General features: G+C 41.7%; 2 protein-coding genes across 4 annotated transcripts; one reads left to right on the top strand and one right to left on the bottom strand.

Annotated features, from left to right (window-relative positions):
* The first annotated feature begins 4281 nt into the window (after nucleotides 1-4281).
* CCDC83 (coiled-coil domain containing 83) lies at nucleotides 4282-16855 on the top strand. Its single transcript, XM_065730315.1, is given in 14 exon segments — nucleotides 4282-4361; nucleotides 6240-6324; nucleotides 7776-7944; nucleotides 8640-8748; nucleotides 10954-10982; nucleotides 11163-11284; nucleotides 12120-12188; nucleotides 14278-14296; nucleotides 14299-14395; nucleotides 15400-15500; nucleotides 16138-16227; nucleotides 16230-16276; nucleotides 16686-16803; nucleotides 16806-16855. Coding segments are annotated over 14 exon segments (1185 nt in total).
* A 3048-nt stretch (nucleotides 16856-19903) lies between these two features.
* Nucleotides 19904-76500, bottom strand: PICALM (phosphatidylinositol binding clathrin assembly protein). 3 transcript variants are annotated; one of them, XM_065729954.1, is made up of 21 exons: nucleotides 76249-76500; nucleotides 53002-53144; nucleotides 50767-50842; nucleotides 49868-49970; nucleotides 48343-48436; nucleotides 47727-47838; nucleotides 46410-46516; nucleotides 45364-45405; nucleotides 44571-44656; nucleotides 43261-43384; nucleotides 42770-42906; nucleotides 39951-40051; nucleotides 31091-31198; nucleotides 30050-30181; nucleotides 29932-29962; nucleotides 29075-29174; nucleotides 27650-27673; nucleotides 26123-26182; nucleotides 24427-24531; nucleotides 20929-21031; nucleotides 19904-20060 (listed from the first exon to the last, which is right to left on the bottom strand). In XM_065729954.1, the coding sequence occupies exons 1-20, from the start codon at nucleotides 76376-76378 to the stop codon at nucleotides 20939-20941; spliced, it is 1908 nt and encodes a 635-aa protein (XP_065586026.1). In that variant the 5' UTR covers nucleotides 76379-76500; the 3' UTR covers nucleotides 19904-20060; nucleotides 20929-20938. The 3 variants fall into 3 exon arrangements, with proteins under 3 accessions (XP_065586026.1, XP_065586028.1, XP_065586027.1); XM_065729956.1 differs by lacking the exon at nucleotides 20929-21031; XM_065729955.1 differs by lacking the exon at nucleotides 27650-27673.
* Nucleotides 76501-102650: the final 26150 nt, after the last annotated feature.

The raw sequence follows: 102650 nt of genomic DNA, 5'->3' as shown, positions 1-102650 counted from the left end.
CCTGCACTGCTGGGCACAGCCTTGTTTTCTATCAAATCCGATTTCTAACTGTTCTTGGATGAGGGGCTCTCAATTCTGCATGTGTGTGGGAGGACCACTTCTGACCTCTTTGGTTGCTCTTGTCTCATAAGAAGGGCAAAGCCTCTGCCATCTTTAAAAACTATGTCTTCAAAAATCTTTAAGAAAAGCCCTTTTTAAATTCCTTTAAATATAACAAGGAAAATATATACCCTGCGTGTAAACTGTAAAAGAAAAAGAAGTAGTGTGGGTAAACTGGCTGTATGCGATGCTCTATTAGTACAAATTTCTTCTCACAGTGATCAGGCACTGGGTGGGCTGCCCAGGGCAGTGGGGTCACTGTCCTGAAGGCTTTTAAGTAAAGGCGAGGTGCAGCACTTAGGGTCGTGGGTCAGTGGTAGGTCGGACTACATGGCCTTAGGGGAGGATTTTGGCGGGCTTATCCCCCGGCGCAGCTCCGCGAGGCGCCGCCAGGGGGCGCCATTGCTCCCCGAAGCGCACTGCGGGACGGCAGCTCCGGTTGCCCCGGCGGCGGCGCGGCGTTGGGGGAGGGGAGGGCTGGGCGCTGAGTGACTGCGCGCCGTGCAGCAGCGTGCTGTGGGTGCTGCCGAGACAGGCTGGCTGCAGGCGTTGGGGGGCTGTGGTGGTCGTTTAGGACTTGGGTTGGCCCCGTGAGGCGGATTTGGGTGGTAGTGCTTTTAAGCTGGGTGCTGTGGGGTCTGTTTGGGTGGTGGGTGCTGAGGGGTGTTGGGGGACAGTGTGGAGGAGCACTCTGGAGCATGAGGGAACTGGGATTGTTTGGTCTGGGGAGACCTTTCCACTCTACAGCTGCCTTTGTGGTGAGTGGGGGGTTGACCTTTCCTCCCTGGTATTGGCAATGGAGCGCCTTATGTTGCTCCAGGGGTTGGGTTTAGGTTGGTTATTAGGGGAAAAAAATCATTTCAGAAGAAGCGGTAGTGCATTGACACGGACTGCCCATGGCGGTGGTGGAGTCGCCATCCGTGCAGGCATTAAAGAACTGTAGATGTGGGAGATGTTTTAGAAGGCACATTGTATCTACAGTTGGACTAGGTGATCTTAGAGGTCATTTTCTACCTTAATATTTCCACTAATCTGTATGTGTGGGGCAGACAGTGGAGTCTGGCTGCTGGAGGTGTGGAGGTTTAGCCCTCCATTAAGATACCTGGTGATGGGGTGGCAGGGTATGCACACAAAACACATCCAAGGAGGGATTCAGAGCCCACGGAATTGTTTGCATGGATTGGAGAGGGGATAACAGTGATATTTGTTGATGGAGACTATTGATAAAGCAACAAAAAAAGAAAAGAAAAAAAAGATCCAAGGAGTTGAACAAGTCCCCTACAAGTGTAGGCTGAGAGAGCTGGGGCTGTACAGCCTGGAGAAAGGTCCGGGGAGACCTGAGAGTGGCCTTTCAGTATCTGAAAGAGAGCTATAAGAAGTGGGCAGACTCTTTAGCAGGGTCTGTTGTCATAAGACAAGGGAAAATAGTTTACAACTAAAAGAGTGAAGATCTAGGCTGGGTATAAAGGAAAAGTTTTTTGCAGTAGTAGTGAGGCACTGGAACAGGATACCCAGTGAAGTGTTGGATGCCCCCTCCTTGGGCACATTCAAGGTCAGGTTATATGGGGCTCTGAGCAACGTTATCAAGCTGTTTGTGACCCTGTTCATTGCAGGGAAGTTGAGCCTGATAACCTTTAAGGATCCCTTCCAACTCAAACAGTTCTCTGATGAGTCTGTATCACTGTTGTGCTGCCTTATAGGTGGTCATTGCAGTGAGTAGCTGGAAGTCACAGTGCCTGGGCTGCAATATATGGCATTTGCTTACTTCTAAGAATAGTGTGGCAATGTTAGTCATTAACTGAAAATGCACTGGTAACAATAGTGGGAGTCTGTGAGGACTTATGATTTACTTGTTTCGGAGGAGAAAAGTAAATTTTGCCCTCTGCAAATGATTTCCTGCAGATTTTAAATGTGCAGTCAGTTCTCAGTCCTTCTGAAGATGTTTCCTTATCTTTTGTGTGTGTTTTCTCTTCTTTGCAGAGCAGAGCAAATCTGTTATGGCAGTATGTTCTTTACACTGTCCTACAGCTTGGAGTCTTGCTTGCTGCTCCCTGCCCAGGAAGAAGTTCATAAATTTATCATTAGATCTCACCTGAGACTTGAGTTTCAAAAAACAAGGCTTTGGAAAATACTGCTGCTTAAAATGTTGTTTCAGTTTGTATCCAACTTTAAGCAGGGAAACTGATTATCCATTTGGTAGAAGTGAGATCAGTTAATAAAAGTTAGAGACTGCTGCAGTGATCTTCAGTTTCTGAGGAAAATCAGCAAACTGAGTGCTCAAAGTGGAATCAATACTGCTCTGTTAATTCTGCACTGAAGAGGATGGCAGGTTCTTTGTTATATGTAAAAATACATCCCGCACTCGTTGATTTGATCTGGAAATTTCAAAGAGCTCTAGGGGAGTTAAGTATCTCACTCTGTCTCAGTGCCATTTTTTTTTTCTTAATTCGCTTGGTCTCCTTTGAGACATTCAGTGTTCACAATTTTTAAAGGCTTCATAAAAATTATTGTATTAAATAAACAGAAGCTTAACTTGAGGTAGTATCTGTAAAGATTATACATGAGTACTAAGGAATTACTAGGTGTCAGACTCAAGCAGCTGCTCATATAGGGAAAGATTTTTTTATTGGATGGATAATGTTAGTATTTTTTACTGCAGTCATGGTGATACTGTCACACAGGCATGATTGTAATGAAATTCAACAGCTGAAATATTTTACTCACCTGCAGCTCTTTGGGATTTCCAAGGTACTGCTGGCAGGAGTTGGAATTTTCCACATTTCTGGAAATGGAATTAGCTGTATCTGTGACTTAAATATTCAGGTGTTGCAAAGACTGTGGTTAACAGCTATAGGCAATTGTCTTCATGAGTGTAAATTTGTCTTCAAACAGCAGGACAAAACCTGTGCAAGTAGTTTTCCAGTACTCTGTATAGGGGTACATTTCTTCTGGATGAAACACAAAGATGTTCCAAGCTCTAAGGAGCTGCATGTCGACCAAGATGTGGTTATGCTTTCTCTCACCTTGCAGGGTGATTTCTTTTACCTCGCTTTCTTCCATGGACTCCGCAGCATGGCTGTTCACAGCACCCCCACTTGTTTAATCACTGGGCATCATCTACTCATGCAGGGCAGAAAATTATTTTGGGTACAGAAAGCTGACATGGCCTTGCTTCAGGATGTGGTGAATGTATCAAGAATGTGTATGGGTCAGAGTATATGTGTCTATAGTTAGGTTCTGTTCCCTTGAGTTTCGGTCAGTTTGGTTGCTATGTTGCTTTCCACCATTTTTCTTCCTCTTTGCTACGTTCATTTTAATAGGAAGAGTATCCAGCCTGCTGCATGCTCAGTCACAGAACTACTTTGTTGCAGTCTTAGCTATGAGAGTGATAAACGGGTGCACAGAAGTCGAACAGGAAAGGGGTTTAAGGTGGAAACAGGTTGTGTACAATGTTTTTAATCATTAAATATAAAACTTCCAACTATATTTGCAATATTTCAACTAACTTGGATTTGACACTTGGTGATACAACCACTAAAAGTGAGGAATCTTCTTGTGACTATTTTATTTTAAATAATATATGCTACCAGTTCCATTACAGGACTATTCATTGTCAGTTGAAATCTGAGGCTGGTAGTTGTTACAACATGCCCGGGGAATACTGCTGACACAGATATCCCCTCAGAGAGTGGTTTTGTTCCAGCTTTGACAATGAAAACTGATATCAGAGTTGCAGTGAATGGCAAATATTCATAGTGCTGGGAGAACAGAGGGAGAAGGAAGGAGATGCATATTAACAAGTGAACTTGATAATAAAACGAGCCTGACAAAGAAACAAAGGACTGTAAAAGGAACAACTGCTTGTTTGATTTGTGAGAATGTAAAGCAACCCACAGTAAGGGATGCTAGAAGTGATAGTGATACAGGCCCCTGTTCACAAACATACATTTATTGAGGACACTTCATGATGTCAGAACGTGGCACTGAACACTGCTATGGGCAGGAGTACCATTGTCAGTAAAATACCTAGTTTGTATCAGATCTGTTAAGAACTTGTTATAAGTGACAGAGTCTGGTGAAAACATCACATTTTGATAAATCATTCATTTCTCATTTTTTCTTCCATTCTGCTTTTCCCTCTCCCCTCTTTTGATCTAATATCCAGCAGAAGTACAACAAAGCATGGAAGAGAAGAAGAAAGTGAAACCAGAAGAGCAAAATGCAGGAGAATCAGCTTTCCAGGAAGCCTTACTAGAATTTCTGTAAGTTTAATATATTTAACTTTTCACTCATCCATGTATGTGAGCAGATAAAGCAGACAGCAAAGTATCCAATTCAGAGCCTGAACCAATCACTGTATGTAGTGCTGGGATTATGTACCTTTCTTCTGTGTTCCTGTTTCGAGCTTTCAAGGCTGTTTTAGAAATATGCCTATAAGAAATCTTTTCTGGCTGCCAAAATAAATTTATGTCACTAATAAAACTCACTTAGGACAGTGAGTTTTATTAAAAAGGAAAAACTTTTTTTTGTTTGTTACTAGAAGATATTTAATCTGCTTGTTCCGAGAGTGCAAGATCACATGTGATTGTAATTTCTTAATTTCCCTGGTGCTCACAGAAGTATGCAGCCAGAATCTCTGTTCCTCCAGTGTGTTCCTTTAGTGCAGTGGATCACAAAGGAAAGTGATACAACCAACATCCAATGTACTCTCAGATAAAAATTCTGTCCTCGAGGAGCAGCAGAGGTTGTGCAAACCAAAGAGCATCCACACACAGTTCTGCTGACACCTGTAGGAATTTACAGGGCTGACGTGCAGTTTTCTATTTGAATTACTTCTTTGTCTCTGAAATTTATAATTTGTCTGCACCACCTTATTGTGGAAAGCAGCATAATAATACAGGTGTGTGTCTTTCACATTCCTCTTTGTGATTTTTCCAGCATATCCAGCATTTAATTTTCTTTCCAGCCTCTTCTTTTGCACTCTGAAGGATGGCTGCTGTTTATAGTGAGTTTGTTATTTAGGAGGACACAGCACGGGGCCAAGCTGTAACCTTTGTCTAATAAGTAATATGTTTTTGCTCCATCTAGCTTCTCTCATATCTTTGTACTTAGTGGAAAACTTGAAGAACACCTTGGAGCATCACTCTGACAGAGGAACATACAAATCTACACATCTTCAACGTACATTTCTCAATTACTTTGTGATCCAAACTTGGCAAAAAAAAAGTTTGTTTTTTAAATACAAACATTAATATGTTAGGAGAGGGCAAAGAAAAAGAAATCAAGCAACAGTAGCAGTTGAAACACTAAAAGATATTTGATAATTGTAATACTTGCCTCCACTGTGCTGTATGGTGAGTGAGTTTCAAGAATAAAGACTACAGACAATGTTGCAAAAAACCACTGTTCTTCTAGAACGTTCCTGGAAGAGTGATCATCCCTAAAGCTATTCTGTGGCAGGGAGGATGTCAAGTGGTCTATGAAAACTGTGAATGCAGTGGGTTAGTTCTTTGACAGAAATATATAGACATCCTTGGAGGAAACTATGGCAGTGCCCATTCCCTTAACACTTCTTGAAGTTACTTAACAAGTTCTTGAAGTAAACTTCACATGTTTTTGGTGGAAAAAATGCAGTTTCTAAGGCTCACCAAGTGAAAGTCTGGGGAGAATTGGATGTTGTTTAAGGCCCCAGATTGAGGTTTATCTGGCCTACCTCTGAAAGAGCTGCCAAGGCTTCCCCTATAGTGAGTGATGAGTAAAAAATATTTCTGGAGCAGAAACTCTCTTGTCTTAAAACAGATCGTTACGAAAGGCCAGCTAATCCACAGCCCAAAAGGACAGCATCCTATCCAGTAGCCACTGTAGTAGCCAAAAGAGCACTGTAGTCAGAGTCCCTTTCTCAGTATGAGCATGAGATCTGAACTGACATGAAGGTCCAGATCTGTATGGGAAATCTTCTGTTTCTGTGCAGTGAGTCGACAGTAGTATCTACCCAAATCAGTGAATCTGTGTGATACAAAAAATACACACATGTACAATTTATGTCTAATCTAGCTTAGCATTCCCTTCTCTTCTCTTTTTGTAAGGATTTCTTTTTTTTTCTTTTCGTAAGGATTTCTTTCTTTACTTTTTCCCTTCAGAATTGAGAAAACAGAAGCAGCAATTGATAAGGTTTTGTTTGATTTGAAACAAGTGGAAAAAAAGAACAAAGAATATAATGAAAGAGTAAGTGACCATACATCTTTTTTCCTATCACATTTTTTTCTCCTGCCACATTTTATGTACAGTATTTTAACTCACAGATTCAGTTTTATTTTTTAAATCTGAATATTACATTTGCTATGAGTAGCCATTACAGTGAATTTCTTGCAGTCAGTGAAGCTGATTATTTTGCCAACTTAGTGGCAATGAAAAGTGAACAAAGGAGAACGAGCATCACACAGTTATCTAGGTTCAATTGGTACCACTACTTGATGAAGAGACACTTATTGTGGATCACCAGTTGTGTGCTGTGGTTTTTGAACAAGGTTATGTAACTGCTGATCACATTTGAGTGACACTTTGATGCAACGGTTCAATATGGCATCTGAGAACTGAGAGCAGCGAACTTTGAAGGTAAGTATATATACTGTCACCTAAGGAAATTAATTGAAATCTCTCAGAAATCCTTGAACCAGTTCACGTGATTAAACAGTGTTGCTTGCACTTCCCATAGCAGTGAAACATTGAAACAAATAGCTTCGCCTGTCCTATTTCCACTGACTTTAAAAATACCCATCTATTTCGTTTTCCTTTTGAAGCCTGGGTTGTATTTCACTTGTATAACTCAAATCCTTAACTATCAGTGGAAGTGGATTTAGCTCTTTTCTCCGCAGACATTTGTAGGCTCCTGTGGTTATTCACTCAATCTGCAGCTAGTTCATGCTCTCTCGAGGACTTTTTCCAACTTTACACTGTACCAGATACTTCAGGGCATGCTTGAAGTGCTATTTACTGAGCTCCGTGGGCTCCCATCTGTGTTTCTGAGTGGTTTAGAGTTAATCCTTTTAGAAGTGGGAAACGTTTGAGACTTGCTACTGCATTGTTATTGTTATGGTTTGGCTGCTATGGCTGTTTGCTCCTTTATTCTTTGGGAGAAAACATACAGTCAGTAATTTCAAATAATTTTAGAGTCTCTTGAGAGGGTCGTGGTCAGTAGGATGTAATCACAGTTGTGGAATCTGTAGGTATGTCTCTAGCTCAGACAAGAGTCTCTATTGTGATTACATGCAACTGACTTGATTGTCTGATGATGTTTCTACATGAAGACATCAACATTCTTCATGAGAATTTAATGTGAAGTAATTAACTTGTGCAGATAGTCTGTTATCAAACTGATCCACAAAAACTTTCTTTCTAGGCAATGGAGGACTACTCATGTGCTGCACCAAGTATATTCAGGCAGCCATTTGTTTCTCATTTCCTTGAGGTAAACATCTTCAAGTTAGAGAAACTGGAGCTTGCAATTTCTCCCTTCGCTTCCGTGCTTTTCAGATATGAAGAATAACTGTTAAGCTGAGTGTTTTTGCAGTCTGTCCTGGCACTGCTACAGAGCTGACATTTCTTCACTGCTTTACTTTGTAACTTTGAAAACAAATTTGATAATGTTTTAACGTATGTCTTCCCAGCTGGTGTAGAATGACAGTCTGAAGGAAGAACAGCAGGCACACATCAGGTGTATTCTAAGAAGAATAAAAGAAAAGGAGAAAGAAAAAGATGCAAAGGAGGTTGTAACAAGGAATGATGTGGAAGAGTCACTGAAAGACAAACAGAAGTATGCTAAGGACAAAGAACAAATTCTGAAAGGTAAATTATGAGCTGTGGAAGCGTGGTTTGCAGTTTACTGAATTGGAATTACATAGATTTTGCATTTTAAATAGATTTGATTTCCTTGTTCCATAAACAGCATTTAACCCTCCCTCCCCAAAATTCAACTGTGGAGGACCTATACGAAAATGTGCTCATTAAGTTGAATGGAGAATCAATGGGAGTGAGTCTTTCATAGGACCTAACCTAGAATATGAGACTTCCTGTAATGTGTGTTACTGTGCAAGTACGGACACCTTGTATTTTCCATTAAGTTGAAATTCATGAAAGCCTTTTGCACTGCTCCTCTAGAAGGTGAAAAACCAGATAGTGATGGTAGCAAAAAGGAGTGTTTGTGATTGCTGAAAGTTCAATCACAGAATTCACAAGAAAGTTCAATCACAGCATCCCTGTGATTCTCAGTGGGACTGAAGTCACATGTGTCTTCAGTTACACTTCAGCGGGAATTGTTGTCTCCTGAGCAGAGGAGGATCTGGCTTTTTTCAGCAATGATGCTGGCCCTTGGCACCATGTGAGAGCAACATGTTAGAATGTGCTGTAGTGTAGAAGAATCTCCCCTCTTTCCCCAGTCCCAGTGAAAGTGCCTTTATAAGAAAATGTAGTCAAAAGAATTATGAAACATCAGCACAAGAAACTGGTAATGAACTTGTCTTCTGATGTTCCCATTTGAATAGACCTCCTCTTCCAAACTGAGGAAACCAACCAACGACTTTCAGCAAGGTGGAGGGAGAGGGACTATTGGTTGGACTACCAAAATGTAGGAAGTAGAAAGGATGCCAACGAGCAATGAGCATTTAAAGAAACTGCTAATAATTTTCTGACAACTTTCCTGCAGAATATAGGAAATCCATTCTTTCAAAACTGCTTTCAAAAAATAAGTTTGTGCATTTAGGTCACCTATGGACAGGTACCCCTTAGCAGTCATGTTTGAAACTGTTGACTCTGCTCTTGTTGCTTCTCATCATGTTTGTGAGCACAGAGCATGTTGAAAACTCCTTTGGCGAGCTAGCAGTGTGAGCTCATTGTTGGAACGTGGTCCTTAGAGCTGAGCACGCTGGTTTAAATTCAGGACTAGAGGGAGCTGTACGGGCAGCAGTTTGAACTGTGCCTCCCAGTTTCACAGTCTCGTGCTGAAGCCCTGCAAAACTGCCAGTGCAGACACACACAGATCTTGGCAACTGTTTCAGTATTGACACAACAGTGCAATTATTTAAGAGCTTATGTATTGTGGTTCTGAGTGCTTTACAAAGCCATTAGATTTCTTTATTACTGCGCTATTTTAAAATCATTTAAATATTTTGCTGGTATGTAACCCATACTACTAGCAGCAGAAGGATGTCCTGCTTTTCTTCCTTTATGATCCACTCAGTATGCATGGCCACAGCCAAGCAGCTGCTAGTAACAGGCAGTGACACTACTCCAACAGTGTATATTCTGTGCCAACCATTACCAGGCATCAGCTACTGTGGACAGGAGCCAGCCAGCTATCTTTTTGTCTCTTGAAACGTATTTTGTCGTGAGTCAGATCTGCTTTATGTTTTCTGCATTGCTGGTTATCTTGTCAGAGATCAAGGTTTGTATTAAAGGGGAGGCATTCAAGGGGAGGATGTTTTCCCTTTTCTCAGTCAGTTGAAAACTTTGTTGTTCAACTACTGATACATGAAATGAAAAGCAGAATAGACTCTCATACAGAATGCCAAAATTAACCCATGGGAACATTTAGTCCATCCTCCTGCATATCACAGGATACAGAGCCAAAGATTTGTGTACAGAACTGTATTGAAAGACTGTCACAGACATACATATAGCAAATAGCTAATTAACGGATGACAAAACGATGCTGTGCAGAATGTTAGCATACTGTTCGACTCAGCTTCCTAAAGTCAGACTTGTGGCTGGAGAGTACTGTCTTCCAGCCAACAAAAAATACATCTAGCAAGCATCCAGTGTGATGCTGGTCCTGTTCAGTTCTCAGATTTGTAGCAGGCTGAGGGAATAAGTGTAAGTAGAGTGGTTTCTGTCTCTGTATTTACCACTGCAGGGCCTGACACTGGCATAGTTCATGTGGTCTGGAGATGACGCTGTAAACAGAATTACTGAGGGTACAGGAAGCAAAAGAAAGCCTTACACTGAAATGAGGTCTGGGAGAAAAACATTGCAGTGAGACTTAGGGAAATCTTAGGGGCTCCACAGAACAAGAGAGTATGTCTGAACAATTCTTCCTCTTCTTATTATCCCAGTGCATCTCAGATTGTTCAGATGTCTGAAAGAATGAAAAGGTGATTCATTTATAGCATGTAAGTACTTCTAGTTCTTTCTGCCAAGTCCAGATGGTGGATTGATTACAGCAGAACAGCTTCCACAGTGTTACATTAGGAACTAATGCACAACTAATGCACCTTTCTTGTTTGACTGCCTTTGATTTCACAGTGGGTCCATGACACACACAAAGCCAGATCCGCAGTAAGTAGTGTCTGCAACACAAGTGCAGAGCTAGGCAGAATTTTAAGCTTCTGAAACAAGTGTGAAGTGCCTTCCTTCAAACAAATTTGCTGCAGTCTCATTATTCTTCCACAAGCAGAAAAAACTAAGCAGTAGAGGGCTGTTTAGAATAGCACAAAACCAACTGAAGGGAAGAGTAAAATAATTACATCTTAAGTGACTAGGACTTGAAGCTAAACAAGTTGTATTAGGTGTAAGACACACTTTCTAAATAAGGAGTGCAAGTAATGATGAGAGCAAATAACTGAGGCAATTGCCACATTCCCTTTTCTTTTTCATCCTTTTGTCAAGTTAGAATCCCCTGGAAAACTTAGATAGGTCAGAATTAAGTTCTATAGAGTGGTAACTGAAAAAGGATGCTCTGCTAATCCAGGTGTGTGAGATGATCTCGTATGTTTCTATATGATAAAACTAGGTCTTCTAAGCACGTCTTCTGCATAATTCCAGAAGCTCTGCTATTGAGAGAGTTAAAAACTAGTATGAAAGATAAAAACATCTTACCAGAGAATTACTCAGTTCAGCAGTCGCAGTTGTGAACAGAGAAGTGCACACGACTTTGGCTTTCTAGTTTAGTGGCCAATACTCACTGTCCTCTGCATTTAGAAGGACATCTTCCATGCACCACAGGGAGGGATTCAATGCACGTGTTGGTGGCTGACAAGTTCCTGTTTAGGAACAATGTTGTTGTCAGACAGTGATTTCTGGCTTTCTTTTTTGCTTTGAAGAATGTTATAGAAATGCTTTGAAAGCAGTGAAAGAAGAAAATGATACTCTGGTTGAGGTCTACATGAAGAAAAATAAGGAGCAGGCCCCAGAGGTGTTCCTTCTCTTGTTTTCCCAAAATGTTAACTGTGATTTAGTTCTGATTTATGTACTCTGCATAAATAATTATTTCAATTGGAATTAAGATGTGGAACTTTTCTGATAAATTGAGAACAAAATAACCTGTTAGTACTCATACTGAATGTGGTGTTGTCACACACATGTACCATTTTTTTACATCAAACAATGAGCAGTTACAAGAGCATTTTACAAAAGGAGGTATGGGAAACTGTACACAAGTATTTCTTGTTCACTTCTGCTGCCACCTTAATTTTGATGCTTGCATAGACATAAAAAAACAAACAAACATTTAATGTGAGGACCTTGTCCTGTGTGTTTCTGGTGATTTATGGCAGTACTTTCCCTCCATGTTTTTTCGTTCCTCTTACTGACATCAATAATTAAATTGTGCCAGTGTCTCATTAGCACAGACCTCTGCACGTTCGTGTCACTTGTCAGATTAGTACTGTCTCAGTTGTGGTTTTGCTTGTCTTCTTGTAGTAGCCAAAGGCTTGACAGCTTGAAAACAGGACGATATGAGCTGTCATGGGAACTGGGCAGAAATTGATAGACAAAAAGGAGATTTTCTTAATTCAAATATAGGAAACTATAAAATATTAGTAAATTGCCTGTCATGCAAGCCACACAGGGCTGGATGATGGAGAAGAAACAGCTGGCTTTGTGGGCTAAATCTGCTTGTAATCCCTCAGGGGATGTTACAGCCTGTTGTGATGATGTTTCTTAATTATTTCCTGCTGAACAGCAGAAGGTTCTTTTACTACACAGCACTGACAAAGTCCTGGAGATGATTTTAAATTGTGTTTTCTCAGAGTGCTGTAAGATACTTAGACAAAAGCAGCCGCAGAGAAATTGAAGAGAATGAGTGGCTAAAGGAAGAGGTAAGAGGATCACTTGTTTTCAGTTTATCACGGCAGCTCAGGTTTGAAATCCAGAGGTGTACAATGGTAATTGTGCCCAGGGACTAGCCTCTGAGCACTTTCAGGGCAGAGAGGAAAACCACTTTGGAGGAAGGGGCTTCAGACAGCTCTAAATGGAGGCAATAAAGAAACCCTGGAGCTTAGGGCACTGAGGAGAAGAAAACACAAAGTGCACGTAGCTGTAATAGCTTACTTGGTCATTTTTATACTGTTCTTTTATGGCAATTTAGAGCTACACATTAGATATATGTAACTTTTACTGTCCAGGAAAATCTTTTCATGAGCCAAAGTCATGAAACTGATTTTTCCGTGGTGAAAGTTTGTGTTTGATCCAATCAATACAGATTCTTTGCTGAGGTCAAAACCAAAGCGAGAGATTGGAGGGAGGAAATGCCCCTCCCCATCTTTGTAACTCACCGTTTAGGATGGGGGAAAACTTGTTTGGAAATGAATGAATGTACTTTTTCAGTACTAGATCAACAAATCTGGCAGGGGTTCTCCCTTTTGCCTACTAGTTTAAGGCACTTGCCAATATGCAAGGATATGGCTTTCCTTCTTTGAATTAACGAGCTCTGAGCTCACACCTTTAACTTTCCAAGGAGGGTGTCCAAACCACAGTTTTTGTGGCAGTGAGGTAGTTGTCAGCAGAAGGGAATGAATGTTTTAATCTGTATAAGCAAACAGGAGCTTGAATTTATGTTCCATCACTAAATGAGCACGTACTGATGGAGAACTCCATTCCCTTTTCTCTGTCTCACGAATTTTACACAATATTAGGCAGTGTCAACAGAGGAGGTGTACTTTGGAGTGTTCTTCTATCCTAACAGTCCCTCAGACTTTATGGCTGTGGGTTTCTTCCCTCTCAAACAGAAGTTTCCCATGAGTTCGTGCTCTGAACTGTTCTGGAAAACAGGACTATTATCAGTAGCTTTTCCAATCCTTGGAATCCATTCATTCTTTATTTATTTATTTTTGCTTCCCCTATACACATTAAATGTTTTATTTAAGGCTGATGTTTATATGGGGCTGGCAGACTCTGTTGGGGATATAAAACAAAAACATCAGTTCTGTCACTACTCACAATTTTAATATTTTTTTCTGAGCTGAAAAGAGAGTTAGCAACACAGCATCATTGCCTCCAAAGTGGGATGAATTTGGAGAACAGAGTCACGTTTTTCCATCATTAGTGTGTTGCAGCAAGATGATACAAAGCTTTATCACCTCATTGTGCCAAGCCACATCCTGCTGCTGGTTGATGTCCTGCTGTGTTCACCTCTTCTGTTCACTAGGAGGAATGGGAAGTCGGTTTGCACTGCAAATTTGGATCATTACAGTTGTGTGATTTAGGCCTACATGGGATAAGAAGTATTCAGGTTACTAAATTCTGCTTTTATACATGTGCATGTATGGCTTTGGAGAAGGCATCCATCCCATTCTACATTGTGCTTCCCAGTGAAGGAGGTAAGAACTTGCTTGTACTTCAGGTAAACTGAGAGAAATTGTGGGAACTGAATAACTGCTGTTCTGTAGTTAATGTAACTTTGCTGCAACATGGGGTGATTACCAGACCAGAAGGAAGTAACACCTGGGGTTTAGTCTGTGTAGTGGCTAACTTGGACAGAAACATCACTAATTCTGGGTAAGAAAGCTTTATATGTGAATGGGAATTGGAAAAGGAACACTTGCTGAGCAAGGGCATGAATTTGGCTCTGCAAATAAGGTTTTTCTCTCTCAAAGTTCTGGTGTGAAATTGAAAAAAGACAGATCCAGAGTTTCTCTCTCCCAGAACTATTTGGCCACAGGAGAAGGCTCTGCTAGCAGGGTTGCACTGCCCAAATGTGTGTCTGCCATTAGGGTTCTGATGCAGAAGAACCAGAGAGACCTTTCCTCTGCCTGAAAATATGTCAGCACCAAATGTATAGTGTTGCTGACACAGCTGCTTTCTTCCTAGGTATATGCTACTGAGACAGTTCATACACATACTGCAAAGCTTTCCTAGTGATTACCTAAAAATCCCTTTTTTTTTTTAATTTAATTTAATTGCCTAAAGATTAAACGATACCAAAAGGAAGTGATTTGAAAGCCTTTGTTCAGCTCCTGCAAGAGGAAAATATCAGTGTAGTGAGAAAACTGATGGATAACAAAATTCAGAACCTGAGAGTACCCAGGTAAGATGATGCCTTCAGACTCAGAAGCCATTATCACTTTTTAAAAACAAGGCCTATCTCTGTCTGGGCTCTCCAGCAACAAAAGCCAGGTAGTCTTCCTAGTTGTGTGGAGTCTGGATTTAACTGTGTGTGGGACTTGCATCTTTAAAGGGTGACAGTGACCTTGTAACCTCCTAAATACCAACATTCGGGGCAGAAGGTGGAATATTTGAGTGTGTCTAGATCTTTAGTAGCTAGGTTATTATTTTCTTCTAATATATAGTTGGGGCTTGATGTAGTTTCTTTCTGTTGTAATTGTCTCAGACCTAGTGCGAGTGACAGATTGTTCCTTTACTGTTGGCAAAATGTTAAAGAGTGTGAGGATTAATATGGAAATGTATGGGGCTTTGCAATCTTGAGTGAAATAGATGGCATGTAGTGCTGTGCAGAAGTAAGGAAGAGGAATTGGTGTGGGCTTCTCTGTAGAGGTGTCTGTAGTACCCTTTTATATTGAAACCACTGAACTAGTTCCCTGGAGAACAGTGAATTTACCCTCAAAGTGTCCTTGCTAATGGTATCAAAAGCACAGTGTGACAACAGGAATGGCCCCTCTTCATTTTCCAGTCCCAGCTCAGGGATTTCAGTCATTTTGCACAAAAAAGTTCAATGTGTTAAGTCAGAAGTGAACATTTCTCCCTCCTCTAAACTCTGAACTGCTTTTAAGAAAGAGCTGCCAGCTGTAGTTCCAGCCTTGGACAGACTGGAGACTGTAACATTTGTTTTCTTTTAGTTTCATGGACATAGCTGAAGTTAAAGCACTGAGAACAAAAAACAAGCAGCACGTTAGCTGCTAAGCTACCTGGCTGCCTCCGTTGTATTTTAAGCCATTGCACTGTAGTGCATTTGTGGTTAAGCAGCAAATGGCCTTCAGAAAGGCCAAGGGATTGCACTGAGGGAGTTAAGAGAAAGAATTCAGGCTTCCAATGTGAGTTTCACTTGGTTGGTTTTTTTCTTTAATTTCATAGGCATTTGTTTCTTAATCGGGCAGCTGGCTTGCAAGATGAATCTCTCCAGGATGAAATCAAAGGAGCAGAGCACAGAGAGTACTCAGGTAACACACATGCCAGCAGCTTACAAGAACTGAGAAGCCACTGGACATTTAAAAACTCCTTATTTCTTGAGGTTTCTCCAAACTGCCTGTAATTTCCCACCTAAATGAATCCACCACAGTAACGATAAAACATAGTTTGGATTAGGAAGAGAGAACACAATCTGTAATATAGTTTTAAAATTGAAATTGGTGTTTAGATTGTTGAACGTAATTACTCACAGAGCTAGCCAGGAGCTTGGGTAATAGAACCAGCCATCTTTTACAGAGATGTGATATCAGCTGCCAACGTGAACTGTAGAGGAACACATAGAGATACATGCAGAAAAGTAACTATTTCTGCTCTATTTCCTATTTTTTAAGTATTCATGGCTATAAACGATTTAAGTTGACCTGGTGATAGAAGCTGCTTTTCTCCCCTGCCACGTCCCACAGTCTCACCGCTTCTAACTCCCCATCAGTTTCTGTCTGTGATCTCGTTCTGAAATTGTGAACAAACATAGAAAAATCAGTGAGCTGTTTATTACATCACGCTGCAAAAACCACACTGAAGATTGTAGGCAGTGCTGATACTGACTACTAATTGTGATCTTCATGAAGTTTTATTGATTACACGCATCATTTTTCTCTTTAAAAAGGGAAGACTGATGGGGAGGGGAAAGAAGTGCTGCAGTCTCTGGTCAGAAAAAAAGAGCCAGAGAGTGCAAAACAAAGATGGGGAAGTCATGGGACTGTGATGAAGAGCTGAGACTCCAATTCTGAGTAGCCTGTTTGAAGTTGAAAGAGATTTCCAGGTACAAGTTCAAGCTTGTCTATTCCTTTCTTCTCTCCATGGGTTAATTTTCGGTTGGGTCACTCAACCGCACTGACTCAGAGGTCTGGGGGAGACCAGAGCCAGAATAAACGTGGTGGAAGCTCACAGCTGGACTCGCCTTCGGGTTAGTTTAATCCTCCCAATACAACTAAACTTGGGAGCACTATTTGATCTGCAGGGAAAGTGTTATTGTTGGAAAGGTGCATAGGGCAGCAGGACCACAGTCTGCTAAGGTTAGCTGGCTCCTACATTCATCCATCACCACTGAAACTGCTGAACACAACCACCCCAGGGCAACACCTTGACAGCTGATTTTCAGAAGATGCTGATTTTCCAAAGAACTGTCTCTTCTGTGTAATTGCAGAAGAATAATATTCTTTTTTCTCAAGGAATACTTAGAATTGGGTCCTCTGGACTCAGCACCAATGTGTGTGGTTGGGAGAGCCATGGCTACTCATAAAGAGCCAGAAGAAACGCCACGCAGGACGCCCCCAAAAGGTGACCGCAGTGAGGCAGGCAGCACATCACACCTCAGATGATTGAAGCCTTATCTCTTTAGATAAGAAGGTTGGTTAGCTATAGACGAGCTGCGTTGTTAACACAGAAACGTAACGTTCTTGGTTCATTAAACATCTGCTCTTTGTGGATGCTCTTTTTGAGAGCCTGTATCTGCACACTGCATAGGTTCATAGGTTCATAAGGTTGGAAAGGACCTATAAGATCATCTAGTCCAACCATCCTCCTATCACTATCTCTACCCAACTACTAAATCAAATCCCTTAGCACCTCATCTAAACGCTTCTTGAACAGCACTAGGGATGGTGCCTCAACCACCTCCCTAGGCAGGCCATTCCAGTGCCTGACCACTCTTTCAGAGAAAAAATGCTTCCTCAGGTCTAATCTAAATCTTCCCCGGTGCAACTTGTGGCCATTCCCTCTCGTCCTGTCATTATTTATCAGGGAGAAGAGGCCCACTCCCTCCTCACCACAACCCCCCTTCAGGAAGTGGTAGAGTGCAATAAGGTCTCCTCTGAGCCTCCTCTTCTCCAGACTGAACAATCCCAGCTCCCTCAGCCGCTCCTCATAAGACTTGTGCTCCAGGCCCCTCACCAGTTTTGTTGCCCTTCTCTGAACACACTCCAGGGCCTCAACGGAGAGTTTTACGGAAACAGTTTTTGTTTCACAGCAGTAAAGCAGGACACAAACGGGACGCTCACTGAGCTACAAGATGCAGAAAAACGTGTGTGTCCCTGTAACAGTAACACAAGCATGGAAACAAGCCTTGTTTCCAGCCCGCACACAACTAAGAACATTGTAGCTCTTACAGGAAAAGTCTGCATCCATGCACACGATCGTTGGAGGTGCTTACCTCAGCACCATGCCGGGATGAACCCTCTGCAAGCGATTCCCTGGAGGAGAAAGCAACTGGTTTACACCACTGTGCAGGCTGGCAATGCAAGCAAGAGCTCTCACTGGTTTGCTGGGAGGTTCACAGCCTCTGATGCAGTGAGGTTATGTAACAGATCACTCTGCAGGTTCAGACCCGCACATATTGAGTAACGAGGGCAGAAGACTTGCTCTGCAGCACCCCCTGAGCCCTGGGAAGCTGTGTGCCCATCTTTTCTTCACTCCCAGTGACTGCAGGGTAGCGAGAAGCTGAACTTGTACCCAGCGATGCTTTTTGGTGAAAACAAAACTGAGCGGTTGCTGTCGCTGGTGTGGGGAAGTGCAGCACTGAATGAAGAGATGTGTGCTGTCCAAATGAACCCGAGGGCCCCGTTCTCTTCATACAGTGCAGCTGCAGAACTATAACAGTAACGCCTGCATCCCACCATGTCCACTGGCATTGCTGGCTTCCACAACAGCTTCTAAGGAAGTTTTGCCTGTTCCAAGGCTCCCTCAGCCTTTGCCTCAGGAAATTACATGAACAGAGAAGTGAGGAAAGCAAGAAATGTGTTATTCAACTCAGAAGGATTTGTTATCTCAGCTAAGTCATCTCCCACAGGCGAAATGGATGGAGCTCTCCTCAGCCTTTGGGTGCAGTGGTGGCTCAGCTCCAAGAAGCCTGCTCAGGGCTCTCCTCTGAGAGCCAGGACACCACACACAGAGCTGCCCGTTCCCTTCCAACTCCAGCTTTTAGACAAGGAAACATCAGAGGTTTCTGATGTGGGATGAAAACATCCCACAGCACAGCCCGAAACCAGCAGGGTTTCCAAGCTCAGGAGCACAGCCCCACCGAAGGGATCAGAGATCCAGGAGCTACAAAAGCAGATCCATCAAAACAGATGGGAACCACCGCCGTCCTCTGCCTGCAATACAATATGCACATGGCAAATACATTTGGTATTTTATTAAGTAAACAATGCAGTTATCAGTGCACATTTTCAAGCAGCAAAAGAAAAGCACCTCAGACGTTCATACCGTAACAAAATTCTGTGGAAGCTGCATTTTATTTGAAAATCCACCCATTTTTGCTAACGTACATTTTAATATTTTAAACAAAAATAGAATCTGCAGAGACAATGCAGCAAGTATGCTTAACTCATGTACAGAATTGCTTTCAGATCACCGACCGTCCTTCTGAAGGCCCCTCTCTCCCCGGAAGTTACGATGTATTTACACAGAGCACCGATCAACAGCGCTGCTTTAATTCTTCATTAACTAAAGCCCAACGAGACGTCTGTCAGGAGGCTGCTTCCCCTCTCTGCTCCGAGAAGGGACGCGATCAGAAACGTGGCATCAGCCAAATGAAAAGGCTCCCCCCCAAACACCTCTATTTATTTATACAGAGAAGAAGGAAAGTCTTAAAGTGAAAGCAATTCCTCACATTCATATTTTGGAAAGGCCTTATAATGTCAAATGTAAAAATAATGACATGCCAAGCACAAAGCAATAAAGTTCCTTCCCGATGCACTAATGCTGAATTAAAAATGTAGTGCTTCTTCTAGTCAGTTAACTGTTCCCTTGCAAAATCCTAGGCACAGGATCGACTGTAAGGATTAATGCGTTTTGCAGCTCTTCCCTAATTCCCATATATGCTGAGAACTCATTAGATTCAGACCTTTAAAATATTTAGTGCTCTGTATGTCAGCTGAAAAGCGTTCTGAATCAGATTCATTCTTTGTGGATAAAAATCAGACATACTGTATACATCCATACTCATTTTCATAAGGAGGTTTTTTTTTGATACAATATTAATGTTAAATTGATAATCATAAATAAATACAAACAATAATACATAAGGAATGTCTACTGCAAACTGAATATATCATTTCTTTTAAAAAAAAGTTAATTTCCATTACTGCTGTGCCTACGTCTGTGAGGGCTGAAGAAAAGGAACTGCAGAATTAAGAGTTAGGACTGGACCCTCCCCTCCCCACAGAGTCTCGTTTTGTGTTACGGTAAAGGACACGTCTCCATTCCACACAGCACTTCCAAACACCGATGGCAATTCCCAGAATACCCCTTCTCTTTGTACGTGACTGATTATGGGTGTTATCAGAAGCTGAGAGCATCGACGTGTCAGTCACCAGGACCCTACTCTTGGCTCACAGCAAGCCTCGGCTTTGCCTCAAATGCTGATGCTTTCCTACGGAGCTGTCCCAGGTTCCTTCATCGGTCTTCATCATTTCCGCATCGTTCAGTGGAAGAGGAGAGCTTGGCAGACTGAAGTTCGTTTTTTCCTGGAAGTGGGGGCTTACTGGTGAGCACATCTATTTGGAAACGTTCTTTTCTCTTCCATCGAACAGTTACATAAACTGAATCTGGAAAGATGAAAAACGCACACGTTAGCGTGCGGCAGAACCAGGAGCAGGATTTCATTATCAACTCGTGCTGCCTCCAAACATTTCCGTTCTTCAAACGCCCACATCCCCACAGCTCTGAAGTTTTGAGCACAAATAAGAAGTTCACAACAACAAAATAAAGCCATCGGGACACTGTTCCACCTACAGGGCCCGTTACCATCCGCGTGCACGAAGGCGTCTGTCCACCAAACCACCACTCCTCCACGCAGCACTGCGCTGCACGCTGCCACAGCTCTGCGTGGCCACACTGGGCGCCCACGGCCACGTCCCAGCTGGACCTGGAGGGAGCACCCAGCGAAAAGCAGCGACCAGGAAAAGCGACCAAGGCCCACTCTTCTACAGTGATTTCACTCATTATATTACCCCCACCCACCCCAATAGGAGCACAAGAAAAATTCCACTGCGTATCTGTACCAGAAAGCGAGCCCTGCACACGCCAGCCGAGCACCTCCTGCACAGCTGCTGAGGTCCGTGAGCAGGCCGTGTTGGCTGCTAGCTGGGAACTCTAAGCACCTTCCTGATGAAACAAACACCAGGTGGGACCAGATCGCTGTGCCTAGCTGCAACACAAGCCCTGTGTGCCCTGGCTCCTGCAGAAAGGAACTAGCAAGCTGTTTCTAATGGACTGAAACACTGCTCGACTTGATCAGGTCTTTAGGCTGTCAAGTACACCAAGTTTCCAAGTCACTTCCACAATGCTTCCAATCCAACACGACTGGTTTCTATTAATACATCTAGAAGTGTTCTTAAGGAAACAAAACTCTGTTTAGAACTCCAACCTTTGTTGTACATCACACAACCATCTCCCCAGAATAACGGACAATACCTAAGTTGTTCTACAAGAAATCCTGGAGAGAGAGCTCTGCAAAGGGGTCCTTTCCTGAGGCTCTGTGAGGACTCTGACTGGAAGGGCTGGATGCTGCAGACAGCTAGTAGGAAAGACGACAGAGAAAGGGTAAGAAAAGAAAAAAGGTCTCAGAATGACAGAATATGAAAGCTGAACGTGTAATGAAAGGACAAGGGGAGGTTCAGAGGCAAACTTGGCAGAAATCAACTATTAAAACAAGGAGTTTGGTCATATGGAAAACAGAAAGCCTTTCTATGGCTGGTGCAATGCAGGAAAAAGCTGGATGTGCCCCTACAGAATGGAAACTTCGAGTGCAGTTTACCAAATAAGCCAACAGCCTTGCACTTCCACAGCAGAAGATTCAAGACATGAAGGCTGACTCTGTGGGCCAGGTTAGCCCTCGCTGTGCTTTACTGTGAATGGGCAGGCAGACAAGGCCGAGGGCGTGGCCAGAGAGGGGCAGCTCCCCATCTTCTCCTCCTCCCAAAATGCCGTGATCCTAAGAAGGATGGAGAGCAGCTAATGGATTGTTCTTAATGCGAGGGCTGGGAGGAGAACACAGGGTACGTTCTGGTGGCAGAGAACAGTGAGAGTTCATCGACTGCCATTGTTGAAGTGACAACTGGAAACTGAAACCACCGGTCCATACACTACAAAAGCTGACATCACAGAGCCAGGTATTTAAAGCACCGCCCTACACATTCAGCCATGTAAAGTACACAGTTTACAAGCATGGATATTGGCTTCTCAGCAGCTGCTGCTGGAAGAGGCCAATAACCCACCAGCTGGAGGGGTATCTGCTGTTTTCTGATGACTTTAAGCCTTTTTTCCTTTTTGTTGGTGCTTTCCCAGCTGTGGATGCTGCTTTAAGTTGTTTACCCTCTCCCCTCACAGAACTTGCATGTTTTTGCAGTTACAAATCAGAGTGAGCGTTCTCCAGCTCTAATCCCACCACTTCAACAGCTGACTCAAACTGAGCCTCAAACAGCCAGCTGCACTGGCACCTCATACCCACTGCAAAGCCCCTCCATGGAGGGCAAATCTCTGGGAAGGATGAACATCTGCCAACCTCCATGTGACAGGGAACATGATTATGGGATGGACTGCAGTACTGCCCAGAGCGTAAACATTGCAAGCTTGTATTTTTCACAGTGCCTTGGAAAGCATATAGGGTAGAGGAGTTCTTTCAGAGTTAATGCTATTGGGATTGAAATCTTTATGTCCCTCCTTAGCCCTGCTTCCAGTGAGGCCCTCTGGTCCAGTCCCCATAAACCAGTCATGGAACAGCCATGAGACAGAATGGGAAGTGCTTGAGAAGCAGTTTCAGGATGTCAGCAGCTCTCCTATCAAACCCAGTTCCTGGAAAGCTGCAGCTCGTATCCCACCACTCTCCAGGATTTTAACTACTGAGCCTAACAGTCATAACTTCAAGACGTGCCCATTGCAACTGCACTTCAGGACGTTCTTCGTGTTATTTGACCATGAAGAAGTTACTTAAAAATAAAAATCCTGCCCAATTGGCACTCATTGGAGCTTTTCCAAATCAAGTCCAAGGGAATATCCCAGTTTGAAAGCAGTGTGGAAGACTGGTAGGTTTGATGCTCTGCCACTGGCACAACGTCAGCACATAACCAGAAGTACAGATGGAATTTCAGCAAGCCTGTTCACATTAAATACCAGAGGGAAAAAAGCTCCACAGTGGAACTCTCAAGATGCCCCAACCAAATTCAGACTAATACCTATTGTACCTATTGTAATGAGACTCTAAGGAGGAAAAGGGAAGTCTAAAAGCAGTGTAACACATAAACCCACATCTAACTACACTGCATCCATCTCTACTGCCTATAAACACGCTGGAAAACAAGAACATACCATGGCAGTTTCTAAGGAGAACTCAAAGCTAACAGCACAGGTCACACATTCCTCTAGTGCCAACAGGTCTAAAACTGAATGTAGCATCTTCCCAACTCAGTGCTTGTGTCATCTGCAACGCAGCACACACTGCTGCTTCAGGGCCCAGCTCTCACCTCCAGCAGCAGCAACCAATTCTCACTGCTTCCACCGAAGTTGAAGAGCTCCCAGAGTTTCACATCTGAAGTTGCATTCAGCACCCACATGCAGTGCAGACCCCGTGTCTCAGGGAAAACCCTTCCTAAGCATAAAGTGCTGATTCAAAGGGGGTGCTTCCAGTCAAATCCATTCTTGCAGGAACCAAATGCTGTCAGATCAGCACAGTAAATACAGCCCTGCACACCTCAATTTCTGTTTCCTGTTATGACAGCCAGCTGAGATTTGACCTAGACCAACCCTGCAATGTCAAGTGAAGCAGGAAGGCTCAGCACAGCCATTCAGATCTACTTGTTTATAATTGAATTGGGCAGGCACTTTTTTTTTAAAGGGATATTTCCTCATTGATGTTTTCAGAATTGCTGGAGACTGACACTGAGCACTTATTTGATTTGCTCTCTATCAAGTGTCAAGCACATCCTTTCCCATAAGATTGTGTAACACCTCATATAGAAGTTATCTATGCTCACTTGCATGAAGTGACAGTGAAAGTACAAATCAGCCCTCAGAAGTCCGTAAGAAAGTCAACTGAAAGCTGCACTTCTCATGAAACAATGGCTCTTCCAGACACACATCCATAACAAAGGCTTCATCTACCTATATATATCCACAAGGATCTAAAACGAGAAGATAGACACGGCCCACTGGAAGCACAGAGCTCCTGGTAAGGACCAGACTAAGGCAGGGGAAGAAAGGGGGAAGCTCTTCTCCATTCCAACCCACTGCTGAATTCTGTTTCCTCCACACCTGACAGGCCCTGGAACACACACTCCTGTACTCCTACACCTGTAGGTAAGTATGTCAGCTTCACCTACGCGAAGTAGAACATACATGCTTTTAAACAGCCACAAAGAGAGCTCTTCACAGTCAGAGTACTGTCACATTACCGCTGTTTTGTTTTAACTGCATCATGAGGGACAGCATGAACTTTAAGAAACATCTCACTGGCAAGTGAGAACATGCACCATTAATTCCGCAGTTCCAATCTGCCAGCTAAACTCACCTGTACCTTATCTACAAATGTACAACTCCCTCAAATTCTCAGTGATCTCAACTACTTTCTGACAAGAGCACAGAAGCGTTCACGCTTTGTTTTCCTCACCATTTTCTGTCTGAGCCCAGCTGACTGTACAGCTACTGGATATCCTGACATGCTGTAAGTGAAGACAAACCTCATTCCTAACCCACAGGGGAACAATGCCTTCAGACGTTACCTATGGTTCTACGATTCCATCTTTGCAATGTAAAACAAACCTTTGCAATCAACCTGGATCTAAGCAGCAATCCTTACATGAACCTACGTGCTTGTGCAACGCGTTTCCCAGTACAAGAAGTTGTTAAAATGCCTTAAGAGAAATTGACCCAGCTGTAGCTTCTCCCTGGTAACTATTTCTGAGCACACATACGTACCTGTGCTCCTGGTACAGGGCCAAAAGGATTTGGTGGTCTCATGACTGGCTGGCTGTATATTAAAGTTGGCTGTGTCATTACTGGTATACCTCCCATCTGTGACGGCTAGAAAACAATCCAGACACCATTAAATCACAGCTAGCATTAAGACATTTCAAGTTCTTGAGGACAGAGAGGAAAACAGCAATGTGTGACAGGCCTTGGCTGTATGTGATATATGCAGTCACAAAACATTCCCACAGTACTCTGCGAATGTGTGCTACTGGAAAGGACCGTCAGTGCAGCTTTAAGGAACAGCCACAGCGAGAACTGAGTACCGAGAGCCTTTTCAGAAGCAGCACTGCTGAGCTGGTGGAGCTCAAGAAAAGAAATGAACCAGAACTGAGAACTACATGTGAAATTAACGTTAAGCCATTATGCAATCAAAGTCTGAAGAGTTCTAAATCGCTGGCTGAGCTAAATTAACAATTTAACATGCACTGATGGCCTTAGAAGTCAAGTTTTATTTTACTTGGGCTCCCACTTCCACTGCTGCTGCTTCTGGCACTCCTCTCAGGTTTGCATGAGTTCAGCACTGGGGCCACTGAACTCATCCCACTCCAGGTAACTTCTTGACAAATTTGGGTGCTCCACCCATCACTCTGTGAAGGCACCACCCATGTGGTAAACCCATTCAGGAAGAAAGTGCCTCTGAAAACCACCCTAACAAAGAGTTAGAACATTTGCTGGTGCAATGAAGACACAGGAAAAGGGCAGGCAGGGAATGCTGAGGTCAGCAGCAGTACCAACCCAACTGCCTGCCCAAAAAACAGCTCCTAGATCTCTGCTTTGAGACAGCCATGCTGAGAGCTACGCTTTTAAGGAACACTAAAAGCCAGGCTGTAAAACAGGTCACCATTCACTGCTAGGGACCCTGGAAAAGCACGAAGAGCCAGGATGACTTCCAGGATGTCAAAGCCCAGCAGTCACTGTGATGACCCACCTCACCCACCCACTGCATGTTTAACAAGCAACAGCAGCTCACAGCAACACAGCTATGGCTACATTTCTAGTTTCCAGTTCCTACTGGCATTTTCACACCACAACCAATGCTGCTTTATGTTAAACTACTTTCTGAAGCACTGAGTCACAGTCACCAAGAAAACGCTTCTAATGTTGCAGTGCAGAGCTATGTTGAGCTCGTTTGAGTCAGCACCCAGGTGGTTTCAGCACAAATGAGTTCACAGTGAACAAGATTCCCCATTTTTGCTGCTCATTTATTGATTACATACAAATTATGAATCTAGTTTGGCTATACAGTAAGCACATGCGCTTGGTTTTACTACACAAATCAAGGAGCCATTTAGCAAAATAACTGTTTTAGGAAAGTTCCCTTCCTTTCAAGTAACTCAAAGGTGTGCTAGGCCTCCACAACCCCACTGACGAAGAAGAGCTGAAGCAGTTAAAGCACATCTTTTCAGAAATGCTTTCGAAGTTTGAGCTAAGAATGGAACTTGGAACAACGTTCCAGAGCAGCGAGCACCAACGTCAAGTCTGCATCGAAGAACTGCTGGTACTGGGACACGGAGGTGCGGCCTCACCCCAACAAAGCACCAGGGGGTGAAGTTCAGTCCTCAGCAACGTCGCTTACTAAAAACACTTATCCAATGATCAAATCACACACAGCATCTGAGTCAGTTACAGAGGTGCTACTTACCATCCCATAGCCCATCATCCCCGTGGGCGTTGTGGCAGGATACGCCATCACAGGTGGAGCCTGGTGGGAGAAACAGCGGTGAGAAGGGAGCGGCACAGCAACACTGCAGCACTCTGCTTATTGTGAAGACAGGTGAGTGTCAGCTCATTACCATGTGTTAAAATGTGCCCCAATCATTTGGGATATCTAGACTAAAGCTTCTAGATCTTGATGATAAGCAAGTATTTGCTTTTAACCTGTTCAAGTTCTGGCTGACTGAGCTGAAGCCACCATCCTCTTAGCTTTCTGTTTAAAGAACACTATATGAAACAAATTTTAGAGGGAAAACTCATTAGAATTTTTAGAGTTTCATTAAGTGCATTTCAAAATGAGAAAAAATCTCTCAAAATTCTCTTAAAAGAGAATTCTTAGAGACTGAAAGGCCAAATTCCCATTGGTTTTGCAGACATTACAGGAGCTCTCTTCTCTCTAGCCAGGGCGTACATGCCATGGGAATCTTCCTACCATGCTTCAGTGCATCTCCAACATCTACTGACTGGAATGATAACACTACTAGCTTCTCTCATCTCTTATCCAGTCTCAAAGTAATCCTAGAGAGCAGGATAATTAATTAGTTCTAGATCTGCAGTAGGGTCATTTACTAAAGCAAAGGCAGAAAGAACCCTCAAAATAATCTATACCCACTTAGAAAACATGAACTTGTAACTTACATTGCCCCTCACTTATCTGCATAGTGCACCCAATTGGCAATGCACTGGCATTTCAATTGCCATCAGAACGTGTTTCCCGTCAAGGATATCCAGCCTGCATATCCACACAGCCCGAGAGGCTGCTCTGAAGGGCATTCTTGTTTTCTTAGGGTACTCCTGTTGTCCTTTTAATGTTACTTAAACACACAGGCTACATAAATTATTTTTTGACTGCTCCAGCAACGGATCTACCATCAGCAACAGAAACAGAATGCAGGGAAAGACCAATACCACTGCTTACATCAGCTCTTTGAAATGAAAGAGACTGCACTGCTCAGGCAGCAAGCATCAGTCACTGCTTGCCCTTCTTAAGCCGTCAGCACGGACTTCCCTTCTTAACTTGAGCATTAATGACATATTGGTCTCTCCCCTCTAAAGAACACTCAAAATCTACCACAAATGTGGATCAAGTGCCAAGTATAACAGAAGCCCGTGAGGTTTCATGCAGTTATTCAAACACAAACATCTTATCTTCATTCAAAATTCACCAAGTGCATTGAAGGCAGCACAGACACACACCCCAGCTCTCTGGCAGCAAATGGTACAGTCGGAAGCAAGGAAAAATAATCTGGGTATTTCCCATGCCATCATTCGAGTCAAGAGCCTGCAGAACACCTATGAAGGTCGTGTATGCTAGGAAAAGCTCAATTGTTGGCACACCAAAGATTTTAAAATGAGAAATGTGTAAATAGCAAGAAGGTTATGAGATTCTGCAACAGCAGTGGTTAATATCAGCATGCCAGTTGATTGCAAAAAGGCTGTGGGTTGTTTCACTTACGTATTGTGGAAAATGCATGCCATTCTGTATTTCCCAGGGAGAACAATTACATAATGCAATAACACTGGATTAGAAGCAAATACTTACACAATGGAATATACACAGATAGCATTTTAGTTCACAAATACATCACATGTCTACCCCAACACGTTCTTGTAATTCAAGTCATTTACTGAGACAGCACAGAGCTGTGATACTGTCGTTAGTGTGTTCTTACTGGCTTTGCATAGTCCATTTATTTGGTATATGCCTTTTTTCAAAGGCAAGAAGCCTTCTTTTCAAAAGCATATTTATTTCGCAAGCAGCAGTAACTCCACAATAAATAGACCAGCACAGGAAGGCAAACTTTCTCCTACATTTATTTGTTTCTGGGTTTTTACGTTCACAGAACAGTTTCAGGAGGAAATGTCTCAGCATCTCTAAAGACTAGAAGTTGTTAAACGTAATGACTTATCACAAGAAGATGCATACATGAGACATGAGTTATTCAACAGATTAAAGCACACAGATAAACTCAAACCATCAGTCACTAAAGCATGTGAGAAGTCAGATTCTTCAGTACCTACACCCCCTCCAGTGAGGTCCACAAACATTTCTATGCAACTCTGAGCTGGCAACAGTCACCCACTGGGGTGAGGTGGTGGATCCAGGGGGATACTCTTTCCTAATTCACAATGTTTAGTTATTGCACTGTGGGCTCAACCTCCCCCAGTGATTACAGAGAACGATGCAATAAATCCTCGTGGACATTCTGCTACCTGCTGTCAGTGTGCAGTTCTCCAAGTCACTGGTGAAAGGGTGAGCAGGATCCACAGGCAAAAATGTTCCATTACCATTGTGAGAATTACCCATATAAACCTTGTCTTGTTTTGGACACATCAGTTAGGAACCCTTACCTGACATGCTACCCCAAGCCAATGCTATGTGCTACAATGGGTGCAACACTGACATGAGTTAAAAACACCTGCAGGGAAAGCAGAGCTGCAGCTCACATCACTGCACAGACACCTCTAGAAGTATCTGAATATTAATCTTGCCCATTCTCACCACAGAGCAGGCTGTGTTGTAATGATAAACATGCCTGACATCAGCACACCTGAAGAACACTTGTCACACTTGTTCTTATTTGGACTGCCAAGTATCCCCAACATCAGTTCGCAGTTTCATGTTAATTCACTGAAACATGAAGCCAGCCACCTCGTCATGAGTGAGCGGTCAAGGAACACCAAGGTTTACTATAAACTTGCACATCTCACTGCAAACTAATTTACTAGAACTGCACAGTTGAGAAAAACAAATCCAAGCAGCACACATCTCAAACTGATCACAATCTCATTTTTCTACTGCCTCTTTTCTGCAGCTACGTCCCTTCCCGATTTGTTCTCAGTCTGCACAGGGAACTCACACTCCTCTAAGATTGCTTACCAGCGTTGGAGCATTCCACGCAGTCGTAGGTGCAATCTTGGGTTGCCAGTTGGAACCACCTGTTAGCTTCTTTTCACTTGGCTGAGTCCAATTTACATCACTTCAAATAAATTAATAAAGAATTGTTAGAAAACCATGGATTTGCTTACCAAATGTGAACGCTTCCTCTTTGAAACCTGACTTTCATATAGCAAAGCTCATTCAACAAGTGAGTTGAAGAAAGGTCTCGGGATGACCTGTTTGTGCTAGGAAAAGCAAGGCAACATGCCCAGCATAACCCACCTGAGCTTTATTCAAGCTCTTGTCAAGCTTTATTCATGCTAAATAAAACTACACACTAGATTTCTGCTAGAGTGGTAGATTTCTGCAGAGCTGGCACAGACTGCCCCAACGAGCCTGAAATTTGCTGATCACACTCTCAACTTTGCTGCTAGAACAGATGCCTGCTATTTCAGAACAGTCCCCGTTTCAAAATCACTTCTCTGAAAGTCAACCAGAACCTTAAGGTTGTGGTTTCACGTAATGCACTTCTGCATGCACTTGGATCACATGAACTATTTATAACACATGATACGATTACTACAACCTACAGAAATATTCTAAACTCATCTCCTACATAGAGAAAAACTGAAATGAATCAGACACAGGATGGCATCTTGCCACTGTCATCGCTGCTCAACCTATGGTCTTCCCAGCAGCTCTCAGTTCGTTGCAAACCACGTGATGAGAACCAAAGCACTAACCCAGACATGCTCTGAAGGGCAACACAGTGACACTCTGGGCAGGTTTGAACCTGTGCTTTTGTAAGATTGTTACCACCAAGAGGAAAAGCTCCATTCCTGATTAAGCATACTCACTTTTTAGTAGTTCCATTTCCAATGCCCAAATCTGTCACAAAGTAGAAAAAAGACACCACTGAAATTCTATCCACTTAAAAATTCAAAAAGCATCTTATGCAAGTTGTTCAGTACTTACTGCCTACAAGATTGGCTAAAGATGAATCCAGATCATCCGACACTAGCTTGTTAGGTGGTACTTTGGCAACTGGAAGACTCTGGTTTTGGGAGGCCACTGTTGGTTTTAGGAGACCACCTAATTCATCAAAGCCTTGAAATGATAAACAAAAAGTGATTTCAGTCGTAGGTTTCCATTGTGATATTCAGTTAAGCAGGAGGCAAGCTCAACACAAAGCTAAAATGAAACTGAACCTAGCAACACTACAGTAAGCAGAAAGGATAAAGCTACTACACCTTTGGATCGAGGAGACACTACAGAGGAAGGAGATTACATTCCTCTGGTTTAACCTACGTGACATATTTCACATGAAATGGATTCACCACTACCACAAAACAGAAAGAAGAAAATTAAGCATATCTAAAGGATTCCAGTCTTACAAAAACATCTGTTTGCTTTTAATACATCACTGGTTTGGCCAAAGCCAATCCAATATCAAAGAGATGTCAGAAGGCCAGAATATTTACATCCCAAACTCTCAGAAGAGCAAGAGGGCTCTCAGCATGATTATAATCTGAACTAACGCCACATTCCTTACATGACCGTGTCCTGAAATGAATTGCTGCATCCAAAAAGCAACACATAGGCAAGTGAGCTTGTTAAAAATGTGGCATGGTTGAGTAAAATTAGGAAGCACCTTTAGCTCTCCTTACAGCTGCAGACCACGGTTAAGTTGACAACGCTTAAAAATGAATAAGGTCATTCACACTGTGAAGTTCCAGTGCAGAAAAGATTAAAGGAATTAAATACAAGTGTTTCTTCAGAACACATGTAGAAATAATGAAGTGGCCTTTCCTCACACTAAGAAAAAGCTGAAGAATGCTGCCATCAGTATTTTAAAGTCTGCTCACTGTTTTCAACTGGAACATCATATGAGTAAAAACAGATTAAGAGATTAATTCATATTCCATCAATATTCCTCCAGAATATACCATCAATATTCCTTCAGAATAAAAAAAAGGTTAAAGGACATATGTCATCTATTTTTAGGAGATGTCTTACCACCAGAATCTAGGACAACATTAGAAGATTTGTTTCCAAACACAGACTCAAAGTCAACATTAAGGCCAGCTGATGGCTGTGGTTGAGCAACAGGGGATGGAGTGAACCCTGCATGGAAGAAAAAAGACACAGTTGAATATTTGAGAAGTTTTTTTTCTCTTTAATTTGCCTTCTTTATGGAAAAGATGACAAATGCACAGATTTTAGTACTGAAGAAAGATTAGGAAGACCTCAGGTGATCAGATTACATTCTAACATGGAAAATTTTATAGGAAGAGAGCTAGAAGCTTGAACTCCTCCCAGGAAAAAAAGCTTCTGTCTCAAAAGAACACCAACCAGCTACAGAAGATCCTCCCCATTACTGATTTTCTACACTATTTGTATCACCCATCTTTAACAAACTACTTACAATTACTTAAGGAAAAATCATTGTGTTTTTGCAGGCAATGCAGCTGTTAGATGCAGAACCTATTTCAAGACCACCTGCCTGCAGATCGTTCCCTCCACCTTTCCATTAGTTGAGCTGCTCTCAGATAACCAGAGCAGGACCCATACAACCTTAAGATGCCTGACTATCCTGCCTGCAATTACACATTCCTAATACTAACATTTAAAAACAGTTACTTTTTGAGCACAAGTTAATTGCTTCATGTTTCCTGCTGTGCATCTGTAAAGCAAATATAATCTGTGTTCTCCAAATGCTTTTTTCCCCTCTCAACACTGAGAACTTACTGCACTGCAAAGCACTATGGCTTTTTGGCAATGCTAAAAGTTGATTGCTCGGAATATGAAAGTGAGTGTTGGTTCTAAACTCCCATTTTCTGGTGTCACATACAGAGCACTGCACACAAATCTGAGCAAGCGTGTGCACCTACATCTCAACAGTCATGCAATTACAGAAGTGATCGTTCCTATGCAAGAAAGGAACCAAAGAATGCAATGCCATGCTGAAAAAAAATCAGCTTTTCTGGTTTCTAACACACTTTAATGATTTGAAAAACTGAATACTTCAGAAATAAAAACAACCCAGCAACGTGCCCAAGAGACAGATCACGTTTGGCATGCTGAGACAGCTCGCTTCGGTCTTCATGTTTTCCTGAAACAAGTGAGGCTTCACCTAACATTTAGTGATTACGTGGTGCAGTCCTTATCCTCCAACTTCACAGAAGAGCTGATTTGGATCACCTTTCCTTCCTACTTGTCTTAAAGGAAGACAAAACTTCGAGTCCAAAGCATCCACCACTAAGAAATTTATTTTTTCCATAAAGCGCAAATCAAATAAAAACATTTACAGCCTCTGAGGACACAAAGGGGAGCAGTGATGTGGGAAAAGATAGGGAACAAACAAGAAAAGAAAATGAGTATCTTTGTGACAAGTCCAGCATCGGGCTGTAACAGGCCATTTCAGAGACTCCAGACTGCATGTAAGATTTCCTTCCATAGGATGTCCTGCAGCTCTTCAGCCATGCCTGTACCAGTGAGAAACTGGGCAGCGTAACTCATTTTTCTTTAGAAAATGGGCTTAAGTGGTACAAACTAAGCTAACCTTCCTGCTCATTCTCAGAGGTTTCAAGCTAAGAGGGACAAGCCAGAAGACACAACATTACTTGGGACTTCTTGAGTTAGGCTCAGTGAAAAGATGACACCATTCTCCTGGAATGACTCTAGATAGTTTTGTTTATGTAACTTATGGTAAATGTAACTTATGGTGTTCAAGAATTAACTTGTCCACAAAACATTCATTGAAAGCACTGCTAAGCCTTGCATAGCAGCAATGTTAACACTTCCTCCCCCACCTGGTTTAGGCGGTTACCTCTCACAGTCAGCAGCCCACCTGTTGGCAAGGTGTTACAGAAATAGCATCAACAAGTTACCGTGCAGACTCCACCTAGCTGCACAAATATCAGACAAGTTTAATGCAGAGGATACTGCTCGTACGTTCTGTGAACCTCTGTTCTCAGAACATCCCCATCCCTCTGTCTTACAGGCAGTGAAGGTGAGCAACACCTGAAGCAACACAAGGAAGGAACCCTGAAATGGGGAGATACTCATTTCTCAGACTGAAGTCTTGTTTTAGCACAAACTGGGAAAAGATGAGCTACTTGTGACAGCACATCTAGCATAAGCACTGCTACAGAAGTCAGAGTTGGAGCCAACGTGGTGATGCACTTCTGTAGCCAATAACAGATCCAATAGTTCGAGGCACACTACACATTCGAGCCTGCGTGTCTGAGGTGAGGCCACATCCCATTACCTACCTCCAAAGAGACCAGCTACAGAAGAAGGCTCACTGCGGAAATGGGAAGCACTAGGGTAAGCTTGAGGACCACAAAAAGAATCTGATAAGGCATGTCACACAGAAGAGAGAAAGCCAGGGAAGGAGAAGAGGGAGAGTTACAGAAAGAGAACCAAGATACATCTATTTGCTGTTCAAATATTTAACTTCAGGTCAACCTATAAATCCATATATACTCTAATAACATAGAAACAACAGAACAAAATTAATACACGTAAGACATACAATAAACAACTTTATATCATCTATAACTCTAAAGGGAAAAAAACACTTTCAACATGACAGCTAAGTTAGGATAAATACATTTCTTTTCTCTATTTTTCCAGTAAATGCCATGTTTTACACCTTTTGAAAGGAAAGTGTAAAAGCTTCAAGGCATTTTTCTGATACCTGAAGAATAATGATACAGCCCAACAGTGGATTCATATTTGGTTGCCACAAAGGGATTTAGTTCAGTGAATGGATTGTAATGATCTAAAGAATCAGAAAGAGTTATTCATTTTAAATCTGTATTCACATCATGGTAGTACCTAGTTTATGCTGTTGCTAGAACCACACCCACTTTTCTAAGTCAGTATGTCAGGAAGTCACACTGCTTCTAGATACAACTCTACAAGAATGAGATCTTGGAAGGGGAAGACAACGGTACCACCACCATCCATCCCCAGTGGTTCAGTGCTGGGCTGTGCCCCACAAACCCTCTGAGCTGCACAGCCACAGCTTTCTGTGCAACTGCAGAACAAGCCACAGCCAGGAAGCTGCTCTGACTGGTAACTACTGAAAAGCCACACTTCAAATGGCCATTCTGCATTTGCCTGCAGCCATATCAGTTTATTAAAAGCACAGGGAAAAGCTATTAGAAACAGACCACGTCATTACACTGTAGTTACAGCTTAATGGATTTGTGAACTAATGCCTCAGCCAACTAAACCTCAGTGAGAACTTCAGAGTGAAGTCTCACAACAGGAGTTCTGCTCTGGATACTCTCACTTCTCTCTCCCCACTAAGTCAAGCTAGGAAACTAGTCAAAGTACCAGTGGTGTGGCCACGTCCAAACAGACCCCTTGTCCTATCCTTGTTAAGGAACACAGAGCTATCATATCTTATAAGAAAGTCTGGATTCTTCTGAGATCAATCCTAGTGAGGTTCAACCTGAAAAAGAAAGCTGTTGGTGCAGCGAGGCTGCCTTCAAAGCAGCAGCCTAAGAACTGAAAAAAAGGATCAGTTCATGTCTTGTCAGTTCTTTCTCAGAAAGCTAAATATTGAAAAGTAATCAAATTAGCGGGTACTTGCACCAACAGACACGTGACAAGGACTTCTGGTGTGACAGCACACTGAATCACCTCCAAACTAAGCTGTAATGGTTTTTAAGTGGTGAGTTCTTAGTTAACTGCATGGTAGGTAGAGATGTGCAGAACGTGCACCAAAACACCTGTGGCTTTATCAGCTTTTCACGTCAGCAAAACTGCAGAAAACACATCCCCTGCACGTGACAATTGCAGTAAGCTCCTGCATTCAGACCCTGAGAACAGACAAGCAGCATTACCTCAGCCACACACAATATGCTACCCTTACATCCCCCAGCATGAGAGCCTGTGTTGAATCCAACTCAAACAGCTGCTTTAACTGTCACTACATTCTATCACATCAGCAATACCACCACACTCCATACCAAGTAAGGATATTAACATCATTTTTAATGACAACTGCAAAATCAAGTTCTAACGTAGCACAAAATAACATCAATTACTGTATTTTTGGTTTCTCAGGAGCCCCCAAATATAATTTAGAAACCAAAACAATAAAATGTTCGGAAATAGGTAATTAATTTAAAATGGTACTTTACCAACAAACATTTCATGTGTGGGTGTCCTACTGGTGAAAGTAGAAACATCAGAAGACACAGACAGATGAGCAGCATCGTTAGTTTTTGTAAGGAAAGGATTTAGGTTTGGAATGGCATCATCAACATTATCAACAGTAGCAGAAAAAGGATCTGTCCAATTCCAGAAAGCAAGAGAAAGAAAAAGGAGATGGATTTAGTTGTATGTTACTTCCTAGGTATAGAAGAGTAAGAAGAGTTAAGAGAGTTGAGAAGAGTCCAAGAAGTAACATTTTATCCTGAAACCCCTTAATTTGGGGTGACCTAGCTAGTTATTTGTCCAGAACTATCCACACATTTTCTGCTCAAGAAAAAAGACTACAGGAATTAGCTACCCCTTTTATACTTAAATTAATACCATCTTGGTCTTATACAACATGCTTCTGCTGTAGCATGTTTTATACAGAAAATTAATACATTACTGATCTTTAAACACAAGCAGCTTTTGCTCTGCGCACTCATATCCCCCAGTGCTTGCAACCTATTCATTGGAGCAGTGACTGCCTCCTACCATAGCACAACACAGACTGAGTGATGACCCAATGCAACTCCATTCCACAAATGGCTTTAAAGTTAGGAAGAAAAAACCCACCACCAGATACAATCCCCAAACAAACGAAAGCAGTGAAGTGCTAACTTGCTCTTTTCCACCTACTGATCTTGGAACTTGATGCTTTTCGCATTCTGGAGCATCATGAAATTCTCCAGAGCTGGAAAGTGAGGCAGCACACAGGTCAGAAGCACACTGCTTATTGCCAAACTTGTGGACATGTCAACAGCCGTGAGCAAGAGAACTGTTCTGCTTCACAGAACTACTAACACTGGAAAAGACCACCAAGACCATCTAGTCCAGCTGTGGACCCATCACCACTGTGCTCAGTAAACTGCATCCCTCAGTGCCACACGTACACAGTTCAACACCTCCAGGACAGTGAGCCCATCACCTCCCTGAGCAGCTAGATGTAAAAAGAAGCTTCTCCAAATACCCAACGTGAACCTCCCCCATGCAGCTGAGGCAGTTACCTCCCACTTACCATTAGCTCCCTCTGAAGAGGTCAAGCCCACCTCACAGCCACCTCCTTTCAGAGAGTTGTGGAGAATGGTGAGGTCTCCCCTGTTCTGCAGCACTGTACAGCCGCCTCTGCTTTATCACACTGCCTAGAACTGCAGCTTACTCTTCTAGGCACAAGCATGTACAAAAGTGTCAGAGAAACAGTTATGAGTGCCTCACAGTTTTGGCACTTTGCTTTTAAACCAGGTTGGCTTACTGATTATCCACAACTACTACGTACAGCTGTGACATAGGAGGTTCAGACTGTCTCTGTTTAAATCTGATGTCCTGGTTCTTAGCTATAAATCCCATACAGTTCAGTAACATGACTGAAAGCTACCTATGTAAATCCTAAAGAAGCCTTAAAACCATAAATGCATTATTCTTCACAGGCATAATGCATTCTCGTTTCCTGAAATTTTGAAGCCTTTTTCAGTAAAGATTGGTTTCTCCTGTGAACTGCCTGGCCACATCACAAGTGCCTTAACAGATATTTTTTATAAATTATTTAGCTATCAAAATCAGAGTCACCAACAATGAGTAGAGAATAAGCACCCTAAGTAACGTTATATTTGTAATACACAGCAGCAATGCAAAATCTACTGCTGTACACATGGCTTAGGCAACAACATCTCCACCTAATGTACTTGTGGACATGCCAAACAGCCAGGCACCTGAAATGAATCCCTGCTCACAGGTATGTACCTGTTATCTACTATGAATGCTATTTCAGAATGCACAGAACAAACTGATCTGAACTAGAACACAACACATTAACCTTTAATCAACTCCTGCTTGCTTGCTTTGTTGCTGCTTCACATTCTCACTGCAGTTGGAAAAAAACCAATCAGGTAGGATAAACACTTCCACACGGATACATCTGTTCTGCTTCTCAAGTTTAGGTACAAATTGATCACTGACAGACAGCAGATCAAACAGCTGGAATGGTCCTTCAATCCATCTCTATCTCAGCTCTGATAACAGCTTCCTTTATTCTTGTTTAGCCTTTTGTTTGTTTTCCATGTTAATTTACTATACTTGTTTAAATAATTCCAGTAGTTTCAAACATGTATATAAAACAGGCTAACTATAAAATACCACCTCCTATTCCCAGAGGTCAAAAGTTGCACGTGGATTTGTTTTGACCAGTAAAGCAATGCAACCAAACTTGAGACTATCAGGATTTCCTTAGCAGTGTAATTTAACTCTTCTCTGGTCTGTCTCATCCTAGTTCTGAATGAGTGTTTGAAGCTGAAATTCTGCCAAGGCCTGTGACAGAGGCAACTGAGAATTAACTGGTTTGGGTAATTCACATGTTGAATACTCAATTTCTTTTTTTAATTGCTGTCTCTCCTGACAGCAACAGCCAGCTGTTTCTAAAGCCCAATACCATCTCTGAATACACACAGTATCTGCTTGTGTCGATGGAATTGCTGTCCCTTCAGGTTATCTTAAGGCTCCAGTAAGTCAGGTGCATCTGAAAAAGTAACTGGAATTCTGCAAACTTCTCCCATTTATCCAGCCAGAAACAACTTACGTGAGTGAGAAGACTGACAGATTTCTGAGAAATTAAACCAAATTCATGCAACACCAGAACCCACTCGCTGTGAATTTTTAACCTCAGAAGCTTTTGCCAGAGAGCAATGGAAGGCAGCAACCCAAATAAGAGGGGCCTGTAACAGCTTATCCTTTTATTACATACCTAAAAAAGATGCTGCATAAATCTCCCTGAGCAGTGATTTTGTCCACTGCGTGTCAATTTGTACCTGAATACACCAAATACAAACACCATGTCAGAAAATTACCTAAGGGAGGGATGCTGTGCAGTGGTTAGAGCACAGGACTGGAAACAGCTCAGGTTCCATTCGTGGCTCTGCCCCTGACCTGCTGCATGGCTTCATGCAAGTCAGTTAACTGCTCAGATCTCCCCATCTGTAAAAGGTGGAAAGCACTTCTTATCTACTTCACCTATGTGAAGCAAGGTGTTCATGTCTGCAAAACTGCACAGAACATTCACAAGAAAGTAGCCACCCCAGAACTTCAACCTACAGCTTCAGCACACAGCCTGAAATCTTCACAGTTGCAGGAGGCAATCTCAGAAGTGTTTAGAAACACAGCATTAGGATGCAGTAATAATTCACTGATAATTATTAAAGCACTGATAATTATTACTGAAGTCTCACCAGGAATAACACATACACTGAATAAATACAAGGACTGCCAGGCTTAATTTCAGGTTGTTAGTATGAAAAAAATTAGTGGTAAAAATTAAAACCACTAAATTGTGATATGACCTTCACAAGGACGATATAACTTCCCCTTCCACCTCTCACCCGTGAGATAATTAGAACAAGCTGAAACAAACTCCTGAAAGCAAACAAAGCGAGCCAAAGGTTTCCTCAGTATCCGAACCCTAAGCCTAACAGGCATCAGAATTTGGATGCATAATAATTTTATGTTCCCCACATCTTCCTCCAAAGATGCTCTGCTCAGCAAAGTGAAGGGACAAATCAATTTCTTCTTTTTTCCAGGAATGTACTGCATATATTACTATTGCTTCCACTGCCCAGAATCGTGTTATTTCCCTACAAACCAGCACGAGAAGATACACAAGACACCAAGCACATATCAGGAGTAAACAGGAACAAAGACATACACTGCATGTTACAAAGTTAAGTCAGACAACTGCAAAGACCTTCGAGAAAAGCTCCTAAAGGAAAATCTCACAGTGTTATTCCAATGCTTATGAAGCTTTCTGAAGCAGTAACTCCCATTTTTCAGCAACATTAAGCAGTTATTATGAGGCTATTTCCAGATAAGACAGTAAAACTCAAAACTAAGCATCATTTATGCAGAAAATTAAGAAGCTTCATGCAAGTTTTTTCATCTTCATTCAGTGCAAGCAACCATCTCTTGTTACCTACACTGAAAGTACTCTGCAACACTGCAAAGCAACAAAGAAATGCATGGCAAGTGCTCTAATCCATGAGTAACATTCATGACTTCTGACTCCTGCCCAGCCTCCCTGATTTAAGGGCACACTCGTATCAGTAAGATCATCAAACAGCTCATGCAGCCATCTTTAGCCACAGATGGTTGCTTTCTGTAGTTAAACACAAATTCTCTGCTGTATTTCAGAGGTGCTTGTTTCCTTTCTGAAGCCTAAATTGGGACTGCCATGATTTCTGCATACATCTGTCTCAATTGGGCCGTTTCAGGACTCATCCAATCTTATCTATTGTAACTGAAAAACGTGCAGAATTGATTCCACCTTCATACTACATAAAACAGTGATTTGAGAAATGCCATATACAAATTCAGTATGCAGTAGAGCTCAGTATCTGACAGACAGCTTCCAGAAATGGATCCTGACAGTGACATGATCCTCAAAGACAGCAGTTCTGAGGATGAATGCTGGTCAGTGACTTAAGGAGCTTCTCAAATCAAGACTGTCTGTAATAATCACACACTTCTATATTACTTTAATTCATACTCAGATCTGAATTGTTCCCTGCTCCTTTAACCCATGCTTTATTTCTCTCTGGGAGTTCTCTTCAAGTTTTGGAAGAAGGAACAGCTCACAGACTACAGACACAGCAACGAAAGCTTTAATGCAAGTCAAAATTCTTACCTCCCCAGGTACTTCCTACTTGTGGAGCAGCAGACATTGGATGTACAGATGGATGGAAAGTCGGCTGCAAATCAAGCAGATCATTTGGCAGCTTTGAAGTGCTACAAAGACAAATCAACACAACTGTTTGAACTGCATCACAGTTCTCAAGGCAAGGCAGATGCTAGCAGCTGTCAACAATAAAGAAAGCTTTGTGGATGTCATAAGATATGATAAAACTACATCAAAATCACGAAATTTGCTGAGTTTCACATTTTCTGAGAAAGGATAAATACAGTAAGCTGTGTTATACCAAATCTGTCTAAAAACATAACCAGCCTTCCCATCTTCCTCACAGCCTAACATGGCTAAAACAGCTCAAGTTCAAATGATCTGCAGCAGCTCTTAGAGTAACCTCATGGAAGCTCCATTGGTTTGCTATCACACCATGGAATCAAATTCAATCAGTTACAACATCAAAAAGCTACATCTAAATGTAAGAAGATGTGTTTGCTATCAGCTCCTGAGCAACTGGAAACTGGCTTAGATCTGTGAGCCATTAAACCCTGGGGAAAACAAAACCTCAGAGCCCTCCATACACATTGCCCACAGCTGTAGTGACATCAGCCCTGTGAATTACAACTAGTTCACACGTACCTACTGTCTACTCAAAACTAACCCAAGATCCAAGAACTTAATCCAAGAGATTAAGAGTGAAGCCTTAAACGCAGCTGTTGCAATGACTTCAAGAGTAACAGGGATGACAAAACATCGAGCAAAAAGCCCTCTTCATACTGGACTGTTTGAAACTGGCACAGAGCTTAAAGGGTAGAAGGGACATCCTAGATTTCTGCCTATCCTCTTTCTGACTCAGCTGATTGTATGATTCAGCTTATTATTATTTCATTTCAGTAGAGATCAAGAAATCATGTTTTGCTACTGCTGCTCCTATTAAAAATGAGCTCTGTTCAGCACAGCCTTGTAATGTGAAGAGGCAAAACAATTTTCAAGTAAAGACTGTTCAAGTTAATGGCAGTGATTAATCAGAGACATTCCACCCAGCAGCGAGGAACTCAACTTGCAATCCAACAAACCCACTCTGTGGCAGCTCCTGCTGTACAATGTTCTTCCCTCACTGCAGCAATACTGCCAGCAAGTGAATTTAAACAAAGACAAACTAGCGTTTGTTCTTCAAAAGAAAATGCTCTTGTCTCTAGCATGAAGCATTTCTAGCCATTTGAAGAAGCTTTAATCAAATGTTTTTGTTTCAGACCTCCTAAGAAGGAAGATCATGCATTCAACATTTCTAGTTCAATGCATACTGCTATTTCAAATATTTCAGTCTGAGCTATTCCGTTTTCAAGGAAGCTTTTCAATTATCAACACTGACAGATCCTCTGGTTCCTTACACATGATTCAGCTATTCATAAAAGATGTAAAGTAACTTTCTGCAGCAGTTTTCTAGTGGGGAAAGATGACTGCATAAGCACTGACTACCTTTAAGCAGCAGCAAGAAGTGAAAGGGACAAGTAGATTCTTGCATGAGTCTAATGGAACTAAACAATCCTTCCTTAGGTTTAGGATTCATGAGTCAGCAGTGTGTGCATGCAGTCCCAAAGGCCTACTGTATCCCAGGCTGCACCAAGAGAGGGGTGGCCAGAAGGATGAGGGAGGTGACAGGCCTTCCTGCTCTGCCCTCCTGAGGCCCCATCTGGAGGACTGCATCCAGGTCTGGGACTGCTAACACAACAAAAACATGGAGCTGCTGGAGCAAGTCCAGAGGGCCATGAGGTGACTGAAGGGCTGGAGCACTTCTCTTGTAAAGAAAGGCTGAAGGAGCTAGGTTTGCCCAGCACGGAGAAGAATGTTCCAGGAAAGCCCCACTACAGACTTCCAGTGCCTGAAGGGAGCTTAAAAACAGACTGGCTGTTTAAGTGGTCCCATAGCAACAGGATCAGGGGGAATGATTTTAAACTAAAACAAGGGAGATTGAGATTACATATTAAGAGGAAATTGTTCACAGAGAATGGTGAAGCACTGGCACAAGTTGCCCAGGAAAGAAACTGGAGGTGTTCAAGTCCAGATGGGATGGGGCCCCTGGTGGGCAGCAGCCCTGCCCATGGCACGGGGCTGGAGATGGATAGTCTTGAAGACCAAGAAACTTTATGATTCCATGATCAAATCCAAAACAAAATACTCAACTGGAGATCTGTTTCCTACGGTACTCATGGAAGCACCGTGCTCTCTGCTGCCACTTTATTTGACAAGTATTTATAGATTGAAGCTCACACCTTTATGCACAGTTTCTGCCAGCAACAATCAGGAATGGCATGCAGTATTCTACACTGTCTCAAGCTCTTACAGACACATTCCAGATACAACTCCAGACTGCAGAACCTTCCAACCCTGTTTCAAGCTTTCCTTTTTTTTTTTTTTTTGAAAGTCCACCAAGAATTTCTGTTAGCACTCAACTTTTAAATACTGAGAAATGCAACACTGAGTTCTGGGATATTTAAGACCTCCCATACTGAATTTGACTTTTCATGAGCAAACTTGTAAGGTGCTTCAGGGGCAGGGCATGTGCATTTTCACAGCTCCAACTGTCTGGCTTGCCTATCAACAGCTTCAAGGCCTGGAAGCAGCTCATCAGAAACTTCTGCAAATGGAAGAAGACACTTTCTACACTGTTTTATTTTCCTAATGACAACTGGGTGTTTTCCTGTCTCTTTTTCACCTCACTAATGAGCTCTACAACCCCCTCCAATATACTCTCTGAAGAAGTTTAGATGACACTCTGGCTGTACCCCAACTCACAGTGAAGAGACATTGCTGAAACGTACCTGTTTGAAGAGCTAGGAGTAGAAAAAATATCAATGGCTGGTGTAGTCATTATGCTTCCTGCTGCAGTTGACACAGGAGAAGCTGCTGTTGTTAAGGAGGTATGAGGTTTCTTCGCAAGTTCTTTTAGACGCTGCTCCTGTTGGAAAAGTGAGCTGGCATAAGAAATCCAGAAACAGCATTTGTGTATATGAGTTTGGAGGCAACTGAAACAAAACCTAAGTTACTTTTAGATCATTACACACAGTAAAGCATCTGTTTGTTAAACAAGATCATTACTGGAGACATTGCTGCCCCAAACCCTTCGGAAACATTTCTTCACAAGATGCGTGGCATACATACACATGATCTAACCTCCAGCACTTTGACAGCAGCACATTCTCAGTATAACTTTGGCTTTTCCCTCTGCTCCTTAGGAAAGAGAACTGATAGCCTAAATGAGCTATCAATAAGAGCACAGAAAAAATGTTTGAGTTAAAAATTAGATGCCTACCTTTAAAGCTTTCAAGCGAGCCTGTTCTTCCTCTAATGCAGCTTGTTTTTCCCTTTCATCAACTTTTGTGAGAGACAGGCCGGTGCTTGCAAGGGAAGAAACTGCATTGGAAAGGGTGGTAGCCCTAAAGTAATTGGACGAGAGTAAAGCTGGCTGTTAATAGGTGACACGTGACAGAAACATGTGAAGAATATTCTGCCTGTATCCACCCTCCTGCTCAGTCTCCCTTTGAATTCTTTAAAACACTAGTTACATCACAGCACAAAGAAATGAGTTTCTTCTCAGGTGCACTATATGAAGTGCAAAACAAAACTACTGTGAAGTGACACTATTCACTCTTCTATGCTGAATTTGATTTCTGTGCCTTCAAACTTCACAGAAATTGATGTCTTCAGTTTTTAGCTCACGCCAGCAGGAAGCAGAACAAACATGCATTAAGTGTAGATACATGAGAACCTCTGGTAACGTAGATCCAAATTCAAACTGTTGGCCAACGTAGTAGATTTAGTTAAAAAATCAGTACAACCAATATACCACAGAAAAATATTTACCATCAAGATTAAGAATGTACAAAAAGGATTAACTCAAATACTTCACTTCTAAATACAGTAACCTCACAAACACCAGCACATCAGTGCTGAAGTCCTAAAATTGCTACAAGAGAACATGTAAAATATTAGTGTATTGTTTTCCAAACATGCAATGAAGAAATGCTATCTAATTTAGCATGACTTTTCCCTCCATCCCCCAGTACTAAGCTTCTTTCATTTAATCATAATGAAGTTATTCGCTTAGAGGATTTCTCTAGATTGCACTTTGTGTTTCAGCAAGCATTTGAAAACCAGTGAATGCCTTAATCTCCAATTACTTTAAGCAACCATTTTTAATTTAAGGACTTCTGTTTTGACTCTGACAAAGGAGAGGATTACAACTGAGATGGAAGAGTCTAAGGACACTCATAAATGCTGCATATCTTACAGAACTCTGATTATTAACAGAAAATGAAGATTTACAGGCACTAAATTAAAAAAACTGCTTCTCTTCAGAAGAAGAGATGTGAGAAGTTGAACTGCTGGATGAGGGATTCTACTGCAAGTCTTCACAGCTCTTTAGATTCCATTTCTGTTGACCTGGAAGAAATTGTCTGAAGTACTCAGCAAGACATAACTCCCACTTTTATAGTTACTAATGCAATCTTCACTTCAACAAAACCTTCACAAACTTTATTTTTATAAGTTCATTATTTTGAGATTAAATTAACATTGGCTTCAGCTTTTTTTTTAATTTGTAAAGGATAAAAGCATAAGCACCTGCTTGCAGCTGTAGAATCTTTGATTTTCTTTCCTTCTAAAGAAGCTAAATGCTGCTCCAAAGCATCAAGAAGGCTACTCGGTGCCTATAAAGAGACAACAAGGAAAAGACAGGAGAAAATAATGAGGTAAAGCATGTCAGTAGTTAAGACTTCCAGAGAATACAATCATAAGGCAACCAGTGTAACTCTAAATGCTTATATCACATCTTGGCATCCAGTAGATATCTAATTACTTTAAATATAACCAGAGGTTGTCTCATCACTACTTTACTCTGTGTCAAAATGACTCACCAGTAAGTACCAAAATATGTCAAGAGATGTTAAAATTAACAGCTAGGAAACAGCAAACAGAATCAGAAGTAGTCAGTACTTCTAGAGACTAAGGAAACTACCTGATCTCTCTTCTATGTACATGCTCTGCAGACCTTCAGAAATTATTTCAGTGGGCCTGCAGCCAAAAGCAAGCCTGCTAAAAACTGTAGCTTTGTAACAACATGGAAAAGCTTCATTATGTGAACTTGAAAGACAAACTGTGTTTTCAAGCATGATGGAAATTATATTGTCACAAAACTCAATTAGAGTATGAAATAAATGGCCTCTAACATTTTACAACAGCATCACTGCAAACAAAAGCCAGGCTCTGACAGGGCTTGGATTTAATCACAAACTTTGAAATAACTCCGTGACAACGTACAGATGGAAGCATAAGTGAATGCTATAATGCCAAGTTTTTCTGATTATGCAATATCAAAACTGACATGTAATGGCAAATACATAATAGGTTTATCTACCTGGGAAAGATCTGGTATGTCTCCTCTGTCAATTCCAACTTGCTGTAATAAAACAAATAAGCTTTAGAACCTGTTTGCATTTGATAAAGGCAGCAATGCTCAAAAAGCAAAGAACATTAAAATGAAGTCAAATAAAAAGCATAACTCCATATACAGTTTAAATCTTGATCATCTAAATTCTGTAACTGGTGGTTCTAGTGAAGTCTTTTGTTTAACATTTACACATTCAAAGTAGGTGGGTTAGAGACCTGCTACACATACAGCCTTGGAAACAAAGCTGAGTGAGAATCAAGTATTTCAGAATCATAAGGCTGGAGACCTTGCCTGTCCATAAATCATGGGACAAGTTCTCAGACCTACTGATACTGAGATGTAATTGATAAAATAAAACACCTTCAAAGCTTTTAGGAGAAGCTTTCCTTAAAAGCAAAGTTGTTCCCTAAAGCATACATCAAACAGTGGTCTGCAGCAGGAGGTATGAACACTCACAGTAGCAAGATTCATGCTCTTATCGACTGAAAGGACAAACTAAAAGCATTACAGCTTAGTTTCCTGAGAAAAGTTACAAATAACAAAGAGCAGAACCGAGTCAAAACTGTGAGATTTCTTAATTCAACAGTGCTTCAGAATGCAGACAACTACACTGAAAACCATTTTACAGGTAACTGATTTTTCTGCCTGAGTTAACTATAGGAGATAACTAAAACACCTACTCATCTCAATTCCTTATTCGTTAAATTCATTTCATTTCCTACTTGACAGGATCATGGATTTGAAGCCAGAGCACATAGCAAGTAGACCAAAGACTGCTACCAGTATGATGAAACTCAGTTTTAGAATACTCGTTTCTCTTCTGCTAAAGGAGAATGTGCAAGTATACAAGTACTTTGCAGTCAGGTTTTTCAACACAATCATCAAATGATTTAAACACAAGGACAGACCGTCAGATGACAGGAAAGAAATTCAGCTGAAAGGAAGCAGTATTTAATTTAGGAGAAAATAAGCTCCTTTGAACAGAGGGTAAAGTTTGGCTGAACATGGTTTACCTCTGCAACTTTGAGGAACTCTGAGATCCGTGTCATCCTAGTGAGGAACTTCTTATATATATCAAGGCCTTCTTTGCACTGGTTCTTTTTCATATCGAAGTACTTTTCTAAAAGCAGGAAGACCAGGCACATTAAATAAGGAATCACACAGCCTGCAGCGTTCCTGTGGGCATTTCGAAGTAGAAGCATGTAACACAAGGCAAACAAAATGCCTGCAGATTGGTTTTGCCATGTGAACTGCAGAAGTCATTATGCCTAACTCATACCAGGTGACAAAAGCTCCACTGAACATGAACTAATGATCACCTGCATGCAGATGTTCTACCTTACCCAGCAAGTATGAGAACTCCCACATTCATAAGTACCCTGAGGAGGATAGTCAGGACTAAAACAGGTCACTGTTCTTGTGGAAAAAAGGCAGTTTTGTGGTATGACAATCACAAGTCTCCTCTATACCAGAGAAAATACCAATAGCTGGCTGCTAAGTCTGATGTCTTTTTTTTATAGCACCATCTACAACAGTGACATGCAACAGACTGTAAATACGGGTGCTGAAGGTGGAGGGTTCCATCCTGCCTTCTTGAAATAGTACTTCCAAGCTTGTTTCTACATTGAGCTTCAGTCAAAACATCAATCAAAGCAACTGTACGCAAGTTTGTATTACTAGGAGAAAAGAACCAATTGCGACTTGAGACTGGAAGCTTGACTGTCCTTCACTGGACAATTCTGGGTTTTACTTTCTATTTTGCAAGCAATGTGACAGCAAGCAGACAGATCCAATCACAGAATTCAAGAACAAGTGAATCAGCACACTGCTTTCAACTTAATTACTTCTAGACAGGCTCCCCTGTATCCCCAGTGCGTGCAAGCATAAGAAACTAAAGTGGGAAATCAATTTTCCCTAAATACATGACACCTTCTAGAAATAAGCTAACAAATTATTACAACCAACCAACACTAAAGCTTCAAAAGCCAAGCAATCAGCAACAGCATGATTGCAGGTTTGTAACTGATGATAACCTAACTCCAATTAGAAATAAAATAGGATCACGTTTCTTAAAGAGCAGCCATCAATACCATGGCTTCTGTTTGCCAAGCAGTTTCAGACAAAGAAAACAGTAATAACGAAAATCTTGAGTTGACTTTGCTTTCAGAAACTCACTGATCCATACATATAATGCAACAACTTGGGAAGTCTGCAATATTCTGGTGTTTTACAATAACACAGTTTCAGTCTCTTTAAAAAGAGCAGATACATGCAATGGTTTACTGAGCTCCTCCTCAAAATTAAGCACAGCAGAAAGCAGTTTTATTTACCCAAGAGGTTAATGATCCCTTCGTTATACGCAGCAAACAGTCTAATGGCATCTTTGAAGAGAAGCATGAAGGCAGCATTAATTACACCATTTGTAAGTTCGTTGCTATTGACCTAGGAAGATCAGGAAAAAAAGTTAATTTGACTGAATCAGTCCCTTACTGGAAAACTTACAGCTGAACTTCAGTACTCTATCCAAAGTCATGCCTTTCCATTGGCTATTAATAGAAAAGCAGAAGAGTAAATTAACATGGCAATTTTTCAGAAGAAAAGAAATGCTATCCTTCTGGCAACTGTTTTTAACTGATATTCATGTTCACCAATGTAGCTAAGAAGGCACAGGGCAGAAATACCCAACTCTTACATGTATAAGCATTACATAACGTACATGATTAATAACATGCATTTAGAACAAAGGATTCTCTTGCAGTGAGCATCATTTTTTCCTACTTTCTTGAGATATAACTAACAAAATTCATTTTTCCCTTCAGGCTTTGTAGAAAATACAGACACAAAGGAGGAACATGAAGGCAAGTTCAAGATCTTCAACCTTAACATATTTTACAGCCTTTTACAACAAATGCAGTCTGACTGATGTGCACACATTGCTAAACGTACATTGAAGTCGAGAAGTGCATCCATTTGGTTCTGTATAATTGGTACAGTTTTTAGGAGTTTCTCTGTGCTCATTGTTCTCATTACTCCATCAGCCCTGTTGAGCAAAACCAAAGAAAATTCAAGTGAATTTTGAAGGCAATTATTACTGAGAAACAGAACGTAGAAAACAAAGCAGGTCAGTGAAAATCCTTAAATTCAGACGGTCATACAAAGCAGGCAGCTGATGTTTAAGAACAATACAATTGTAACTGCAGTGTTTCAAGAGCAATCCTTGTTAACCAAAACATGACTCCAAGATAAATTACTCTGAGGGGATAAAACTGGTATTTAAGAAATCTCAGGGTACATCAAGTAAAAAGACAACAAAAAACACTGAAATTGTTTTTCCTGAAGTTCATTTTTAATCTATGCTTTTTCCAATCACCTGATCATTATTTTGTGTCAGTCTAGATTATTTTCAAGTGAAAGCAACAAGAAAAAAAACAAGCAAGGCACAGTGATTTCAAGTCTTTCCAGAAGAATTACAGACTGTGATACCCGCTTTTAATGGCAAAATATCACTATTTGGTCATTTACTAATTGCTCAGAATAGACTTTGCTTTGCATTCTAAAAATGCATTACTATTAAAACACTATTAAAAGTATCCCATAAGAGCAGCAACGAAGGAAGAGATTCAATCACCTCAGTGACAACCAACTGCTGTCTATGACAAATCAAACAGTCTGAGAGTTCACCAGCACACACAGAGCAAACCAAACGTTTCCTGGTAGTGCAAAGTCTCCCAGTGCATCTGCACAGAACAGGCTGTGGCTGCTCTCCAACCTGGAAGGCTGCGGGGAGCTGGCTGCTGTCAGCTTTCTCCTCAGAGCAGCATCCTCCCTCCTGACAGCCAACAGCGACTGCAATAAAGCTCGTGTGACAGGGCACATGTGCAGAGCCCTGGAAAAGGCTGAGCTGTGGAACCAGACTGCAGCTCCAGAAGAGTAATTCGCTCCTGGAAGAACCCTGAGGTATATGCTACTACTGTGGGTGTAAAAGCAACTCGCTACAGAACTCTGCATCTCTAACAGCGTATCTGCTGCCACCAGACCACACACGTAACTGTAAAGTAAAAAAGTAACAGGAATATGGGGATTATCATCACAGGTTAACAGGCACTCCTGAAGAAGGACATCTCCTAATCAACAGCACACAAGTTACCCTATTACTGCTGCTCTGCACTGTTACTGCACATGTAAAATTGGTACCTAGTCTCAAGCGACTAGTTCCTCTTGATGGAGCTCACAGTGATGTGACTGACACATTTCTGCACTTCCATACATTAAACTCAGTTTACAACAAGCAACAGTGCAGTAACTCAATATTCTGTTCCTTTGTGTACCACAGGACATACCTCCATAAGAAACCCAGATGTTACTAAGCAACTTCACTAATACTTAGTAAGAACACAGCACTGACATGTAACCAACACTGATATTTCCCACTTCAACTAGAAAAGGAAGGCAAAGACCTCCAAGTTCTTACCCTCTTTTTACTTTCGTGAAGTCGAAAGCCACCTGTCTGTAGGAAACTGCCTTTTCATTCAGGTATCTGCTATACCGCCTGATAAACGTTGACATGTCATAGCCTGTAAGAAATTAAGAGAAGGTTTTTCAGAAGCTTATTACTTACCTAGTCAATTCACTTACTCTCAAAGTGCAAGATACCAAAACAAGACAAGTTTTGTTATTTTTGCCTGGATTTGTATGGTTAGCTAGCCTGTGTTACCAAGAACAGTGTATGTCACTGTATCCAGCATGCAGATCTATAGAATTACCCAATCTGGTGGAGCTCGGGCTGCCTCTGAGAAGGCTGCTGTGCCCAGGCAGCCAACCAGTGCAGCTGTTCTAGAACCTGTAGAAAAATTATAACCAGCTACACAAAGAGCAATGAAGAAAGAAGGAAACCATCTCAAAGTAAACGAGACAACAACACATCAGAACTGCACCGAGCTGGAATAGGACTGAATCAACTAAAAACTTATTTACCCATAGGATTAGTCTCAAAGATGAGCAGTATGACCTTTGAACACCTCTGAACTATCTGTGTAAGTCAGCATGTCTCACATACTGCATGCATTTAGAAATCTTGTCATCAGCATATACAAATGAAGAAATCTTTTTAGATATTACAGGAATACCAAACTCAGATTGGTGTAACCAAGGAAGTTAGAAGCATTTACAGCAAGCCTTATTTAGAAGGGATTTCCAAAGCAAATTCCTCCAACACAAGTTCTATCACAGCATTACAGCACTCTAAATTAAGAAAAGCAGTCTGAACTAAAATAGACAAGAATTACTTCTCCAGTGACAATTTCCATCAAGATTGCTGAGTTGTATTTGCCAGTACTGCACTACTGCTATTTAATGAAAGCAATACCTTACCTTGCAATCCACTTTTGTCTAGGAAATTGCTCAAATTAAACAATGTGTTTCTGGACGCCAGATACTGGATAAAGCGCTAGGTGAAAAGAACAATGACTTATTTTACCACACTGACTCCAAATGGAACTGAAATAACACTAATAGACACTCTCATCATTCAGGACATAAAATTCAGCTTTCAGGCTTTACAATTCATCTCAAGTCAAAAGCTCAGCTGAATGGTGACACGAAGCCTGAAAGGCTTCATTTAAGCCTGAATAATGTATCACAAGTTTCTAAGTAACTCCCCACCAAATACAATAACATTATCATTCTACATGCTCATAGTTATTTTCACTGATTTCATTTTAGAAGTTTACTTCACTTTCCTTCCAGTGCTTGAAGGGAGTGCATCAACAGGAGGGGGAATGGCTGCTCACATGGGTTGATAGTGACAGGACAAGAGGGAATGCTTTTAAACTAAGAGCAGAGATTTAGGTTGGATGTTAGGAGGAAGTTTTTCATTCAGGGAGTGGTGATGCACTGGAACAGGTTGCCCAGGGAGGTTGTGGATGCCCCACCCCTGGAAGCATTCAAGGCAAGGCTGGATGTGGCTCTGGGCAGCCTGCTCTAGTGGTTGGTGACCCTGCCCATGGCAGGGGGTTAAAGCTACATGAGTTCTGAGCTCCCCAACCCAGGCCATTCTATGTTTCTATGATGCTATTTCACTAATCTGTCATGTAATTTCACTCAGCACATGGTTAACCAGTACTTCACTTTAACATAAAAAAAATATCAAGTGATAAAGGTTAATTTGCTTATGAACTAAACATTAAACAAACAAAAGAATCCATTAAAAAAGCATTAACATCACAGCACCACACTTAGCATGTCTCAAATTACTTAAACATAGTTCTGAACTGTTTCACAAAGTAAATGATGTGACATCTTTTAGAAGCCATTTCAGGCTGCTGGCAGCAGATTTAAGTCAGTAGGAAAAATTATTTTGTCACATGAAGCACTCTCTAGAGAGTGGCTACAAATACAAACCAGACAACCATTCGCTTGTGATAACGTTTTGACAGAGGAAAAATAGATCTGATTAATATAACATGTCTTAAATTATTTGAAAATAGAAAAGACTAGAGAAGGGTAATGCACTCAGTACTCTGTCATATGAATGAGGTGAAAGCTCGAGGATCCAATTTTTACAAAGCAATTTCCAGATTCTCCACGATCTTCTTGATTATTCTACAAGCATTTGATGTTTCCCATGTTTACTGCCCAACTGCTCTTTCTAGCTGTGAAAGGTTGATTCTCAAGCATCATAACTTCTGCAATACATTTGGCAATCAAAGTTTGGTAGTTTTGTTCTTGAAATACCAAGTATTTTAAACAATGGCACCTGTGAAACATGAAACTTAAGACTCCAAAAGTAAGCACTGCAGATTTGCAGAGTAACTTTGGGAAGTATCCATTAGCCCAACAATGGTGATTAACGTCAACAGGAGAAGTTTGCCCTCTTGTGGCTCCCTTAGCTTCATAGGACAGATTCAGTGTATTTCACCAAGACCAGAAAGACTCTGCAGCTAACCTGCAAGAGAAACCTCCGGGTGTGCATATATATTTCAAAGTACATTCATATCAAAAGAAAAACACAGATCTCACAATCCAGTCAGTTACAGGAAATGCAAGGAATCTTCATGCAAACTAAGAAAAACATTTAGTCCTCTCTACAAATTTCTACTTGTAACTTCCTAAAGCCACACCTTAGGGATGTAGGAAATGCAAGCAGTCACTGTGCTTGGCATTTTGAAAAGTAAGGCCCCAAGTAGAGGGGCAAAACTCAAGTTGTAAAGCGAACCAAGCTTATCGCTTAGCATTTTAATTGCTGTTTTATTCATTTGATTGTGTTAGAGTGTTTGATGTCACTTGTGTGCCCCTGGCTTTGACTGCAGACAGCCATCTTCCCTTGCTGCAGATGGCCACAGTCAGTTACCTTGAGTCTTCAGTAACTAACACCTCCCAAAAAACAAAGGGTACCTCCAGCACTCAACGTACAGATCTGATTCAAAGCATTACAATGAAGTAGAAAAACTCTGAACCAGATGAATATAAACACATCCTACCCAAATTCATGCAATTTTAAGCAAAAACAGTGTTTTCCTTACAAAAATAATTAGTGGAAGGACTTAGCTGACATTTACAGAAACAAAGTGCTTTAACTGTTCTCAAGCATAATATTTTCTACATTACCTCATTTCCATACACCATTAGATGATGGGTTGTGATGAGAGATTTGAAGACCACCACCCAGCTACTGTTGGTAGTTCTTTCAAACAAACTGTCTGCCAGCTGTGGGATGTTCACATTCATCTCATTTGTGCACTGGATTAAATCTGCAATGCAATAATAAAAAATTTTATAAGGTCTAAGGAAAATTAGTGAAATACAAAAAACATTGCTTTCACTTTATAAAGTAATATTTTCTATGAAAATTGAATGCCTTTCCAAGAAAAAAGAATCTGAAAAGCAGTCAACTTGAACCTCATTAACACAAATTTGACTCTTCTCGCTGCCAAGATTCCAGGTCCTCAATTGTTTTTGCAGTTGCCTTACAAGCTCCTAGAACAGAAGCACCAGAATAATTTATGCTACGCCCAGCTTCGAGCATCTAATGCTTTAAAGAGCAATAGAGTTCTTGTTACTATTTAATGAAGTTTTGCTGGAAGACTGGAATTAATTGCAACACACCAAACCTCCCCTTTCTGGTTTCTTAATGGACCAGCAAACCCCTCTAGCCACTGGTTCTATGGGACTAATAAATTCAAAAGATTACTCAGTCTTGATACAATGCAATCAGCACCTTCAAAAGAGCAACAGAGGAAACTAAGCTTAAGAATGAGCCCCTAGCTACAGTGCAGAGGCTGACAGATTAATTTAGCTAAAACAAAGTTGGTTGTGATTGAAAAGGTGGTTAGAAGCACAACAAACCTCCCAAGGCTGGGTAGCTGAAACAGAGCTACCTAATTTTTGTTCTGCCTGAACTTCTGGTAAGTAAGATCCAGTGAATCCTCACATGGTTGCTTAAATAAGTAATCCTCTCTGTCTGCTAGAGGCACTAGTGACAAAACTGTATCACCACAAAGAGCCGAGTTTATAACATAGCCAATAATAGTAATGGCTAATCAATTAACTTGGTTTCAAATGCTGATGAGGGGAATGAAGATCTTAATCACAGTGCTACAGAAACAAAAGCAGAAGCAACTATTTATATTTACATGCAGTACAACACAGCATGGTAGCACTAACTATGAAGTTTCCAATTCCTTCAACAGAAACACCAGTGACATTTCACTACTATTACCACCCCACATATTAAACAGTTATTTCTGCTCAGACTTAAAGCTTTACCAACAGACAGTTCAGAAGAGTCAAGACTCAAGTCCTATCCATGGTCTACTAAGATTTTAAGCAGATACTGTGTGTTTCCAGTTAATTCCAAACACAAATCAAGGGAGAAGTTTTCTATTCTGCTATGCATAAACCCTTATCAGGAACAACTGCAGTCAGACAGGACTTTCCTCAGACACAAGAAGCAGGTAACATACGCTTAAACTCTGAGCTAGTAGAGTCAGAACTGAAGAAGCTGGTATTTACAAGTTTAATAATTAAAGGAAGCAAGCAGGAAATGATTTCCACATTCAAAATGTATTGAGATGGAGAGATTAGCCATTCCTTGATCTACAAGTAAAACTGTGATAACTACAGGCATTCATGACCTCACTTTTAAGGCATGGTTATCTATTATTGGATGATGACTTCAGGTGTTAAGACAATGTGAGGATATTACTCAGCAAGAGATATGCTCTGACCTGGCCATTAAAACCAAGCCCTGCAGCTTCTTGATCCTTGCCTCCTAAGGAATAATGTAAGCAGTTTTGTGTGAGGCTGATAGAAATACACACTGAATACAGAGGTATGCATCATGCTAGGTCCAGTCACACACCTCAGCCTGAGAGGCACAATGCAAGTTAGAAAGTGAGGAATCCTACTCTTAAACACAGCATTTGCCATACTGTGCATCAGAATGAGGTGTCACTTGAAAATCCACTACGCTGAGCTGCTAAAAAATTACATCTGTTTAGAGGATATTTCACACGGGTAGAAACATTTTTAAAGGAAACAGTAACGGATCCCAAAGCATGAATTGCAAGCTGAGTATGGAAGAAAACAAGCTCTCTGACAGCAGCAGAAAACCATTCCCTCACAGCATGGATGAGTGTTTATGTGAAAAGCATGTGAATGAACTTGGTGAGTGGGGAAGAGGGGCACGCACATTAGGAAGGAGAAATATCAGCCAACTGGGAGAAAACAGGCAAGAACAGAAGTAAATAGACAAGTCTAGCCTCAATCAAAGGAAATAAATTTGCAAATGCAAACAAGGGGAAGAGTCGGTACGAAGCTCCTGTTACTACAAAATAAGTTCAGCAAAATAAGAAGCTTCTTTCTGTATAAAAGGCAGGCTGAACAGATGCACAGAAGTTTTATGTGGAAGATGCTTTTCATCAGCACAGATGCTTAGCAGACTGGTACGTCCTGATACCCTCAAGTGCCTTTATCATCGATGTAACTCTTCTGAATCATACCTAAAAGCCTCTTTGAAAGTATTTGCATGAGTAATGATGATTCAGTGAAGAAATACGTGTACAGTTAGGCCTCAATCAGATCAGGCATTTTTATGCTAACCATGACACAGAACATATACATCAGGAAGGAATACAGCAGCCTGCACCCCACACTGCTGGGCTGGCTTTTCAGGAACAGCCTCACACACAGCGTTCTTCACCCTACCCATCAATAATGGAGAGGCACAAACACACACTGATTTTCAACATTCTACACTTGACGCAACCTGGTCTCACACCCCTACCATCACACAACGAGCTGTGAGCTACTGGGCATGGCATGAGCAACACTATATACACACAACCTGGGCTAGGGAGCTGCTTGGGCAGGGGGGCTGGACTACATGACCTCTAGAGGGCCCTTCCAATCCCTACAGTTCTTCAATAGTAAAACCAATATCACCTAGGGATAAGGCACTTCCAAAGTTTCCAAGAAAGCAGCAGTAAGCAACAAGAACTTTGCTTTAAGCTCGATGCTGGGTGGGACAGTTACATGGAGGAAAACCTTAAACAGCAATTAATGTACAGCCATATCCACGGGTGTAGGTGGAGACAGCCCAAAGTCCAGCAGGGCAGCCAGTGTTGAAAGATGTCTTCTGATGAAATAAGCCCACAAAGAAAAGTGGAAGGGAATACACACATTACCTTCAGTCAGACATTTTTGTGTGGTTAACAGCAGAAGTATGATGTGCAGCAGACATTGCAACAAGGGAAATTCTCACAGGAAAGACAAAAGGATCTCGAAGTGGACAGGCATTGGAACCTATAAGGAAGATCTTTTTCTGTGTAAACTGGTCAGAGAAGGGGATTGATCAGCAGACCTTGAGGTCCCCCACAACCTAAACCAATCAGTGATTTCATGCCCTGTCTATAGAAAGAAAATGAGAAAACAGACACACAAGTGATTTACAAAGCCATAGTCTATGAAATACACTATTGAGTGTATTTCTGAATGTTACAAAGCCTTAGATGTGAGATGTTACAGTTTGAATTAACAGGTAGGTGAAGTGAAATTCTTCAAATGCCAAATTTCGAAGATTTTGGAATTACATAACTTCCCTAGTAAACAGTTCTAGTTCTTTTAAATGCAAGATATTGAGTCTTTTTATTACTGCAGTTAAAATCTTCACTGCTAGATTACTTACACTAATTCGTTTCTCTAGGTTTTATGCCTTTACCCCCTACACACTTCCTTTCAAAAAGGAAATCTTAATGGGAATCATGACAAATGTCTGGTCTACAAACTCTCTAGTATCACCATACGATGTGCCATTACCCCACACCAAAGCAATTCTGTTACTTAAGCATGCTGAAGTTGTCTAGCACAAAGTGCGTGACAACGTAGCATGGGTTATTCTGGTTGAGAGAAAGAAGGTATTTGTTTCTGAACCAAGATATCTACAAAGTTCACAACTGTTCAGGCTTTATTACAGGACAGAACCAAATGATACACTTTTCCTAAAATATTACACAGTTGACAGACATTTATGACAGAGGAGTACAAAGATGAGAAGGCTGAAGATTAAACACGCAAGAAACAAGAAGCTACCTGTATACACAACAGCTCCTGCAAAGTAGATCAGGTACAGCACCTACACCACACCAGGTGTATAGATGTGGATTAGCCAGACCCTGAATGCAACCACAGGGTTCCCAAAAAGCAGCAGAGCCAAGGCAGTCACACCAGGCAAAACAGCAGTAGGGGCATCGGCTACAAATTACCCCAGAGAACAGGTGTGACTTCAACACGTGCTTATGATCAGACGCTGATGCAGAACCTCGTTCTGCTCCCCCCAAAGACATAAGTGTAACGATTCATTTCCTTACAGAGAACCCCAGTAACCTCAACAACTTTGTATGAGTTTATCTGGGGAATTTCACCTCTATCAACGTATCAATAAAAATTTGCCTTGAAAACAGACTTTGCTAACTCAGACTGTACTGTGCAGAAAAGGGAAGGATGGATGTAAACCAAAATTACATGCTGCATGTATGCACAGTGGTTGAGATGCACCTCTCATTTTTAACATTTCTATTCTAAAATATCAACCTGGAAATATTTCCAAGAATTGCACCTTCCAGGCCAGAAATGGAGCCCTTCAAAATAGGTCAAGCAACTGTGACAAATTCCTATTCCTGTAACCACTGCTTTTTCATCTATTATTATACCAAAGATGCTACGTGGAGTAAGCACACAGCAGTTATACCCTCCAACGTGCTTTGCTTTTCTTGAGTCTTACAGTACCCATCCCTATAAGCAGCTAACTGTAATACTGATTGCTCAGCATCAGTATGCACATGGTGCCAAGAGTTAAACATTGCATTGTTCAGTTAAAAATAACACTAAGTGAGAGAGGAAGGTAAACTACATCCTATGAAACAGGACAGATTCTATACCTACATATCTTCAGACAGATAGAACTCATTCAGTCAAGCTGTACGCATGGATCTTAGTTAAGCTCTGAACTTCAGATTTCAAAGTCTATCAATTAAAAAGATTTCCCTCCCCCACATACTCCATGGGAGCACTTTCTCCACAAGATAGAATCACTGAGATTGGAAAAGACCACTAAGACCATCAAGTCCATCCATCAGCTCATCCCCAGCATGGCCACTAACCACATACCTCAATGCCATACCCCCATGCTTCAACATCTCTGGAGACAGTGACTCCAGCATCTCCCCATGCATCCTGTGCCAATACTTTCCCATTCTTTCTGACAGCTTCTGCTAACATCCATCCTGAACCTCCCCTGGAATAATTTAAGGTTATTACCTCTCATCCTGAACATCCATTCAAAGTAAGGCATTCAAAGCTAAAACACTTCCATTGTATTACAGCCCTGAACACAATACACAGCAGAGCACGAACTGATGGGGCTCACAGGAGATGCGTTCCCTCACTTTCATTAGCTGCCTCAATCTTCATTTTTCAAACTCCCAAGTTACAACAACCCTCATCCCCTGTGTTAAAGTTACATTTCCTTAATTCTCACTCTATGCGAATATTTCAGAGTATAAGAGATCTGAAGTGTTCCATAATTTGGCCAACAATACTCAATGAGATGCAAATGCTGAACAGACATCTATTAAGAGGTTTCAGAGCCATCACCAAAGGCTGGGTGAGAACTTCAGCAGAGATGCAATTCCTTCCTGTAAGCGAGTACCTAGTGCTGCAGCAGCTAATTGTGTCATCTAAGAATTTTGCAGAAGAAATCAGAACATCAGAAGTCAGCAACTTTGCCTCTAAATGGTCTATAATCTGAAGTGATGGGATTTACACTGTTAGGAAGTTTGCCACTGGACAAAAAAAGTATTGCCTTTGATTGTATTAAGAATACAGCTGAAGTGCTAATGGTGTTCTAAAATCCAATTCACTTTCACTAATTCAAAACGAATTTTCTGTGCTTTGGATTAACACTCCACAGGTTACCTCTGAGCAGCTAACATGATCTCTACACCAATGCCAATCTTAAATTCCCTATCACATCCTTGTCATAGCAGGGTAAAAAAGAACCAAACACTCCAGTTATAAACACCACAGCACTTGGCAGCAGATCTGGAATGAAACAAACTGAATTTAGTTACAGACTGGAGCAGAAGCAAGACTTCCCATAAGTCAGTTGTCATTCCCTGATCTAAAAAGGTATCTCCAAACCTGAGTACTTTGTGAGAAGCATAACATACAAGTGTAGAACTGCTTTATCTAGCACGTGCTGATGACAACTGCTGTTCTGGATTATGAATATGATTCTCCCCAACTGTAATTACTTACATATTTCTTAACATTAATTCTCAGTTTATGCAGTTGCAAGGAACTGTTTTCCAAAAATTAAGACAAAATGAATAATGAACTTGAAAAGGCTTCACAAACATACCAGAGCCATCTGGAAAACTCACACAGAACACCTAGAAAACACTTAAGCAGCATTTAACACATACTATCCTTCAGTACTTGAGCAGCAGGGGATGTGACTGTGCCATGAAAGGATCTGGGGCATATATACAAGATACTGGAAATCTGAAATCCTATGATAAGATCAAAATACAGAGGTTAGCTGATCATCAGCAGCTACCCTGACACATTCAGATCTGATTCTACACATTCCAATTTGTGTTAAATCCAGAGAAGTTAATAAATACATACAGTGAATTTCTAATTTCCCAGCTTATCTATAGATGTTGTTTCATTACATGAAATCTGATCTAGAGTTGCTGGATGTAAGTCACTTTCACTGAAAATCCAATTTGCCTAAAAACAATCAAAATAATTTGGAGTGGGAATTAATTCAAGCACGCAGTACTGACAATTCCTCGAACTTTATTTCTTCCCCAAGAAGACACATTTGGTAACTGCAGATGAAGCCTTTTTCCCCAAAACAAGCCCAAATGACATACTTAAGTGATCAAGATAGAAAGAAAGATGTTGAGTTTTAGTTTGAGCCAGGGAGATTGTTATGTGCCAGAAGGATATTATATAACCTGCGTATATCCAAGAGTTGAATGAATACTCTGTTATCTTCACCATTACCAGAAGATATATTTTGTTGTAAATGCAAATACAGATGCCTTAAGTGGTATTTTACCTAAACTTAGGTTAACTCAGAACAGAAAAAAAATTTGTACCCAAACTCCTTTACTAGATGGAGTCTTCTATAGATTTCCCAGAGGCTCCAACTCCCCTCAACTGAGAGAGAGGAAATCTGTACTACAGGGGTCTCACAACACTAAGAACTGCAGCTGGCAATTCTTACTCTGCATACAATGTTTTTCAGGCATTAGATTCACCAACTCAGGAAACTATTTGTGGAAGAGCTGCAGAAACCTGAGAACAACAACTGCATTCAGGGCTTCCCACATTTAACAAGGAATGGGATTAACCTCATTCATGTTAGATAAGCAGAATAGAAGAAGCTGAAGGCAGGTTTAATATAATGTGGAATAACTCGTTTTACAGTCAACAATTTACAATTTCACTTGATCATCAAGTTGCATCTTGCCTTTTTTATTCCTTTCAGTTCAAGTATGGCTGAAGTATTCTCTCCTATAACTAGAACAGCAATAGTTCTAACTGCACTTCTTGGAAACTATTTTGAGTCCCTGTCAGTAATCCCATGAACTCAGCATTACCACCACAGGTGGTTTCACAGTCTCAGTTTACTCCTATGGCAACTCCTTGACAAAGCCCTACTCCTCAAGTTGGAGCACAGTAAAAACTGATTAAGATATTGTGTGTGAAAATAGAATAGTACAAATGGGTAACTGCTTCAACGAGGACTTCTCTGAACATGATGAGGAGTTTAAACCAGAAAACAAAGCATCAAAAAAAAAAAAGAAATACCGGGGAAAAAAAAGCTAAAATAAAAGAAACAACTCATAAAACAATTGGAAAAATAGAAAGGTTTCTGATTTGCTGCTGCGCTTCCTCGTTTTCTTAATTTGCACAGCAGAAATCACAGATCTGACTATGTTCACAGATTCCATTTCTGAAGACATTTCCTGCCCTTAAATGTACTGAATTACCCCATCACACTGAACACTGATCTCTCTCTAAATTCTAACCCAACAGCCCAGCCACATATGTAAACACAATTCTCTTTTCAGCTACGTTTGTGTCATTAATCCAGAAATGATTACTAGCACAACTACGATGGTTCATGAAGGCAAGAACAATTTAAAAAAGTTTAATTTAAAGAAGTTTAAAAACTGAATATACCAACACCGTGGTTCCTGTTCACTGCTCAAATAGATGCATTTCTCCCAGGAAAAGGTAACAATTTCAAGTAGTTCCACTTATTCTGCAAGCATCAGCTCCTTATGTTTTCAGACAAGAGGAGCTGTTCAACCAGGAAAACAACCTGAACTGCCAGATCATCATAGCACAATAAAGAAAAAAGTTACACATGAAAAGGATCACAGAATTCACAAGTAATTCAGGTTGGACAGTACCTCTGAAGGTCATCTCCAATCCCACAACATCAGACCAGTTGGCTCTGCTGATCACCACTCATCTAACCATAAGTATCGGGTTGAGCCCATGGATGGATCCCTTGAACACAAATTAGTCAAAGGCAGCTACTTGTGCACCAGTACCAGTGATACTGTGTTCAGTTTCTCCCTCCTAACAGGGACACACTTCTACCACTTGCCACAGAATCATTTGAGTTGGAAAGGACCTTTAAAGATCAACCAGTCCAAGTCCCCTGCAAAGAACAGGGAACCCACAACTCAATCAATTGCTCAGAGCCCCATCATGCCTGGCTCTGAATGTCTCCAGGGATGGGGCATCCACCAGCTCTCTGGACAACCTGTTCCAGTGCTTCAACACCTTTATTGTAAAAAAAAAAAACACTTCTCCCTTCTCTATGGCAGCACTGATGTACTTCTCTTTGAATATTTCTTCAAAAATAGAGAAAACAAACCCAAGTGGGGGGAAAACCACCACCTCACATGGTTTTCCCCACTCTAAAAGTGAAACTGCTTACAGAAGACAAAAACTGGCAGAAGTCTCAACAGTAGAGAAGATTATCACAAGCAAAAGGGAGAATAAGAGGAAGAAGAAAAGGGCATACATCCCTCCACCAACACTATTTTCTGTCACCCATTTTCTTAAACTTAGTTTCAGTGCTTCCTAAACTCTTCCAGTCATCTTAACTTTCCAGCTCATCTCCTCTGGATCCTTCCCCACAAATACAGCACACCAACAAAATCCCCAGCTCCAAGGAGAAAGTTTTGCTACATTCATACCTCAGTACCCATACAGAAGGATACCCCACCTTCACTGCAGCCTAACCCTGGTACTTTGCAATGAAAATGAAATTAGCCAAAAGCTCCTGTAGTGCTCCTGCACTGCCTGACAGTCCTTATTTCAAGCTCACACTTTCTTTACCCATTTAGAACTTTGCTCTTCCATAAAGAGCTGCTCCAGATTAAGCCTATCTTCTAATCTTGCCATGAAGAGCACTTCCAAACAATGCCAGCACACACTATGCTCCAACATAGCAGTTATTAGCAAAAAGTTACCATTAAAACCTGGTAAGGACATTCTCCACTTTAGATAACTTCCAATTTGATGGCAAACCCTGTATTTTAAAGCAGCCTCAGGAAAAGAACTGTGCAGAGAAAAATCATGCAGAAGAAATGACAAGAAATGCATTTTACCTGCACCCATCAAGATCAATTTTTGTAGTGAGAGAGAACTAGAAATCTATGTGAAAGTCAATATAGAAGTATCTATGAGATAGCTTTCTGAAGATTCATTTTTCAGGTCCTTTCCTCTCCCTACAACTCATTTCAGCCCCATCATGTTCTTAAGTACTCACATTTTCACAGAGAGAGCTGCCAAAGATCTAAGAGATTACTTGAGTTAGAACCAAAAATTTAATTTCAGAAGATGTTTACCAGGTCCTGCCAGTCTGAATTCAACTAGCATACCCAAGTATTCCTTAACATTGTTTTGGATACAGATCTCTGGAATAAATGTAATATATTAGCAAAGGTTTCCATAGATGAAAAACCATAGCATTCCACATTTTTCTGAGGAAAAAAAAATAAAACAAATTGGTTTGACAGAGTAAGATACAATTCCACTATGGATTTTTGCTGGTTTGGTTACGTTTTGTTTTTTTCCAGTTGCAGCTTCCTTAGTGCAGGAATTTTAAAGATCATAAGAAATAAATGAATGCCTAAGATCTGCTTACATAGGTAACATCTTAGCCCCTTCCCCCCAGATAACACTTTCACGACAGTCTCTCTGATAACCAAGACTTGTTTCTGCTGCAGCATTCATTACCACTGCAGACACAAAGTCTTACTGTCATGGTTTTATGACAATAAAACCAAAACCAACCAACACTGCCTTACTCCATGAGGAAAAAGCCTCAAGCTCTTTCTGTAAAAGATACAGATCAACTACTGCCTGAGCACCCAAAGGCAGAGAAATGTACAAGACCTGAAAAAACTACCAAATGCTTCTGCTCTACATCACACTTGTACTTTTTTAAAGTATTTTATCTCCAAAATAACTATTTGTTTCCCATGCCAAACACCAGCACATTATCCCCATTGGAAGCATCCATAAACTCAGAGCCTTGATCTTATCTTTAGAAAAATGCTAATGAGTCTACAGAACATTCTCTAAAGGTGATTCTTGATTACAAGATGAAAACTGCCTGCATTTGCCAACTCACACGACAACTGCTGCATAAGCAGAACATTCACACTGAGCATTTAACCCAATGGCATTTTTAAAACCAAGGAGGGAGAAAATACTCCTTTTTCACTGAATGTGGGATCATTTCAATGAATCAAAGTTACAAACAGTTCTATGTTCAACATTAAATCTTTCCAGGGCACAGAATTTTGAACACCTGAGGATGCACCCACCTGTTCAGGTACACACACTTAGCTCTCTGAGTGGTAATACATAAGGCCTGCTGGTCTGAAGAGCTCCTTGGGATGGGTGAGCTTTGACTGTGAACAACAGCCACCATATTCAATATTGAAGTATTTAAGCATTCAGTATAGCATAAACAGAACGCATAGTAACACACAGTGGTTGGATGGAAGCATAATTAATTGTATAAAGTGAAGTGTTACTACTTTCTTCTTAAAGCTATACAGTTTTCAAACTAATTACTTAACACTAACCTCCCACTGAAAGCAGGAAGCTATTCCAGTCAACAGTGTATACATGCAAGTACATCTTACAGTCATCACACCTTACAGAGTAAGTTTTCGAGCCACATTAATGAATTGGAAGAATTTTCAAGCAAGAATCACACTTTTTTTTTGTAAAGTAGTGTTGCATCTTTTTTAGTTTAAGAGACTAAACCCAAGATGAGAAATAAAGCCATCCAATTTGGGTCTTATATAGTTTCGTAAAATACATTTGTTTCCTCCCATGTTTAAAAAACAGACCTTGGAAATGAATTTCCTTCTCAACAATCTAATTCAGAACAAGAATGACACATTTCACTTAAATGCCTTTGAGAGCTGTAAGGAAGCACACATTTGAGTGAAAGGAGCCCTGCCCCTGCATTTGCCTACCTCCATCAGTGCTGAAGCTGTGGATAAAGATGCACACATATATCCACCCCCATAGAGCAAAGCATTTTGGTCAAACCATGACCTTCTCAGATTTCAAAGACCTTCTCCAACTTTCCCTGTTTCTCAAAAGCACTCATGCCAGAACACATCCTCCAGCATGCAACCTCCCTGGCTGCGTAACGCCTGCAGAACACAAAGCAGGAGTATACCGATGTCCTCAGCAACCAGTAATTACATGGCAAAATAAATGCAATGTAATTAAAGCTGTACATCATAATTGTAAAAATATTTAAATGCATGGTAGGATGCCTGTCTTGGCAGCTGCCATCCTCCACAGTATCCCCTACAATGAAGGGTTGCCCAGTTAATTACTAGGAGAAAAAAAACTTTCAGACATGGTTTTGTGGAAGCACAACTGCATTTGTCAAGATTTTGTATCAGTTTGTAGTACCAAATAAGATGCATTGTCAAGAGACTTGGTGCAAACACCATGTATTACTCTTCTGGGACAAAAGGACCTGTATCAGTTCAATAATGTTTTAAACCAATATTACTGAAAGAAGACAAATGAACTTACTCTGCAGATACTGAGGTGTTCTGTACACACTACAAAATCAAGCTCGAGTGCTTCAAAAGCAGTCTGCATCTTTAAGGAGCTTTTATCAAAAGATGGTATCAACCAAGACAATGCTTCTGAAGATCTACTCAGAAAAGTCATGCTAAATCCTAGTATTTCTGCAATGACAACTGTTAAGTAGTAAAAAGCAACTTATTATACATGAAAAGTACTGAAGTGTTCCACATATGTTCAGTGCTTTCTCTCTGACAAGCATGGCTTCTCATATACCTACACAGTGGTTAATCAGATGGCTGCTTGCTGCTACAGCTGACTAAACAGAGTTAAAGGCTCTTCATGACAACTGTGGCTCTAAGTTAAGCACTTGTAAGACACCACATAAGAATTAGTCTAACGTAAGTGTAAAGGGGGAAAAAGTAGAGAAAAGGGAAAGTCAAGACAAATTGCTAATAAGGAATAACACAGCAAAGCACATATTTCATAAGGATTTCATAAGAGTTTTGTCAAGGAATCCATCTTTTTTTTTCCTGTAACTTCTGTAGAAGCAGCTTATCAACTCCAAGCCAGTAAACCTCAATATCTTACCATAAGAGTTCTCTCTCACTAAGAAGAAACACTTAAAGCTTGCTGCAGAGTTTAATGACCAAATTTAAGTTGATGACTGTGGAATACAGGCTAAAGAGAAAAGTGATTTTGAGTATATGCTGATCAATGTGCTGATCAAAGCATATTAGTTTTTTTTCTTACAGGAGAAGGATTCCTGATAAATAATTTTACTTTACCAAGGACAACTGCTAATAACCATTCTTCTAATATCTATTATCAAAGAAAACCAAACACCAAACATCACAAACACAAAGCTAGAGTTTGCTCACAACAGAACTGGTGGGAGTGGTTGACCCACAAAGGGCCATGCTGCCATCCAGAGGGATTTGGACACAGCAGAGAGGTGGGATGGCAAAAATCTCATGAAGCTTGCTAGGAAGTACAGAGTCCTCTACCTGGGTAGGAACAGCCTCAGGCACACACAAAGAAAACCCAACTGGGACACCAGTCTGCAAGAAAAACCCTGGGGTCCTGGTGGAACACAATAAAACAGAGCTGTGTGGCCATGCTGCTAAGAAGGCTAATGGTATTCTTGGCTGAACTAGAGAAGTATCTCCAGCAGGGTCAGCAGAGGTGATGGATCCACCTCACCCAGCAATGGTGAGGCTGCACATGGAGTTCTGGGCTCCCCACTACATATACACTAGACAGAGTGTAATGGAGGGCCCTCAAGATCATCAAGGGCCTGGAGCACCGCTCACGATAAAGACAGGCAGAGTGCTGGGACTGCTCAGCCTGGAGAAAAGGCAGCTCACACAGGTCTTACAGTGTCGGTACATACCTGAAGGATGCAAAGAGGAAGAATTCAAGCTGGAACACAAGAGATAGCCATCTGAACATCTACTCCTAAAAAATTCAAGATACTTCAAACTAGGGTATTTCCTGTAGTCATTTTAACACCAGCTCCACCCATTCCACAGTAATTGTTTTACATTCGCATGGAAAGGAGGTGAACTCATTGAATGAGTGCCTTCATTTCTGGAAAATACAGACTGCTTTCTGATATGAACTGTTAACAACAGTTATCTTATAATTAGAGTACAGGAGCTCAACAGGAAAATAAAATCATTTCAAAATATATATCTTCATAAAACTGTTTCATCTGAAACTTGTTTACTAAGCTCGCCTAAGAAGAGAGGCCATTAAGTAAAGGAGCATCTAAAACTCCCCATGCTTTTAATACAAGTGTTAGAAATGCCTACCTGATTTAGCTTTAACTTCTTTCTTCAATTTACAGTAAAAAAATCCCACGAGGTAATTGGAGCTCCCTGAGTAAACAAAACTCATCTTGGCTCATCCCAGTGCAGCTTCAATGCACATTTAAACAGAACCCTTCTAGAAGGATGCAACTGCTAACACATCAGAATTATCCTTTAGAGTCTACACCGAAGCTGTTCAGAGTAAAATAAAGTATGTGAGAGAGGTCAAGGTGGAGCCAAAATAAGACTTCACCAAACATGAAGAGTGGAAGTTGTGTTTTCCTAGGGCTGCACAATAAGCTCAACTGATTTTCAACAGCCAAAGCCAAAAACCTTAAAAAAAAAAAAAAGGGGAACCCACCCTGCAACAGTTATGTGTGTTTGGGCTTCACATATCCAAAGCAGCTCTTCCACTCATCCTCAGTTTTAGAGATTTTCTGATAAGCACTTTATTAGCAGAGATGTGGTTATCAAGTTTCCCAAAATTTTAGAGCAAACATGGAGCTTTAAACCCTTTCAGTTTGAAACTGGACCAGTGCTAGAAAACAAACTGTAAAAATTCCCCCATATCCCACTGCTTCCAGACAGGAATTTCTGTATTCACCACACATAAAGCCATGCCCCTGTCATGAACAGCCTCTAAAACAAACCAAAGCCAAGAGTAGAATTAAATATCATCTTCCTTCTGGTCCTCAGAAAAGATTACTTCAGCCTGATTCCATCTTCAAAACAGAACTGTTTTCTAAAGAAGAGCTCTACCTGCAAGACCTGGCTATTTATTCCACCAGCTTCAGAGTTCAGCCCTTCACTAGGAGAGTAAAAAAGTAACTCAGAAAGCTAAAAAGAATATGGAGCTACAGTAAAACGAGGTGCTAGAATGTCTTGTGTCCACCCTGCTACATACCAAGAGGCTGAATACATTTCTATCTACAAAGGTTCCTCATTAACAGTTGAGTTTTCTTAAAAAAAAAAGACAAAAAGCTTTCTATTTTTCTTAACAGATAATTCAATCTGAAGAAATTCTCCTCATAAAATAATTATGTGTAGACAAAGTTAAAGAAAAAAATGTTTCAAACTCAAAACAATGCGATTCTCAACATCACGAGTTCAATTAACTGTGCTGTTCCCTGGCATCCGAGTACTAACACAAAAGCTTCCCTGGATTTCCATCTGCTTACATGCCAAATTAAGCATGGAAATAAACTTCACATATTCCATATTTTCAATGCAAAGGAATACACTAGGAAATGGGATTAGCACTGATCACATCTGATAGGCTTAATGATGCTCCTGTCTGTGGCAAAGTATTTCAGCCCAACAGATCTGAAAGGAAGTTTTATCTCATTCCTTATTAGCTACCAAGAATTTAAGAAAGAAGCCTGCCTTCAGAGCATCATTCTTCCCCAAAGCACAGTACAGCATGCTAGGCCCTCTGTTTCAAACGGCTTACAGCTGGCACTTGTGTATCTCCAGCTTTTCCATCAGACAGCTAATCAAAGGCAACAGCTCACTACGCACTTCATTGCCTTGGTAGAAATAACTACAGCCCAGTCATGCAAAAGTGTTCATATTTGGCTTCCATTGACTTCTCACTCATTCCTATGATTAAAATCCACCTCACAAATCTCTGATGCTCTAGACTTCGTTCCTCAGTGTTATTTCTATATCTGACTGAAGTGCACTCTGAGAACAACCCCCACTAAGTTGAACAGACTTGTGACAGTCAATTATATTGAAGGACAACAAATGCAGGTTTTACCCAAATCACAGTACCTGCTATTGAGAACTTATCTGTATTGATGAGAGCAAAGCAATACAGAGCATCACCCTCACTCACTCCAAGTTCCAGCAGAATCCTGAGGCCTCTATCTCTAAACAGTAAAACTTAGAAAGAGCATAGAAGTATATTGTTTAGAAATGCAGTTTTTCCCCCATTTGACTGTGACTATTGTGATTTCAGCAGTACTAATTGTAGTTCATAAGTAAACTGTACTCACACATAACACCCCTAAAATTTACAGACTGACACCACTGTGTAAATATTAAATATTACTCCTTATAAGACAAGGACATTTCATGAGTAAGCCAGATCAAATTGACAACTGCTTGATGTAAAGCAAGCTTCATTTGAAAACTACAGCTCTATATAGTTGCTGTGATTCATGAAGTAAATATTCCTAGTTTAGCAATTTTTGAAGGCAAGATTTTAAGCTTGTCATAACATCGTGTCCATTAAATTATTAATATCAATGGTTTCTGGCAAATAGAAGAACAGCCAATCAATCAACTGGCACCACTATCACAGTGTTTAAGCCACCACACTGACAGTAGCTGAAGCATTTTACATCAAAAACGAGGTCAGGTCAGGAATACACAGACGTGGATCAGAAAAATTCAAAGTTTGAAATAGGTTACAGCCGCAGCTGCAATTATCACAGCAATATCAGCCAGGGAGGAGGTGAAGGGGGAAAAAAAAATCAAATTCAACTTCATGTGTGACCCAATTTCCAATTAAACATTGACCCACTTATCAGCCAAATAAATTTATTTCCAGTTGTACTTAGTTTAAGTGTAATGCTGAAGGGATTTCTGAACCTAAGTAGGTAAGAGAAGCACTCTGTATAACACAGCTAAACCCAGCACAAAAGCACACAGCTGAAAAGCACAAGGCAGGTACAGAAACTGTCATATCACATTACAGGGCCTCATTATCCATCCCATAAGAATTTAAACATAGCCAACAGCAAAGCAAGTCACAGGCAGCCCTTAATGTCACAGAACACAGACAGGTATTTCTCCTGCTTGACAGCTACTTGGCCTTCTGATGTGGCAGAAACCACACGAATAATCAAACCACAGAACTAGAAATTTTGTGAGGATGCTAACAAAATATGTGTCATTCTTCAAACTGGAATAAATACAGTTTTAAAAGCTATTAACGTGGAAAAATATATATTAAAACATTTGGCGAGGAAACAGTTATTAACACAATTTAAAGAATGAATCCCTAAGCATTAACAGTGACAAAGGTTACAAACTGTAGAGATACTTTGTTGTCATAGTATACAGTTCAGAACTGAAGCGACTGAGCTACATGCTACTGCAAGCACCATATTTAGAGTAAATATGTGAAATACCAGAGCAGAGTTGGAACCAGCACAAACGTATCACTTCCTACCTCAGCAGGACTGCTGCTTCCAGAATGATGCTGCTGTCACAGCACACAGACACAGGAACTGAAGGACTGCTTCCTTCAGAGGTAATAAAGAACATTAAGGGAAGATTTTAAGAGTGCCTTATCAAGAGGAAGAGTGGAAGGAGAAAAAGGGCTTGACGTGGAGAGCTCTTCCTTCAGAAGTTGACAGATCTCAAAGAAATCACATTACAGAGTTCAGAATGAGCCTAAGACCCATATTTTGGTATGATTTTATATACACATCAATACAGGCCCAGACACCAGAGGTTTGTCATCACATGAATTAAAACCACAAGACCTTTGCACCACTTCTCTCCATTTACACATGGCCTCACGCCAAGAGTTGACATTCCACATTAACTTCTGGTTAGACCTTGTCACTTTACTACATCTGTTCTGAAGAAAAACGGGGAAAAAACCCCTAATTTACTCATTTTTAGTATTCAAATGATCCAGATAAGTATCACTTTAATAAAGCTCCTTTAGAAAAATAGCATAGGGATGTTTAGTCACAATCTGAAAATCCGACGCATTTGCTCAGTCATTATGAAACGCTTAACTTAATGAAGTTATTTTCACAGACAGTTAAATACAGCTTAGTTCCCCGATTTCTCAAATCCCAATATCTGACTTGTCACAAATTACTCAGAGCTTGGATTTGCCACTAACAGCCCTGGGAATACCCAAAGATAACAGCGAATACACAAGCATTCTTTTGAGGTTTACAAACCACCATCTGTCTGATAAAGCTGTAATGGAGCTAAGGGTGACTGCTGAAACGCAACGCACGCGATTTCTACCTCCTCTGAGCTAAGAAGGGTACATCAGTTAAGAAAAGTTCATTCCCAGCCTGGTCAGAATCACATTTCACAACAGACATAACTTTGAGAAGAGCAAGAAAAATATCAGAACAACTTGATATCAACACCAGTTTCTTCCATTTCCACTTAGCTGTGGCTCTTTGGCCAGTTAACTCTTGTTTAACTTCTAATCCAGTACAATCAGCAGGAAAATCTCTCCCCTGCTGGAACCTTCACAAGATAATATTCAGCTCCAAATTCCAGCTACTTTTAAGGTTAATACTTCAACCTGCAGGAAACCTGAGAAGTTAAACTCTCATACCAACGGACACAAGTAACAGGTCTCTTGACAAGATGAGGCTTTGCCAAAGAACTTGTGAAAAATTCTCACTGCAGGAGCATGAGTTCACTGAGCTAGAAGAACATACACTTGAGACTATTGCTCTATACATGAATTACAAACTACTCGTGAATGTTTAATGATTGTCTTCAAATCCTGCTGTAAGCCTTGTTTATAGCCATTCACAACACTCACCTGTTTTGTTCTAAAATGTTTTAGGATCAGCAAGGATTACCAAAAATAAGAGTACACATTTCCAATCTGCAGCAACGGGGCTATTTTTGGAAAAGTAACTGATGTTTCAGTATTAAAGAGTGAAAATATCTTAAAGATAAGAGAAACTTAAGTTAAAAAATACTGAACTCCCCAATACAAAACACATCTCTGCTTTGGAAATGGTGTGGTATTTTTCAAGGAGAGCAGGACCTCTTAACATTTCATAAAGTAACTTTCACAGCATTTACTTACAAGCTTAGTGGTCATATACTTCACATAAGGAAACATCGGAAAAAAAAAGACAACCAACAAAAAAAGAGGGAAGCTTAAAACATCCACCTCTAGGGATGGAAAACTGATCTTAAAAATACAAACAGGACTGAAATAGATCATTAGGTCACAGTCTGAAGTGCAGAAGAACGCCTTCTCTGAGTACCTCTTTTGGAGTATGTGAGAATGACTGCACCATTACAAATTACAGTAAGAGCAGTAGCCCAAAATTACATGACACCCAAGTAACCTCAGCCAAAGCAAAACAATGGCAGTACGAAGATACACAGTAAGTTGATTGCAGGTGTCCTCCAGCCTCTCCTCCACAGCTCCTGCCTCTTACTTCATCTGAAGTAGAATACTGCTTCAGGCTAAGTAAAATAAAACAACAGCTGCAGAACTAAATGGCTATTCTTCCTGCAAATGAGCAGCTGTGGTAGAAAACTCAGCCCTCTGGCACTCCAGAGGAGTATGATAGTTCTTGTACTCTGCTAAAAGGCATAAACAAATATTGTAAAGGAATTCTAGTGAGAAGTTGGGGAAAGCTCACAGAGGAACGACTCCTGAAGGAGTCATGGAAGAACTGGGAGAGAAAGAAGTACTTCAAAAGAAAGCTTTAACGATGTAATTATCTGCATTTGGAGTAATTATGGTTACACGTAACAGTTCTAAGCAAGAATAGCCATGGACCGCCTCCAGAAATTTGTCAGATATAAAATGAGAAGGAAAGCCATGAGAAACACCAGGTAGTCCTAACCACAACCCCCCCCCAAAAAAAAAAAATAGTTCTGGCAAACTTTAAACTTCCATAAAAAGACCATGGGTAACTTATTGCTACTGCAGAACAGAACACAACAGTATTTTAAAAGCCCAGGAGTTAACTCACTGCACCACTGAAATAACCCAGTATTCAAAGGCAGGTGAGCACTCAAAACACTGATCTTCCTCAGCTTTACTACAGATCTCCAGTGAGATACAGAGAAAAGCAGTGATCCTTGTCCCTCAGTGCTACAAGATCCCCTCTGATGGCTGTCACCTGAGAGCAGAAGCATAAAGCAAGCCTTCAGCTGGACTTTGTTGCTGTTCCAGGAGCAGACTGTAAGCAAAACCAAAACAGCTGAGTGAGGGACTAGGGAAATAAGTTCCCAACAAGTTTAATTCAACTCACTTTCACTTAAGTAGTTTCTCAGGAGCATCTACACAACAGAGGGCAGTGTCAGTTTACTGTCTTCCTTAAAAGTACTGATTTTCTTCACAATAAGAAGCAAAGGAAGTTACACTCCTGCATAACTATTGGGAGATTTCCTGTTCAGAAAGGATAATTACAGTATTACAACTTCCTTCCAAGCCATCCATCCACATTCTCCTTTAAAGAGCACTACTCTATTATCTACAAGTAGACAGAGCTACTACGGCACACACAATCAAAAACCCAACCTTAACCATGTTTCACATCAAAGCTGTTTTGTTTTTTTGACCACAGACTTGCACAGGTACACAAACGATTTTATGCCACCATGCACCTGGTGAAAGCACCCAGTTGCTATTAAACATGTTAACTTCTGTTTTTCTTAATACTAACTGACCACCACAAATACACACACACAAATACACCCTACTCCAACCTCACAAGCATAAAAATTAAAGTAAAATTCAGCAGCAAGGTTTCCAGCAGCATTTACGCTTTATTTTGTTCTTATATCTGTACAGAACTGAATACAGCAGACAAGAACTAGCCATGAAAGGAAGGGCTGTATGAAACTCAGCATAAAAATGAAACCCACAAACTAGTTTTGAGCTATCACTGCTCAGAGTGGTGTGAAAACTGGGACGAAGTTCCAGTTAAACTAGGTTTTCTGTAAAGTAAAGTTAATGAACTATACTTTGAGGTTTCAAGAAGATTAAACCTGATTACTATGGAACAAGTAATCCATGGTTGCAAAAGCAGCACCTAGATCACAAAACAGAATTCCTATCCCAGTTATACAATGGGATCTTCAGAACAGCAGCCCATCCAGAGGGCAAGTATTGGATCACAAGATGACTGATGCCACCTATCACAGGCCAAGTCCACTCATCAATTCTAATTCTTCCTCCCTCAATCCAAAAAAGCAACTAAATCTGTTAACTGGAAAGGACTGCTCTTCAGAGTAGATTATAATTTTATCAGTACGGTCCAAGAATGACTTTTTACACTCTTTAATTATGAAGGCAGCAGTCACTGAGTGAATACTCAAGTACAGTAAGGGAAGCCTTTCAGTTTTGGAGCTCCATAGGCAATCAAGAACAAGATAAATAAGAGTAGGAATGATCACATGCACATACATTTATTTTACCTCCCACAGTTACATGGGTTAGTGCAAGGCTGGGCTACTTCAATGTGTTCACAGCAGCTCAAGCTTAAACAAGAAAGTTTCAGAAACAGGACAGTCACAGAATTAGAAATCTGCATAAGTAATGCATATACCACATCAAGAATACACAACAACCACAGAAAACACTACAAAACTAAGATTTAACTCCAGGACAGTCTTAGAAAACTCAGTTCATTAACTTTTCTAAAGTCTGGAGACAGCCTTTAGCAAACCAAGCTTCAGAAATTCAAAAACTATTTTTAAATATTCAGGAGGGATGCTGCCCATGGGAAACTGGTATATTAACTGTTATTCACAGTGAGAGGTCAGCATTTTGGATTTACTTAGTAGTTAAAAGAAAACTGTTTGAAAAGAGTATGAGCACGTAAGACAGAGGTGGGGCTTGAATCACAGCTTCTGCAAAAAAGGATTTATTTTTAAACATGCAACCATAAACAGTATGAACAAAGAAAATTCCCAAAATATGGAACTGTGTCATTTCCTGATGGCATGAGCAGAGATTCCCAACAAGCTTATTAGACGCAGCATACTAAACTTGATCTACCCAGGACCTATTTTTACTGTTTAGAAAAGTAGTAACAGTAGTAAAGCTAATGGAAAATAAGTTCACATTGGTCTGAAATAAGAATCGTCCAAGAAAGAGGCAGGAACTGGAACTTTCTCAACCCATAGGAGACAGGAAATAAAGAAGTACTCTTCTCACCCAGTAACTACCAGACAGCTTTCTGATGAGTTCTGAGCACACCAAGCACCCTTCCCCAACAGTATTCTATAGGCCTCGATTAGGATGCCCCTCAGCAAACACTCACAACACCAGCCTTGAATAAACACACACACAACTCTGAAGAGCAGTTAATGGGTCGGTTTGATGGTCCTGGAACAGTGGTTTTTCTGCTACTCCAAGTTAGACCTAACGAAGGCTTTTCCAGAAAGCCTGCCTTCTGTTCTGTGAAATCCATAACACCACGGCTTCATAAGTCAGCTGTATGACATGGTGCTTCCTCTACCTGAAACTGAAGTTACTTGCAGCCTTCTGATATCCCAGGCTGATCAAAACAAAAGCAACAACAACAAAAAAACCACTCACATACAGTCACTTACTACATAGTCCCAAGGCAGAAGATGAAATGGATGAGGAAAGAGCAGCAAGAAACTGAGGCAGCTGTCCCATGGCTACTCTATTATAAAGTGGTCCACATCTCTCTCGGGTACTCACAAACCAAGTGTTTCTTTACCCTTCAAGTCAGATGAGTTTTGATGGAAAAAAAGACATTGCTACAGTATACTAGTACTATCATCTGGTCTTGTCATTTGGACAAAGTGAGGAATCAAGGCACAAATTCAAGATGCACAAAGACTCAGCCTTCTCACATATGTGGGTGGGAGGAAAGGACAAAGCACTTATACAGAAGGCACATCCACAGGTCTCTCTCCAGTGTCATTCTTTACAGATGAAGGAGGACAAACCTAGAATAAATAGATGTGATACACTCAAGTATTCAACTAAAGTGCATCCTTAGACCTTAATGGAAGGCGCACTAATACAAACTTCTGCACTCATCATAATTCTGTTCCACCCAGGTGATTAAGAGAAAACCTTTTAAGAGTTCCCAGTTCAGATCTAATTTTAAAAGAAGCTGCATGGGATGTTAATCTCAGGTACTGAAGGTCTAAAGCAGCCCTCTTAGGCCCACCTCTCCCAGTGAAGGAGACAGACCAGAAAGGATAAGAGAAAGATTAGTGCCTCGAGCGCTCATTTCACACAGAATAAAACGTGGAGCAAAAGGACAGGAAAACATAGCTTGTTCTTTTGAGATTTTCTTTCTAGTAGACTACCTGGGAGAGAAATAAGAGAACTGACCAACTGTTCCTTCTCCGAACTCCCGCACCTCCTCTACAGAACGGGGGAGCGCTGCAGGAGAGCAACGAGACGAAGCAGCGAGGAAATCACATTCCTCCGCTCGATCCCCTCGCTTACTCCGAAGAAGCGCTGTCCTTCAGAAGCTCACACTGCCCAGCGCCCCATGCATAAAGAAAAGCCGATCGGAAGGCCTCTCCTGCACGGCGGGCAGCCTCTCCCAGGCTCTCCATCGCCACGTCCCCGCTCCCACCCACCCCCAACCACAGCCGAAGCACGCGGGGCTCCGTGCGGGCTCAGCTCGGACGGGATCGCCCCTCAGGTACTCACAGTCCAGGTGCTTCTTCTTGGGCCCCATGACCTCGTGAGTCGTGGCCTTGCAGACGGTTTTGGAGACCGCCGAGCCGGTCACGCTGTGCTGAGCCGCCGTGATGCGGTCGGTGAGGCTCTGGCCGGACATGGCGGTGCTGGAAGGGAGCGAGGAGCCGCTCCTTCCTCAGGGGCCGGGACGGGAGGACTGCGCCGGGGGATGGAGCTCAACGGATTCCTCACCCCCCGCTCCGCCCTCAGGGACGGACCTGTCACCCGAGCAGGGACCCCTCCTCCTCCTCCTCCTCCTCCTCCTCCTCCTCCTCCTCCTCCTCCTCCCACCCCCCCTCCTCCTCCCCCAGCCGCCGTCCCCTCCCCCTCGCGCCTTCCGCTCGGCCGGGGACAGGGGACACGCACTGGGCGCCGAAGGAAAATGGCGGCAGCGCGGCTCCTCCTCGGAGCTTTCCGGCCGCCCCGCGCCACGTGATCCCGGCGCCCCGCCCACGTGACACGCCCCGCCGCCATCCCCCCCCAACTCCCCTACAACGGACGAGCCCCGGCGCGAGAAGGGGCGCGGTCACGTGGTGCCCGTGTGTGTGTGTGGCGGGCTCGGTGATAGATGATAGTCGGCTCGGTCTGCCTGACAGGGTATCTGAGTCGGATTATCTCTTCGTAATGCGTGCTGAAAATCGGTGTCAGATGAAGGATAACTGGTGAAAGCTGGACCCGAATAGTGTCATTGCTCTGTCTGTGGAAGGAGTGCTTGCTCATGTAGAGCTTGCTTCCTTCGTAATGCCGGGGTCTTTGAAGATGCTGTCACGTTCGTATCTTTTGGCTCCTCCTGACCTGCTCCAAATATCCATGCTGGGGAAATAAATCACTGATATATACAGCAGTGGACTCTAAGATAAGACAGCTTTGGCATAAAGCTTCACACCACAAAAACACGAAGACTGCTATGGGCTATTGATACAGCAGTATCTCTGTGAATACATCATCTTCTTTATATTGTTTCCAAATTATATTGTAAACCAGAGATTTAAATTATTTTGACACTGCTGGTATTTTGTTTTATTTTATTTTTTTGTTCTAACTTCATGTAGGACTGAGATTTCAACACCCCACTTCAAGAACTCTTGCTTGCTATTTGGAAAAGGTCCATGGAGTTGGTAGTTTCATCTCCATTGGTTCTCCTCCATTTGTACCCATTGCTCTCTCCAAGAACAGTGAAACTATCTAAAGAGAGGAAGCTTGTGACTGTACGAGTTGCTGAGACCAGATTTGGACAAAAAGTCTCGTTCCTAAGGGGACAAAAAGTGACCCTGCTCTTAAAGGTTGAAAACCAAAAATAAGTTTAACTTTTCTATAGCTCTTTGTAAGCACAGAAGTCTCACAGTTTAACCCCACTCAGTTAAAAATGTTACTCGTTATTTTTGTTCTTAAGTAGAAACGAGAGAGAAGTAATAGGAGGACTTATTTTTGTAATTGATTGTTGCTTTTTAATTGTTTGGGAGGCATTTGGTACCTTTACAGTGAGGAGCTTGAAGCACTGTGTTAGATAATATCTGAGCACCTCCCAAAGATGTGGAAATTGAAATCAAAATATTAAGCTCTTTTCCTTTACAACCTGAAGAAAACAAGTTTGATTAGTTTATATCTCATTTGTTTTTGTTTGTGTGTCTGGGCGTGCTTGAGAAAGAAGGGAGAAACTAATCTGAAGATATGAGTCCTATATTTAGCCGAGTGGCAAACCTAAACAACATTCTTTTCTCTTGTGAAGGGTTGTTCAGAGTACGGATCCAGCTCCTGCAAAAAATGCTGCATCTTGCATTCTCAAGCTCCCAGAAGTGTCAGCGGTCACTGGCATCCAGCTATCCTGAAAGGACAGGCAAGCTGACGGGGCTGATTCTCCCAACGTGTGCTCTGCAATTCTGAAAGCCTTGCCTCAGCGTGACCTCTGTAATTTATTATGTATATTGCTTTCTTGCAACAGTGTAGTTTCTGCTGCTCCGTAATGTCTGCAATCCAACTGTGTGCTTTAGTGCTCCCAGTGCTGCTAGCATCCATGCCTTCCTCCACACATCATACTCAGCAAACTATTAGGAAAACTGTGGTTTGGAGTCATTGCTTCAGGTTTTAAAGAGGTGTTTTGGCTGAGTTTCAGATCTCTTAGTAATCAACCCTTCCGAGGTACAAAACTGGTAAGGCACAGAGTTGTGCATGTGAGCTGTAGCATGCTCACTGTTGAGGCTAAGAAGGCATACCTAGAAACAGCAACAAAAGAACCAGCAGCTGTAATCTGGAAAGGGAAAGGGATGATGAATAAAAATTGCAGAGGCAAAAAATATTGAAATGGAGCTGTTTCAATAGAATGGGCTGGAAAAGCTGAGGAGGATGGTTAAGAGCGACAGTGACAGGGTGAGGAGGCAACATGGAGGAAATCCAGAGGCAGTGAATCCACCTGAATGTGATAGGAAATGCTGTTTCAGTGTTTTATAAATGCTTTTGGAACACATCAGTACCAAGGCATTTCCTATGGCCCATTTCAAGGATCACCGTAGATTTATTCGCTGCTAAGGATTAAATTCTCTTCCCCAACTTCCCCAGAGCAGCTGCACATCTAGAACCAGACCTCCCACTGATGGTGCACGGCCTTCTCTAACAGAGGTGGTTTATTAATGCAGTCTAAGGTTACTGATGCCATTTTGAATAGCCTGCTTTTGCCTGACCTAGTGGAGCACCACTCATTTAACAGCAGCATAATAATTTCAAACCATTTTTGATGAGTTTGGCAAAGATTTATTTAATGTTTTTTTCTGTGAAAGACATTTAGAGTAATACTTCTGCTTGACTGTAATAAAAATTCAATATAATTTGTGTCACCATAGCAACTCATCAAATAATTTTATGGACAATAGTTGACTTGCATTTGTAACACCTCCGAGAGGAAGACAGACATATTTTTAAGGAGCTGTGACGTAGAAAGGTTGTGGTTAAAATGCAACTTGTTAGTGGTGCAATGAACTAGAGTAGCCCAGGTATGTGGTTCTCATCTCTCGTTCATGCTGCCAGTGTGATCAGGGAGGCAGCAGGGGTACGCCAAGTGGCCACATTTCATTTGGGAGAAGAGACAGGACCAGTTGCAAAACTGATACCCCTCTCTACCACTCCACATGTGCTTGTTTACACCATCAGCATTCCTTCTGCCCACACATAATGTGATGGCCCCCCAGGCTTTTATTTTTGCTTCTTTTATATTCAGTTCATATGAAATTGTTTCCATTTTGAAGTACTCAGATCCTTCCTTTCCATCCTAATGATCATTATTCCATGCTCAGTTCATTTCTGCTTCAAATACATCACTTTCTTCTACCTAAACATTGCTCTGAAGCCTGTCCAAAATGTTCCTGCTGACATCGCCCATTGCTCTGCGTTCCTCTTGCAGCACCTGCTTTTCTTCTAGCTCCTCACCATCCTCACATCTTATTCAGACCTCTTATCCTTGCAGACAAAGCCAACTTCCTCAAGTCCACGTGGACCTTAGGGACGTGGTTGAAGATCATGGCTTATGATAGTGATAGGTTGATGACCAGACTATATAACCTTAGTGTTGTTTCCCAACCTTAATGATTCTATGCTCCCATTACTCTATGAGCCACGCAGACCTTTTTTTCATTCCTCTCCACTCTTTCTGGAAATGGTGCCAGCTTTACCATTTCTTTCATTGCTCTCACATTTCTCCCTTTGTGCTTCTCCGTGTAAGACTGATACCCAACATCCTTCCTCATGCACGCTATTCTGAGCCCTGCAACTTGTGCCACCTCCTCATGCAGCTCCAGTTAACCAGTAGCCAGTGACCCTGCTATCCAATTCCCCCAAAGGAAGCTGACTTTGTTAAGGAAGAAAGCAGCTGCCCAAGAGCTAACATAACTATGATGTGAGAAAAGCTGGTAATCACAGGAGAGGAGTGATCAGAACTAATTTTACTGTGTTCATTCAGGAGTAGATTATCTAGCTAGGAGCTCCCATGACGTATAATCTAAGCAGAGAACTGGAAAACAAACATGATGGTTGTGAATTCCGTTGTGTGTCATAGCACCTTTGTCTCCTTGCCCTGACTTGAGACTTAACACACTGCAAAACCAATCATGTCGTTAATGCTAGAAGCAAATGTCTGCAAAACTGGGATTGCTACCTGCAAGACAAATGCGTGTAACAAATGCCTTTTGGAGTGTGAGATAGAAGGGAAACAAGCTGCCCTACATTTTGTTCACACTTTCCAGTGGACGTGTTAAACACTCACACCTCTGTAAAGTGAGAAGTATGCTGTCCCCTGTCTCTGCAGCGCGTTGCCCATCAGCAAGCATTCCTAAGGTGCTGCTGCTGTTTCCTGAAGACTTTTTTTTTACACGTTCTTTCTTGGCAGTGGGCAGTCCCATTGTAACTCAGTCAGATGCTCCGAGGGGAAAACAAGCTTTGCACACAGAAAGAAGTGCACTGATATACTTCCAAAAAATTTATGGAGACTGCCTTTCATACAGGAAAAACAAGTGGCCTGGCCCCAGCTAGTGACATCCCTTCCCTGTAATTTTATGTTGAAAGCTAGAGCCTTACTGCCAAGTGCTCTTCTCATCATCATTCCAGGCTGGCAGTGTTCATGAGACTTGGCAGGAGATAACATTTGATAAGAATCCTTCTCTGGGCGCTTCAGAGAGGGCACTGTCATTCATTTCACTCCCCTGCCAGCTTGCAAGCATCAAGCCAGCACGGCAAGTGCAGGAGGAACTGCATTCCTTTCAGGCTCATGTAACTCGGAAGCAGCTCCTATCATTTTCTTCATCCACCTCTGAGCCAAAAGCGAGCACAACACACTTCAGCCCCAAAGGAATGTTTTTTAACGAAAGTTATAAGCAGACAAAAATACAGGGTATGAATTGAACAGCCACTTCAACCTGCTGCCAAGCTATAATTAGAACTTAAGCTCACACTCTTGCACACACATACGTGCAGCAGAGCTTAATAGATTCCCTCATTAATGTTGGGACTCATGTGCTCTTGCTCTATGTCTGGGAAAGCTTTACACCCACAAGAATTTTGATGTGGAGCTGAAACAAAAATGTTGATGCTGGCAATGCCAACTCTACAGAGTAAATAGCTGCATCCAGTCCTGCCAATGCCGACTTGAATGGGGCTTCTCACCCTAAAGAAAACCTACGTGTGAAAGCCTGTGCAGCAAAAGTAAATCATGGTTCTCTTCCTCAAGTGAATAAAGCCATTTATGCCAACAGGCTGATTTCAAGCCTTGTATAGGTATGTTCCACTGCTCAGCCTTGATGTGAGATCTGAATCTTGCTCAGCATGGTGTGTGAGGCTATCAGTGTTTGGCTCTGTGCTTCAGAGGTCAGTGACTGCGTTTACACGTGGGCAGGCTTCATGCTGATTAAATCAAACTGCTGGACTGAACAGGACATTAACTAAATGCCTCCCGATGTCCTGATGGTGTATAAGCTATTCTGAATCATTAAATCAATAGAGGATTCGTCCTAAGTCATTCCAGCACACACTTGCACACAACTGAAAGTGCTTTTCACTCAGCGAAGTGAAGAAAATACATAAAAGAATAAATGATCTTTGTATTTAAATTGCTTTGCTTTCATGATCTGAGAAACAAAGAATTGCAAGTAATATAGGAGTGACTGTTCTTTTCTTCTGTGCCATACTGTTTCATAATTTTACTTCTCAGGTCCCAAAAAGCAATGCTTTCTGAGCACCAGCAGTGCAGGCTTGTCTTGGTAATGTGCTTCAGCCGTGACCCCTGTCTAGAAGTAATCGGATTATATGTTCTGCTTGTTTCCTTCACTGAGGCCAGGGACAGATGCAGGGCAGATGTGGCTGAATCACAGAAACTCAGAATCATAGAATCATTTGGGTTGGAAAAGATCTTCGGGATCACCAAATCCAACCAACAACCAGACCTACTGAGTCTCATCGCCGTGTCCCTTAGTGCTGTGCCCACATGTCTCTTAAACACCTCCAGCGATGGAGACACTGCCCTGGGCAGCCCCCTCCAATGCCTGATCACCCTCTCCACAAAGAAGTTATTACTGAAGACCAATTTGAACCTGCGGTGGTATAACTTGAGGTCATTTCTTCATATCCCATCCAACCAGCATCCTCCTCAGTGCAGCCTCCTGTCGGGAAGCAATGAGGAATCCCCTCAGCCTCCTCTTCTCCTGTCTGAACAGCCCCATTTCCCTACGCCACTCCTTGTGGCTCTTGTCTCCTAATTCTATCACCAGCTTTGCTGCTCCTCTCTACACATGCTCAAGAAACTCCATGTTCTCCTTGTAGTGAGGGGCCCAAACCTGAACACAGCCTCCAACTGCAGTCTCACCAGTGCCACACACATGGGGTCAGTCACTCTTCTAGTCCTGCTGGCCGTGCTATCTCTGATGCAGGCCAGGATGCCATCGGCCTTTATGGCTGATGGTGATAACACAGCACTTCCTTCACAATCCTAAGACAGACACACAGCTTTCTGCCAACTCATGGGTCTCATAAGGATGCTACAGTGAAGGAAGAAGCTCTGCTTCATGTTGTGCATATTCTCTGGCTCCCCACAGCTCGCAGAAGGGTTTGAGATACCAGAAAATAGAGAAGGTGATGTGCTGGGAACAAGTACGCTGCCAGCTCTACAGCAGAGAAGTGGGAGAAGGGCTCCAGTAAGGCTAAAATTCCCTTGGTAATCAGCTGGTAAATCCATATCAGCTTAAGGCCAGGAGAGAATCTGGCAACGAATGTATGTGAGTTCAGATTGGAAGATGCCTACTGTGTTGGAAAGTTGTGTGATGTGAACCTCTGCACTGGGAGCTGGCTGCGGGCCAGCAAAGTCAATTCCCATGGACCACAAAATCTTGGGAATCTTTGCTGATCGTTTTTACCTGAAAGCAGAAGCAAAGAGTGGCAGAGGATCCATAACTCATTACTGGTGGATCCATCTACCCAGTTTTTCTTTGAACCACATTCTCTGTGGTTTTTTGGTAATAAATTCAGCCCTCCCTTGTCTTTTTATACAGTGTCCCTTTTCATTGGAAAGCCAGACATATTGGCAGTGCTCACTACTGTAGGAATAAAGAAGGAATAACGATCCAAAAGAAAGGATTATAGTCTCTCAAATTGCCCTGGGATACACTCAAGCTGAACACTAACTCTGCATGTGTCGGTGCTCATTCTTAACATTCTCCAAGAGCCTGTTCCCTGTTAAAGACTTCAGGCATTGCAACAGCAGCTGAGACCTGGGAAGAGCTACAAAAGCAATGCTGATGAGCACTCTGTGCACCTGTGTTCTTCAGCCCTTGCGGTGCAAAATAAAATCAGCTCGAGTTAAAGAGCAAAAATGATTATCAGATGCATCGAACTGATTCACATTGCATAACCCAGTTGGAGGAAATGGGAAAAGATAAGTTGCTTTATGCAACGTTTTGTTGACCTGAAAGATCAGGTGCCTAAAAGAACATTTAACTAAGAACAGCTGGAAGGAAAACAGAGCTTTGTAGTCAGGTAAAACCACGAATGAAATGCTCTGCAGGTTCGTATTTCATCGCACACAGTTAAGTTTTCAGATGCCAGATTCTGTTCTTATTGAACCTATGGCAAAATGCCCTCTGACTTCAAACAGAATAGGTTTTGTTCCTGTAAGCTAAGAGTATGGCCAGCAATACCAATGCAGTGTAAAAATAAACTGTGTAGGTGAGATGCAGGGAGTCGGTACTGCAAATTTAGTGCCTGACGGATCATGATTCTTTCATCTTCCAATTAAGAAAACCATTTCACACCTGGGACGTTGTACCGCTCATATTTTAAGGTCTGGATTATTTCAAAGACTGATGGCTGGAGTGCTCAATGCTAATAAACTTCAGTAACAAAAATGATGAAATAAAGTGGAGATGTCGGAATTTCTTTTTTCAGAACAGATCTTTCTTGTACCACGTTTTGTCCGGAAAAGGTTTTTAAGCTTGGGTTTTTGCTGTTCATTTACCTATACCTCTGTTCCACTGCATTCTGTTTACAGCAATGTATGCAAATCTTTATTCTTAAGCCTTATCCTGAAACTGGATTTGATGGATCTCTGTTCGCCATGTCTTCGCATTATGGTTAAGTGTCCGAGTGCAAATCTGCGCAGCGATGTGAAAGTGAATCGGCAGAGGACATCCACAGAACCTTTTTGCACAGTCCCTAATTTTGCATCAAAACGAGCCCAGTTGCCAGCAGTGTATCTGTAGTATTTTGAAATTAGTTAAAAATAGGACTGCTGTATTCTTTAATTAGCATAGCTGAAAGTTAGCCAAATCGGCTTCAGACACAGTAGGAGACGTACAGTTTGTCCTGATTTTGTGGGGAAAGAAAAAAAATGTAATACTTGGCAGATGAACTAACTCTGCTAACCCAAAATGTTATTAAAACATAGTCGACTAAATCAAATATGTTGGTTTACCAAAGATTGGTCCACATATTTAACAGAAGAGCACAGTTTCAAAGCTGTGAGCTACTGAAAGAAACGAAGTCTACAGAAAGTGATGATCGGTGATATGAAAATCTGGGGGAAACCGACTGCTGTGTTAAAATCAGTAAGCAACTTCTGCCAAACCCTGGCCTTCTTACTGACACAGAGTAACGTCAGCTGCTGCAAACAGTTCTGTTGCTTTGGGAATCCAGTCTTTCCTTGCAGAACACGATCATGATGTATCTCCACTCGAATGCAGTTTCAAATGTTTACATGTAAAAACCACCTCTTTTAATTTCTGTGTACCCGGTTGCATCAGATGGGTTTCCATGAGGTTAGATGTATAATATTAACGTGGGATAAACTATTTATTAAACAGGAACAAATATCAACTGAGTAAACACTTATTAGTGCTTGTAATGTCTGGACTAAACGTAGTCCCTGCCTTTGCATGATGGAACTGCAGTGTCTTGCTAAACAACTGCTTTCTTGTGCAAATTGAAGGGCAGAATTCTGAGGGATGCAAAGCTTTTGCAACTCATGAAGTCTGTAAATGGAGATACACCCAAGAGTCATGAAAAATGTATGAAGGACTCTCCTGAGTCCAATAAGAACATCCTTGAAAATAAATAAGTCCAATAAGAAAACCCTGGCTTCAGAGCAGTCCTGATATAAAAAGGTAAACCTGATTATCCGTGAAGCAGTAAGGGCTGAATCCAGATCAGTTCACCTTTAGGAGGGAGCACTGTTACCCTCCCTGTGGTTCGCTGCTTTAACTTGCTGTGTCCTCCTTAGGTGACAACCATTTGCAAGGCACCCTTCCTCAAAGGTTCTTTTCTACTCCAACTCCACGTCCCATTGGTTAGAGGAGGTCGGATGGCTTAGCACTTCATAGGTTCTCTATCACCTCTTCGCGACACATATGCTCAACAAAAGCAGAATGCATCGAGGTTCCTTGGCAGACAAAAGGATATGCAGGAGCATTTGTCCCCTTGGAGAATTAGTAAACATCTCTATGGGTAGATGGAGAGTAGCTGAAAACACAAACCTATTTCCAGTCCTCTGAACAACCTCTGGCCAGCACCGTCTCTTAAAGAAACAGAGTGGAGGAATGTAAACATGTGTGTGACCAGTAAACGAGTTGTTATGTAAATGTTAATTATGAAAAGGATTTCCCATGAGTATAGGGCTTTCAACACGACTTTGATCTCATGCAGGACTCAAGTCTCCGGAGTCACATGCTCTGCCTCAGAACTGCGCTGACACTTCTCCCAGCCCTAAGAAGCTGCAAGGGCATTTGCTGTAGCACGGGAACAGAAGAAGCTTTGATGATTGAATCTGAAGCTTGCACAGCGTCATGCCGAAGCAAGCCTCTGTTTAATTAAAACGTTCCATTGGTTGGAACATGTGAGCTTCTCACTGTGATCTCTGACTGGCCAATGCATTAAAAAAAGTCAGAAAAGTTTTGTCTTGAGCCACACAGACTCTTTCCTGTTGTCCATAATCAACGTTGACCAGCCATAAAATCCACCTCTCAGCCAGCTACCTACTTCTCATCAGATTTAAATGCCTCTCTTTGCCCTCCCCTCACCTCCTGCACCATCCTGATGGTCTTTGCTTCTCTTTGCAAGGCCAGTGCAATTCGGGTTACACCTACAGAGCACACTTAGCAGCCTGCTAAGCAGGTAGGAGTGACAATGAGATGGATTGCTGAGCTAGAATACTCACATTGTTGTTTACAGCAACGCAGCTAGTATGATGTAAATATACCCTTGGGACTAGTCTGCCTCTGCCCTTCCACCTCATCCTTGCTTCCTGTGCCCTTCTTTTCCCTCCCTGTCCCCTGCTTACCTTCCTACTAAAACTGTTTGCCTCTCGGTCTGTTTGTTCTCCTAATCCTGATCTACGCTCTGCTGCTCTCCTCCTGGGACACAGTTCCACTGAAAGCTGCTTTTCCTTTAGTGAACAGCAAACAGTGACTGATGAAAAAGAAGAAAAACCCTGGTGTGATACCCATGTTCAGAAATGCCCTCCCGCTGAGCTCTTTGCCGTTTGGTCAGAGCCGGGGTGGGTCTTTAATGTGACGGCATCCTGTCCATCGCAAAGCCCTTGTGATGAATCAGATTTGAAAAACAATATCAGCAAGTAGGCTAAGAAGTAATTTTGTTGTTATGGGCAAGAGGTTGTGTTTGCTTTCAGCTTTTTTTGAGCTGTGAGGATCTGCCTCATGTTCTTTTTTTCCACCACTGTGAGGAGGGGCTCAAGCTAACGCGACCTTTCCAAAAGGATGCCGAGGCTCTCCCATGGATAACATGCTTCCCACAGGAATCACAAGGACTGGGGACAACCTTAGCCTCCCATCGCTGAGAATAGTTCCACTTAGCAAAGGCAGTGACTCACCGTGTCCGAGTGAAGCCTGCCCTCACATCACCGCGGTGAAGAAATCAGCGGGACCAGCCTGTCAGCATCGCCCGCAGTTTAAGCAGACACTGTGACATTCCTCGCTGCCACTGCAGCCACCCCTTCCTCGTGCCACTGCCCTTGTGCTCCCGGCGCTTGTGTCTCTGGGTGATGAATCAGCCCCGGGAACTTATCTCCCCAGAACATACACTGGGGTTAGTTTTGCCAGCGCAGAGCAAGGGTGATGAGAGGGTAAGAAGGTGCAGGCGAGAGCAGGAGTTCAGGGATGCTAAAACGCTGCAGGCAGCCTTCAGCAGTCCGCTCACTGAATATTGAGCCGTGCTTTGGGACCGACGGCTTCCTCCTGCCTTGCTTGCTGAACTCTTATTACATGTGCTGCTCTATAAATAACGTCTTTTGAAACTATTGCGAGGCTATTTTAAAAGAGAAATGCGATTACTGAATTTCCACTGGGATTTCTCTCCCAGCCCTCCTCCCGTCCGTATCCCTTGTGGCTGACCATCTCATTTATGTATTTAACAAACGGCAAGCGGAATGCCCCACTGCTTTTCTCTCCTTTCTTAAAAAATAAAATAAAATAAAAAGTGATGACAATTCAGTGCTCCAGCGTGACAAAGCAAGGCAACAGGACCTCTGCTCAGGCCAGATTTTCATTTGAGACTCTTGAGGGTTTCAAAGAGCAAGAAAGAGTTGAAGCATTAAAAAACCCTACAGATTTCTTAAGCTGTCTTTTAACTGGGAGGTTGTTTTATCTATCAGAATTTCTGGCAGTATCCAAAGGTACTGTATAGGAGTCCTGTACTTGCATCCGAGTTTGCAGTCACAAAGTAAATGAAGGCTCTTACTTAAGATACTGGTGTTGAAAATAGCATTTTTATGCTGAGCAATCAAATGTGGGTTACAGTTCCAACAATGACAGAATATGAGCCATATTTATTTGCAGTAGAAATCTGTCCCTAAAGGAGGAAATAACAGTTTGTTGATAATATTGATCCTGAAATAGAGAAACTCAGCGGTCTCAGAGAAGCAGCTTTTCCAAGAACTGTGAGTGCCACTGGTACCCAGAGAAAGGCAATGGGCTATGCATCCTTGAACCTCGGCCTCTCATCTGGTTACCTTTTCTTCTAGTGTTGTAGTAACATGCTCCAAAGTGAAGTCAAAGCCTGAACTGTGTGTAATACTCATCTACAAACTTTTGGAACAGGTGAGCATGATTTCATGGCAGGGTTGAATCGTAGAATCATTAAGGTTGGAAAATATCTCTTGGTCCAACCACCATTTCTTGGTGTCTTGAACATCCAGGAAATCCAGGATGGCTGAGAGCAATAAATCTCAAAGTCCTGCTGTAGATACGGCAGAGTGAAGGAGAGAAAATTATGACAACACAGCATTTACGTGGTCAAAGTGCTACAGCTGTAATAACAGCCCCAGCACCCTTGTAAAGTTAAGGAGTAAACATTATTACCTTTATACAGAAGCTTGCCTAAGGTGATATGTTGTGGAATTTATTTTAAGTAAGATCAAACTCTTCATTCCTTTCCAGAAACTAATAAGCAGTTGCAAAGCAAGCCTGTAGCTGAAGTAAGAATATATCCTAGGACTTGCTGGGTTTCAAGCCCACATCACCTCACAACCTTCACAGTGTCCTGTGCCTGAGGTAGCTGGAAGCCATAGTGAAAGCTGGGTTTTCTTTGCTGTTGCTGCAGAGTGAACCAGTTGTCTGGATTTTGGCTCCTGCAAAATGTCCTTCACTTGTCTTGTTCCTGAGCAGAAGTGGTCCTCCTTTCCACCTGTGATGATAAACCACAAGTTAAAACAAGCAAGTTTTCTCTTGAATGTCAAGCAGCTCCTATTGTATAATTTGTTATCAGATCAGAGCAAACATGACCTTAGCCCTCTGACAGTGCTTCATAGAGCCATACCTGTCACAAGGAAAGGAGGAGGGAAGGAGAGGAAAATACACACCCTGCTGTGCTGTCCAGATGTGACCACGTATTTTAAAACATAATTACATAACAGATTAAGCTCTTTGGCTTTCAGGCTGATTGGGTGCCTCACCTCCTCAGTCTATTTCTGGCTGCTATAAATATTGCTGTTGTAACAGGAAAGCAATTGAGCTACGGTGTTGATACAAAAATGTGAGGACAGATGGAAGCCATACCTATTTCTGAAGCTACTTGCTCAGCAGATCAATACAAGTCTGCACTGGCTTTAGCCCTGAGCAGCAGTCCTTGCTAGGTGGAGGTGATTTCACATGTGAGGGATGTCCTTCCATTGAATTGCCCCTTGCTGTGCATTATGAGAAGGGGACAGGCCAGAGCCCAGACCTGTCACCTGTAGAAAGCTTTTGCCAGGAAAAGGGGACACTTAGGCAAACTGTTTGCACTGCTGCTGATATTTATAATTCTTTGTGCTTTGCATTAAAGCCCAACTTCTGACGTTGGGTGCTGATGGGAGAAATCCAACTTTCGTTTATGTCTTTAGGTTTTCAATAGGTTCATAGGTTCATAGGTTCATAGGTTCATAAGGTTGGAAAGGACCTACAAGATCATCTAGTCCAACCATCCTCCTATCACTATCCCTACCCAACTACTAGTGTTCAGGTTTGCAAATAAAGGATCTACTGAGTCAGGATTCTGAAGGCAGAAGGCAGGGGGAACCCCTCACCACAATTGGTCCTTGTAGGAAATGTAGAGTATTTAAGCAAATTTCATGGTAATGAAACCTGAGTCATGATGTTTTAAGATCTGGGCCGCTGATAGTGCCCTTTGCATAGTCCCACAGACTCACTCACAGTTGGCTGCAGACCTGGTGCACCATTTGTGCTGTGTAATAGCAGCATCACAGGTTTCCTGCTCCCTGCCTGTGTCCCAGAAGTCATGTCAGACAGGCACTGCTTGCACCACGGCTAGTTGTTTTCACCAATGTAAACGGCACTTTCCACAGCTGGTGGCTTTCCCGTTTTCCTCAATATAACATTTTTATCAGCATTCAAAGTGAGCTCAGAACACAGCCCTGCTGCTCTTAAAACAGCTCTGACCATAAGATTAAGGCTCAGCATCATGTTGCCTCTGAGGGTGAACCCATTTTCCTATTCTGTTCAAACTTTTCATTGTAACATTTGGAACCATTACAGAATGCTTTACAAATGTCAACTAAATAATCTCACACAGCACCCCTTAGAGGCATGCACATGCAACCTGGTTCTTGGGTTGGATATTAGGAACAATTAATTCTTTCAGAGAGTGGTCAAGCATTGGAACAGGCTGCCCAGGGAAGTGGAAGGGTCATTGTTCCTGGAGCTGTTCAACAACTGTGTAGATGTGGCACTGAGGGATGTGGCTATTGGGCATGGTGGGGGTGGGTTGATGGCTGGAATGGAAGATCTCAGTGGTCTTTTCAACCTTAATGATTCTCTCATTCTATGAAATGTCTGTTGTTCTCCTTCTTTTATTGGTTGGGAATCCAAGGCACAGCGATTAAGGGCGATATTCTCTTCTTTGTTTCTCTTCCTGTAAAAGAGACAGATTTATCAAATAGTGTGAGAGAAATTAGGATGTGGGGACACATCTGGGACAAGATCCTTCCATTTCTTGGAGTGTTAAAGCAGCTCTGCTGCAGCCTTTGGAAGACAGCTCTCTGTGAGGTCCTAGAGAAAGTGAAAGAAATCAAGAGAGAGTTTTGTATAAATTTTCCATCAGTCTGAGTGAATAACACTGCTACATGAAGGTTGCTGCTGGTCACTACAGAAACAGAAGCCAGCCAGTAAATGACACAGAGTATATAAGGAGCCTTTATTCACAGAAGCAGTGAGGTGGCCATAAGAAGGGAGGGGATCTCTTGTCAGCTTCACTGGGTTGAAATGTACTTGAGGTGAGAAGCTCCTGGTGAAGGAGTGGAGAGCAAACACCTTGAACAGCAGATCTATGGAAGGTTTGCTGCCAGCCCTCCCTGCTCTCACTGCAGCTGAAGTGTTCCTGGCTCCCAGAGGGAAAAGCCAATCCATTAAAAAAGAGAAAATTATGCTGATTAAATCAAGCAGAATTTGGAATGCATTTGTGAAGGCTGACTCTAAGGGAACAAGATATGTAATCTAAGTACAGGAGGCCAAAACAGGGCCTCTAACTTAATAGAAAGAATATACCCTCTCAGGCAAATGTCACAGTGATAGATAGGTATCTGCCCCTTTCCCCAAGGACAAGGCATTTCTCATGGGAGCCGAATAGGCTTCCCCTAGAGAATTATGAGATCTGTGTTAGATAAGAAACTCCTACACTTAAAATTATTCAACTGATTCTCCAAAACAGCTGGTACCTAGCAAAAAAACCTGTGGTTCTTGCAGTTAAATTTATGCCACAAGCCAGCCTTCCTCTGTCCAGCTGTTTGTCTCAGTAATGACTCCAGTTTCCGGAAGAGGAAGAAGTTACCTCTATCCATCATATGTTTAAGACTCAGTTCACCTACTGCTGTCATTCCACAGGAGCAGAGAGAAATATGTGATGCTTCTGAACGCTAGGACATAGGAATTTTGTTTGGGGTTTTGAGAACAAGGTGATTGATGTCTTCTAAATGTCTCTGAAAAGATAGATAGGTGTTCCCTCCTTAACCTGCCGATTTCTTTCAAGGTCTTTCTGTTTACTGTCTTATCTTCTTTCCCATGTTCATGGTGAGCTCAAGGGCTAAGGCCTATTGGTGTAGACAACATTGCCATTCTTGTGACCACGATCACTGACTTCTCAGTGCAACCAAAACTGTAACGATAACAGCGCCAATCTCCAAACACACACAAAGAGAATCCAGTCATCATTCTCGCATCTCAGTGCCTCCACTGCCTACATCCAGAGGAATAATCAGACAAGATGTTATGGCCTGAGAGTGAGATCTTGCCTTGCCTTCCCTTTCCCTATTGTATATTCTGATCTAACCCCTCTGACCACTATGAGCATAAACTGGAAAAGCTCCCCCTCAAGCAGTGGACATAGATATGTTCACAGAAGTATCCAAGTTGTTTTCTGATACGTGCTTTTTTTACAAGATGAAGCCAAGTTTGCCAGACAGTGTTCCCTCTATCAGTTCCCCCAGAATCTCTTTCTAAGACTGCATGTTTGCTCTTACTATTTAACTCACACTCGTTCCAATTAAGTACCTGGAACATTGTAGATGCTGCCCATCTACCTCCTTCAAACCTTGTCTGGGTTAACAGGTAGAGGAAACTTGACCAGGACTAGATGGGGCACGAAGTAATTGCTGGAAGTTTAACCAGGGGAGATTCTGGCTGGGTATTATGAAAAATTTCTTCTCAGGAAGAAAGTCAAGGTATTGGAACAGTCTGCCCAGGGAGGTGGTGGAGTCACCATTCCTGGAGGTCTTCAGGAAGAGGGTAGATAGCACATTGAGTGCCAGGGTTTAGTGGTATGGTGGTGATGAGTTGATAGCATGAAGTCATTTGTTGTCTCCTTTTCTCCTCCATCGTACTTTCCTTCTCCTTCTCCATATCTTAGGGAGGGCTTTCAAGGGCCCATCTTTGTGGGCCCATCTTTTAATGCCATTTAAACACTCATTCAAGCAGAAGCCCCCAATCTAAAATCACTGAATTCTGGCTGCTGTTACGTTTGATATTCTCCTGTCACTGTTGGAAACCTATCTACTGACTAATCATAGAATCACTTGGGATGGAAGGGACCCTTAAGGGTCCAACTCCTGTGCAAGGAACAAGGACACCTACAGCTCCATCAGGCTCCTCAGGGCCCCATACACACTGACCAAAGAGCCCATAGGTACAGGAAAGGCAGATCATTTTCTGCAATTGTAAACTGGGATCTAGCCAAGAACAAAAGAAACTAAACAAAAGCCACAGCCAAGCCTTTGAAAGTAGAACTATGTGAAATATTCGCTTCTGTTAAAAATACTCCAAACTGCTTTTTATGTCAAATTTTCTGCAAAATCATTTGCCTCTATTGCCTTTTTCCCCTAGCTTTGGACACAAAATTCACAGTCCAGATGGCTGCCAAAAGAGTGAGGTCGCTTTTCCTGGGGCACTCAAAGACAAGATCTGAGCATTATTTGTTGGATTTTGCTGCAGTAAGGAAGAAATATATGACTTTTCTGCTCCTCTAATGTCATGGCCACTTGCAGAGGTTCAAGTAAGCTGTGTTTTCATTGCTTTTCTCAGAAGAGGCTGTGTTATGAGCTAACGAGGGAAATAAAGCCAATCTGGTTATCTCACACCGCATGGAACGTTATTAAAAAGGCTGTTCCCCTGTGGCTAAGATTTTCCAAAAGATACTGGTGATTTGAATGTGCTAACATCTTTAATATTGAGTGACCTCCTAGAAATACCTCAGAAAGAGGTATCTGATCATGGAAAAGCTGTGCTTCTCAGCTGGGAAAATGAGCTCTTCCGAGCTGTCACCATGTAAATTGTAGTATCAAAATCACAGACAAAGGTTTTTTGACCATCTTGGCAAAGTTAATATTTGCCTTTGTAGTTATTATATGTATTTTAAAAAGACTCTGCAAACTTGTTTGTATTATGAAAATAGACCTTGTTAATCCTGAATGCTCCTCAAGCACCTGCTGTATTTAGATGTGGATTTCAACAAGTACATAAGATCCCATTTGATGTAAGGCATGAGAGTGCTACTAGAGAGGTATCTATGTTGGCTTTGGCCTCTTTTCCAAGATAGACATGAGTAGGATCTTTCCTCTCCCACTGGCTTCCCAGCTCCTCAATAAACCACCAGAGAATTAGAATCCCTGTTGCCAGTTTGAGTAGGAAGCATTTAGTGCTGGTGAATAATAAGCATTTCCCACATGCGTATCTACTGCCCCTAACTTCTTGTTAAGTGAAGAGATCACTTTGTGTAATGCTTTCCCCAGGAGTGATGCAAATTAGCAAGATGCTAAGTGCTTTTCTGAGGAGGGTCTTTAATTTCCGCTGCTGGTACAGCTGGAAAATCCATGTATATTTATTCCATGCTCAGAAATGACTGGGACAGATACATACATTTGCTATGTAAAGTACATTATTAGTTTCTCAGCATGTATCATCCTGCTGGGTCAGAGTCAGGAAGGTTAATGAAATGTTTAAAGTGAATTTTCTCATACAGCTTTTTTCAGTACTGTGATGGCTGAACCACAAAGCCTGTTTATATAGGGTATCTGTTCAGTTGTTTTCGTCCTATTTAACGCATAGAAGCTACTACTAAGGTGCTCTTGCACCACTAGGACAAGATAATGCTCTTTACAAATGGTTTAAATTCCACACTGAAATGTGCTTGTAAGGCTGTATTGCTGGAGCAATGAGCAGCAGCACTTACATCTCTCTGAGGCTGCTTCCTTTTCTGCTGGATGCCAGATTGGCTTAAGTTGCTTTTAGGCAACCTGTGTTGCCTCTGTTGGTCTTAAAATCAGAGGAACTCAAGGGGTCTGAATCTGTCATGTATAGTAAATTCATAGCAGTCACAGTCACAGGACACACAGAGAGCAAATAGAATCATAGAATGACTTGAGTTGGAAGGGACCTTTAAAGGTCATCATGTCCAAATACAGTATTTCTGCCTAGCTTCCATTACCTAAAATATCCAGATCCATGTGGTATGTAATGGGGGATTTTGTCTCCATGTATTTCTTTGCACAGCTCCATGAGCAACGAAATTCCTTGAATTTCATCAGAACTCCAAGCCCAGATGGGGGCTGCTCCTGCTCAAGATGCCACAAGGGAGAACAGCTTCCCACAGCTTCACACGCTGCAGTGAGAGAGGGATTAAAACCTGAGTTATTGGAATACCACGAAATTACCCCCAATGGAGCAGTGGATATGTCCACAAGGGCTTTTGCAAATAAACAAATAAAGATGTCACCATTTTCACGCGCTGTGGATGGAGAGGAGCATGCCAAGATCAGATAGCAGCTGTACCCTCGGCTGGAACTGAAACGATCCGATCCACTTCATCTGCTACTTAGCAAACAAGATGCTTGACTGATATAAATGCTCCTAAGCCTTTCTAGCTCTGTGGTGGTTGCAAGGTTGCTCCAGGGTAGCTCTACAGGAGTGGGCTTTACTGGCAGAGCATGGAGAACCATCTACCATTCCAAGGTAGATTCTGCAACATAAGAACCATGAGTCTGGGATGGTTTCACTTATGTATTATTAGAGGCATTGCAATCCATTTGCTTGGGAATTTGTTTGATGTTTATCTTTTAAAAATCTGGAAATCAGCTTTTTCCCCTCTTTGTTTTAGCAGCAAATTTTTCAGCTACATAAATCATGGGATCGTGAGCAGATATGGCTTTCTTCAGAGTGTGTGTCAGAAATCGGAACTGATGGATAGCAACAACAGAAACAAGTGGCTTTAAACAGTGGACAAAACACTTTGCATCACTAAAACTCTTTTTCTTTTTTTCTGGTTACTTACAGAAGAATTTTGCAAGTTCTCCAATCTCTTTCCCCGAATAAATGTAAAACAGACAGAGAGACAAACAAACATCTTTTTTATGTCTTCTGAGTTCATCTCAGAGAATGACATAAGCCTTAAAAATATCCAGGTGACCCAGATTGTCTGCTGAGAAACAGCTTGCTTCAGGACCAGAACTTCGGCCAGCACATGGGACAATTCTGGCCATTCAGAACTGCAAACAGCCCTGCAGTGCTGTCAGGGCCCTCGATATTTTTTGTAATGTTATAACTGGATGTGCACAACGAGGCAGTGTGTGCCTTAGCAGAAGTGTATGACAGGAATCCACTGACTTGGAAGATTGCATTACACACGGAGGGGAAAAAAAACCTGTTTGAGTAAACAGTTTTCGTTTGTATCTCGCAGCAAATTGGATTCCTTCAAAATCTCCTCAAGGGAGTGTGGCATCACGAAGCCTTTCATCAGGGGCCCAGCCTGGGCTCTGCTTCAAACTCCTTCAGAAGAACAGGACAAACATTCTCCTTCCCCCAAGCCGGATGTTTTCCGAAGGTGGAACAAGGTATCCACTGTAACTCAAAGGGAGGAAGGATCACATAACACCGGTCGTGAATGTGAAGTTACCAATTTCCACGGGCTTTATTATTGCTACTTTTTCAAACCAGGAAGCTTTTCCACATCCCTGTTGGAGCTATGAAGTTCTCTGGGCTTCCTCTGCTTTGCAGCTACTGATTCAAACCCTGGGCTCTCAGTCACAGCCGTGATGTGCTGGGCATGTAATGGACAGAGGCTGGTAGAACATTTCGCTCTCACTACAGCCCTGTGACAAGTACAGCAGTGGTGTACCTGGAAAAATATTTATCAGGAAGCATTTGGTGTATTTTTAGGTTCTTGTTTAAAGCATTTTGGAGGCTGGCAAGCAAGGGAGAGGAGCGCAGTCTCCCTGCACAGTGCCACTGACTTCTCCATAGGCTTCAGTTTTGGGATTTGGTGCTGACCAACGGCACAAAAACTTCTTGGGAAGTTGATGGGAACTGTCAGCAGTTCTGATTGGGGTTAGAGTACATTCCTTATAGAACTGTAGAATCACTGAGGCTGGAAAAGATCCTCTAGTCCAACTGTCAGACTACCACCAATATTGCTCACTGTCCGTGTCTCAAAGTACCACATCTCCATGTTTCTTGAACCTCCACCTCCCTGGGCAGCCTGTTCCAGTGCCTGGCTGCTCCTTTGGAGAAGTTTTTCCCACTATCTGACCTGAACCTCCCCTGGCACAACTTGATGGCACCATGAAGGCAGTGGCTGTTGTTGCTTTATTCCCTTAGCTCATTGTCCTGTTGTTAGGCAATAGACAAAAAGTCTATTTCTTTGTTTCTGTGAACTTATTCCTACTTCGGATCACTCCGGAGTTAAACGGATTTTTACTCCATTTGTGGAGTTCTTCAGAGGAAAACATCAAACCGTGGAAAGTGTCTTTTTCTCTGGCAGGCTGCACACAATTCAAGAAGGAATCTCTGTAACATTCTGTCATTTAAAATAGCTCACATTCCTCTGGAATTTTCTGCCATTGCTTTAATGCTTTTGCATATTTTGACTGTACATGCAAAAATACTTAGATGGAGATGTTTTAAGCATTCTGGAAAAATTGCATTTTTTCACTCATGCCCAAGAAAGGAAAGGGCCTGATCAGCCCAAGGGACAAGCAAGAAGTGATTTAAGTTTTTACCTCACTGTGACTCCTTTCTAGGCTACAAGCAGCAGTGAGTTCAGGGAGGACCAGAAGCTTCATGTTTGCAGTCCTGTTTCCATAGCTGGGAGCATCCATCACAAATCTTGTACTGCCCAACATTTTTTGTTCACTTTCCAAACTAACAGACTGAAAATGGAAGGGCAGGGAGATGAGCTACCTCCTTACCTTTGGAGGCCTTGTCTCATGGACAGGAGAAAATCACCACACAGTCCTTTGTGATTGAGCTATTACATTGACAGTGGAAGTCATTTTCCTTTTTAGAGCCAGGTTGCCCTTCTGATAAACTCATACTTACAGAATAACGGGTGGTTTTGGATGTTATTAAAAACAAGAACTGCACAGACAGCAGCAGTGGAGTTTTAATGTGCCCTCTATCCCCCACGTGCCAGTCTTATCTGGAAAAGCAACCTCTTAGGGAGAGAAGATAATTTCCTTAATACACTGGCTGTGTATTGGCTTCTCTGCTAAGATGCTACAGTGTCCTGGCACAGTGATAATGGTGGCTCACTGCTACAGTGAGACACGACTCTCTTTGTAGCAGCTGAAAAACTTAATTAAAAATTTTTAAGTTAAGTGCCTACTTTAAACTTCTACTATTTTCTGTAGAGGGAATGTAAGTACCGAACTCAGCACTGTGAGCTACATTCCCACAGCTAAGAGCTTATTTATTAAGGTGTAAGGAGTATAACAACATGAAAATGCCTTCCTGGACCATAACCTGGAGCACTGAAAGCAATATGAAGTTTTCCATGAGGTTCAGTGTGAGTTATACTAGAAAACAAACTGCGAAGTTCAGTTCTTTGATTCTGGAAGAGTAACTATGTGGACTAATAGAAGCAGAAAGATGGATGGAGAAATAATCACTGAGATTACTAATAGCTGGTTAAGAACTGGAGACATATTTTTTCAGATGATAAGCTGGGCTCCTGCAGCTCTGCAGGATGCCTTTGGCAATGAAATGAAGCTACAAAAAGAACAGAAGTGATGTCCTGAACCAAATTAGAGCAGTTTCCCAAGGAGACCCAATCATCAGCTTGAAATGCTGGGCAGAACTGGCATGAGAAGGAGAGAATAGACCAAGAAGCAGTGATAAAGAACAGACTCTTGGCTCAGCTGGTTTCAGAAGATAATCATGAGCTTTCTGGAAGCCAATTTAAGTGTCATGCCAGAGCACAGTCTAATTTCTCTGTTAAGCCCTTTTTCCAGGAAAGAAACTATTTCATTCAAGGAGTTATTGCATTAAACAGAAATGACTAAGGCTGAGATTCTGACATCTACCTCGGTGATGAATGCTAGCTTACTTAACAAACAGACTTTAAAAAAAACAAGAAAGACATTTTAAAAAGTGAGCTTTTAATTTGCACTTATGTTTTTTTCTTGTCCTCCTGCTTACCCCTAGATATCTAATCAGAATTAGTTAAGGCTTCAGAGAGCATAAGGTAGAGGAAACTTGAACTGCCACAACACATGGCTTTATTTATTGGGTGGGACTGAATAGGTGATAAACTGGTGATGCTGGGAGGGAAGCAGCCTTTCCCTCTCTATGCAGAGCAACAGAGTGGCAACAGGCAGAAACTATCAAGAATACCAAATGTACTCACAAGTACTTTAATGAGTTTGCTTTACTCTGCCTTCTGCAATCAGAATTATTTGCAAATAGTTGGAGGACAACCAGATTTTTTTTTTTTTTCAGAAGAATGGCATTTCATTGTTCTCTTTTAAAAGTTTCCGTCATTCAATTAGGGAGCTGAAACAATGTCTTGGACAAAAATGACATGTTCGCTGCAAAGCAAACAAAAAACAAACACAAGCCCAGTTTTTTTCCATTAAAGTAGCTATCTTTTTTCCAGCTGGCTATCCCACTATAAGTCCTAACTGAGACAGGGCATGACAGTTCCTATCTCTGTAAACTCAGTGTATAATAAAGCTGGGGAGGAAAATCCAAAGTCAAGACTAGACCCTTTCTGCAGTGAAAACAAAGTCCCAAGCAATCAACCACACAATATGAGTAATGGGTAGTGAAGTATGCAAACAAATGATTCACAATTAAGCCATAGGCTAAGAATTATTCATTGATTTCCTCACTGGATTCTGACACACACATTTTGGTAAAGACTTAACCAAAAAAGGTATCCTACATGTTGCACTTCAGTGTGCTTAGAAAGGACCTGGCTGCTCTGAATACGTTCCTTTGAATGAAACATGAAGACTTAACCATTTTTTTTTTCTTTACCCTTGTGACTGTGGCACTTTTCACAGAGGTGGGGTGTTAACCTTTCAGACATGGCCGCATTCCAACTCAGATGTTTTTCTTTCTTCCTGAATTTTCTGTGTAGTTTGAGGAGGGTGACGTATTCCCCACTTCCCCTCCTTTGTGTAATTCTGGTAGCACAAAATGGGAAGGGCTGCTGTGTTTCCCACCACTGATACTGCCTGCAATGCAACTAGAGAGGGATGTCTGCTCCTCACAGCTTTCCAGACACTCTGCTCCAAGCCTGTAGCATTGCCTGGGGTTGTTTTGACCACAGTGCAGTACCTGGCACTTGGTCTCATTGTCTCATTGATCTTAATCCTGCTAGCCTCCACCCGTCAATGCAATCTGTACATGTAGCTCTGTAGGGCCTTCCCCCCCACTGGCAGATCAACACTTCCCCCCAACTTCTTATCACTTGCAGTCTTACTGACTGTGCACTCAACCCCCATGTCCAGGTCATCAATAAAGATATTCAGCAGGGCCAGCCCCAGTACTGACCATGGGAACACCACTCGTGACCACAGTCAATGCCCAGAATTGCACTGAAAGGACCATGACTTCAGGAGAGGTTCACTTTGGGTATTAGGAAAAAATTCTTCTCAGAAAGAGTGGTAATGCATTGGAACAGGCTGCCCAGGGAGATGGTGGAATCACTGTCCCCAGAGGAGGTCAAAAAGTGTGGAGATGTGGCACCAAGGAGCGTAGGTTAGTGGGCATGGTGGGATGGGTTGTTGGTTGGAGTGGATGATCTTAGTGGTCTTTTCCACCTTTAAAGTTTCTATGATTCTGAGATTAGCTGATGAGCTATTAAATACCAAATTAAAAAGAGAGAGAGAGGTAATTCTGCAGCATAATAAAGGACAAAAGCTCCAAACCAAATGATTTGACTTGTAAATTATCTGTCTTTATGATACATAAAAGAAACTCAAAGAATTAAAAAGGGATCTGCTTTGGTGTCCACTTCTCTCTTTTACATTAAACTTTCTTCCTGAACATTTTTAACAGATTTTTTCTACTACAGTGTCATGATGCTGAATGATGCCTTTTGCAAAGAAGGAGTATTTCTTAGTTATTCTCACAGCAATGTTCTAAGATGGAAAGCTGCTTCTCTATTTTATAGGCAGGAATCTGAGTCATGGGTAAATTAAAGGTTTTTCCAAGAGGTCTCTGTAAGGTCTGAGCTAGCAGTCCTCCCCTTCACTACGTCCCACTTCCACACACAGCTGTATCTGTTGGCCTGGAATGGGCTTGGCCAATATTTCAGCTGCCCTCAACTCAGAAGGGCACAGAAGCAGTGTCCTATAATGAGAGACACAGCCCCAATTACCTGAGGATAACTTCTACATCTGCTTCAGAGAGCTATTGAGGCAATACCCCACGGTCTCAGCGCTTCAGACTTCTGAATAACCCAACTCTGACATCCATGGCTCAGGTCCACCCCTGCTCTGAAGGTTAGAAAGCTGTTCCCCTCCCATCGGTATGACTTTGATTTTCAAAGCAGTTCTGCTGGCAGGCTGCTCTACCCTCAGCCCATTACGTAAAGTAAACTATCGACACATGCAGACCAGTTGAGGCCATTTTCTCCATTAAATTCAAGCCTTGTTTTAAAAGTGCAGTTTTAACATGTTGTTCTTTCTGAAATATTCCACAATATGTGCTTTCACATTTGGTTATATAACATTACATTCTTTAATAATAATAAAGTGCAGTGTATTTTGGAATTGTTCGCAGACTGAAGCTGTTTAGCAAATGGGACACATCCAGATGTGAAAACGCTCTGTGGCTTGGCTAGACATGCTACCAAACCTTTGAGTCAGACGTCCAAATGACGCTCAGGATGAATTTAGATTTCCTTTCTGAAGGAGAACCAGTGCTTTCCTAGTGTGCGCAGGAGGGATCAGCATTCCTGTTCCTCTTGATGGCGTTCTGCAGTTCAGCATGGTTTACCATAAAGTTTGAGAGAAGTATTAATTAAATTAATTCAGACTGTTCATGAACTTCATTTGGGTGCTTACGCAGTCTGCTAATGGCTTCGAAGGAGGAGAATGCATCATTAAATGGTAATGTTGTATTGAAAATTCTCTACACACTTCAGACTAGGGCAGAGATGACCGGTGAGAGTGGGACTACTCTTCTGAGTAGTTTTTGATGCATGGACAAATTCCTATGCCTTTTCCAAACCTGTAGGTGGGTTCTAAAACAGAAGCAACAAGGGAATCTGCTATTCTAGTAGGATAAAAAAAAATTGTGTTTACATACGTGGCTTTTTTCTATTTCAAGAAACTTGTGATGGGATGTGACTTAGGCAGGGTGAAAGGTCTCTTCTAGGATCAAACAATCTGCTCCAGTTGGCTTACTCCAATCTCAGATCTGAATCAGTCTGGACCTGTCCTGTTAATCCAGTTGTGTATCCACTGGTATGAAACAATGGGTCTATGTCAACAGCGTGCTGCGCTGGGTTTCCATCACGCTGAAATCAAAGCAGTCATAAAGTCATCGGCCCATAGAACCACAGCAGTGAGTTCATCCACAATAGTTATTTTAAATGTGCCTGGTTTTTTTTTTTTTCTGGACTGGCTTTGATGGAAAACTCTGGGCTGACTGCCTTTGAGTTTGCTGTTTTCTGTTGTTTGTCGCTCTGCTTCCTGGTTGTTATTAACGATCCCCCATCATTATCCAAATACTTTCTAACCACAGGAATTAGTGCAGCTACAAATCCTGCTTATTTATTTATTTATTTATTTATTTATTTCTCCCCTTCTCCTGAAACTCTGTTTATTTGTAGGGGTCGAAAGTCACAAAGTCCTTTCATTCTTCTGCTGCAAATAGGCACAATACAGCGATTTACCACATGACCAAAGTCTTCAGTTACTTTCCCTCACACCATTTATCGCTTCATTTATTCACACAAATCTTATTTATCCACTCAGAGGATTAATCCGGGTACAATTCAGCTTATTGTACTGGTGAGATTCTAATACAAGTTTTGAGCTTTGGCTTTCTTTATCAAAGTTACTGTTTTGAAAAACATGCTTATCTTCAAATAGCCTTCACCCACAGCTGTGAGATATCTGAGTGGGA

The sequence above is a fragment of the Cyrtonyx montezumae genome, unplaced genomic scaffold (genome assembly GCF_038088225.1).
Source record: "Cyrtonyx montezumae isolate F1298 unplaced genomic scaffold, pur_monq_1.0 scaffold_12, whole genome shotgun sequence".
Lineage (NCBI taxonomy): Eukaryota > Metazoa > Chordata > Aves > Galliformes > Odontophoridae > Cyrtonyx > Cyrtonyx montezumae.
Note: the sequence above shows the minus strand (reverse complement) of the source record. Positions and strands in the feature narration are given on the sequence as shown.

Excerpts from the sequence above, each read along its gene's own strand:
- PICALM (XM_065729954.1), bottom strand. The coding sequence starts at position 76,378 with ATGTCCGGCCAGAGCCTCACCGACCGCATCACGGCGGCTCAGCACAGC. Across the intron at positions 53,145-76,248 it reads CAAGAAGAAGCACCTGGACT|ATTTAATCCAGTGCACAAAT; the intron begins GTGAGTACCTGA and ends ATTGCATTGCAG. Across the intron at positions 26,183-27,649 it reads GCATGCATTTTCCACAATAC|GCTCCACCTGTGATGGCGTA; the intron begins GTAAGTGAAACA and ends TTCTCCCACCAG.